Source organism: Bubalus kerabau, chromosome 8, assembly GCF_029407905.1.
Source record: "Bubalus kerabau isolate K-KA32 ecotype Philippines breed swamp buffalo chromosome 8, PCC_UOA_SB_1v2, whole genome shotgun sequence".
NCBI classification, from domain to species: Eukaryota; Metazoa; Chordata; class Mammalia; order Artiodactyla; family Bovidae; genus Bubalus; species Bubalus kerabau.
In genome coordinates, this window is record NC_073631.1 from 105,503,123 (window position 1) to 105,627,743 (window position 124,621).

Consider the following 124,621-nt stretch of genomic DNA (forward strand, 5'->3'; position numbering starts at 1 on the left):
CAATGGACATGAGTTTTAACAAGCTCCAGGAGATGGTAGGACTGGGAAGCCTGGCATGCTGCAATCCATGGGGTTGCAGAGTCAGATACAACTGAGTCACTGAAGAACAACATTCACAGATGGTCAGGGTCAGATTATCTATGTGCTGAACAAATGCGCTTCAGTTTACAGTTAGGCAGAGGGACAGAGTCCTCTGAGGCAGGTCATTATGTCTGATTGTAAAAACAAAAGCAACGAAAAGCAGGTCAATGAAACAGTTCCAACATGGAGTCAGAATTGGCTTCTCCTTTGCAACAGTATGGGACTTGAAATATCCATTGTATTCCCAGTCTGTGTGCCCATTCCCGAACCTTCTTTCCGGTGAAATGGGTACCTTGATCACTCTCTATGATTAGAGGATGGCTTTAAGCTCCTTGAATCTACAGAGTTGATCTGTGGCCTTACATGGTCAGGCAAAAAGCAAACTTGTGGCTGGGTCTGCAGCTGTTAGTGCAAAGCTGGCATTGTCTGATGCTGGCAGAGGCCCTATCAAGTCCACTTGCCACTGAGTCAAGGGGACCCTTCTCCTTACCACTTGTCCATTGGTGGCTGCCAGTCTATGGGGATAGAGGTCTCCTCCTGGTCACATGTGGGGCAATCATGGCAGGCATCTGCTATCTCTTTCCATGAAATGAGAAGATCCCATCTTTTAGGGACTGCCCACATGGTTTTTGTCCCTGCATGGTGCAGGCACTGGTGTACCCAAGCTGCTACCTCATTGGGCAGAGCCTGTTCCACCCACCAGACATGCACAAACCTGTCTGCTTATCATTCCTCTGGTTCACCATAGGCAAATGCCCAGTCACATGTATTATTGTTATGTCCTTCTCATGCCCTAAGTCCCTCTGATCTTGTCACATGGCTTACTCCCACAGGGGTCGCTGGCCTACCAGCCAGTGCTGTGCCTTCCATGTGGTGATCCATAACATTAGACCTTTATAAGCCATGCAACTATCTGTACAGATAGTGAGGGGGCACTGCTTCATTCTTGGCCACTATCCAGACAGCATGTAATTCAGCCCATTGCTTACTTTGACCAACTCTGGAATCAAACCATATGGTATCCCTGGCCAGCTGGATATCAGTGGCAGCCCAGGAGGAGGCCTGGTCTCTACTGAACCGATCAGTGTACCTGGCTTGAACATGTATTGGTGGTTTACATTCTTTAAATGGTAAGGGTCCTGGTTCCATCATTGTCGGGGTGTCTCTCAACGTTTCTACTGTAAATGTAACAGGCTCTAGAATATGCTGCAGCTTCTGTGACAAAGGACTGGCAGACAGGGAGCTCCTTTGTTCCAGATATGCTCCCTATTTAGCCAAGGTTGGGGTCTTGCCACTCTCTGGTCTTGGGAGATGACACCCAAGATCACAGCTAGCCCTCTATTGGGTAGGTTGTTTTAATATGTACCAGAGCCTTCTCTGTGATCACTTCTGTGGATAATAAAGTGGCATACATAGCTGCTAGCTGCTTCTCCATCAAGGAGTACCTCATTTCTGCCCCTTTCCATAATTGAGACCAAAACCCCATAGGGGCATGTAGCTACTCTTGCTGTTCCCACAGACCCATCCAAACCTTTCAAGGGTGATGTGTGTATCTAACTCAGAGGGCTTAATGGGATCTATAACCTGAAATGCCTCAGCCTGCTGCAGTGTCCACTTAGTAGCTCAGAATGCTTGTTCTATGGTATCCAACCATTCCGGGCCACCCACTTTCTTGTAAGTGAGTATATAAGGGGCACACCATGCCCTCCAGTATCCTAAAAGGCCCTCATAGGTCTGCAATTGAGCCACAGTAGTAGGTTGCAGGAACATTTGTATTTTAATCAATTACTGCTTCCAATATCTGGAGAAGGCAATGGCAACCCACTCCAGTACTCTTGCCTGGAAAATCCCATGGACAGAGGAGCCTGGTAGGCTGCAGTCCATAGGGTCACAAAGAGTCAGACACGACTGAGCGCCTTCACTTTCACTTTTCACTTTCATGCATTGGAGAAGGAAATGGCAACCCACTCCAGTATTCTTGCCTGGAGAATCCCAGGGAGAGGGGAGCCTTGTGGGCTGCCGTCTATGGGTCGCACAGAGTCGGATACAACTGAAGTGACTTAGCAGCAGCAGCAGCTTCTGATATCACTTTTGTCTTCCCAAGAACTTGACATACAATCCAGGCACTTGGATTTTTGTGGCATTCTCAGCCAACCCACATGATTCCAAATGCGCTCTGGTGCACACTGTTCTAAATCTTCAAGAGACTCGGGGGTTAATAACATATCATCAATATAATGAAACAGGTTCACTGATGTTGGGTGCTTACTTTTCACTAAGACTTCCACAACCAGCCAGTGACATATAGTTAGGCTATGCAGGTATCCTTGGGGAAGGACCTGAAACATCCTCTGTCTTCCCTCCCAAGTAAATGCAAGTTGACCTTGACTCTCATCAGCTATAGCTATAGAGAAAAAAGCATTAGCTAAGTCCACCACATAGTGATAAGTGCCCAACACTGTGATCAATTGGTCCATCAAGTCACAGATCAGTGGTATGGAGGCATGCAAGGGCGACATGATTTTATTGAGTTCTCTGTAGTCCACCATCAACCGCCATGAGCCATCAGGCTTCTGAAAAGACCACAGTGGGGAGTTAAAGGGACTATGAGTGGGCTGTACAATGCCCACTTTCACCAGCTCAGTGACAGTAATGCCTATTTCTTCAGGCCACCTGGTAGACAATACTGTCTCACAGCTGTTCCCCTCCGAGGTGCTGGCAATAACTGTAAGGAATGCTTCACGTATCCCCTCACAATGATCTTCACCATACACACTCAGGGACAAAATTCCCACACAGAGGTTTGCAACATTAGGCCTTGTGGAACATGTATCCCCAAAACATATTCCGTGATCGGGGATACACACAGTATACATCCACACAAGGAGCCGTCCAATTTCCAGAGGTAAGGACACAACCTTTACCTTAACTGTTTGGCTGCCATAGCCATCGGTTTGTGCACCAGGACCAGGGAACTGCTCCAGCTTGCCATAAAGAAGGCTGCCTTCAGCATTGTTGTCAACCAGAGCCATTACTCTCTGTACTAATGAATTGACCAGTGAATTGCAAGCTCTTCATGGGGCCTCTGGTCTCCACTTGGGCTCTTCAAGAGGGCACCTTGGCCTGAGCCCTATTCAAAGTAGAAAAGGGTATCTGAAGGAACATCCTTGGGCGCCATGTAATCTTTAACTGAACTGTATCTCTTGCTGTGGGTGTTTCCCACACTTAGTAAGCTGCTGCTCCAGTCTCAGTTGCCTCCATAACTCTAGGAGTGTAGCATTGGGCTATTTACCAATTTTATTTCTGTTAATTCCCACTACCAGAAAATCAGCCTACATCTGTAACCATGTGGCCTGGATGGGGACTTTACCAGCTTGGCCCTCCTTCAGGGTCTTCACATTCCTGAGGCCTTTTGCCTGGTGTTGCCCACTTCTCAAGTCCTCCCTCATAGATGGGGTGTCCCACGTAGGTCCCAAGAATAGCATTCAGGGATTCAAAAGAGGTAGATAGGGCATTGTTCACTATGTCCCCATTGGGGCACATTTTTCAAAATGCCATCTTGCGTGTTTCCTGTAAAACGCTCATCAGCTAGACCTCGAGTATTTAGGTTAAACATAGACTGTTTCATGCCCAGCTGTCTCACAACTTGGGTTAACTCAGCAAAAGCATGCCACTTACAGGGTCTAGGAGTTCTGCCGCTTTTGTCTACACAGTGCAGATGGCAGCATTAATCCATTCCACCAGGGTGTTTGGCTAGGTGTCCCCTGCATGAGTCGCCTAGCATTCTATAATCTTTGTCTTAATGAGGGGTGAGTGGTTATAGATGCCAATCATTCTATGTCATCCCCCAGAACAAATAATACCATCCACCCCTGTGTCCCAGAATCACAAAAGCCACATTGCCAAGGGTTCCCCTTGCTTTCTGAAACTGCTTACCCAAGTTAACCAACTCCATCTGGGTATATGGTGGACAAGTCGTGAACTCAGTCACATTGGGGACCCCTTGAGGATGTCTGCCCCCTGTCCCCACCCCACTGGGGGCCACAGGTTGTTCATATTTCACCTTCTGCTGTACAATGGGCCTAGCTAACAAGCAGGGACCCAAGGTCTCATAACGTTCATCATCACTGTCCCTTAACTCTTCATTGTCCTAGGCACTGGGTTCATCAAGGCCACACATCTCTTGCTCCAGTGTACATATACTCTGCTCTAGTTCTTCCTCCTGTCTCGTCTCTGTAATTCGGACACTTGGACAGCTTGCCTGTGGGCACTACCCACATTAGACTTCAGAGCAGTCAGGAAAATCCACCCCATAGTGCCAGCAGCAGTACATGCCACTTTGGCAAATGGGAACTCACCGTCTGTAACACCTCTTCAAGGCTATCCAGTGAACTGTCTGCCACCTCCTGGTCTTCCACCAGGGCCCACACCGAGAGGACCACGGCGACCAAGTACCACATGCTATGCCATGGCCACTGGCTTCCTCCATCTATTGGAGCCTCAGGCTTCCCTTCCTGCTAGGTATCCTTCCCACTATGCCAATTGTCTTGCTGATCACTGAATCCAGGGTAGGCAAGGTGCAAGCAACAAAGCTGGAAGAAAATGCAAGGAGCCATAGGAACTGCAGACATGCTTTATTTGCAGTGGCTGACGCAGCAGCAAGGGATGTTTCAGGTGGGCTTAATACTGGTATACAGAAATAAAGGTGGCAATTTGACAAGCTATTGCATCACAATGCACGTGTGCATTGCTATATAGATGATCTCAGCTGTTACATAACCATGCAAAGTTGTTTTTCACACGAAGTAGGGCAAGAGAGCCTGACCATTGCCATCTTGGCTACTTACTATTTCTCTAACACAGGATCGTTTCCATTTTAACAAAGCCTATTCTGACCCCATCCTACTCTCTGCAAAGGTGCAGCATCACTTCATGTATTCTTTAAAATGGCACTTCCACAGTCATATGTGTACAGAGGCTTGTTTCCCCTACCCTATTTCTATACTTTTGTAAAGCTTGGCCATTTTTAAAGTGAAAATATTGTAACTTCTGATCAAAGTTTGTGTGTGTGAGGGGGGCGGTGAGGGTTTGGAGAAATGAAAAAGAATATTTTAGAATTATTTGGATATCAGTATTGACATTTATTTCCATTTCTTGTAATGATGCCATATTTATGCAATAAAACACTCAGTCTTCGTTAATCCCTTGAAGAATAAATCAGTTTTATTCACCTAAAAAGCAAATCACTGACTTCATTTAAAAATTAATTTCACCTTTTTCATGGGGAAAACCTTTAAAATTTTCGGACTTTCAAAAGAACTTCCCCTCATCACAGAGATTAGTAAATCCAGGTGGCAAAATCCATGCTACTTCCACAATATCTTTTCTATACATTTTCCCTTTTTGAAAAATTCTTCCCTTTGCTCCCTCACTTGACTTCGTTATGCTTCGACCCTCCCCACCATATTTACTCCTCCTACAGGACCTCCGTCCGCAGTAGTAAATAGAGTTTTTCGAAGTAGTTAATTAACAGCTTCGGGTAGACACTGTGAAGCCCCGCCCCATAGGAGGAGCTAACACAGTTGGACCGAATTATGTGGTCGATCGTTACCAAATAAACGCTTAATCTTTTTAGGGGAGCTAAACACACACAAAGGACCAATCAGAGGCCGTGGTTCCCGGAGCTCGGGGGGCGGGGCTGGGCAAGCGCCCTCCCACCTCCCAGCCTCCCGCCGCGGCTGTCTGAGCCTCGCGGGCTTCGGGCAGGCCCCGCCCTCCGATCAGACGCGGCTGGATAGAACGGCTCTCTCCCTGCCATCGCTTCGGTTGCTGGGAGAGGGAGGGCGGCGGCGGGGGCGTGGCCTGAGGTGGGGCTCGCGGGCCCCAGAGAAAGGCAGAGAGGCGAGGGCGGGCTGGGCGGATTCGACGAGCGCCGCGGCGGTTGGCGAAGCGAACCGGGCGCAGCCTCCCCGATGCGAAGAGCAGTCCCCGCTGACAGATCCTCTTCTTCCGGCCGCGCCACCCGGGAGGCGGATCCCCGGGGCCTGAGGAGGCTTCCTCAGCCCGAGCCTCCGTCCCTCCCTCTCCTGCGGGTCACCGGAGCGGCCTAGGAGAAGGAGGAGGAGGAGGTCTATCGGGGGCGGCGGCGGGCAGAGAACGCGCTCCCCCTTTCCCAGCGGCGGCGGCGGGGGCAGGACAATGGAGGTGGCTGTGGAGAAGGCGGCGGCGGCGGCCGCGGCCGCTTCGGCGGCGGCCGCCGGGGGGCCCTCGGCGGCGCCGAGCGGGGAGAACGAGGCCGAGAGTCGCCAGGGCCCTGACTCGGAGCGCGGAGGGGAGGCGTCCCGGCTCAACCTGTTGGACACTTGCGCCGTGTGCCACCAGAACATCCAGAGCCGGGCCCCCAAGCTGCTGCCTTGCCTGCACTCCTTCTGCCAGCGCTGCCTGCCCGCGCCCCAGCGCTACCTCATGCTGCCCGCGCCCATGCTGGGCTCTGCCGAAACCCCGCCGCCCGTCCCCGCCCCCGGCTCGCCGGTCAGCGGCTCCTCGCCGTTCGCTACCCAAGGTGAGAGGCGGGAGGGTGGGGTTGGGTGAGGAGGCCGGCGCCCCGGGGCGGCGCGGCGACCCGCTGTCACGTCGTCGCCGCCCGGGGTGCTCGGCGGGGGAGGGGCGAGGAGGGTCTGTGCTGGCGGCGGTGACATGCAGGGCTCGCGCGCTCTGCGGCGTCCGCGCGCCCCGCGAGCAACTTCCCCCAGCACTGTGGACTTGGCCGAGCTGCTGCTCCCGCCCCCCAGCCTCCTCCTCCGGGCTGCGTGGCCCGTGCAACCCGTACTTTTGAAAACCTCTGCGGGAGTGCGCTGTTGTCTATCTCCGGCCCTTTGCCGGCTGCATCTAGTTAACCGCTACCCTCTGCCTCCCCGCAGCTTTGTCCAGCTGATACTAATCATTTCGTCTGTACCCACGTTATTTGAGCTGGCGAGGGGAAGGGAGGGATGAAGATGAGGTGGTGGGGACTTTTATTTGGTTACATATCGGATTCTGGTTTTTTGTTTTGTCTTGCATGTTTTGGGTTATTTACCTTAATGAGCCATCAGTTCTCTCCGTTGGGGACAAAGGAACTAAGAGACGGTGTTTTGTGGTGCTTCTCTTTGGGAGATTTTGTTTTGAGTCGGTAAATGGTAAAGACAAATGAAAAAAGTGATTCGGAGTGCAGCATTTTCTTGGATTTTGTGGACAGCAGCTGGAAATGTTGAAGTTACTGTTCTTTGTGATGTTTGTTACCGTATAATGAGACTTTTGACAGGTAGGTCCCATTGCTAATGTTAACAGGTTTTGAAACACAAAGTTGAAGTAAGCACACTAAATTGTTTGTGGTAGAATAATTGAGGTTTTAAACGTTTACATGGCGAATATTTGAGCAACTCTGTTTAAAAAAGACCAAGTAACCAGAAATAATTCGGTTTTACATATACTGCCTTTTTAAAAGGGACTAGTTGATGTAGTTAGAGAAAAATTGCTAATTAAATAATTGAGCGAGGTCAAAGAACACATGAAATTGATGCTTTTAAATAGGTTGCAGTGTTAAACTCTTGATTTATTTATGTGTTAGGAACAGTGTCTAGTTAAGAAGAGTTTTCCATGGGTCTGTCTGTCTGTGCAGAGCTTGCCAGGGGAGGTACTGACTGCCTGCTCTTTGTTTCTGTTTTTAAAGGATGTTTGTATAAGGAAAAACCTTGGATGGTAGAGACAGTGTCGACCATCAGAGCAAAGAGGAACCATGCATATGGTACAATAGTAACCGATCAGTGTCTCCCGGGGTAGAAGGCAGGCCTGCTTATTGCCCATCATAAAAGGTTAGGGTTCCCTAAACTTGGGCTTCCTCTCCTGCAACACAGCCCATTGCTTGCGTTGCTTAAGCAAGTGTCAACTGACCCTCTTCACCTTGCCAGGTGAAAACCGGGGCTCTGGGAACCAGTGCTAAAGTGTTGATGGCTTTGGCTTATGTTATTACTGGAAGTAATAATAAATTGCCCTTTGTCTCTGATTCACCAGTCTCATGCCTTCTCCCAGCTTCCATGGTAAGCTAATACTTTGTTAGTTTGCAAGTAGGGTAAAAATCTCAGATCCTTCACCCTAATTTGCTCTTGACATGGCCCACCTGTTGGAAAGTTAATTTTACTTCTTAATTTTTAGACACATTTAAGGGTTTCTTTTATTTATATTTTAAATGTTTAAAATGGACAGTAGCCAATTAGGATCTGAATTCTGCATAATTCTAGAATTAAAGATGTATTGTGTTGCAGGGCATGACATTTAGATCTGAATGAATGAGAACATGAGTAATAAAAGCTCTGATCCTCAATTCTGAGGCAAGTTTGCAATTTTAAAGTTCTCAAACTGTTGCAGTCTCCAGATATTTTTTATCTTTGTGTTTGTATTGTAAGCCAGAGTTCAGGAAAGCTTTTAAATTGAAAGGTAATGTTTTCATTTTTTTTATACTGAGGAAGAGGTTTTTTTTTACCAACGATACTTCTGCATATATCTCTAAAGAAAAAAAGTTAGGATTATCTTCAATAAATTAAAAAGACTATGTTGAGTCTTAATAACTTGCATATTTTCTCCCTTCCTCTCTCCTTGCAGACTTATTCTAATATTAGCTGTAACAAAAGTTAATAGTTTATTTCAGAACCACAGTTAACCCTTAAGCAGCACAGTTTGAACTGCAAGCGTGCACTAATACACAGATTTTTTTCAATAGAAATATTAGAGTAGTACATGATTTGTCATGGGTTGAATCCAAGGATGCAGAACTGGGAGGGGGAAGGTCAACAGTAAGTTATATTCGAATTTTCAACTGCACAAGTGTCAGCACCCCTAACCCCCCCAGCTTGTTCAAGGATCAACTGTAAATAAGGTTCATTATCTCTGTTCTTCTTCTCCTAATGAACTTGTGGGGACAGGCGTCAAAGGTCAAACTACAGTCCTGTCAGGAGCTAACCAAGTAACAGATGGGGAACTAGAAGGCTTGGGTAAAATAATAGGAAATGGTGGGAGAGAAAGGAAGGGAGCAAACTCTACTTAGCTCCAGCAGGTTGTCTTGCGATAGAGCAGGGCCAGGGTTGGAAGATCTTTAATTTTTAATGAGAAGTCTGAGGTCTGGAGCATTGTAACATTTCTCTAGTATTAGATATTGGCAAGTAATTAACACATACCCAGTGTGGACCCTTTCTGTAGGCCAAACAAAACTAGTTTTGTTGAGGCCACATGTGTTGCAGTTACACTCAGATTTAGATCTAGTCAAAGCTATGGTTTTTCCAGTAGTCATGTATGGATGTGAGAGTTGGACTATAAAGAAAGCATAAAGATTTAGATAGGGGTTTTCAAATTTTCACTTTACTAGAATCACCTGATATGCTTGTTGCAAATAGTTTTCTAGACCTCTTACCCCAGAGAGCTCAGTATGTCATAGCTTTACTTCAGAGTTCTAGATAATCATAAACCCTAGTGGTTGGGTTTTATTTTGTTTTTGTGTGTGGTGTGTGTGTGTGGTTTTTTTTTTTAGTTCAAGCTGTATTATTCTAAAGTACTGTTGCTCAGAGGATTCGTTAGAAAATGAAGACCAAATTCAAAAGTGTAGTGTTCTCAACATCATCAAACCTACTTTCCCTTTCTGTTAAGTGCTTTTTGGTGCTCCTTTTGTTATCCTAAATGAACTTTATAGAAAGTGTTTTCTAACATTTTTTTTTTTTTTTTAACCAAAATCGACATAATGGTTTGATTGTTGTAAAGAAGAAACAAAGCTAATTTGTAACAACAAAGATACAGTTTTTGTAAATGCTTAGACACATTTCATGTTTGGTCAGCAAGCCCATATTGAGAACATTGTTTAAATTTTGTATGGCTACCAGTTAGAAAATGAGTGACCACAAGACTTTTATTTTCTTAGTATGCAGTCATGTCCAGGAAAGGGGGAAGAGCTTGGAAAATATTTTCTTTAGATACATTATGGTACATGAAGTCAGGAGACAAACTGATCTTAAATGTTATAATGTTGTGAAATGTTACAATGTTATGCAATATTTTATAGTGTGGATGTTACTGTTCAGCCAAAGAGTAGCAAGCTCTAAGAGCTATTTTTAAAGAAGACTGAGCACACTTTTGAAAGGGGTCACTTTAGTTGTCAAAGGGAGAGTAAAATATGAGTCTATCAGTTCTCTTTATTAACTGGCAGTCTGTAACACTTAACCATCAATTCTGGGAGCTGATTTCTTTTGTGAAGTTTGCTCCGAAATATTTTATGATAATGTTCTTTAACAATATTGAAAGTGGCATTTAAAATTTTTCATTTCCAATTGTTGCTTACACATTGAAATAGAATTGACTTTTGTATGTTGATAATATCCCATTCTCTTGCTAAATTCAATTAAATCTAGTAGTTTTTTGTAGATTCCTTAGGAATTTCAACATAGACTATCATGTTGGTTGCAGGCAGTTTTACTTATTTATTTTCATTTTTTTATAATTCATGACATTTTCTTCTCTTACACTAGCTAGGACTTCCAGTACCATATTGAAGAGAAGTTTAGTTCATTTCAGTATTAAATGAGAGATGACATTCTTTTTCTTATTACTGATCTTAGGGATAAAACATTAAATTGGGCACTGTAACAGCGGGGGATGGAGAGGGTTGGATGAATTGAAACATACGCAGTAGCATTGAAACATACAATCTACCATGCATAAAACAGCTGGTGGAAAGTTGCTGTATAACACAGGGAGCTCAACCCCATGCTCTTTGACAATCTAGAGAAGTGGAATGGAGGTTCAAGAGGGAGTGGGCACATATATACTTATGGCTGATTCACATTATTGTATGGCAGAATCTACCACAACATTGTAAAGCAATTATCCTCCAATTTAAAAAAAAAATTAAGTTGCTTACCATTAATATGTTAGCTTCTTTGTTTTTTATAATTGCCCATTATAAAAAACATTAATAGGTTTCCTTCTATTTCAAATGTCTTCAGGGTTTTTACCATGAATGAATGATTAATTTGGTCAAATGCATTTTCTATATTTATTAAAATGGTTATGTGGTGGATTTTGTTGTTTTTTTTTCCTGTTCTGTGGTGACTTACATTGATTTTCATATGTTAAACCAGTCTTGAATTCTTGGTCACAGTGTGTTGTTCTTTCTGTGCATTTCTAGATTTGACTTGCTAATACTTTAAAGATTTTTTTTTTTCTTATATTCATGAGGAACATTGGTGATATGATTATCTTCTGTTCTTACCTAATTTTGGCATCAAGGTAATACCTCAAAATATGGTATAAGGTGTTGCCTTCATCTCTGTTTTCTGAAAGAGTTTTTGTATTACTGTTAATGCCTTCTTGAATATTTGACAGAATTCACTAGTGAATCCACATGGGCTTGGAGTTTTCTTTATGGGGATGATTTTGATTAGGAATTCAGTGTCTTTAATAGAAATAGGGCTATCAGATTTTTTCTATTTCTTCTTGAATCCATTTCAGTAAATTGTGTGAATAAAAGTATATGATTTTGCTAATTGGTACATTTATTGGCATGAGTTTATTCGTAACATTCTTTTATCCTTTCAGTGTGTTCAGGAGCTGAATGATGTTTCAGCTTTTGACCAATGGGTTGCCTAGAAGTGTGTTAAATTTGTAGATGTATGGGGGACTTTCTAGATAGCTTATTTCATTAGAGTGAAAAAAAAAAATGGTCTGTAGGATTTAAATCTTTTGAAGTTTACAGTCAGCAAAAACAAGACCAGGAGCTGAGTGTGGTTCGGATCATGAACTCCTTATTACCAAATTCAGACTTAAATTGAAGAAAGTGGGGAAAACCACTAGACCATTCAGGTATGACCTAAGTCAAATGCCTTATGATTATACAGTGGAAGTGAGAAATAGATTTAAGGGACTAGATCTGATAGAGTGCTTGATGAACTATGGACGGAGGTTCATGACATTGTATAGGAGACAGGGATCAAGACCATCCCCAAGGAAAAGAAAAGCAAAAAATCAAAATGGCTGTCTGGGGAGGCCTTACAAATAGCTGTGAAAAGAAGAGAAGCAAAAAGCAAAGGAGAAAAGGAAAGATATAAAAGCATCTGAATGCAGAGTTCCAAAGAATAGCAAGGAGAGAGAAGAAAGCCTTCCTCAGTGATCAATGCAAACAAATAGAGGAAAACAACAGAATGGGAAAGACTAGAGATCTCTTCAAGAAAATTAGAGATACCAAGGGACCATTTCATGCAAAGATGGGCTCAGTAAAGGACAGAAATGGTATGGACCTAACAGAAGCAGAAGATATTAAAAAGAGGTGGCAAGAATACACAGAAGAACTGTACAAAAAAGATCTTCATGACCCAGATAATCACGATGGTGTGATCACTCAGCTAGAGCCAGACATCCTGAAATGCGAACTCAAGTGGGCCTTAGAAAGCATCACTACAGACAAAGCTAGTGGAGGTGATGGAATTCCAGTGGAGCTATTTCAAATCCTGAAAGATGATGCTGTGAAAGTGCTGCACTCAATATGCCAGCAAATTTGGAAAACTCAGCAGTGGCCACAGGACTGGAAAAGGTCAGTTTTCATTCCAATCCCAAAGAAAGGCAATGCCAAAGATGTCAAACTATACTGCACAATTGCACTCATCTCACATGCTAGTAAAGAAATGCTCAAAATTCTGCAAGCCAGGCTTCAGCAGTACATGAACCATGAACTTCCAGATGTTCAAGCTGGTTTTAGAAAAGGCAGAGGAACCAGAGATCAAATTGCCAACATCTGCTGGATCATGGAAAAAGCAAGAGTGTTCCAGAAACACATCTATTTCTGCTTTATTGACTATGCCAAAGCCTTTGACTGTGTGGATCACAATAAACTGGAAAATTCTGAAAGAGATGGGAATACCAGACCACCTGACCTGCCTTTTGAGAAACCTATATGCAGATCAGGAAGCAACAGTTAGAACTAGACATAGAACAACAGACTGGTTCCAAATAGGAAAAGGAGGCCGTCAAGGCTGTTTTTGTATTTGTATATTGTCACCCTGCTTATTTAACTTATATGCAGAGTACATCATGAGAAACGCTGGGCTGGAAGAAGCACAAGCTGGAATCAAGATTGCCTGGAGAAATATCAATAACCTCAGATATGCAGATGACACCACTCTTATGGCAGAAAGTGAAAAGGAACTATAAAGCCTGTTGATGAAACTGAAAAAGGAGAGTTAATAAGTTGGCTTAAAGGTCAACATTCAGAACACTAAAATCATGGCATCTGGTCCCATCACTTCATGGGAAATAGACGGGGAAACAGTGGAAACAGTCAGACTTTATTTTGGGGGGCTCCAAAATCACTGCAGATGGTGATTGCAGCCATGAAATTAAAAGACATTTAGTCCTTGGAAGCAAAGTTATGACCAACCTTGATAGCATATTGAAAAGCAGAGATATTACTTTGCCAACAAAGGTCCGTCTAGTCAAGGCTATGGTTTTTCCAGTGGTCCTGTATGTATGTGAGCGTTGGACTGTGAAAAAAGCTGAGCACCGAAGAATTGATGCTTTTGAACTGTGGTGTTGGAGAAGACTCTTGAGAGTCCCTTGGACTGCAAGGAGATCCAACCAGTCCATTCTAAAGGAGATCAGTCCTCCAATACTTTGGCCAGAAACTCCAGTACTTTGGCCACCTCATGCAAAGTTGACTCATTGGAAAAGACCCTGATGCTGGGAGGGATTGGGGGCAGGAGGAGAAGGGGACGACAGAGGATGAGATGACTGGATGGCATCACCAACTCGATGGACATGAGTTTGAGTGGACTCTGGGAGTTGATGATGGACAGGGAGGCCTGGCGTGCTGTGATTTATGGGGTTGCAAAGAGATGGATATGACTGAGCAACTGAACTGAACTGAGACATTTTATGTCCTAGCGTATCATCTATTTTGATGAATGTGCAGTTAAAGAATTAAATTCTCCGTTTGCTGAGAGTAGTGTTCTGTAAATGTTAATTAGGTCAAATTGGTTGATAGTGTAAAAATATGTTATATTTTTTTGGTTTTTTGTCAGGTTTTTGTTTTTGTTTTTCTGCTTGTTCTATCAGTTATGGAAAAAAGTGTTAAAATCTTCAATCATGATTGCTGATTTATCGCTTAATTCCTTTTTTCTAGTTGGTTTCTGTTACAGGTATTTAGAAGCTTTGTCTTACTGATGGATTGCCTGCCCTAACAATACGAAATGCTCTTCTTTATTTTTCATACTATTTCATGATGCCTGTTGTTGTTCAGTTGCTCAGTCATGTCTTATTCTTTGCGACTGCACGGACTGCACACACCAGGCTTCCTTGTCCATCCCCATCTCCCGGAACTTGCTCAAAGTCATGTCCATCAAGTTGGCGATGCCATCCAACCATCTCATCCTCTGTCGTCCCCTTCTCCTCCTGCCCTCAATCTTTCCCAGCATCAGGGCCTTTTCTAATGAGTCAGCTCTTCATTTCAGGTGGCCAAAGTACTGGAGCTTCAGCTTCAGCATCAGTCGTCCTTCCAATGAAAATTCAGGGTTGATTTCCTTTAGGATTGACTAGTTTGACCTCTTTGCAGTCCATGGAACTCTCAAGAGTCTTCTCCAACAGTACAGTTGAAAAGCATCAGTTCTTCAGCGCTCAGCTTTCTTTACCGACAATTCTCACATCCATACATGAATACTGGAAAAACCATAGTTTTGACTAAACGGACCTTTGTCGGCAAAGGGATGTCTCTGCTTTTTAATATGCTGTCTAGGTTTGTCATAGCTTTTCTTCCAAGGAGCAAGCATTCTTTTAATTTCATTACTGCAGTCACCATCTGCAGTGATTTTGGAGTCCAAGAAAATAAAGTCTATTACTGTTTCCACTGTTTCCCCATCTATTTGCCATGAAGTGATGGGACCAGATGCCATGATCTTAGTTTTCTGAATGTTGAGCTTTAAGCCAACATTTTCACTCTCCTCTTTCACTTTCCTCAAGAGGCTCTTTAGTTCTTCTTCACCTTATGCCATAAGGGTGGTGTCATCTCCATATCTGAGGTTATTGATATTTCTCCCAGCAATCTTGATTCCATCTTGTGCTTCATCCAGTCCAGCATTTCACATTATGTACTCTGCATAGAAGTTAAATAAGCAAGGTGACAATATACAGCCTTGATGTACTCCTGTTATCTTATTATAGCTATCAGTTTTCTTATCTTTGTGTTTAAATTGTGTATTTTTTTCATCCTTTTACTTTTAACATTTATATTCTCTTATAGGTAGTATATGATTGTGTCTTGCTTTTAATCCAAGTTGTAAAATTTTACTTTTAATTGTTTAATGTATTTACATTTTAAGTTGTTATTATTATGATCCAGTTTAAGAATGCCATCTTTCTTTTCATTTTCTCTCTTCCCTGTGGGCCTCTAGTATATATTCTCCTCTCTCAATCCCTTAGGAGCTGCTCTCTGGTAAACTTCTGTAAGTCTCACCCTGCACATGCATGGTAGCCTTCAGCCAAAGATTCAGAGAAACCCTTCATAGACTGCTGGTACCCTTCCTCTGTGCAGTTCCCTTCTCTCGAGTGCTTACCTATTTCACCACCCAAATTTTCCTCAGGATTCTAATCTGTGTCCTCCTTAGGCTCTAGTTCCCTGCACCACAGCCAGAATATAGTTCCCAGGTGGTAGAGAATCAAGATATTATAGGGGCTCACTTCCTGAGTTTTCCCTTTTTCAGGGATCACTGGCATCCATTTCTGTTGTTCAGTGCCAGAAAACAGTGAACTTCATATGTATTCTTCCCAGTTACATATAGTTGTTCATGTCAGACAAGCTTGTCCTGCTATTAGTTACTCTGTCCCGATTGAAAGTGGATGTCGGAAGACCATTTTTAATCACATTGCTTTTTCCCCCTCTACTCAAATGTGGTAATCAGCAAACTTTGGTCCTTAGATTGCCAGACTTTTCCCTTTAATTCGGAGACCGCACCAGTTTAAACTGTCACATAGATGCACACATCTCTTGTATCTTCCTATAACCTTGATCCCTTTCTCAAATTTTACTTGTGTATTTTCAAGTATATACTAGACCAGTAGTCTCTAAAATGGAATGTGTGCCATATTACGAAATAAAATACCTACTGAGGAGAGAGAAAACATTAGAACTTATTTGCATAAATTTAATTTGAAAGTACTTGGTTGTATAGATTGTTGTGGTCTCATGAATAAGCATGCCATGGTTGGCTTATTGGCACTTGGCTGCGTTGCACATACCATATCCTGAAAAGAAGTCAGGGTTGCTGCAAGCCCAAAAGGTACCTTTGTGTGAGTTAGCAATAAGGCTTTTCTAGGCATATGTTGCACCTGGGGGATATATGGCTTAGCAAGTGGTATGTCTATAATCGTCATTTGCCCTTTTAAATTAGGCAGTCCCTGGTGCTGTATCTGAATCTTCCCTTGTCTACCCACCAAATTTAGTTCTGCTTAGAGCCCTGGAAGATTGAGACTTAGATTGAGACCTGGGAATCTTTCATAAAAGCAAAAGACAAAAACAAAACTATACACAGCTGTCTTAGAGGTGATGAGATTTCTCTACTGCAGACCCTATTGTGTTTTTTTTTCTCCTGCAAATTGTAACACAATTTACATGTGCTCGGATAAGTTTATGGACTTAAACTGTCCAAGATTGAAGGTAATGGTAGGCCATTACCAGGATCCTGGTGTACAACCCTCTAATCTCCATTCCTAGGGAAGTTCCATATGGATATGGAACTACTCAAAGTCCCGTGGTCTCCAGAGTCTTAAAAGTCCCTAAATTTTAAGATGTAGGGCACATGCGCCATAGCTATAAAAAGTGATTCTATGGTCAATTCATCTTTGAAAAATGAGGCAAGAATATACAGTGGAGAAGAAGTCTCCTCAATAGGTAATGCTGGAAAAACTGGACAACTACATGTAAATGAATCAGATTAGAACATTCTCTGACTCCGTATATAAAAATAAACACAAAATGGATTGAAGACCTACATACAAGGCTGGATACTATAAAACTCCTAAAGGAAAACATTAGGAAGAACACTATTTGACATAAGTCATAGCAGTATTTTTTGCATCTGTCTTCTAGAGTGATGGGAATAAAACAAAAATAAGCAAATGGGACCTAATTAAACTTAAAATATTTTGCACAGTAAAGGAAACCATAAACAAGCAAACTAGTAACCTAAAGAATGGGGTAAAATATTTGCAAACAATGTGATTGACAAGGGATTAATTTCTAGAATACATAAGCAGCTCATATAGCTCAATAAAAAAAAAAAAATTTTTAAAAACCTCAAAAATGGGCAGAAGACCTAAAGACATTTCTCCAAAGAAGACAAGTACATGGAAAGATGCTCAACATGGCTAAATATCAGAGAAATGCAAATAACAATCACAGTGAGGTATCACTTAATGCTGAATGGCCATCATTAAAGAGTCCACAAATAATAAATGCTGGAGAGGATATAGTGAAAAGGGAACCCTCTTACTCTGGTGGGGAGAATGTAAATTGGTGTAGCCACTATGGAGAAGAATATGGGCGTTCCTTAAACTAAAAATAGAAATACCATATAATCCTACAATTCCACTCCTGGACCTATATTTGGAAAAGGTGAAAACTCTGTAATTTGAAAAGATACATGCACTCCAGTGTTCATGGCAGCACTGTTTACGTTAGCCAAGACATGGGAGCAACCTAAGTGTCCATTGACAGAGGACTGGATAAAGAAGATGTGAATGGAATGGAATATTAGTTCAGTTCAGTCACTCAGTCATGTCTGACTCTTTGTGACCCCATGGACTGCAGCACGCCAGGCTTCCCTGTCCATCACCAACTCCTGGAGCTTACTCAAACTCATGTCCATCAAGTCGGTGATGCCATCCAACCATCTCATCCTCTGTCGTCCCTTTCTCCTCCCACTTGATCTTTCCCAGCTTATTACTCAGCCACAAAAAAACAATGAAATAATGTCATTTGTAGCAACATGGATGGACCTTGAGGTTATACAAAGTCAGTCAGTCGGAGAAAGACAAATGCCATATATAATTTTTATGTGTAATCTTAAAAAAAAAAGATAGATGAACTTATTTATAAAACAGAAATAGATTCACAGATATAGAACAAACTTACCATTACCAAAGAGGGAGAATGAGGGGGGATAAATTAGGAGTTTGGGATTTAACAGATACACACTACTATTTCTAAAATAGATAAACAACAAGGTTTTACAGTATAGAACAAGGAACTATTCTTAATTTCCTATAATGATGATAATGGAAAGGACTCTGAAAAAGAATATATATATATCTTTATATATACACTCCAGTATTCTTGTCTGGGAAATCCCATGAACAGAGGAGTCTAGCAGGCTCCAGTCCATGGGGTCGCAAAGAGTCAGACATGACTGAACAACTAACACTTTCATATATATATATGTATATAAAAAACACTGAATCACTTTGGTGTATTCCTGAAACTAACACAACGTTTTAAATCAACTATACTTCATTCAATTACAAGATGATAAATTCTTTAAAAAAAAAAGTGATCCCCAATTCCAATTAAAATTGTAGAGTTAGTTCCAGTTCAATCTATAATCAAGATTGGGTACTGTTGACTTGCTTCTTCTCCAGTGACAGAAAGCTGAGCTCTGAGAAATCAGGACTGCTCATATTTGATGATGTCTTCAATGTTTTGTAGCAGAATAGATACTTGTTATTCTTGACACCTGAATATGCAATCAGTGGTGAGTTAGCTGGCGAGGAGATCCATGTTGTGTAGAAAGCTATAACCGTTACTGCCTGGTTGCTGCCTTATTTTGTGTTTAATTTTATCAGGTGTGTGGAGTTGATGGCATCGTGAGTTTTCCCACCATGCTTAAATTGTTTGAAATCTCATTTTTAGCTATCTTAAAGATAACATTAATTTTGCAAGTATAGCATTAGAATAGCCGAACTGATACATTTTAGGTTCTTCATCAGTCTTATTAGGAGGTTAACAGTAGTGACTATCTAGGTCTAACAAGGGGACCTGAAAGTTTGAAAATTAATAAAAAGATTCTTTGAAATTGACATTTATTATTTTAATGATGAACTACGCCTTAAGTGTATATTACATCTTGGACCATTAGTCCATAACGGTATGAAGCTTCCGTGATTAGCAATATATTTAAGAGTATTTCATTCTTTAAAAATATCTTATATTTTTGTGATTTATTATGTACAAGGTATAGTAGTTTTTGGAGAAGGCAGTGGCACCCCACTCCAGTACTCTTGCCTGGAAAATCCATGGACGGAGGAGCCTGGTAGGCTGCAGTCCATGGGGTCGCAAAGAGTCAGACGCGACTGAGCAACTTCACTTTCACTTTTCTCTTTCATGCATTGGAGAAGGAAATAGCAACCCACTCCAGTGTTCTTGCCTGGAGAATCCCAGGGACAGCGGAGCCTGTTGGGCTGCCGTCTATGGGGTCGCACAGAGTCGGACATGACTGAAGTGACTTAGCAGCAGCAGCAGCATAGTAGTTTTTAGCATATATACATAATAAATATGTAGGGTGCTTATTCAAATATTTGTGTTTAAAACAATGCATGAACATGACTATCAGCTGAATTATCTCAATGTTTTGCATGTTAATCTAGTCTTTAAAAACATTTTTCACATTCTCTTTAAAGTAGCAGAACAATCCTATTCCTCAAAGAATTTGTTTTGATTTCCTTTAATAAAAATAGTTCATAGGTATTCATATTATGGTACAACAAAATTTAAAAGAAGTTCTTAAATAGTATTCAGTCAGTCAGTTCAGTCGCTCAGTCGTGTCCGACTCTTTGCGACCCCATGAATCGCAGCATGCCAGGCCTCCCTGTCCATCACCAACTCCCGGAGTTCACCCAGACTCACATCCATCGAGTCAGTGATGCCATGCAGCCATCTCATCCTCTGTCGTCCCCTTCTCCTCCTGCCCCCAATCCCTCCCAGCATCAGAGTCTTTTCCAATGAGTCAACTCTTCGCATGAGGTGGCCAAAGTACTGGAGTTTCAGCTTTAGCATCATTCCTTCCAAAGAAATCCCAGGGCTGATCTCCTTCAGAATGGACTGGTTGGATCTCCTTGCAGTCCAAGAGTCTTCTCCAATACCACAGTTCAAAAGCATCAATTCGCCAGTGCTCAGCTTTCTTCACAGTCCAACTCTCACATCCATACATGACCACAGGAAAAACCATAGCCTTGACTAGACGGACCTTTGTTGGCAAACTAATGTCTCTGCTTTTGAATATGCTATCTAGGTTGGTCATAACTTTCCTTCCAAGGAGTAAGCGTCTTTTAATTTCATGGCTGCAGTCACCATCTGCAGTGATTTTGGAGCCCAAAAAAATAGTCTGACACTGTTTCCACTATTTCCCCATCTATTTGCCATGAAGTAATGGGACTGGATACCATGATGTTAGTTTTCTGAATGTTGAGCTTTAAGCCAGCTTTTTCACTCCACTTTCACTTTCATCAAGAGGCTTTTGAGTTCCTCTTCACTTTCTGCCATAAGGGTGGTGTCATCTGCATAGCTGAGGTTATTGATATTTCTCCCGGCAATCTTGATTCCAGCTTGTGTTTCTTCCAGTCCAGCATTTCTCATGATGTACTCTGCATAGAAGTTAAATAAGCAGGGTGACAATATACAGCCTTGACATACTCCTTTTTAATACTAATTCTTAATAGGAGTTCTTAATAGAAATTCTTAAATACGAGTCATAATTACCAGAATATTTATTTTGATATTGGATGGATAAGCTCCCTGTGATCTCTTAACTATATATCCTCATCACTAAGCTTAGCCAGGAAGAGAGCCTAAAGCTCTTGATATTTTTAGTGTCTGTCTCTATACTGATGTATGTTGATTTATATTTCTTCCTCTCATCAAACTTCTAGACTGCTCCTGTTGTTCAAGTTCTCCTCCCACTTCCCTGACCCTTCCTTGTTGATCTGCTTGCTGTCTTCTGTTTCTTCTTCTGCTCTTAGAAAATAGAGTGTGGAGTACACCTAGGATCAGCCTTTAGGAATTCTTATGTCTAACAACTACTGGGCTTCCCTTGTGGCTCCGCTGGTAAACAGTCTGCCTGCAATGCAGGAGACCTGGGTTCCATCCCTGGGTTGGGAAGATCCCCTGGAGAAGGGAAAGGCTATCCACTCCAATATCTGGCTCAGATCATAAACTCCTTATTCCCAAATTCAGATTTAAATTGAAGTAAGTAGGGACAACCACTGGAGCATTCAGGTATGACCTAAATCAAATCCTTTATGATTATACAGTTGAAGTGAGAAATAGATTTAAGGGACTAGATCTGATAGAGTGCCTGAAGAACTATGGACAGAGGTTCGTGACATTGTACAGGACACCAGGATCAAGACCATCCCCAAGAAAAAGAAATGCAAAATCAAAATGGCTGTCTGAGGAGGCCTTACAAATAGCTGTGAAATGAAGGGAAAAGGAAAGATACACCCATTTGAATGCAGAGTTCCAAATAATAACAAGGAGAGAGAAGAAAGCCTTCCTCAGTGATCACTGCAAAGAAATAGAGGAAAACAATAGAATGGGAAAGACTAGAGATCTCTTCAAGAAAATTAGAGATACCAAGGGCATATTTCATGCAAAGATGGGCCCAATAAAGGACAAAGATGGTATGGACCTAACAGAAGCAGAAGATATTAAGAAGAGGTGGGAAGAATACACAGGAGAACTGTACAAAAAAGATCTTCACGACCCAGATAATCACGATGGTGTGATCACTCAGCTAGAGCCAGACATCCTGAAATGCGAACTCAAGTGGGCCTTAGAAAGCATCACTATGGACAAAGCTAGTGGAGGTGATGGAATTCCAATTGAGCTATTTCAAGTCCTGAAAGATGATGCTGTGAAAGTGCTGCACTCAATATGCCAGCAAATTTGGAAATCTCAGCAGTGGCCACAGGACTGGAAAAGGTCAGGTTTCATTCCAATCTCAAAGAAAGGCAATGCCAAAGAATGCTCAAACTACCTCACAATTGTACTCATCTCACACACTAGTAAAGTAATGCTCAAAACTTTCCAAGCCAGGCTTCAGCAATACGTGAACCGTGAACTTCCAGATGTTCAAGCTGGTTTTAGAAAAGGCAGAGGAACCAGAGATCAAATTGACAACATTTGCTGGATCATCAAAAAAGCAAGAGAGTTCCAGAAAAACATCTGTTTCTGCTTTATTGACTATGCCAAAGCCTTTGACTGTGTGGATCACAATAAACTGTGGACAATTCTGAAAGAGATGGGAATACCAGACCACCTGACCTGCCTCTTGAGAAATCTGTATGCAGGTCAGGAAGCAACAGTTAGAACTGGACATGGAACAACAGACTGGTTCCACATAGGAAAAGGAGGCCGTCAAGGATGTATATTGTCACCCTGCTTATTTAACTTATATGTGGAGTACATCATGAGAAATGCTGGGCTAGAAGAAGCACAAGCTGGAATCAAGATGGCTGGGAGAAATATCAATAACCTCATATATGCAGATGACACCACCCTTAAGGCAGAAAGTGAAGAACTAAAGAGCCTCTTGATAAAAGTGAAACAGGAGAGTGAAAAAGTTGGCTTAAAGCTCAACATTCAGAAAAGATCATGGCATCCAGTCCTATCACTTCATGGCAAATAGATGGGGAAACAGTGGCTGACTTTATTTTGGGGGGCTCCAAAATCACTGCTGATGGTGACTGAAGCCATGAAATTAAAAGATGCTTGCTCCTTGGAAGAAAAGTTATGACCAATCTAGACAGCATATTAAAAAGCAGAGACATTCTTTGCCAAAAAAGATCCATCTAGTCACAGCAATGGTTTTTCCAGTAATCATTTATGGATGTGAGAGTTGGACAGTAAAGAAAGCTGAGCACCAAAGAGTTGATGCTTTTGAATTGTGGTGTTGGAGCAAACTCTTGAGAGTCCCTTGGACTGCAAGCAGATCCAACCATTTCATCCTAAAGGAGATCAGTCCAGAGTGTTCACTGGAAGGACTGATGTTGAAGCTGAAACTCCAATACTTTGGCCACCAGGTGGCCAATACTTCGGCCACCTGACTCATTTGAAAAGACTCTGATGCTGGGAAAGACTGAGGGCAGGAAGAGAAGGGGATGACAGAGGATGAGATGGTTGGATGGCATCACTGACTCTATGGACATGAGTTTGGGTAAACTCCAGTAGTTGGTGATGGACAGGGAGGCCTGGCGTGCTGCGGTCCATGGAGTCATAAAGAGTTGATAATGACCGAGCGACTGAACTGAACAACTGCTAGATAAGGATGAACCTGCAAAGGAGACAGACAAGAAGTAGGAGAAAACCAGAAAAATGTAGCATCATCAAAGTGAAAGAAAGAAAGCATTAACAAAGGCAGCAGTGGTTCATATCGGCAAGCTGCTGCAAGGGCTAGTAAGAGAGGCCAAGAGGATTTTAGGGTTAGAAATGTGGAGGTCTTGCAAAAGTATGTTTTGGTAGAGAGGTAAAGGGAAAACCATGTTAGAGTGAGTAGGAGGTAAAGAGACATAGATGGAAAATTTACCAACTTTGTAAAAAGAAAAAAGTTTACTTCTGGGTGAGGGAGGAAAGGGATAAGGCAATTCCTGGGAAGAAAAAAGGAATTGAGGAATATTTGTTATTTTTGTAAGTCGGAAAGACTTAAACATGTTTGTTTATTGTTTATACAATATTTAAAGGTTACTCTCCATTTTACAATTATTACAAAATACTGGCTGTAGTTCCTGTGTTGTGCAATACTATCTTATACCCAGCAGTTTGTACCTCCTCCCCCTTATCCTTATATTGACACCTACACACACACACACACACACGTAACCCTAGTTTGTTCTTTGTATCTGTGAACCTGCTTCTTTTTTGTTTTCTGCACTAGTTTATTGTATTTTTTTTAGATTCCACATAGGTAAGTGATATCATGCAGTATTTGTCTTTCTCTGACTTACTTCACTTAGCCTAACGCCTTCCAAGTCCATCCATGGTGGTGCACATGACGGAATTTTGTTTTTTTATGGCTGAGTAGTTTTCCTGTGTATGTGTGTGTACACACATACATCGTCTTTATCCAGTTATCTGTTGATGGACACTTAGGTTGCTTCTGTATCTTGGCAATTATAAATAATGCTGCTGTGAACATTGGAGTGCATATATCTTTTTTGAATTAGCATTTTTGTTCTTTTCAGATACATACTAGGAGTGGGATTGCTGGGTCATATTGTAGATCTATTTTGGGATCCACTCAAGTGAGCTACTGAACATACAAAAGAAGAGAGAGATCTGTGACTGTGTGAGGCCTCTGAGAAGGCAGAGTAGGATTGATCCAAGGCATAGGTGGAGACATTGGTGACTAGATAGGAGAAGATACATTTTCTTTATTGTGAACAGGAGAGAAAGCAAGAAAAGGCATAAATATAGAAGGTTTCTCTGTGTGTCCTCAAAGTGGATGGTGTTTCCTAGTAAAATGTATTATGATTACAGATCATGTTTGCTGCTAAAGATCAAAATTATAGTGATACTGAAACTGGTTCTCATGTGATGTAGCCATGGAGTATAGTCCGTACCTGAGTTCACAGCTCTTGTAAGGAAAAAAAATTCCTTTACTGAGTTGAGGAGATAATAGAGACCACTTGAGACTTGCAGCAAGGAAGTTTTTTGAAAAGGAGCAGAGACTTCTGACATAGATATCAGAAGGGGGTAGAGAGAGTACCCACTTTGTTAATTTGAGCAGAACATTATATACTCTTCAGTTGGCTGCTAAAAATAAAAAGAATACCTCAAGGTTGTAAAAGTTCCACCAGACCCTTTCCCAAGGCATATATCCTGAGATAACTTCAGTACAAAAGATTAGCCTGTTTACAACTCATACATAGGAAACTTCTCATATAAATATAGGAAAACAACATAATATGAATTATGGAATCTACTGTGGTTTTACACCTTTCAAAGATGTTATATAAGAAAAAAAGACAACAACTCTCTGAATAACAGATCTAAAGAAATGGAGATAGCATTGTACCTTAGTCTTAAAGTAGAGACATAATGAAACCTATTTCTACAAATAAAACAGAATGTTATGTAAAAAAACCAGAATTACAAAATTTAGAAATGAGATGACTGTGATACAGAAGTCATGAAAAGAAAAACAGAGTTAAGGAATAAAATTAGAAGTATTTCAGAAATTAAAACAGAAAGTTCTTGAATAGACACTCTTGTCCTCGTGCTCAGTCCCACAGTTGAGTCTGACTCTTTGTGAACACATGGACTGTAGCGCACCAGGCTCCTCTGTCCGTGGAATTCTCCAGGCAAGAATACTGGAGTGGGTTGCCATTTCCTCCCCAGGGGATCCTCCCTACCCAGGGATCAAACCCATGTCTCCTGCATCTCCTTCATGGGCAGGCGAATTCTTTACCACTGAGCCACCTGGGAAGCCAAGACACTCTAGAGACTACCATAAAAGAAGTAAAGGGTAGAAAAAGATGAAAACAAATCAAACAAGTAGAGAATGAAATCAAAGAAATTCATAGAGAAAAAGACAAGAAGATCTTCTATTCTCATACCCATAAATATATGAACATTTAGAATTGTTGTTCAGTTGCTGAGTCATATCCAGCTCTTTGCAACCCCATGGACCACAGGTTTCCCTGTACCTGAAGAGTACTAAAATAAAGGAACAGGGAAAAAAAAAAAAAATTACATTCCAAGAAAATGTTGTTGAAAGTATGATAAATATCTACATTGAAAGGGCTTACCATGTACCTACAGCCACCACTGAAACATGTTCCAGGGTTTTAAAGAAAACATTTTGGATATCTATACAAAAAGACTACATCACTTATAATGCAAAGAGTGTCGGATTATCATTGGACTCCAACATCAACATTAGAGTCCAGAAGACTGTAAAGATTTTGAGATTTTCACAGGAAGAAAAGGTGAGAAAAACGATATCCAAGATGACTCAGAGTTAAAGAAATCTGCCTGCCAATGTAGAGACTATATCCAACCAACTGATTTTCAAGCATAAAGGCTACGTGTAAGAACTTAGCAAGTATTGTCCTTACATCCCTTTACTAAAGATACCAGATTTTGCTGTGGTTTTTTGTTGTTTTTTTTTTTTTTTTGCTGTGTTTTCTTTATTTCTCATGTTAGTATCAGTTCAGTCCAGTTGGTCAGTCATGTCCAACTCTTTGCAACCCCATGGACTGCAGCACGCCAGGCTTCCCTGTCCATCACCAACTCCTGGAGCTTGCTCAAACTCATGCCCATTGAGTCAGTGATGCCATCCAACCATCTCATCCTCTGTCGTCCCCTTCTCCTGCCTTCAATCTTTCCCGGCACCAGGGTCTTTTCAAAGGAGTCAGTTCTTCTGACTCCGAAGCATTGGAGTTTCAGCTTCACCATCAGTCCTTCCAATGAACACCTAGAATTGATCTCCTTTAGGATGGACTGATTGGATCTCCTTGAAGTCCAAGGGACTCTCAAGAGTCTTCTCCAACACCACAGTTCAAAAGCATCAATTCTTTGGTGCTCAGCTTTCTCTATAGTCCAATTCTCGCATCCATACATGACTACTGGAAAAACCATAGCTTTGACTAGACAGAACTTTGTCAGCAAAGTAATGTCTCTGCTTTTAAATATGCTGTCTAGGTTGGTCATAGCTTTTCTTCCAAGGAGCAAGTGTCTTTTAATTTCATGGTTGCAGTCACCATCTGCAGTGATTTTGGAGCCCCCCAAAATAAAGTCTCTCACCATGTCTGGTTCTAACTGTTGCTTTTTGACCTGCATCCAGATTTTTCAGGAGACAGGTCAGGTGGTCTGGTATTCCCATCTCTTTAAGAATTTTCCACAGTTTGTTGTGATCCACACAGTCTAAGGCTTTGGTGTAGTAAATAAACCAGAAGTAGATGTTTTTTTGGAATTCTCTTGCTTTTTCTGTGATCCAACAGATGTTGGCAATTTGATCTCTGGTTCCTCTGCCTTTTCTAAAACCAGCTTGAACATCTGGAAGTTCATGGTTCATGTATTGTTGAAGCCTGGCTTGGAGAATTTTGAGCATTACTTTACTAGCGTGTGAGATGAGTGCAATGGTACAGTAGTTTGAACATTCTTTGGCATTGCCTTCTTTGGGATTGGAATGAAACCTGACCTTTTCCAGTCCTGTGGCCACTGCTGAGTTTTCCAAATTTGCTGGCATATTGAGCGTGGCACTCTCACAGCATCGTCTTTTAGGATTTGAAATAGCTCAAATGGAATTCCATCACCTCCACTAGCTTTGTTCGTAGTGATGCTTCCTAAGGCCCACTTGACTTCACATTCCAGGATGTCTGGCTCTAGGTGAGTGATCACACCATCGTGGTTGTCTGGGTCACAAAGATCTTTTTTGTACAGCTCTTCTGTGTATTCTTGCCACCTCTTCTTAATATCTTCTGCTTCTGTTAGGTCCATACCATTTCTGTCCTTTATTGGGCCCATCTTTGCATGAAATGTTCCCTTGGTATCTAATTTTCTTAAAGAGATCTCTAGTCTTTCCCTTTTCTATTGCAGTGATCACTGAGGAAGCCTTTCCTTGCTATTCTTTGGAACTCTGCATTCAAATGGTTTTATCTTTCCTTTTTTCCTTTGCCTTTAGTTTCTCTTCTGATTATTATTAGTTTTGGTCAAACAAGTTTACTCACTTGTTTAAGGTGAATGCTTTTCTTCACCTAAAAGATTTTGGGTTTTCTCCCTTTTGTAGTTAATACTTCTATGAGTTTGGGGATCTGTGAACACTCAGTTCCCCAAATCCTTAGATGGACATGCACTGCTAACTCATGCTTTTATCAGTTGTTAATGTGATGTTGCAAAATGGTAGTTTTTTTTATATCATTCCATGCTTATTTGTTGATAATTTACTACTTCAGTGACATTTTACTGCTTCAGTGACATTTTCCTTTCTCATTTATTTATCATTATTAGGGGCTTCTCTAATTTTTTATTTAATATATTAAAATCCATTTCTTTTTTTTTTTTTAATTTTAATAATCATATTGTTCCCATTTGGGTAGTACAGACCCCTTCAAGTTGACTTCTTCTTGTTTGACACAGCCTTGTTGATTTTTGAGCTTTACTTTCTGACAAAGAGTTTCTAGATTTGTCTCATACTTTTTCTATATCAGCCTTAGTTATTTCCCCAAGGATCCTTGATTCCTTATTTTGATGAAGTCCAATTTATCTTATTTTCTTTTGTGCTATATCTAAGAAATCTTTACTTACCACCAATGTTTTCTCCTTGAAGTTTCTTTTATGTTTTACATTCAGGTCAATGATCTATTTTCACTTAATATTGATATGTGGTATAAAGCATAGATCCAAGTTCATCTTACATATGGATATTTTAAATTTTCCACCACTGCTGTTGAAAAGGCTGTTCTTTTGTGCTGCTCTGCCTTTGTCAAGTGTCAGTGATCCATGCATGTCTGGGTGTATTTCTGGCCTCTCTGTTCTATTCCATTGATCTATTTGTCTGTTTTTATGCCAGTACTATGCTGTTAAGTCTGTATATTACTTTCAAAAGATCTTATGCCAAAAAACAACAGGGAAGATATTCTGCAGGAAATTCTTATGTCGAACTGTAGAACTGAATTTAATATTAATAACAGGGAGAAGGGTTGACAAAAGTAGTATGTACTTGTTTGTTACATGCTCTAACAAGGCAGACATAATACAATTATTCAAGAACTTAATATAGTTCATGTAAATCTGTCCTGAGGAAGTTATTAGAGAATAAATTTCAAGCAACCAAGAAATGATTTTATAGGCTCATTGATTGCCTTATAGAAATTCACCAGGGCATCAAAGAATATTACTTTAAATAGATACTGGGGGATTCAGTGCAGAGATTATATGAGAGGGAAAAAGAGCTAATTTCTATATTATACTAGGGAATCAATAGACAGTATTTATGAAAGGACTAAGGTTATATAAAGGTATTTATATAAAAAGGACCATTAGGACAAAAACCCAAACTGTTCCTTAGATACCAAAAGAAATATACTAGGTCACTTCAGTCGTGTCCGAATCTGTGCGACCCCAACTCCTCTGTCCATGGGGTTCTCCAGGCAAGAATACTGGAGTGGGTTGCCATTTCCTTCTCCAGGGTATCTTGCTCATGAACGTCTGGGTTTGGTTCGGTTCAGTTCGGTCGCTCAGTCATGTCCGACTCTTAGCAACCCCATGAATTGCAGCATGCCAGGCCTCCCTGTCCATCACCAACTCCCGGAGTTCACCCAGACTCACATCCATCGAGTCAGTGATGCCATGCAGCCATCTCATCCTCTGTCGTCCCCTTCTCCTCCTGCCCCCAATCCCTCCCAGCATCAGAGTCTTTTCCAATGAGGCAACTCTTCACATGAGGTGGCCAAAGTACTAGAGTTTCAGCTTTAGCATCAGTCCTTCCAAAGAAATCCCAGGGCTGATCTCCTTCAGAATGGACTGTTCAGATCTCCTTGCAGTCCAAGGGACTCTCAAGAATCTTCTCCAACACCACAGTTCAAAAGCATCAATTCTTCGGCACTCAGCCTTCTTCACAGTCCAAGTCTTACATTCATACATGACCACAGGAAAAACCATAGCCTTGACTAGATGGACCTTTGTTGGCAAAGTAATGTCTCTGCTTTTGAATATGCTATTTAGGTTGGACATAACTTTCCTTCCAAGGAGTAAGCGTTTTTTAATTTCATGGCTGCAGTCACCATCTGCAGTGATTTTGGAGCCCCAAAAAATAAAGTCTGACACTGTTTCCACTGTTTCCCCATCTATTTCCCACGAAGTGATGGGACCGGATGCCATGATCTTCGTTTTCTGAATGTTGAGCTTTAAGCCAACTTTTTCTCTCTCTTTCACTTTCATCAATAGGCTTTTTAGTTCCTCTTCACTTTGTCATAAGGGTGGTATCATCTGCATATCTGAGGTTATTGATGTTTCTCCTGGCAATCTTGATTCCAGCTTGTGTTTCTTCCAGCCCAGCGTTTCTTATAATGTACTCTGCATATAAGTTAAATAACGTCTGGGTTATAGCTATATTATTAGTAGAAAATTCTTAGCATAAAATGTTTACATCAGTGAAAATGACAAACAGTGAATACTCAAAAGGTAGAAAGACACCAAAAGAAAAGAATGCAGAAGGAAAGATTTAATAAAGAGTGGGTTTTAAGTAACAGAAAAGTAGAACTAATACGTGTAAGCATGACTATATGCACATAATAGTGAAGTCGCTCAGTCGTGTCCGTCTCTTTGCGACCCCATGGGCTGTAGCGCCTACCAGGCTCCTCTGTCCATGAGATTTTCCAGGCAATAGTCCTGGAGTGGATTGCCATTTCCTTCTCCAGGGGATCTTCCCAACCCAGGGATCGAACCCGGGTCTCTGGCATTGTAGACAGACGCTTTATTGTCTGAGCCACCAGGGAAGTCGCTCATAATAGTAGCAATACAAATTAAAACTATGGTGAAACACCATGTTTTCACTGAATAAAATGGGCAAAAGAAAAAAAAAAAAAACACTATACTTTTTGGATGAAACTGGAGAAAGTAAGACACTCAGCAGTATTGCTGATGGGAATGTGAAAATGGTTGAACTCCTATAGTGTGGACTTGACAACATCTAGCAAAATGGGAAATGCATTTTCTTATTGACCTAGCAATATTCACTTTTAGGAATATATCCCAAAGGTAGAATTGCAAAAGTATGAAATTAGGTATGTGCAGAGTTGTTGCAGTAGTGTTTGCAATAGTGAAAAATTGGAGTGACTAGCAGCAGCAGCAGTAGATAACTAGTGGAATACCCTATCATTGTGCAGATATAGAAAAGGAGTGAGAAAGTTTCCTGTGGAGTGAATTCCAGGGTGTATTCTTGAGTGGAAAGTGGCAAGATGCTAAAGAATGTGTCATGCTGACATCCAAGAAGTAGAGTGAGATGTGTTAGTGTGTGTTTCTTACCTCTGTCCACTGTGGTGGCCTAAAAGCAGTATCTCAGTAACAATAAGAAATAAGCAAGAGAGGGACTTCTCTGGTAGTCCAGTGGCTAAGACTCCACACTCCTGATGCAGGGGCTCAGGTTCTACCCCTGGTCAGGGAATTAGATCCCACATGCTGCAAGTTGTGTGCTGTAACTGAGGCACACTTTTTTTTTTTTTTTTAATAAATAATGTTTTTTAAAAGAAATAAGTGGGGGAGTGGGAAAGATAAATAAGTGAGAAGAAAAAAGAGAAAATATATGCTTATATTTTTAAAAGAAATAATAAAAAACAAAAAATGGCTCCTGATGGAGGCAAGAGGATATAGGGAAGGGATAGAGATGAAACCAGACCCATGTCAATGTAACTTATATTGCAGTATTGATTTTTGAAACAATATAAATGTGTTATATAATAAAAACTGAAGTATTAGCTACCCCCCAAAAAAAATCCCACCCCTGAACAAATGAATATAATCAATCAGGTGTCTTAATCTGGTTGATAATGGTAAACAATTTTTTCAGCTGATTTTAAATCACATTAACTGTATTATTATATCCTAAACAGAAAAATAAAATTTATATTTCATTCTGTGGCTTATTTTTAGTTATTTTTCTGGCATAAATACTTTGAAACTCCCTGTTTCATTGGCATAAAGCAAATAGATAATTATATTAATGGAATCAGGCCAAGGAATTTCCAGGATGATAGTGAAGGAAAGTCCAGGATGGTAGCTTGCAGCAGACTTGAGGGAAGATTGTGTCTGTTTACATATGTATGTGTGTTCAGTTGCTCAGTCGTGTCCAACCCTTTGTAAACCCTATGGACCGTAGCCACCAGGCTCCTCTGTCCATGGGATTCTCCAGGCAAGAACACTGAAATGGGTTGCCGTTTCCTCCTCCAGGGGATCTTCCCAACCCAGGGATTGAGTTCCCTACATTGCAGATGGATTTTTTTCCACTGAGCCACCCGGGACCAGCTGGAGAAAGACTTCAGAGAAGGATACATCTGAGTTAAAAAAAAAAAGTGAAATTCATAGACTACTTGATATACTTGAACATATTGAAAGGGATTTGTTGGAAAGTTTGAGGCTGATTTAGTGATGAATACCTAAAAACTAAGCAAATTATAAAATGTAGAAACTGTTGATTACATCCAGCAAAACTGAGAAATATAAATGTAATATGTTCTGTGACTCAGTTGTGAATATTAATAACTGCTCATATTTTGATTTAATGGAAAACTAATAGAAATGCTAGGGTGATAAGGAGAGAAAGAATTTTGGGGGCTTATCCATCATCTTCCATTGTGCAGTTGGGCAGGGGCCTCCTGTTTTTTTATAGTAACCCTATATAACTTAAAAATACTTGGTGTCATGTATTAGCAGAATTAAAGGAAAAAACTGGAAAGCATGATGATTAATAAGTCATGGCAAATTAAATTATTTTAAAAGTAGAAAAAGTCTCTTAAAAATCATACCTGTGGCACTATTTAGTTAGTAAAAGTCAACTTGTTTAAATATTTAAGTTGATTGTAAAACAATCCATTATTTTTGTGTTCTCTTTTCCTGTATATTCAATATGCATTTAAAAAGTACTAAGCTAAAAGTTAAAGCTTCTTCCTTGACTTTATGTCAACTTTCTTTTCATATCTATCAGAAATCTGTTCCCTTTTTTTTTTGATCCTCTTAGATCAGGCCTTCTCTGTTTCTTAGGATTATTTCAGCTACTTCCTAACCGTTCTTACTTCTCAGTTTTGTTGAATAGGTTCCCCCTCTCCCCCAAAATTAGGACATTTAAACTTTTTAAACTTGTGAAGAAAACATGCAATTAACAGTTTAAGTAAACAGTCATTAACTACCACCTAGATCAAGAAATGAACATTGCCAGTACCCCAGAAGTTGCCTGTGTCTCCCTTTCCCATTATCCCTTCCCATCCCATAGATAGTCACTTTCCTCATTTCAGTTCAGTCACTCAGTCGTGTCCGACTCTTTGCGACCCCATGAACTGCAGCATGCCAGGCCTTCCTGTCCATCACCAACTCCTGGAGTTCACTCAGACTCACGTCCACCGAGTCAGTGATGCCATCCAGGCATCTCATCCTCTGTCGTCCCCTTCTCCTCCTGCCCCCAATCCCTTCCAGCATCAGAGACTTTTCCAATGAGTCAACTCTTCACATCAGGTGGCCAAAGTATTGGAGTTTCAGCTTTAGCATCAGTCCTTCCAATGAACACCCAGGACTGATCTCCTTCAGAATGGACTGGCTGGATCTCCTTGCAGTCCAAGGGACTCTCAAGAGTCTTCTCCAGCACCACAGTTCAAAAGCATCAATTCTTCGGCTCTCAGCTTTCTTCACAGTCCAACTCTCACATCCATACATGACCACTGGAAAAACCATAGCCTTGGCTAGACGGACCTTTGTTGGCAAACTAATGTCTCTGCTTTTGAATATGCTATCTAGGTAGGTCATAACTTTCCTTCCAAGGAGTGTCTTTTAATTTCATGGCTGCAATCACCATCTGCAGTGATTTTGGAGCCCAAAAAAATAAAGTCTGACACTGTTTCCACTGTTAACCCATCTATTCCCCATGAAGTGATGGGACCAGATGCCGTGATCTTTGTTTTCTGAATGTTGAGCTTTAAGCCAACTTTTTCACTCTCCTCTTTCACTTTCATCAAGAGGCTTTTTAGTTCCTCTTCACTTTCTGCCATAAGGATGGTGTCATCTGCATATCTGAGGTTATTGATATTTCTCCCAGCAATCTTGATTCCAGCTTGTGCTTCTTCCAGCCCCACGTTTCTCATGATGTACTCTGCATATAAGTTAAATAAGCAGGGTGACAATATACATCCTTGACTTACTCCTTTTCCTATTTGGAACCAGTCTATTGTTCCATGTCCAGTTCTGTTGCTTCCTGACCTGCATACAGGTTTCTCAAGAGGCAGGTCAAGTGGTCTGGTATTCCCGTCTCTTGTAGAGAATTAATGCAATAGTTAATGAATTTCCACCACATGCCATGCAAGGCCACATAAGGACAGAGTCAGCTACCAGGTATTGTAGGAGGCAGGCTTTGTATGTACTGTTTTGAAAGTAGGATGTCCCCTGGTTCCCACAGGAGGATGTGATTGACATGTTTGAATAATTCTATAAGCTGACAAGGAACTGAAACCCACTGTTCAAGGATAAGCAGAAACTGGTCCCTTTGATTAGGAAGGAATGGTTTGTTAGGGGATCTTATCAGTGGGAGTAGAATGTGGAGGGAAACTTGCAGTTAAGCTGTCTGTGAAGCGGCTCAGTGCTCCTCCATCCATGGGATTTTCCAGGCAAGAATACTGTGGGTTGCCATTTTCTTCTCCATGATTTCTTCCTGACCCAGGGATTGAACTCACGTCTCCTGCATTGCATGCAGGCTCTTTGCTATCTGAGCCATTCCTGAGGAAGTTAAGCTATCTGAGGCACTTCCAATTTTACCAGAATTGAGGCAGCATAATATATTAAGCCTTGCATTTAGGCCTTAAAACACCTCACTACTATTATGTACAAAAGATTTTGGGTTTTGTTTTCTTCTTTAATTGTGAGTAGATTTTTTAAATCAAACACTTTTTTTGCATCTAGTGAGAATAATTTTTTTCTTTAATCTGTTATGTGATGAATTCAAAGATTTAGTTTTGTAATGGTAGAATAGCTTGCAATCCCAGGCCAAAGTCTACTTGATGATGTTAAATTATCCTCCTGACACATTGCGGAATTTGACTTGCTACTGTTATGATTTTTGCTTCTATGTTTAGGAGATAGGTGGCCTGTGATTTTTCTTTTTTATATTACTTGTATGAAATTTCCTTTAGAGTTATGCATACTTCAGGATTCTCTAAGGGTCAGTCCCTCCACTGAAACAATTTTTTTTAAAAAGCTAAAAATAAAATTATTAGAATCAGCAATTTCAGACTCTGGACCTTGATCAAACACTCAAAAGAACCAGGGGAGTGCTTGATAAAGGGAGAGGCTGCTGCAGAATGGTAAGAAGGCTCCAAAACTTGGAAGTTGTGTGTCTTGATCAGTCTCATGGATCCTTTAGGACTAGAGGGCTGGACTCTGGTATTGCTGAGATTTAGAGGTGGTACCCCTCTCCTTTTGGATTCAGGCATTTAAGGAAATTTTTGTCAGTTTACTGGCTGGCCACTAGATAGTATGGAACAGACCACACTTCATAAGGAATTCATACATACTTTGCAAAATGGTTTGGAAAAGTGACGAATGGACTGCTCCAGCAATCAGTGAGTAAAATTTAGTAATCCCTGCCAAGTAGAAAAATTAGAGAGCTCTGGAGTTACCATTGTTATGTTTATTAACAAGATCTTTTTAAGTTTATCTTGCTTGGAGTTTGTTGAGGTTCTTAAAGATATAGATTCATGTCTTTCATCAAATTTAGGAAGTTTTCAGTCATTATTTCTGCACATTTTTCCCCTGTCCTTTTCTCTCTCTCTTCTCCTCTGGGAGTGCCATGATGTTTACATTGGTATGTTTGATGGTATCTAACAGGTCCCTCAAATTTTGTTCAGTTTATTCTTTTTTCCTTTCTTTTTTTTTAAAAAATTATTATTGGAGTATAGTTGATTTACATTGTTGTGTTAGTTGCTGCTGTACAGAGGAGTGAATCAGTTATACATACACATGTATCCACTCTTTTTAAAGATTGTTTTTCCATATGGGTCATTAGAGTATTGAGTAGAGTTTCCTGTGCTCTAAGTAGGTTCTTATTAAATATCTATTTTATATGCTGCTGCTGCTGCTAAGTCGCTTCAGTCGTGTCCGACTCTGTGTGACCCCAGAGACGGCAGCCCACCAGGCTCCCCCGTCCCTGGGATTCTCCAGGCAAGAACACTGGAGTGGGTTGCCATTTCCTTCTCCAATGCATGAAAGTGAAAAGTGAAAGTGAAGTCACTCAGTCGTGTCTGACTCTTAGCGACCCCATAGACTGCAGCCTACCAGGCTCCTCCGCCCATGGGATTTTCCAGGCAAGAGTACTGGAGTGGGGTGCCATTGCCTTCTCCGCTATTTTATATATAGTACTGTATATTTGTCAATACCAATCTCCCAATTTATCCCTCCCTCCCTTTCCCCCCTGGGTAACCATAAGTTGGTTTTCTATATCCGTGACTCTATTTCTGTTTTGTAAATAAGTTAATTTGTACCATACATTTTAGATTCCACATATAAGCAGCATCATATGATATGTCTTTCTACATCTGACTTCACTCAATATGACAGTCTCTAAGTCCATCCACATGACTGCAAATGTCATTATTTCATTCTTTCTTATGGCTGAATAATATTCCATTGTGTATATGTACCACATCTTTATCCATCCATCCATCTGTTGATAGGTTGCTTCCACATCTTGGCTATTGTAAATAGTGCTGCAATGAGTATTTCTTCATTCTTTTTTCATTGTTACTCCTCAGACTGGAAGATAATAACCATATCTTCAGCTTTGCTGATGTTTGTTTCTTCTACCTATTCAACTCTACCATTTCTGTCAAATTCTTTTTTCCTATGAATGAACCCATATTTCCTGATTTCTTTGTAATATTTTGTTGAGAACTGGACATTTTGAGTATTGTGGTAACTCTGGAAATCAGGTTCTTCTCCTCAGGGATTGATTTTGTTGCTTGTTGAGGTCTTCAGTTATCTATCTGTATAGCAACTTTTCCAAACTATGCAAAGCCTTACTTGTATGTAAGCCTTACTTGTATGTGTTATTGACCTGTTATCTCAGTCTGTGACCTCTCAGAGGTTTCTTAAATGTGTAGATTTAAAAGTGTGTATTCCTTTTTAAATGTTCTGATGTGTGCTGCCAGAGAAGCTGCTGCAGGGGAGCTGAATAAAGTCAAGCATCTCAGCTGACCATCAGGGAACCCCCATAACTAAATCACATAGCCCCCAAATCTTAGAGTACAAGATCCTTACTGACCACCCGCACCAGCCAGCCACCCCAGGGATGTGGGCTGCTGTCCCTACTCTGCAGCAGAATTTAAGATATGTGAGCATGGTAGCTAGTTCATGCAAGCAGCTCTTCTACCTAAGCAGCCCCTTCCTTCATTAAGCCTTCCTTGATTACTGTAAATGTCTGAACCAGTTTCATAGTTCTGGGATAGTTAATTTTGATCATTTTTTCCAGCTTAATACTTGTTTTGGTAGAGAAACCAATCCCGAGGGCTGCCCTTTTTTTTTTTTTTTAAATGACATTCTTTGCTGCTTTTTTTGCTACTTTATTTTTTTCCTTTTGTAAATCTGTATTGAGAAAAACAGGGCTTATATATGTGACAATATCTGTTGCTGTTGTTGCTCTGAGGGTGCTGTATTGTGCTGGATTTTATAATGGGTTTAGTATTATAAAATCCAAAGGGCAGGAGAGAGGAATTTTACAATGTAGATAAAGTAGGTCCTTTGAAGATGCAGACCACAACTGATGGTGTGTTTATTTCATCTCTTAGGACTCTCCTGGGGGAGTTCAGTTTTTATCATGTTCTATGTTGTATGCCTTTTTCTTTTGTGTGTGCATGCTCAGTTGTGTTCAACTCTTGTGACCCCGTGAACCACAGCCCACCAGGCTCCTCTGTTCCTGGGATTTTGCCAGCAAGAATACTGGAATGGGTTGCCAGTTCCTTCTCCAGGGGGTCTTGTGGACCCAGGGATTGAACCCATGTCTCCTGCAGCTCCTGCATTGGCAGGTAAATTCTTTACCACCTGGTAGTGACCTGAGTCACTCTGTTTCTGTTGTAACTAGATCCAGTTTTTTTTTTTAATTAAGAAAAAGCATGCATAAAGCCTTAAAAATTGGCAACATATTTTTCCTGCTTTTAATACTAATTTTTTTTTAATTTATTTTAGCTACTCTGAAGTAAATCACAGATTTGGCATTTCATCCTTAAAATAGTTTAACTTGCATCCCCCAAAAATAAGTAACCTTGATAATCCCAATATAATTTCCATGGACAACTAAAATAACTATTATTCCCTTGTGTTCTTTCTAGTACAAGTCTGTCTTCACATTTACCCCCCAGAAATGTGTTTTAAGCTATTTGTGCTTTTTTTAAAAAATTAATTAATTTTTTGGCTGTGCTGAGTCTTCGTTGCCGTGTGGACTTTCCTCTAGTTGCGACAAGTGGGGCTACTCTGTAGTTGTGGTGCATGCGCTTCTCACTGTTGTGGCTTCTCTTGTTGTTGAGCACAGGCTCAGTTCTGTAATAAACCCTACTTAAATGATGTATTGTTATTTATATGTATTTCTGCATTTGATTTTCTGATATTTCATTAATGAGATTTTGGTCTGTGTACTTTTCTTTCCTTGATTTTAGTAGCAAGGTAATATTGGGCTTATAAGATGAGATGGGCAGGGCCCCTCTATTTTTTAAAGAATTGTTTAGAGTTAGAATTACCTTTAGATGTTTGGAATCCAGTGGTCTCTTCTAGGTCTAAATTTGGTTTATGGGAAAAATTTAAATTATGAATTCAATTTTTTAAATTAATATAGAACTATTCAGGTTTTCTGATTCTTTTTGAGAAGATTCTGATAATTATGTTTTTTAAAGAATCAACCTATTTAATCAGGTTGATAATGTCATGGCCCCGGTGACTCAGAGGTTAAAGCGTCTGCCTCCAATGCAGGAGACCCGGGTTGGATCCCTGGGTTGGGAAGATCCCCTGGAGAAGGAAATGGTAACCCACTCCAGTATTCTTGCCTGGAGAATCCCGTGGATGGAGAAGCCTGGTAGGCTCCAGTCCACGGGGTCGCAAAGAGTTGGACACGACTGAGCGACTTCACACACACACACAATGTCATGGTCCAAGCATGGGTTGGAAAAGAACTTCCAGACATGAGACAGAATGAGAGGGAAATAGAGCTTATTAGAGTGGGAGATGCTGTTAGAACAGTGGGCTAGCTCAAGAGAGAAAGGACGTTGAACAGGGCTCCTTAGTCCACTTTTATTTTTTTTTTTAACATTCTAATTTGAATTTATTACAGCTTAATTTCAATAAGATACAAAACGTCTGCTCCTTTATATCGCCATCCCCACCCCTTTTGTGTTTTGCTTAGTCCACTTTTATACCCAGCATACAAGGAGTGGGATAGGTTCTTGTAGGTCATTTGCTGATTGGATGAGAGATGCATAGGAGTAAGGCAGTTACCTTCTCCCTGTGGGGTAGGAGGGGGAGACAGGTTGGTTATACTCCTCAGGAGGACCTGAAATCCATTAATAGTTACAATATGGAGGGAAGAACAATAAGGGCCTGGTTTTTCCTTCCTGCATTCCAAGACCCTCCTTCGTTTTATCTGCTCTTTCATCCTTGGGTCACCACAGATAATATTCCCATACTTTTTAAAGCTCCGTGGACTCTGTAGAAATGGCCTGTTTTACTTTGCATTTTGGTCATTTTTCTTGGTTAGTTATTAATTTTATCCCACCCCAAAATCTGTCTTTGGTTTCATTGATTTTTTTTTTTTTTTTTTTTTTTTGCTCTTTATTCCCGTTTTCCTGTTCATTGTATTCAGCTCCTTATTATTTCCTTCCTTCTGCTTTTTTGGGGGGATTAATTTGCTCTTCTTTTTCTAGCTTCTGGAAGAGAATTCTTAGATCATTGGTTTTTAGACCTTTTCCAATTAACACATGGGTTGGTGCAAAGTTGTTCAGTTTACAAATATTTGGGAGTTTTGCAGTTTTCTGTTAGTGATTTCTAAGTTTATTCCATAGTATTCATGTGATAGCTTACACTGAATGATGTTGGATTTGTGATCTCTGAAGATGATGATTCAGGATCAGAGACCAGGCTTTATCACTCAGAGCTTTTATGTGGCAGAAATTTTATTACCGTGAAATAGGCCAGAGAAAGCTTCTGACATAGACAGCAGAAGGGGAAGGGAGAGTGCCCTGTCACTTATCTTAGCAAGGGAGCTATATACTTTTTTAATTGGTTATTAGCAATAAATCAAAAGACTGACTCAAGGTTGTAAAGGTCTTACCAGACCCACTCCCACAATTTACATTTTAAGATAACGGGATTAGAACGAACAATAGAAAGATCTTACCAGACCCACTGTCATAACATACACTTTAAGATGATGGTGGTCCAGTGGTTAAAACTCCACAATCCCAATGCATGGGGCCCAGGTTCATTCCCTGGTCAGGGAACTAGATCCTACATGCCACATCTAAGACCCCATAGCAGTCTCCCCCCTACACACACACACACACAAAAATGTGTATGTGTGTGTATATATGTGTGTTTTATCTATATATATATATATAGATATAGATATATGCACACACACACACACATATATATATATATTTTAAGATGACAGGATTAGTCAAGGTTCTTAAGAAAGATACACTGTTGTCATATAATCATTGGTACAGAGTTTAAGGAAAAACATACCCTTAAGCATGATGAGCTGTTTTGTTATGCAATCAATAGCTCTGGCTTAAACAAAAAAAGTCTTATGTAACTAAGATGCAAGAATGTAGAAAAAAAAAGTTTGTCCTTTTCTCCTCCTAGAGAGCCCCAGACACCTTTCTCCTCCTTGAGGACACCAGACTTCTTATCAGCCTACCTAAGAATTAGCTCTCTCACATGGAACATATTTTGTGTGTGTTTATTTTTTATACTTGTTTTGTTGTCCAGCATATATTATATCTTGGTGAATATTCCATTCACACTTTAAGAATATGTATTCTACTAACATTGGTTATGCTTTAAAAATCAATTGGATCAAGTTATTTGATTCTTTTGTTCAAATCTGTCTTTATTGATTTTCTGTCTGCTGCTCTATTGATTATTAAGAGGAGAGTTGAAATCTCCAACCATCGTGTGGACTTGTTTTCTTTCACTTTACAGTATCAGTTTTTACACTATGTGTTCTGACACTGTTAATTAGGTACTTGAGCATTCAGGATTATGTGTCTTCATGAGGAACCAAGCTCTTTATCATTATACACTGTCCTAACTTGATATCTGATAATAGTTCTAGTTCTGTAGTCTACTCTGTCATAAAATTATACAGTCCTCCAGGTTTCATTTGCTTTTTATTTGAATATGTTTCTATTTCCATACTTTGATTTTTTTAAACCTGTATGTATATTTAGATTGGGTTTCTTGTAGGTAGCATTTTAATTGGGTCTTTTGTTATATATACATTCATACGCTTAAGTAGCAAGCCATCAATAGTATTGACAGGACCTTGGACAGAGCACCATTTTCCATTACATAGATCTCTCCTTTTCTCCCATGCATGCCTGACTGTTGTGATCCATCTCATGGTCCTAACCTTCAGCTTACTTATGTCTGTGATCCAGTGTGCAGTAAGAGGCTTTGAATCCACATTCATCTCTTTCATGGAGTTTATGTCTTCAAACTGTAAACATTTATTCTGTAGAAAAGAATAAAACCAGATACTAAAGCTTAAATCCAGCTGCTTTATAAATGTTCTTTATGATCTGTCATTAATCTCTTATATCAGCCATGTTCTTTTGTGACCTTTGTTGTTGTTGTTTGATAACCTCAGTCATGTCTGACTCTGTGACCCCATGGACTGCAGCATACCAGGCTTCCCTGTCCTTCACCATCTCCTGGAGCTTGCTGAAACTCATGTCCATTGAGTTGGTGATGCCATACAACCATCTCATCCTCTCTCGTCCCGTTCTCCTGCCTTCAATCTTTCCCAGCAACAGGGTCTTTTGTAATGAGTTGGCTCTTCGCATCAGGCGGCCAAAGTATTGGAGCTTCAGCATCAGTCCTTCCAATGAATATTTAGGATTTATTTCCTTTAGGTATGATTTCCTTTAGGATTGACTGGTTTGATCTCCTTGCAGTCTAAACATCTTTCATGATTTTTTTTAGCAAACACAAAAATTTACGTAATAACTTCAACAGTCCTTTTCCTTTAAAACACAGATAAATAAAAAGAAGTGTTAGTTGTTTCAACTTGATAAATAAATAGGTGATTTCCTTATTTAGCTTGTACCTAGCACATATTCTGGTAGCAGCAAAGAGATGCAATTTGTACTGGTCTGTTTGCTTTCTATTTCTCTTGAATTAAAGTTGGCTCCCTGCTTGCCTTTCAGATTTCAAATTTTCCCTTTTCAAAAATGGGAGTTGTATTATGTTTCTGCAGTATTCCCACCCTTTCTGGAATAGTGTGTCATAACCTAAGTGTTCAGGTATTTACCCTATAATACAAAATGCCTGTTTTGTTTTGTTTTCTTCTTATACTGACAAGGTACATATTGAGCTTGGGAATGAAGTATGGGTAAAGACACAAATTTGAGATTCACCAGCATTTGGCCTCATTGTTTCTTGTAGGTTGAGGTACCTCTGTGACTGAGGGAATGAGGTAGGTGATGTTGTGCTGGGCCTTTCAGAAGGATTCAACTATTAATCTGATTTTACTTGGGAGCACAGACTGTGATGCACAGGTTTACCAGGTACCAGCCCAACATCATTAGGCCCTTTTTGTACATTTATTAATATAATGTTCATAACAGTTCTGCCTCAGATTTGTTCTATTGAGCGTGGAATATTTAGCACAATAACAAGCACAAATTGTCAGTATGGTAACCATTGTCATGATTATCATACTGCTGTTACTTTATAGAAGAGGAAATAGAGGCTCATAAAGATTGCTTCAGGGATATGAAACAGTCAATAAAGAGGAATAATATGTAGGGCATATAGCTTTGTAGTCTGTGCTATATCCCCTGGGCTTCCCAGGCGGTGCTAGTGGTAAAGAACCTGCCTGCCTGTGCAGGAGACATAAGAGACACGGATGGGTTCGATCCCTGGGTTGGGAAGATCCCCTGGAGGAGGACATGGCAACCCACTCCAATATTCTTATCTGGAGCCTAGAAAATCCCATGGACAAAGGAGCATGGTTGGCCACAGTCCAGTGAGTCACAAAGAGTTGTACATGACTGAAGTGACTTAGCATGCACGCATATCCTTTTCATTTAAATATTTTCTGTGTAGAATGTATGCAAGATATATCCTTAGGCAGATTTCAAATTCCGCAGTTGGCACTTACTTAGTAGTCGAATGACCACAGGCAAGTCATGATGCTCAGTTTCCTGATCTGTACAGTGGGGATGATACTTAATGCACTAGAGCTGGGTAGCTGTGAGGGTTACTAGTCCTCAGGCTCTCTTATCCCTAGAAATGGGCATGAAGTTTCATTAGCTTGCACACGTTTATTTCCATGTGCTCTTAGGCCTTCAAAGTGGTTTGGTTCATGAAAGATAGATGGGATAAAATTAGTATTGCAGGGGAGCTGCTTATTCTTTCCTCCTTCCTTGGCATAGCCATTATCCACAATTTTGTGTTAATCTTTCTCTTGTTTTTCTTTATAGTTTATCAGCTATACTTGCTTTCCTAAATAGTATTTTTGAACTTTGATATAGAGTATAATTGGAGAAGGAAATGGCAACCCACTCCAGTATTCTTGCCTAGAGAATCTCTTGGACAGAGGAGCCTGGTGGGCTGCTGTCCATAGGGTTTGCAGAGAGTTGGACACGACTGAAGTGACTTAGCATGCATGCATGCATTAGAGAAGGAAATGACAACCCACTCCAGTATTCTTGCCTAGAGAATCCCAGGGGCAGAGGAGCCTGTTCAGCTGCCTTCTATGGGGTCACACAGAGTTGGGCACGACTGAAGCGACTTAGCAGCAGCATAGAGTATAATATATATTCTTCTGGGACTTTCTTCACTCAACATACTTTTGGGAACTCAGCCATCTGTAGTTTACATACATTGACTTCCTTGTTATATCAGTTCAGTTCAGTTCACTCAGTCATGTCCGTCTCTTTGTGACCTCATAGACTGCAGCACACCAGGCTTCCCTGTCCATCACCAACTCCCAGAGATTACTCAAACTCATGTCCATTGAGTCAGTGATGCCATCCAACCACCTCATCCTCTGTTGTCCCCTTCTCCTGCCTTCAATCTTTCCCAGCATCAAGGCATTTTCCAATGAGTCAATTCTTCACATCAAGTGGCCAGAGTATTGGAGTTTCAGCTTCAGCATCAGTCCTTCCAATGAATATTCAGGACTGGATCTCCTTGCAGTCCAAGGGACTCTCAAGAGTCTTCTCCAACACCACAGTTCAAAAGCACCAATTCTAAAGTGATCAGCTTGCTTTTATAGTCCAGCTCTCAAATCCATACATGACTACTGGAAAAACCATAGCCTTGACTAGATAGACCTTTGTTGGCAAAGTAATATCTCTGCTTTTTAGTACGCTGTCTAGATTGGCCATAGCTTTTCTTCCAAGGAGCAAGCATGTTTTAATTTCATGGCTGCAGTCACCATCTGCAGTGATTTTGGAGTCCAAGAAAATAAAGTCTGTCACTGTTTCCATTGTTTCCCCATGTATTTGCCATGAAGTGACAGGACCAAATGCCATGATCTTAGTTTTCTGAAGGTTGAGTTTTAAGCCAATTTTTTCACTCTCCTCTTTCTCTTTCATCAAGAGGCTTTTTAGTTCCGCTTCACCGTCTGCCATAAGGGTGGTGTCATCTGCATATCTGAGGTTATTGATATTTCTCCCAGCAATCTTGATTCCAGCTTGTATAATGTTCTATTATTTGTATATACTATAGTATTTTTGTTCTACTCTTGATGGACATTTAGATTGTTTCTTGAACTTTTATGTTGTGGACTTTTATGAAAAATAGTGCTGTGAACATTTTTGAGCATGTTTCCCAGTGCTGAAGAGTTTCTCCATGGTGAAAGTGTGAATCACAAGGCGTGTGCATCACTATGGGAGTTCATTCACTCATCCGCTAAATATTATCGAGTACTGCTATGTGTCAAGTACATGTTTAGGTGCTTGGAGTATCAGTGAACTAAGCAAATGATTTACATTTTACTTGCAATACTGCTAAGTCACTTCAGTCGTGTCCAACTCTGTGTGACCCCATAGACGGCAGCCCACCAGGCTCCGCCATCCTTGAGATTCTCCAGGCAAGAGCACTGGAGTGGGTTGCCATTTCCTTCTCCAATGCATGAAAGTGAAAAGTGAAAGTGAAGTCGCCCAGTCGTGTCCAACTCTTAGCGACCCCATGGTCTGAAGCCTACCAGGCTCCTCTGTCCATGGGATTTTCCAGGCAAGAGTACTGGAGTGGGGCCAATAGCCAGATGATAAATAATAAATATAAATGAAACAGAAGGATAACTGCCCGAGAGAGAATAATCAGAGCAGGATTAGGGGAATTTCTTGTGCAGGAAGGTTCCGGGAGTGGTGGGGGGTGGGGCGTGCAGGCATCATCAAAGGTAATATTTGAAAACAGACTTACAGGAATCTATGCACCATGTACAACCTTATAAATACCAGAAAGAAACAACTATGGCCATTGAGCACACAGTGATGAATGATTAAAGAAAGTATCTCCATACTTCTCACAGAATTATTTTTCTTTAGTTAATCAGATTTTAATCACTCTAATTTCTGGAAGGATATATTCCAGATCCTGATCTCTGTCAGTCTGTATAAAGGAACTTTATTTTATTTTTAATTGGAGGATGATTGCTTTACAGTGTTGTTAGTTTTTGGTATACAACAACTTGAATCAGCTGTTAGTATACATACATCCCCTCCTTCTTGAGCCTCTCGCTCACCCAACCCGTCTAGGTCATCACAAAGCACCAAGCTGAGCTCCCTGTGTTATGCAGCAGCTTCCCACTGGCTCTCGTCAGTGTATAATGTCAGTGCTGCTCTCTCAATTTGTCCTGCCCTCTCCTTCCTCCACTGTGTCCACAAGTCCATTCTCTGCATCTGTGTCTGTACAGAGGAACTTTAAGTGTGCTCAGACTTGAATAGAAATTACATTTACCCACTAACTTTTTATGGGTAACAAAGTATTGTTGAGGTAGCAAGAAGGCAATGGCACCCCACTCCAGTACTCTTGCCTGGAAAATCCATGGACAGAGGAGCCTGGTGGGCTGCAGTCCATGGGGTCGCTAAGAGTTGGGCACGACTGAACGACTTCACTTTCACTTTTCACGTTCATGCATTGGAGAAGGAAATGGCAACCCATTCCAGTGTTCTTGCCTGGAGAATCCCAGGGACGGGGGAGCCTGGTGGGCTGCCGTCTATGGGGTCGCACAGAGTCGGACACAACTGAAGCAACAGCAGCAGTAACAGGTTAAATTCACCACCATACACAAATGGGGTTCTTAATTCATGGATTAATATCCTATCTGTCACAGTGATGCAGTCTGTGACCCCATAGTTTTCTATGACATTTTTGTAAAGTGTGGCAGTACAGAGCCTGCATTCTGTGGTCACTTGGCCATGGGTTCAGATCACAACCCCACTACTGTGTGACCAAGGTCAACTTAATCCGAGGCTCTGATCTTCATTCCTCCTCTGTATGAGGATAAAACACTACATACAAGAACAGCACTAAATAAAGGTTAGTTATTTTGCTTTGTTTTTTTAACTTTTTATTTTGAAATAATAATATATTGATGGAAGTTAGAGAGAGGTCCTTTGCACCCAGTTTTTCCCCAGTGATTACTTCTTATATAACTACAGTGCAATATCAGTCCAGGAAATGAACATGGTTACAATAGTGAGTATAGTTCTAATGCAACTTTATCACATGTGTTCAGTTCAGGTCAGTCGCTCAGTCATGTTCGACTCTGCGACCCCGTGGACTGCAGCACGCCAGACCTCCCTGTCCATCACCAACTCCTGGAGTTTACTCAAACTCATGTCCATTAAGTTGGTGATGCCATCCAATGATCTCATCCTCTGTTGTCCCCTTCTCCTCCTGCCCTCAGTCTTGCACGGCATCAGGGTCTCTTCAAATGAATCAGCTCTTTGCATCAGGTGGCCAAAGTATTGGAGTTTTAGCTTCAGCATCAGTCCTTGCAATGAATATTCAGGACTGATCTCCTTTAGGATGGACTGGTTGGATCTCCTTGCAGTCCAAGGGACTCTCAAGAGTCTTCTCCAACACCACAGTTCAAAAGCATCAGTTCTTCAACGCTCAGCTTTCTTTACAGTCCAACTCTCGTGACTACTGGAAAAACCATAGCATTGACTAGATGGACTTTTGTTGACAAAGTAATGATTACGAAGTAATCACATGTTTAGATTCATATAACCTCACAGTCAAGATGCACAACAGTTCCAAACAATCCCATCACCAAAGCTCTCCCTCTTGTTACCTCTTTATAGTCAAACATACCCTCTTTCCCCAGGCCACATTGTCCCTAATTTCAGGCAAAGTACTAATCTGTTTCATATCTCTATATTCTTGCCATTTGGGAAATGTTATGTAAGATCATTCATAAGACCTTTCAAAATTGACTCTTTAAAAAACTCACACTAGTGCCTTTAGGATCCATCCAGTTTGCTGTGTCTATCAATAATTAGTTCCCTTTGATTGCAACTGTTATCCCATGGTATGGATGTACCACAGTTTATTTAACCATTAGCTTATTAAAGGAGATTTGGGTCCTTTCAAGTAACAATTAAGATTGTGAAGTCCACGAGGTCGAAAAAGAGTCAGACACAACTTAGTGACTACATAGCAGCAGTGGCAGTTCAGATTTTTGTGTGAACCTAAATTTATTTCTGCTCAGGAGTGAGATTGCTGATTCATATGATAAATGTTATGTTTAGTGTTTTTTTAAGAAACTGCCAGACTGTTTTCCAGAATGGCTGTGTTATTTCACACTCTCAGTGGGAATGTGTAAGAGATCTAATATCTCAACATTTTTTAATAGCTCTGTGCTGATAACCCATCATGATCTTAATTTGTATTTATTACCTGATGGCTATTGATGTGGAACATTTTATCATGTGCGTATTTGCCATGTGCATATCCTTATTGGTACTGCATATCCTCTATGTATTTTGTCCAATTTTTAATTGGGTTGTTTGTTTTTGTTTTGAGAGTTCTTTATACATTGTAGATGTGAATCCTTTGTCAGATCAGTGGTTTGCAGATATTTTATCCCAGCGTGTAGCTTGTTTTTTCATCTTCTTTATAGGTCTTTTGTAGAACAAAAGTCTTAAATTTTGATGAAATCAAATTCATCCATATTTTTCTTTTATGGATTGGGTTTTTGATATATCTAAGACCTTCAACAAGCCCTATGTTCTCAAGATTTCTCCTGTTTTCTTCCAAAGATTTTAGTTTTATGTTTTATATTTAAAACTGATCCACTTTGAGTTAATTTTTATATAAAATGTGAAGGTTAAGTTAAAGTCCAGTTTTTCCTATGTGTACCCAGTTGTTTCAACCTTTTGTTGAAAAGTCTTTCCTTTTTCCACTGAATTGTTCTCACATTTTTGTCACAATGAGTTGCACTTGTGTGGGTGTACTTCTTGTTGCTGTATTCTATTCCATTCATCTATGCATGTACCCTGCCAATACCATCCTGTCTAAGTTACTGCATGTAAGTCTTAAAATTGGATAGTAATTCTTTTCACTATATTTTTCTTTTTCCAGAATTATTTTACCTATTCTAGTTCCTTTCCTTTTCCACTTAAATCTGGGAATAATCTTATCTATATTTACAACAAGATCTTGCTATGATTTTGATAGGAATACACTTAGCCCAACAGACCAGTGTGGCGAGAAGTGACATCTTTACTGTGATGCATTTCAATCCAAGAAAATAAAGTCGGACAGATTTTATTCTTTGGGGCTCCAAAATCACTGCAGATGGTGACTGTAGCCATGAAATTAAAAGATGTTTGCTCCTTGGAAAAAGATTTATGACAAACCTAGACAGCATATTAAAAAGCAGAGACATTACCTTGCCAACAAAGGTCCGTCTAGTAAAAGCTATGGTTTTTCCAGTAGTCGTGTATGGATGTGAGAGTTGGACTATAAAGAAAGCTGAGTGCCAAAGGATTGATGCTTCTGAACTGTGGTATTGGAGATGACTTTTGAGAGTCCCTTGGACTGCAAGAATATCCAACCAGTCCATCCTAAATGAACTCAGTCCTGAATATTCATTGGAAGGGCTGATGCTGAAGCTCCAGTACTTTGGCCACCTGATGTGAAGATCCGACACCTTAGAAAAGACCCTGATGCTGGGAAAGATTGAAGGCAAGAAGAGAAGGGGACAAGAGAGAACTAGATGGTTGGATGGCATCACCAACTCAATGGACGTGAGTTTGAGCAAGCTCCAAGAGTTGGTGAGGGACAGGGAAGCCTGGTGTCCATGGGGTCGCAAAGAGTTAGACACGACTGAGCAACTGAACAAGAACAACAACAATCTTTCAATCCATGAACAGTATCTCTTATCAACATTTTGTAGTTAATCAGCATAAAGATGCAAAAATCAGTTGGCCCTACCTGTGTAGATCTCTTTCAAGTCTCTGTGCTTTTTCATTTATCTGTGTGTCTATCCTATGTTTGATAACGGACATTCCTGATTACTCTTGCTATGTAAGTCTTGAAATTGGATAGTGATTCTTTATTATTCTCCTTTCCATTATCCATTCAGCTATTATAGTGCATTTGCCTTTTAATATAAATATTAAAACAATCTTGTCTATATCTGCAAAAGGAAATGTTGTTAGGATTTTATTAGGAATTCTGTTTAACTGGTAGATCACATTACTTTTTACTACATTGATTATCTCTATCCATGAACATTGTCTCTCCATATATTTAGATCTCTTTTGATTTCCAAAATTTTGTAGTTTTCAGCATACTAGTACTATACATGTTTGTTAGTATTTAATTTTGTTTAGAGCTGATTTCCATATAATTAAATGGCTGTTCAAATTATTTTATAGTAGTTTGTCCCTTTTGAGAAATTGGTCCATTTCACTTATATTGTCATTTTGTGTGAGTAGTGTTCTTAGTATTTCCCTGTCATCCTTTTGCTGTCTTATGGTCTGTAGTGATATCCCCATTTTTATTCCTTATGTTTGGTAAGTTGTGTCTTCTCCTTTGTCTTTATCAGTCTTGCTGGAGGTTTGTTAATTTTATTGACCTTTTTAAATAACAAACTTTTTGTTGAATTGACTTTCAGTTTTTCAATTTCATTGATTTCTGCTCTTACATTTATTATTTCTTGCTTCCTGTGAGGTGGAGGTTGAAGTCTTAAGTTTCTTGCGCTGCATCCCTTGCTGTCCTGGTGAGAGATCTTCCTCCTCACTGGTTGATGGTGTGGAAGTTGATGTTCCACTGGGCACTGCTAATACCTCCCCGGATGGTAGGGGTATGGGTGCCTATTTAGTGTTTCTCATGTGTTCTTCATTGACACATCAAAGGAGAAGGGATATAGGGGTGAGGGAGGTTACTGATAAATAGCAATGGAAGTCTGGACTTAACACCAGGCCTTCAGCCTGGAGGCAGGGGACTACCTGATTACTGTTCTGGACATAAACGCTTAGGCTCCTCACGTCATCTCCATGGACACTGCTGGGGGCCTCGTTACCACCCAGTGAGGACCAAAGCCCTAGCTCCCCACCAGGCTTCTCTGACACAGGCAGCAGGGAATGGTGGGGGCAGCTGGTTTCTGCTTTGCCAGGGTAGAAGCTTCAGCTTCCCACTGGACCTTTGCTGGTGGGAGAGGAAATACTTTTTTTCTGTGGTGGTTAGGCCTCAGTTTTCTGTCTTGCCAGACTGCCCTGTTCCTGGTCCTTTGAGTACAGGGAGCACCCTTTTGTGGATTTTTTTTTTTTTTAACTACCTTTTGGTGTTTCTGAGACTACAGCTTCATGAGCTCACACTTTAGCATATATGAGGCTAAAAGAAAACCCAGCGAACTCACCATTGTCATTCCTCAGGTCCTGAGGTCTCTAGACAGTCTGCCTCCTCTCTGCCTTTCTCAGTTTTGTATAGAATGTGTAGAGTCTTTAGCTGTGCTTATCTGGAATAAGGAAAAGCATGTTTATTCAATCTTTCTATTCTGTGAAGTGCATTGCCACATTTTTACAGATTTGAATTACTGATTTCTTGTCAGTTCTATGTTCTATCTATACCTTCTCCCAATTGAGGGCTTATTTTCTCATTTTCTTTGTGGTAATCTCTTGCCTAACTGTAGTTCTTAACTTTACAGAAGTTGAATTCATTCATTTCTCCCTTGTGCTCTTGCTTTTTGTTTTCTTGATTAAGAAACTTATTCCAGCTCTAAGGTTACACAGATACTTTCCTCTATTTCCTCATGAAAGTTTTAAATTTCTTCATCTGTCCTATCCAAAATTTTGAATTAAGTCAAGTAGGGATCTAATTCTGGAGAAGGCAATGGCACCCCACTCCAGTACTTTTGCCTAGAAAATCCCGTGGATGGAGGAGCCTGGTAGGCTGCAGTCCATGGGGTCGCTAGAGTCGGACATGACTGAGTGACTTCACTTTCACTTTTTACTTTCATGCATTGGAGAAGGAAATGGCAACCCACTCCAGTGTTCTTGCCTGGAGAATCCCAGGGACGGGAAGCCTGGTGGGCTGCTGTCAATGGGGTTGCACAGAGTTGGACTCGACTAAAGCAACGTAGCAGCAGTAGCAGCAGGGATCTGATTTCATCCCTCTCCCACTGTAGAGAGCTGTAGCAGCATGAAGTTTTCCTCCCCTTTCCCACCAATTTCTAGTGCCACATCTGTCATGTGTATAACTGTATTGAATCTATAGATACGTTTGGAGAGACTTGGCACCTTTACCATCAAGAACATGGTATTTTCATTACTTAGGTATTTTTTGTTAATGATTCTAAATATAGCTTAACATTTTTCTACACAGTGGCCTTACACATTTTCAAAACTTTACTCCTAAGTACTTAATATATTTTTGTTATTATTGTGAAATAGTGTTAGTTTTTTTATTAAGATTTTTAAAATTTAGATTTTAATTCATTCATTTATTGTTTCACAACTCCCACAAAGGGACACAGGACAAGCACTGTGAAAGATCTCCCCTCTCCCAAAGGAACACTGTTTGCACTTAAAGGAAGCAAATTTAATGTTTTCTGAATTCCCATGGATATTTTAAACAAAATAAGTATGTCTGTGTTCCACTTTTAGCAATCCCGATCTTGTAAGTCCAGAGAGAACCAGAACTCTAATTCCTTTAGGAGCGTCCATATGACTCTGCATATCTCTCTGAGAGAAGTTGCTAAACAATAAAAAGAATAGCCCGAGGGGATGTTTATTTAGAAGAGCATCTCATTTAAAGTTATGAGCATTTTTTCATCATTTAATATACTGTGCGGGACATACACATAAACACACACACTATATGTATACACACATGGTGCACATGCATGTAAAATTCATATATGTACATAAAAGTGAATTGCTTTATGTTAAGTAACAACAGGTATAAATTTGAAGATAGTGGACCTGTAAAAGAACCCATTCGCAGTTTGGATGAGATGTGTTGGGTTAGGACTCCATATTTTGTTTTAAAACTTAGAATGTGAACTTATGGATATAAACAGGATTGGTGGTTGCATGAGGTAGCTGTTGGGGGTGGGCAAAATGGGTGAAAAGGGTCAAAAGTTACAAATTTCCAGTTATAAAATAAGTAAGTCATAGGGATGTAATGTACAGTATGGACTATAGTTCATAAAACTATCACATATATGAAAGGAGCTAGGGGAGTGGATCTTAAGTTCTCACCACCAAAATAACACCAAACTTGTAATTGTGAAAAATGACAGATTTCAACTGGATTTTTTGTATTGATCATTTTGCAATATATACAGACATCGATTTCTTTCGTTGTGCAGCCTAAACTTACTGTGTTATGTCAATTATGTGTCAATGAAAAAAAAAAGTTAAAAATACAATTTTGTCTTTCCCAGTTGGAGTCATTCGGTGTCCCGTTTGCAGCCAAGAGTGTGCAGAGAGACACATCATAGATAACTTTTTTGTGAAGGACACTACTGAGGTTCCCAGCAGTACAGTAGAAAAGTCTAATCAGGTAAGTGTATTAAGTCTTGAGTCGCTTGCTTCCTCTTAATGTGGCAGCCTAGAATACTGGAGAACTTATCATGCATTTTGTTGGTTTGTCTCAAGCATATCTTTAATTAATTTCAAATTATCCCTTCTCCCTGCTTGGCTTTCTTTTCCTCCCTTTTAATATATTTTCTGGGTAAACTGGGTTGTTAGTCCAGTAAAATTAGCCTTATTCTGAATTTTGTGCACCTCTTAAGTCATTTGACATGCTTCCCTCTCTGCTTTATTTTGTGTAAACTGGTGATAAAAATGTAGAGGCTGGTTTATATTTGAGTCCCACTGGGTAAGAGGATGTAAGAATATGTCCATCCATATGTCTGTGTGTCTTTCAAGCAGAAAGATTGTGATGCTTGGTTGTCTTTTTTCTGATGTTAACGGCCATCAATGATCACTGCCAGGATTCTGTATTTCACTCAGACTTTGAAAAAGGATGACATTTTCATTCTGTCATTCTCCTTTATTTCTCAACTGGAATAGGAAGAGAAAAGCATCCTTCATTGATTCTTAGGTTTACAGGAAAAGTAGATAAATGCTCAATTCTTTCCCTTGAGTTGCTAAATTTTAGAGTAGTGATTTATTTTCTTAGCATTCTTCAGAGGTGACTAACGAGTGGTGTGTGTGCTTATTGTTATGAACTAACTCATGGAGTATTAACATGAAATGTGTTGTAGTTATTCTTATTGGTGCTCAAATTTGTGCCATCTTGGCAGTGAGGATTCCTAAGTCCTTCCAACACAATCCCGGTAGTCACTGCTATCTTCCTTGCTTTCTATTTTGACAAGATCTTGTTCATTTTCTGCTCTATACCTGCAACCCGCAGGAGATGGTTCTTCTAAGAGCCTTGGTTCCTTTTAGTCTGAAATGGTATTTAGAGAACACAATATGGATGCTCCTGAGCACTTTGTTGGCCAATTTTTCTATGATTTTCAAGAGAATGATTCAGCAAATGCTTTTTTATTTTTAAAAGAGGAAGGAAAAATGAAAAATATATCAAGGATATATTGACATTTTTAAGTCAAATCTAGAATTGTAGATGAAAAGTTGAGCAAATAGGAAGCCAACTAAGATGATCTTTTCCTCTGGCATTGCAGTCTTCCTCCAGTACCACCTATTGCTAGAATCTAATGTGGAACCAGCTCGTTAAGCATAAATGAGGCTTGCAGAGTAAGAGTGAAGACAAACAGAGTTGGTACTGAAAGTAGAAATTATAGAATTGTCTCTGTCAAAACAGAAAACAAGGTAACAATTACTAAATGTATGTACTGGAGATATTCAACCAAATCATCATGTTTTAAGGTTACTTAAGTAATTCTTCTCTATATGGTTAAGTCACCCACTTGATAGGCAGGTTCATTTGTTTCATTTTGCTTTTGTTTATGGTTTTGTTTAGGGCTTTAGTTTTTTTTTAGGGCTATGAGCCATGCCATGTAGGGCCACCCAAGATGGACAGGTCATGGTGGAGAGTTCTGACAAAACGTGGTCCACTGGAAAAGGAAATGGCAAACCACTTCAGTATTCTTGCCTTGAGAACCCCATGAACAGGATGAAAAGGCAAAAAGATAGGACAGTGAAAGATGAACTCCTCAGGTTGGTAGGTTCCCAATATGCTACTAGACAACAGTAGAGAAATAACTCCAGGAAGAATGAAGAGACGGAGCCAAAGCAAAAACAACCCCCAGTTGTGGATGTGACTGGTGATGGAAGTAAAGTCCGATGCTGTAAAGAGCAATATCGCATAGGAACCTGGAATGTTAGGTCCATGAAACAAGGTAAATTGGAAGTGGTCAAACAGGAGATGGCAAGAGTGAACGTTGACATTTTATGAATCAGTGAACTAAAATGGACTGCTGCTGCTGCTAAGTCGCTTCAGTTGTGTCAGACTCTGTGCGACCCCAGAGACAGCAGCCCACCAGGCTCCCCTGTCCCATTAGGTCTACTACTGTGGGAAAGAATCCCTTAGAAGAAATGGAGTAGCCCTCATAGTCAACAAAAAAGTCCGAAATGCAGTATTTGGATGCAGTCTCAAAACAACAGATGATCTCTGTTCGTTGTCAATGGCAAACCATTCAATATCACAGTAACCCAAGTCTATGCCCCAACCACTAATGCTGAAGCAGCTTAAGATCACCAGTTCTATGAAAACCTACACTACCTTCTAGAACTAACACCCAAAAAAGATGTCCTTTTCATTATAGGGGATTGGAATACAAAAGTAGGAAGTCAAAAGATACCTGAAGTAACAGGCAAATTTGGCCTTGGAGTACAGAATGAAGCAGGGCAAAGGCTAGCAATTTTGCCAAGAGAATGCACTGGTCATAGCAAACACCCTCTTCTGACAACACAAGAGACAACTCTACACATGGACATCACCAGATGGTCAATACTGAAATCAGATTGATTATATTCAGCCAAAGATGGAGAAGCTCTATACAGTCAGGAAAAATGAGACCAGGAGCGGACTGTGGCTGAGATGATTGGATGGCATCACCAACTTGATGGACATGAGTTTGAATAAGCTCCAGGAGTTGGTGATGGACAGGGAAGCCTGGCATGCTGCAGTCCTTGGGGTCGCAAAGAGTCAGACACAACTAAGCAATTGAATTGAACTGAACTTCTTTTTTTTTTTTTTTTTTTTTTTTTAATTTGAAATTTGTGAAACTACATATAAAATATTCATATACTGGTTCCAAAGAAAAATCTATGAAACAGGATGTTTTCAGGGAACTCAAACTTCTATCTCCGTCTTCACCTACCCTATATTTTCTCTTATCTTACAGCTAACCGTTTGATTTCTTTTATGGTTTATCCTTGCACTTTTAATATTGTTTTATAATATAAGTAATTTTATGTTATTTTAAAGATTTAAACAAATAAGTCATTCCAGCTCATCTGCGTCTTTCTTAGATAAGCAGTAGTATGGTATGCTTTAACATGTTGCTTTTTTGGTTTTACTTTTTATAGTGGACATCTTTCCCTAAAAGTATGTATAGAAATCCCTTACTCCTTTTTGTTGCAGAATGTAGAGATTAAGTTTTGGGTGACATCCTTATAGAGGTGATAGTTGAAGCTGAGGGACTGGATGAGACCATTCTTTAAACCTAACAAAAATTTACAGAATCCAGAGGAGAAAGAGTAGTGGTGGGATCCAGAGAGGCAATCCAGGAGATGAGGATGTGGAAGTGTCAAGGAATCAAAATTAATTCTAGGACATAAGAGTGGCATCAAATGATGTTAGAAAGGTGAAAAGCAAGAACTGAGAAAGAGCAAGTTTGGGATTATGGAAGTATTATCCAGACATTTGGGATTTGACTAATGTAAACCACTGACTGAGGGGAAAACATTTTTTCCCAATCATAAATGGTGTTATGAGGACTGTTTATGTGTTGTGTAACTTTAATATCTGTTCTTAGAAAATAGGACTAACATCTACACAGTTATACAGGCTGGGGGGAAAGGTACTATCTCTTGCTGTCTCTTCATCTCGAATATCCAGTGCATCCTCCAAACCAGTCAGTTTTACTTCCAAATCTCCTTCATTCATCTCCACTTTTAGCACTGCAAAGGGCTCCTACTTCCCTCTGTGTAGAAATACCTGCCCTTTTCCTGATCTGGCATGCTGTTCTCTCTGTCTACAAGACCATCACCAGTAATTGATGACTCAGCTTTCTTATCTTGGTGCAAATACAGTCTCTTTAGAGAAAGCCTTGCCTGGGTGATCTCTCTTCACTTTTCCCAACACTTCAACCCTACTCAAAGATGACTTTCCCCCATCATATGTTTTTATAGTTTCTCATACCTTTCCTTTATGGCACTTTTCAATTTGTAGTTTTGTATTAGTGTGATTATTCCAATAATGTTTGACTTCCTCCATGTTATTCTTCATAACCACTTAGTAAAGTTCATGTTATTGCCATTATTTTAAGATGAGCCTTCTAAGTAAGCTGCCTAAGACTACTGAACTAATAAGTATGGGTTCATTTATGTGTGGTTAGTTGTGAGACCACCTTTTCTTTATTCTTAAAAATTGATGGGACATGTTTCTTTTTATTAGGTATGTACAAGCTGTGAGGACAATGCAGAAGCTAATGGGTTTTGCGTAGAGTGTGTTGAATGGCTCTGCAAGACATGCATCAGAGCTCATCAAAGGGTGAAATTCACAAAAGACCACACTGTGAGACAGAAAGAGGAAGTATCTCCAGGTAATAAATTAGTTTTTAAAACTCATTTTTTCTCTGTCCTTCCCAGGTCATTCTTTCCTTCTCATATTAACTTGTTTTGATACAGTTGTAAACATTAAATATACTCTTGTCTTTTAATATGAGAAAGTCTATTGTAGTTGAATTTGAATACTTGTAAATGTTGGTAAGTAACTGTTGAGTAGATTTAGTATTATTCTGCATTATTTTTACTCACAACCCTCCTCCTATAAATGCCTTGATTTGGTATGAATGTACAACTAAAAAAAGTCGCTTTTAAAATTTCTCTATTTCTTTCTTTTTAAGATGACAAGGGGTGAGTTAAAAGAAGTTTTACAACTCTTTTTCTCACTGATATTCTCGTAGTAAACCTGTTTCATGATATTTATTATATAGATAACTAAAGCTTTGCTCTTTATGTAATGATGGTTTCTGCATTTTTGTTGTGTTGCTTATAATGTAAACTTGACTAATACATTTTTATTATAGTAAAATATGTATGTAACTTAAAAATTGACATTCTAACCATTTTTAAGTGTACAAATTGGTGGCATTAATTGTATCCAAAGTGTTATGCAACCATCACCACTATTTAGAAAACTTTCCTAGCACCCCCAAGATAACTTGTACCCAATAAATAATAATTGCCCATTCCCCTCTCCTCTCCAGCCCCTTTTAACCTCTAATCTATGATTTATCTCTATGAATTTGCTTACTCTAGATATCTCATACAAGTGAAATCGTATGGTGTTTGTCCTTCAACGTCTGGCTTATTTCACTTACCTCAGTGTTTTCAGGTTTTATCCATGTTGTAATATTTATCAGCTCTTTGTTCATCTTTATGGCTCATTAATATATTTTTGTTTAAAAATTAATTCACTGCTTTTTTGTTCACTGAGTCAACAAAGGGTTTGAATGTCTATTCTATATTCCAGGAACTTTGCTAGATTAAAGAGATGAACGAGTAAGACAGGCACTTCCTACCCTCCAGGAGGTATCAGTATGATGAAGACTATGAACAGATTAGCAATCATAGTTTAACCTCATAAGTTCTGTAGGAGTACATGAAAGGAGTACCAAACACAGACTTGGGGGTTTACATTGAAAGCCACATTTGGGACTTCAAGGGTAAATAGAAGTTCATCACATAAATGAGAAGGGTGGAGAAAACCGAAGCACATGCACAAATTTCCAGAGGGAGAACATTGATTGTACCTGAGAGTAAGATGCAAGAAGAGTAGTAAAAGATGGGGCAAAGAGTGCTGAGACACAGGAAAAGGGATATAATGTCCAAGAACACCAATGAAGAAAAAAGAGAAAAGGCCAGGTATAGTCTCAGATAAATTTAGTAGATTAGTACTAGAAAGACTTGTTTTCCTGTGAAGTCCAATGTCTATTGAAAAAGAGATTAGAAGAATTAAGGACTTAAAAGGTAAGGGACATGGAGGATACTTGAAATAACGTCTGTTGAAAGAGAGCTCTAGCTTTGGAAATAAAATTACTTGGTAGCATCAAGGTTGCATTTGATATAGCACTTAAAACTTCTTCTGTCAGTCCTCCAGAGTCTGATGTTTATAAAGAAGAATTGAACTATTTATGGTTGGGGTTCAGTTGGATTTCCACGGGGTAAATGATACAGATAATGGCATGTGTTGACATGAAGAATTTGGGGTTTTAACTGTAGAAAGAAAGTGAAGTTGTTAGGATAGAAGAAGCGGTTAGGGACTAGAGATATCAGTGAGGTATAATGAGAGTAGTTGAAGAATTGGAAAGTTAGAAAGTAGAAGTTATTAAGAGTGGGATATTTGAATTTATGATTACGGAAATGAAATAGTTAACAGACGATAGAAAATCTAGGGTGAGACCATGATGTATATGAAATGGAATAAGCAGCTAAAATGAAGTATAGGCCTCTAGAGATGAAAAAGTCTGAGAGTCTTGTCTTTATGTGGTGCTTTCTGCGGACTTCTCAATCATCCAGGCTGATCATGATGAGACTTAGTGCTAGGAGGATGACTGTGGGTCAGAATTGAAATTCCTCATACATAAAAGAAGTCTATAAATGGGTGACATGTTAATTATCTAAATCAGGTATTATAATAATATAATTATTCCTGAAGAGCAGGCACAAACCAGGATGTCCCAAGCCAAGCAAGGATGTCTGACTACCCATCATCTACTGTGATGCCCAGATGACTTGAACCTTAAGGAGATGGGAGCAGGGAAGCTATGACCGTATTGAGCCATCTTCGCTTTGCTAGGATTCATTCCATTTGGTCTTGTTGTGTTGTGCTTTTAAAATTCTTTTATTTCTTTTTCTGCTCTGATTGCTGTGGCCAAAACTATGTTAAATAGTAATGGTGAAAGTGGGCACCCTTGTCTTATTCCTGACTTTAGGGGAAATGCTTTCAATTTTTCACCATTGAGGATAATGTTTGCTGTGGGTTTGTCATATATAGCTTTTATTATGTTGAGGTATACTCCTTCTATTCCTGCTTTCTGGACAGTTTTTATCATGATGTTGAATTTTGTCAAAGGCTTTCTCTGCATCTATTGAGATAATCATATGGTTTTTATTTTTCAATTTGTTAATGTGGTATATTACATTGATTGATTTGCGGATATGGAAGAATCCTTGCATCCCTGGGATAAAGCACACTTGGTCATGGTGTATGATCTTTTTAATGTGTTGTTGGATTCTGATTGCTAGAATTTTGTTAAGGATTGTTGCATCTATGTTCATCAGTGATATTGGCCTGTAGTTTTCTTTTTTTGTGGCATCTTTGTCAGGTTTTGGTATTAGGGTGATGGTGGCCTCATAGAATGAGTTTGGAAGTTTACCTTCCTCTGCAGTTTTCTGGAAGAGTTTGAGTAGGATAGGTGTTAACTCTTCTCTAAATTTTTGGTACAATTCAGCTATGAAGCTGTCTGGACCTGGGCTTTTGTTTGCTGGAAGATTTCTGATTAGAGTTTCAATTTCCGTGCTTGTGATGGGTCTGTTAAGATTTTCTATTTCTTCCTGGTTCAGTTTTGGAAAGTTGTACTTTTCTAAGAATTTGTCCATTTCTTCCATGTTGTCCATTTTATTGGCATATAATTGTTGATAGTACTGTCTTATGATCCTTTGTATTTCTGTGTTGTCTGTTGTGATCTCTCCATTTTCATTTCTAATTTCATTGATTTTTCTCCCTTTGTTTCTTGATGATCTGGCTAATGGTTTGTCAATTTTATTTATCCTTTCAAAGAACCAGCTTTTGGCTTTGTTGATTTTTGCTAAGGTCTCTTTTGTTTCTTTTGCATTTATTTCTGCCCTAATTTTTAATATTTCTTTCCTTCTACTATATAAAATCAACACACAGAAATCCCTTGCATTCCTATACACTAATAATGAGAAAATAGAAAGAGAAATTAAAGAAACAATTCCATTCACCATTGCAATGAAAAGAAGAAAATACTTAGGAATATATCTACCTAAAGAAACTAAAGACCTATATATAGAAAACTATAAAACACTGGTGAAAGAAATCAAAGAGGACACGAATAGATGGAGAAATATACCATGTTCATGGATTGGAAGAATCAATATAGTGAAAATGAGTATACTACCCAAAGCAATTTATAGATTCAATGCAATCCCTATCAAGCTACCAGTGGTATTCTTCACAGAGCTAGAATAAATAATTTCACAATTTGTATGGAAATACAAAAAACCTCGATTAGCCAAAGCAATCTTGAGAAAGAAGAATGGAACTGGAGGAATCAACCTGCCTGACTTCAAGCTCTACTACAAAGCCACAGTCATCAAGACAGTATGGTACTGGCACAAAGACAGAAATATAGATCAATGTAACAAAATAGAAAGCCCAGAGATAAATCCACACACCTATGGACACCTTATCTTTGACAAAGGAGGCAAGAATATACAATGGATTAAAGACCATCTCTTTAACAAGTGGTGCTGGGAAAACTGGTCAACCACTTGTAAAAGAATGAAACTAGAACACTTTCTAACACCATACACAAAAATAAACTCAAAATGGATTAAAGATCTAAATGTAAGACCAGAAACTATAAAACTCCTAGGAGAACATAGGCAAAACACTCTCCAACATACATCACAGCAGGATCCTCTATGACCCACCTCCCAGAATATTGGAAGTAAAAGCAAAAATAAACAATGGGACCTAATTAAACTTAAAAGCTACTGCATAACAAAGGAAACTATAAGCAAGGTGAAAAGACAGCCTTCAAAATGGGAGAAAATAATAGCAAATGAAGCAACTGACAAACAACTAATCTCAAAAATATACAAGCAACTCCTACAGCTCAATTCCAGAAAAATAAATGACCCAATCAAAAAATGGGCCAAAGAACTAAATAGACATTTCTCCAAAGAAGACATACAGATGGCTAACAAACACATGAAAAAATGCTCAACATCACTCATTATCAGAAAATGCAAATCAAAACCACTATGAGGTACCATTTCATGCCAGTCAGAATGGCTGTGATCCAAAAGTCTACAAGCAATAAATGCTGGAGAGGGTGTGGAGAAAAAGGAACCCTCTTACACTGTTGGTGAGAATGCAAACTAGTACAGACACTATGGAGAACAGTGTGGAGATTCCTTAAAAAACTGGAAATAGAACTGCCATATGACCCAGCAATCCCACTGTTGGGCATACACGATGAGGAAATCAGAATTGAAAGAGACACATGTACCCCAGTGTTCATCACAGAACTGTTTATAATAGCCAGGACACAGAAGCAACCTAGATGTCCATCAGCAGACAAATGGATAAGAAAGCTGTGGTACATATACACAGTGGAGTATTACTCAGCCATTAAAAAGAATACATTTGAATCAGTTCTAATGAGGTGGATGAAACTGGAGCCTATTATACAGAGTGAAGTAAGCCAGAAAGAAAAATACCAATACAGTATACTAACGAGATGGTAACAATAACCCTGTTACGAGACAGCAAAAGAGACAATGATGTATAGAACAGTCTTTTGGACTCTGTGGGAGAGGGAGAGGGTGGGATGATTTGGGAGAATGGCATTGAAACATGTATAATATCATATATGAAATGAGTCGCCAGTCCAGGTTCGATGCATGATACTGGATGCTTGGGGCTGGTGCACTGGGATGACCCAGAGGGATGGTACAGGGAGGGAGGAGGGTTCAGGATGGGGAACACTGTATACCTGTGGTGGATTCATGTTGATATATGGCAAAACCAATACAATATTGTAAAGTTAAAAAATTAAATAAAAAATAAATAAATTTTAAAAATAAAATAAAATTCTTTTAATACATTGCTAACTTTCTCGGTCTGGTTATTTTCCTTTTTTTTTTCCCCTAGAATTTTGTTTTCCCTTCTTTTTGATAAACTAGACAGTAGTTTACCTTTTTGTGTTTATCTGTAAATTTATCTAATTGCCCTATACATATTTTTAGTTTATTAATTTTATTTTTAATTCCACTCAGCTTACCTTAGTATTGTTTAATCAGTCATTCTATTTATTTGTATTCTGTGTTTCCATTTAATGTTGTAACATAAGCATTACCTGGTCTTATCTCCAAAGTAGATAACTAATTAAGAAGTTATGTGGATGACTGCAATGTAATAATATGCATTTTATGATTATCTCTGTGTCAATGGGTATCCTCTGTTAGGACTTTTGCAAAAGTGGGGAAATAAAATTTTTCCATCACCTCTTTTATACATTTTTATTACATTTTTCTGCATCGCACATTAAAAAAAAAAAAAAACTACATTTGGAATAAGGAGAATTCCAGTTGGTTTCACTCACTTATCTGGGCTATTTTCTTAAGATTTTTTTCTTTTATTTCATCAGTTCAGTTCAATTTAGTCGCTCAGTCATGTCCGACTCTTTGCAACCCCACGGACTGCAGCATACCAGGCCTCCCTGTCCATCACCAACTCCCAGAGTTTACTCAAACTCATGTCCATTGAGTCAGTGATGCCATCCATCCATCTCATCCTCTGTCGTCCCCTTCTCCTCCTGCCTTCAATCTTTCCCAGCATCAGGGTCTTTTCAAATGAGTCAGTTCTTCACATCAGATGACCAAAATATTGGAGTTTCAGCTTCAGCATCAGTCCTTCCAATGAATATTCAGTATTGATTTACTTTAGGATGGACTGGTTGGATCTCCTTGCAGTCCAAGGGACTCTCAAGAGTCTTCTCCAACACCACAGTTCAAAAGCATCAATTCTTCAGTGCTCAGCTTTCTTTATAGTCCAACTCTCACATCCATACTTGACTACTGGAAAAACCATAGCTTTGAATAGACCTTTGTTGGCAAAGTAATGTGTCTGCTTTTTAATATACTGTCTAGGTTGGTCATAACTTTTCATAAAGCATCTTTTAAGCTACACACTTTCTTTTTCTCATGAATCAGTTTTAATGTTAACATTCTAAAGTGAAAACTTCATTTATCTTTTCCTCCAGAAATGAAAAAAGTACTTGATACTTTACAATCTGTAAAACCTAGTGGTAACAGTGATGTGGATGAAGCTGTACCTCCTTTACATCTCAGTGGATTTGAATTTAAATGAACACTCAAATAATTATTTACTGTTTAATTATGTTAATTTTCTTCTTTTTGCTCCCTCCCCCATGTCTCTACAGAGGCAGTTGGTGTGACCAGTCAACGACCAGTATTTTGTCCTTTTCATAAGAAGGAGCAGCTGAAGCTTTACTGTGAAACATGTGACAAACTGACATGTCGGGATTGCCAGTTACTAGAACATAAAGAACATAGGTACTTGCATCTTTGATTATATACATAGATTTATAATATAGCTTTAGGAGGACTAGACGACTGCTGGCATCACAGCAAAATGGCAGTGTGTAAATGTTTTGTTCAGCTAGCAGTATGTTGACCTATTAAAGGATTTTTCAACTTTGATGTTACTGACTTTGGAGCCAACTGATTCTTTGTTGTAGGGCCTATCTGGTGCATTGTATGGTGTTTAATTGTACGGTGTTTTACCTCTATTTACTAGATTCCAGTAGCATTCTCCCAATTTGACAATTAAAAATGTCTCCAGACACTGCCAAATGCCCTGGGGAGGAAAATCACCCCAGTTGAAAACAACTGGCCTGCACACTTTAAAAATATAGAGAATTAGTTGCCAGCATTGTAGATGAGATTTTACATATAAAAAATCAGCAGGTCTTTCATTTTGGTTTTCTGTTTTGTTTTTAAAGAAAATTGAATCTGTTGTAGCCCTCAGTTCAGTTCAGTTCAGTCACTCAGTCATATCCGACTCTTTGCAACCCCATGAATCGCAGCACGCCAGGCCTCCCTGTCCATCACCAACTCCCGGAGTTCACTCAAACTCACGTCCATCGAGTCGGTGATGCCATCCAGCCATCTCATCCTCTGTCGTCCCCTTCTCCTCCTGCCCCCAATCCCTCCCAGCATCAGAGTCTTTTCCAATGAGTTAGCTCTTCGCATGAGGTGGCCAAAGTACTGGAGTTTCAGCTTTAGCATCATTCCTTCCAAAGAAATCCCAGGGCTGATCTCCTTTAGAATGGACTGGTTGGATCTCCTTGCAGTCCAAGGGACTCTCAAGAGTCTTCTCCAACACCACAGTTCAGAAGCATCAATTCTTCAGCGCTCAGCTTTCTGCACAGTCCAACTCTCACATCCATACATGACCACTGGAAAAACCATAGCCTTGACTAGACGGACCTTTGTTGGCAAAGTAATGTCTCTGCTTTTCAATATGCTGTCTAGATTGGTCATAACTTTCCTTCCAAGGAGTAAGCGTCTTTTAATTTCATGGCTGCAGTCACCATCTGTAGTGATTTTGGAGCCCCAAAAAATAAAGTCTGACACTGTTTTCACATCTATTTCCCATGAAGTGATGGGACCGGATGCCATGATCTTCATTTTCTGAATGTTGAGCTTTAAGCCAACTTTTTCACTCTCCACTTTCACTTTCATCAAGAGGCTTTTTAGTTCCTCTTCACTTTCTGTCATAAGGGTGGTGTCATCTGCATATCTGAGGTTATTGATATTTCTCCCTGCAATCTTGATTCCAGCTTGTGTTTCTTCCAGTCCAGCGTTTCTCATGATGTACTCTGCATATAAGTTAAATAAGCAGGGTGACAATATACATCCTTGACGTACTCCTTTTCCTATTTGGAACCAGTCTGTTGTTCCATGTCCAGTTCTAACTGTTGCTTCCTGACCTGCATACAGGTTTCTCAAGAGGCAGGTCAGGTGAACAGTTGTAGCCCTAGGCGCCATATATTTTCATGTCAGCGTTTGACTGGAATTGACTTTAGTCCTCTTTAAAATGGTCATGCTTGTCTAATTCATCATAGTTCCTACTACAGGTAACTTTTACATCTGTCCTCCATTGGCATTTGAGTTAGCAACAACTGAATTAAACAGTAAGATTATGATACACTGATATGAATACAATTGGTGTAAAAAAATCTAGTCTTCCAGTAGTGCCAGACCAGGTAATTTGGACCAACCATACCAGTGAGCTAATACCAGTGTAGCTCAGGGGCTTCCCTGGTAGCTCAGCAGGTAAAGAATCCACCTGCAGTTTGGGAGACCTGGGTTCGATCCCTGGGTTGGGAAGATCCCCTGGAGAAGGGAAAGGCTACCCACTGCAGTATCTGGCCTGGAGAATTCCATGGACTGTAACGTCCATGGGGTCACAAAGAGTTGGACATGACTAAGTGACTTTCACTTTCACTATACCAGTGAAAATAACTAGAAAACATGGACAAAATATAGAAACCATGGACATTTTAGAGTTGATAATAAAGAATTAATAACGCACTCCAGTACTCTTGCCTGGAAGTCCCATGGACAGGAGAAGCCTGGCAGGCTATTGTTCGTGGGCTCACAAAGAGTCAGTCCCAACTTAGCGACTAAACAACAACAGTAATTACTAGACCAGGATTGGGTTGCAGTGGGGACAGAGAATGGTACAGGCTTTTTTCCCCTTTGAAGCATTTACCTAGAGGTTAAAAGGTGCTTTTAACAAGTTCTCAAAGCTAAAAGACAGGAATTGGAGTTCTGGGGTCACAAGGGTTAAAGGCTTCTCCTTGCCTTGCATTGGGATCCTGAAAGTCAACACTATTATGATAAAGATCAACTAGTTGGTAAATAGTTCCTCACCAGAACTAAAATGCAAAATCAAATCTTCCCAGTACCTAAAGTTGGATTAAATTGAAATAATACGGCTTGTGCCTCAAGATACCTGGTAGAATAAAATGTGAATCCTCCCTGGAAGAAGACATCACCCTAAACCTCAAATCTATTTAATAATGAGTTTTGCAGAATGGGTTCAGCACACAATTAGAAATAACCAAATATGTTAGGCAATATGATACAAGGCAATGTGAACAATGTCTAGAACTTAACATTAAAATAACTGATTAACTCAGTAAAGGGTTTAAGAGTTGATTTGACATACCAGTAAATGAGAATTCATGAACTGGAAGAAAGTTAGGAAAACATCAAAATTAGCATGATAAACAGAAAGATGTAAAATGGATCAAAAAGATGTAACACAGTGTGTAATTAGGCTCCAAGAAGGAGAGAGAGAATGGGAAGGAAGCAGCATTTGAGAGCAGAGTATAATGGCTTAGCACTTTGCAATGCGCGGATATCTAGCTCATATTCAAGAAGCCTCATAACTCCTCAGCAGGATAATTAAAAAATAAAGTAATATTTTTGAAGTGTAACAAGAAAATAACTATAAAACTAAAATTCTATACCCAGTAAACATATTCTTCAGAAATGAGAGTTAATGAGAAAGACATATTCAGACAAAATAAACTGAGAGAATATATCCCTGATAAATACTCACAAAAGCACTTTAGGCAGAAGAAAAACAGTAGGTGATGAGTGATGGAAAGAGTAGTAGTTAAAATAAGTATGAGTAAATCAGAATAATTGTTGACTTAACAGTAATGTCTTGGTGTGTGACAGCTGTGTGTTATATATCATACAGCAGACGTATTAGGGGAGGATATGGAGTTCATGTCCTTAGTATTGTTTAGGAAGACAGTAGTAAATATAAATTAATCTTAGATGATAAATCAAAATATGCATTTTCTAATGCAGAAAGTAGTCACTAAAAGAGTAGTAAAAATCAATATGATTATCAGGATAACAGAGGAAGTGGAGAAATTAATAATTAGTCTAAACTCAGACCAAGAAGGAAAAAGGAACAAAGAGCAAGTGGGATTTAATAATACTTTGATAGGTTGGTAGATCTCTAAATATATTTGTAGTTATAATAAACATGAATGGATAAAAGGTTCCAAATTAAAACATTCCAGGCTTAATAAGGAAACAGAGAATCTAGAGTTCTCCAGGCCAGAATACTGGAGTGGGTGGCCTTTCCCTTCTCCAAGAGATCTTCCTGACGCAGGAATCGAACTGGGGTCTCCTGAATTGCAGGCGGATTCTTTACCAGCTGAGTTACCAGGGAAGCCCAAGTAGTTAGAAATCAATTTAAATAAAGCATCAAGGAAGTTCCAATAGATACTAGAAAATATTTTTATCTGAATGATAATGAAAATATTATCCTTGAGGTATACTGCTAAAGCCATAATTAGAGGAAATTATCATTAAATGCATATATTCTATGTTAGGGATAAAAATAAATGTATTAAACATTTATCTCAAGTTAGAAAAAACAGTAAATTAAACCCAAAGTAAGTAGCAAAAAGGATATGATAGATACAATGCAGAAATTAATGAAATAGTCATAGTGAAAAGTTGGATCAAAATAGTCCTTTAATTTAGTAATATCTATAAAGACTCCCTCCTTCTTAAGGGATAATGAAGGGAAAAGCTACCTTCTATGGATATATTTGTTTGTTTGTTTTAATAATTGTTTACATCCTTTATCCAAGTGGGCTTCCCTGGTGGTTCAGATGGCAAAGAATCTGCCTGCAATGTGGGAGACCCAGGTTCGATCCCTGGGTCAGGAAGATCCTCTGGAGAAGGAAATGGAAACCCACTCCATTATTCTTACCTGGAGAATCCCATGGACAGAGGAGCCTGGCAGGCTGCAGTCCATGGGGTTTCAAAGAGTCAGACACAACTGAGCAGCTAAGCATACCCATTATCTTAGTCTTCTATTATTTGTTTGGGGCTTTTCCTCATTTTAGACAGACATATTTGAAATAATTTGCTTATTATTTTTTCAGATACCAATTTATAGAAGAAGCTTTTCAGAATCAGAAAGTGATCATAGATACACTAATCACCAAACTGATGGAAAAAACAAAATATATAAAATTCACAGGAAATCAGATCCAAAACAGGTAAATTTATATGTGTGGTATTATTTAAATCATCTTTATATACAATGTATTAAGTATATTAATTTTAAGAACAGACAGATTGCTCAACTCATGGTGAAGTACATCCAAGTGAGTTGTCAGATGGGGCTAATAACAGTTGATAAGACTTGTCCAGAAACTTTGAATTTCTGGAAAGTTTGAGAGTATTCTTCTCAGCCATGAAATTTCAAAACTGTTATTATTATTAACAGCTCATTTATCAGGTAAGTATTAATAATTTTTAATTATTTGCTGTTTTCCAATTTCCCAAGAAATGCAAGGATATAAAAACTGTAAAATATTTTAACAATTAGATAAATACTTGCTATTTTAAGGAAGAACATATCATAGAACATCAGGAGACAGGGCTTGTTAAACTGTTTCACATACCTTTTACTCTTTAACAAGTAGAATAGTTAAAACAGTTTCTACATATTACCTGTTATACTTTTGTCCTCCAAGGGATCAAATCATCAGCTGTCCATGTCTTACAGTTCAGTGACTAGGGGAGCAAACCACTGACCTCTGTGGGGAAGAGGGAATTTGTGTGGTCCCCCTTTTTATCCCATTTGGGACCCACACTGACATTTTACAATACCTGTGAATCTCCATGTCTCCTTTCCTTTGTTGTTGTGCACACAGAAGTAACATGTCACTGCTTAAATAGATCAAGAAAGAGAGAGCCTGAATAAGAGAGGCCTTGCAGGAGTTTTCAGTGCTGTTCACAGGGAAAAGCTATATCAGCCTATTGTAGTTCATCTTCCTTAAGATCAGTTGTCACAATCTGTTACTCTGATCATTTTGCAACATGGCTAGGATGGGGCATTTGGTACTTTTTTCCAAGAAATTCCTTGGTTTACCTGGTTTTCTTAAAGGAGATTTTAAGTATGATTTAACCTTTTCTTGATAACCTGGTAGTGTTATTATTATATCTATGTATTATTATACATTGTGGTAATGAAAGTTATCAGCTCTCATTTCATTTTACCTTTCTCTTTGATATAAAAACTGTAGTTGACCAAATACTGTTTTCTTTGCCATATTCCAATCAAGTACTATATTTGGCAAAATTGACATAACTGGTGGGTTTAAAATTTTTGTATTTGAATAATGGAAAATAAGTAATGAATATTTATGGAATGATAAGAATAGTTTTTGCCATCTAATGACAAAGAGTAGCAATTGTAAAATAACTAATTTTATATAAACTATCCACCCTTGATGAAATTCACCCTTTTGACTTTCTTCTTTCACTGTGTATATGGTATGAGTTCTGAGCCAAAGTTTACTTTAAAAAAAAAAAAAGATATACATTTATTCCAACACTTGTTCCAGTTGTTGAAAAGACTATCCTGTTGCTGTTAAACTGCGTTGGCACCTTTGTAGAAAATCATTTGGAAAAAAAAAAAAAGAAAAAAAAAATCATTTGGCCGTATATGTATGAGATTATTTTGGACTTTCCATTTCATTCCATTTTCTTTCTTGCTAATACCACACTTGCTTCATGACTAAAGCTTTTTATAGTAAATATAGTAAATCTTTATACTATAAAGATTTTTATAGTAAATCTTAAAATCAGATAGTGTGAATTTTCCAGATTTGTTTTACTTTTTTAAAAAGTTGTTTATGCTATTTTTAAAAAATAATACATTATGATATGGAAGGATTTTATTTTTTGAATGGTAAGAATTTAAAATCTTTGAATTAGCTGCTAATTATTAATATCTTTATAGCCTACCTGATTATAAAAAGGTTAAATTTACTGGACTGACTTCACTATTAATTCATTTTTATTCATGTGCAAACATGGCATTACTTGTCCCTTTTTTCATTTTGTTCTACCATCATGAGATTTTTGTTTATTTTTTGAGGTTGTTTACTTCCTTGATCCGACAGCCAATGTTGATGTTCAATAATTATCTTGAAGAATTTCCAACATGGCAGGGAATAAATAGCTAACATGGCAGGGAATAAATAGCCCAGGGAACTTATACTCAGTATTTTGTAATAATGTATAAGGGAAACTAATCTGGATGATAATAATAATATATATGTGTATGCGTAACTGAATCCCTTTACCATGCACCTGAAACTGATACAATGTTGTAAATCAACTATAATTTAAAAAAAAAAAAGAATTTCCAACAGAGAATAAAATCCCTGCCCCTTTGATCTTAAATTTTGGAAGATAACTATGGGAGAAGTAGACAGAAGAAACGAAGCCTTTTATTTACCTCATAATGTTTGATGGTGGATGCCTCATTTTTATCTGCTTCTATAAGGTATTCTGGTTTGATGCTGTGTATTTTTTTTCTCATCCATCTTGATCTCCAAGAAAACATTTTCTCTGATCAAAGGAAAAAATATATATTGTGGTTTGTAAAGACATAAAATAGATATTTGGCTGCTTATTTCAAGACAAATGGGTTATTAAAAGTAGTTAACTATTATTATGGTCTTTTGGTTTTTATTCAGATATAATGAATGGGCAGCAGTTCAGATGATTAAGATAATTGTGACACATTTAAGGTTTTCTGCTTCTTAGTTGCAGTGAATACAGTAAAACTCAGAGTCATGATTTTCCTTATCTTGTTTATAAATCTTTTTTTTTTTTTTTTTTGGTCCATCCTTATAGGCTGAGAATTTTTCTAGGTGTCATCATAATTTTTCTGAATATTATTTCCTTAAAATGTGTTCATTCTTTTATAGTTGAATACATTTTTAAGATTGAACTAAAGTGACTGTCTTTTGGAAGAATTATATTTTTGCTGTCTCATCTTTAAGAAAGTCAATTTAAACTGAAGGACCCTTAGGAATAGGCAAGCTTTTAAGAGCTGAAAACTTCCTGGTCTAATTTAGACATTAAAAAAATCAATACCTTAGATTTTAGATTTTCCCCTTTTGTTTAATTTTCAGGATAATTGAAGTAAATCAGAATCAGAAGCAGGTGGAACAGGATATTAAAGTTGCCATATTTACATTGATGGTAGAAATAAATAAAAAAGGTAAAGCTTTACTGCATCAGCTTGAGGTAAGTTACTGTTAATGGGACAGAATGTGGTGATTATGTTAAGTGTTTTCTTATGTATTTGTGAATTTGGAATCACAGCATTTTTCATATAATTGTTTTCATTTATGATTCAGTAATATTTTAGGCTCTACCTTGTAGCTGACAATTTATGACTTTAAAATACACTAGGAATGTCTTAATCCTTCTTGTTTACTTCAGAGCACAAAGCATAATGCTTTGCTTGAAGGAGGAGCTTAGTAAATGTTAAAACAAGATGAACTGTTTTAGAGATTCATTGAACTGACAGCTTTGGGTCCCCAAAGCAGTGCAGCAAACTTTTTCAGTAAGTTACCCTAAGCTATATTTAAATCTCAAATATATACATTTAACCTTAGGAGAAATTAGATAAAAGGATGTGTCTCCTCCCCTCAACGGTCTTAATTGTGAAAGCAATACTCAGGGAGCGATGCTCAAGGCACTTAGGATAGTTTTTTCTCACTGCAGGTAAGAAAAATATTACTGTCTTAATCAGCTTTTTTACACACATAAAAGGTCAAGATCCAGAGTTAATGTTTGACTCAAATAATATGAAGCTACAACTTCTACATGGTATCTTAATGCAATAATAATTGCATGATATTTTGGTATTCTTTTAATATATTGGTACAAAAGGAATTTAAGAGTAGAGAAGCAAATTGAGAATAAAAGAATCCTAATGTTTGAAGATTTAAGGGGAAGAAAGCTCATAGAAATAAGTTAGTTCAACCTCTTTATCTATAGTTGACAAAATTATAAGGTCTTTGTCAGCAAGATCTCTTCCTCTTGGAAAAGCATGATCATTCCCATGGTTTTTCAAACATACAGGAAGCAGAGACCAAAATGATTCTCTCTCCTTTTAGAAACAAATACATAGTGAAAAAGTTTTCTAGCTGGGAGGAATCAAACCCCATTTGTAATAACTGTCTTTTCAAGGTTCTAGGGTGCACTGGGGAGTTGTTGGTTTGTTTAGCTAGAAGCATTTAAACTATTTTAAAAGATGTCAGAGCTCTACTTAAAATCAGATGTCACATCGATTTGCTTTCTCAGAGTGAATAGTGCACATATTGCCATAGCTGTTTCCAAATTTCACTGTAAATCAGGGTTGCTTGTTTTCTAAAAATCCAGGAAAGAACACAAGATGACCACATCTTCAAATCTCTAAAAGTGAACCTGGTCATCAGTATTATTTTAAATCAACTTTATATGTTGACTTATAATGTTTACAATGACTTTTAAGTATTCTTGTCAGTCTTCATACCCTTTCTCCTGCTTCATAGGATCCTCCTTTAAGGCAAATAAATGTAATCAGTGTTTTCTAATAACTTGAAAAATTCAGCCAAATAGTTATTACTATAGAAGACAAAGACATTCGGGCTTCTGATTCTCAACTTGCAACATCTCTAAAAGTCAACAGAATTTCTATTCTTTCTAGAATGTCTCCAAAGAAACACTGGGTTTTGTGTGGTCAGAAAGAGCCTAGCAAATCCTCTCTGAACTTACAATTAGACACAACAAAGCCATCAATAGTCATTGCAGTGACTTAATTCGGTTTGGAGTCACTCAGTCGTGTCCAACTCTTTGCAACCCTATGGACTGTGTAGCCCACCAGGCTCCTCCATCCATGGAATTTCCCAGGCAAGAATACTGGAGTGGGTTTCCATTTCCTTCTCCAGGGGATCTTCCTGACCCAAGGATCAAACCCAGGTTCTCCACATTGCAGGCAAATGCTTTACCATCTGAGCCACCAGGGAAGCCTCTAATTCAGTTTAGCATGTATGTATTTTTCAAATTTGAAACCAACTAGGGCCAAGATGTAGGTTCACTTTTTCTATTGAGAATATAATTCCATATTGGAGTATAGCAATTTTACTTAACATTTCTTAGAGCCAGTGGAAGTCTCCTCCTTTCTGTACCAGGTAAAGGAGACCTTGGGGATAGAGACCTTTAAAATAGCCCACATTTAGTGGGGTTTTCTTCTACTCTGGACTGACCTATGTTCTTGCTTATGTATACTTCCCTTGGAGAAATTCTGTAGTCTGCTTTTCTGTGACTTTTCTGAGAGTGCATTCATTCCATTAGTCACTGTATCAGTTGGTTCATGGCAGTTTTCAATAGACAAAAATTATATGCTTCCCCCTTTTTTTCCTTACTACATACAAAGCATAAATGTTGTCTACCATGTGGCATGACTTGGCACAAACTAGCTGCAATCAGGATAAGAGTGCCTGAAAGGAGAGATCATGTCTTTGAGTAAATCATGTGATCTGGTAGCTTTACTCAATTGCTGGGTGGTATACCTATTTTATTTTTTAGTATTGAATTTAATAGTCACTTGCTTTGTTAAAGGGCTTCCCAGGTGGCGCTAGTGGTAAAAAACCCGCCTGCCAATGCAGGAGACATAAGAGACGTGGGTTTGATCCCTGAGTCAAGACCATCACCTGGAGGAGGGCATAGTAGCCCAACTCCAGTATTCCTGCCTGGAGAATCCCATGGCAGAGGAGCCTGGTGGGCTGTAGTCCATAGGGTCACAAAGATAGCTAATCCATGGTTTTGTACCTTTTTGGATACTGGAAGATGGATGAACAGAAACCTAAATCCCAGAATATGTAAAACCCAACCCAAGACCTTGGGCAGCAGAGATGAGGTAGCATCATGGGGCTGACTCTGACACTGGAGACATGATTTTTACTTCAATGAAAGTGATCTTTTGTAGCTAGGGATAAGTGATAAGTTACTGTCACCTGGTTCTTAGAGGTGGTGGTTATTTTAATTTGGTAATCTGAAAATGACCATTAAAATGTGTTCAGTTCAGTTGCTCAGTCGTGTCCGACTCTTTGTGACCCCATGAATCGCAGCACACCAGGCCTCCTTGTCCATCACCAGCTCCCTGAGTTCACTCAAACTCACGTTCATCGAGTTGGTGATGCCATCCAGCCATCTCATCCTCTGTCACCCCCTTCTCCTCCTGCCCCCAATCCCTCCCAACATCAGAGTCTTTTCCAATGAATCAACTCTTCGCATGAGATGGCCAAAGTACTGGAGTTTCAGCTTTAGCATCATTCCTTCCAAAGAAATCCCAGGGCTGATCTCCTTCAGAATGGACTGTTCAGATCTCCTTGCAGTCCAAGGGACTCTCAAGAATCTTCTCCAACACCACAGTTCAAAAGCATCAATTCTTCGGCACTCAGCCTTCTTCACAGTCCAAGTCTCACATCCGTACATGACCACTGGAAAAACCATAGCCTTGACTAGATGAACCTTTGTTGGCAATGTCTCTGCTTTTGAGTATGCTATCTAGGTTGGTCATAACTTTCCTTCCAAGGAATAATTTTAATTTCATGGCTGCAGTCACCATCTACAGTGATTTTGGAGCCCAAAAAAAATAAAGTCTGACACTCTTTCCCCATCTATTTCCCATGAAGTGATGAGACCGGATGCTATGATCTTCATTTTCTGAATGTTGAGCTTTAAGCCAACTTTTTCGCTCTCCACTTTCACTTTCATCAAGAGGCTTTTTAGTTCCTCTTCACTTTCTGCCATAAGGGTGGTGTCATCTGCATACCTGAGGTTATTGTTATTTCTCCCTGCAATCTTGATTCCAGCTTGTGTTTCTTCCAGCCCAGCGTTTCTCATGATGTACTCTGCATATAAGCTAAATAAGCAGGGTGATAATATACATCCTTGACGTACTCCTTTTCCTATTTGGAACCAGTCTGTTGTTCCATGTCCAGTTCTAACGGATGCCTCCTGACCTGCATACAGATTTCTCAAGAGGCAGGTCAGGTGGTCTGGTATTCCCATCTCTTTCAGAATTTCCCACAGTTTATTGTGATCCACACAGTCAAAGGCTTTGGCATAGTCAGTAAAGCAGAAATAGATGCTTTTCTGGAACTCTCTTGCTTTTTCCATGATCCAGCGGATGTTGGCAATTTGATCTCTGGATCCTCTGCCTTTTCCAAAACCAGGTTGAACATCAGGAAGTAAAATGTGTTACATGCAGACCTAATTTTGAAACTTTTTTTCAGAGTCTTGCAAAAGATCATCGAATGAAACTTATGCAACAGCAGCAGGAAGTGGCTGGACTTTCTAAACAGTTGGAACATGTCATGCATTTTTCTAAATGGGCAGTTTCCAGTGGCAGCAGCACAGCATTACTTTATAGCAAGCGACTGGTAAGATCAACTGTGTGGTTTAATATAGAGAGATACAGTGGAGTTACTAGAATGCTCAAAATGTAGAAATGTTCATTAATCTGTACTTAAATGCTTTTTACCTTTTTCTAATTTTTATCAATCAAAATATTTTGCTTTTAAAAAATCTTTAAACTCCCATGATTTAGGTGCATCTTCAATTCATTCTGCCACTGTCACTTCTATTTTGTTCTTTTCCAAATTTTCCCTTAGTGACAACTGAACTTAATACTAACAATAATGATAATGGTAAACATTTCCTGATTACCTGTAATGTGCCAGGCACTTAATTCTAAGCATTTCATGAAATATTTTATTTAAACATTTACATCATTTTTATGAGATGGGTGTACCTATCCACCCCCATTGTATGAGTGATGAAACCAAAGCACGAATTAACATGCATAAGACCACTCAAAATTCTAACTTGGACATCCAAACCCAGAGGCTTTGTTCCTCTTGTCAACACTGCATTGTTTACCCTGTCAGTGATGTGTGGTGCTGGATATTTCAACCCCATTGCTACAGAAAAGTGGCTGTCATTTGTCCAACTATTTTCAGAATAGTCTAGAACCTTGCTACTGAAAATGTGTTTACTGCATACTAATTACCTGAAGATTCTGGTCCAGTAGATGTGATCTGTAGTTCTAACAAGCTCCCAGGTGATGCTAATGCTGCTGGTCTGTAGACCACATCTTTAGTAGCAAGGACGTAGAAGACATTTAGCCATGGGAGTCACACTATATAAGCATTCTTAAAAACTCCTGCTCTACTTGTTTTAAAGATTCCACAGAGATTTATATTTTGAAATAAAATTATGACATCCAAATCTGTTTTCTGTTCACCTACTCTGTTTTGTGGAAGAAATATGCTATGACTATACTGAAATAAGGAAATGCATTTCAGGATAAACTTGTGTAAACTAGTTTCAAATATTGAGTGACTTACTAGAAAACTGATTTTAACTATTTCTAAAACTGTTTCTAATCATGAATTATATTCTACTCTTAAGATTTTTTTCTTTTATAATTATCAGTGATATGTTCTCTCAATCTTGAGCTGTTTTTTCTTTTTCTTTTTTTACCACTTCATCAGTCTAATGAAAAACAGCTTTTATACAGTTCATACTTTTTTTGTTACTTATATTTTCCTATAAGTCAAACAAAACACAGATAAAGGAGAAAGTGAGAATTGTCCTCTTCTCTACTAGACCCATAATGAATATTTTTATTTGTACATAAGAAAACATATTTGCACAGATAGTCAGTCTCCTTATCAGTTTAATAATGTTTCTCTAATTTTATTCTACGATTTTGTTTGTGATTATAATAAAACAGTAATGTTAGAGGATAGGATTACTTAATCTGCACAATGAGCTCTTGAAATAGAGAGGGAAACTGTTCTCTGTATTATACACAAGAGAAAATAGACACAAGGAAACATAAGGAACCAGTATTACCAGCTTCCTGACTCACTGAATTGTGGTGGGCCTTGCTGCATCACTGGCAGCAGATACAGCTAGTAAAATACTTTACCTGTGGTGAATGTAGAGCTAAAGCTTGTGATTACTTGTAAACATTTAGAAGGATTTTTATCCTAAGAAAATTTGAAAGTCACTATATTATGAAACTCTGTCCTTTAGAGCTTCCATGCTTCATAAATATAGACATGTTTTCTCAGGTTATTCCCCCCCTCCCCAGGTTATTTTTTAAATAATGTCTTTTATATTCTTAAATATTAAAAAGAAATGTCTTACTGGCCTGAAATTTCAAGCTTAGCTTGAGATTCTTAGTTCTTTTTTTTTGCAATAGGAGTTATACTCAGTAAAAGGCCAAACCCATTGGAATAGGAGAATCCTTTCAGAAGTCCAGTTTTAAATATATTTGAAAACATTTTCACAGTATTTCCCTAGGGTTCTTCTCTCATCTGTTAAACATTCAGTTTATCCTTACGTTATTTAGAAGAAAGGTAAGAAATACTGACAGAAGAGACCAAGAGAGTGTACTAGCAATAGGTATTTTTGTAATACTAGTGACTAAGAAACTGTTAGAGTATATAAGTAGTAAAGTAGTTAGAGTATATACGTAGTAAAAGGAGATTCCACAAGCTTTTTTACTCCCTTTCCCTTGTCCGCCCATATAATTAACCTTCAAAGACCTTCTTTATGTTTCTTGAATATCTCATTGCAGTTCCTTACTTTTAGTCCTCAGTGCTCAGAATAGATCATGTTCTTTTGCCTGGATTACTGTTACCCTTCCTTAGGATGCTGTTTCTTTTTAGAGACTACCGGGTTTAGTTTAGATTTGTCTTCCATTCCTTTTGGCAGCCTTCCATGATCAACACTGGGTTGGATTAACCTTCCCTGTGTTTACAAAGCCCTTATGCATATATCCATCATACTGTTACTTATTTTTATCTACTGTTGTTAAATTTGCATATTTTTCTTTGAATTCAATTTTTTCCCCTTTTTTTTAGATTGCACTGGGTTTCCAGTGCTGTGGGCTTGCTCTAGTTGCAGTGAGCAGGGGCTTTTTGTTGCAGTGTGTGGGCTTCTCATTGCTGTGGCTTCTCCAGGCATGCAGGCTTCAGTAGTGTGGCACACAGGCTTAGTTGCTCCATGGCATTCGGGATCTTTCTGGACCAGGGATCAAACCCATGTCCGTTGCATTGGCAGGCAGATTTTTATCCACTGGACCACCAGAGAAGTCTGACTTTTTACTTCTTTAAGGGTAGAAATTTTATGTTACCCAGTGCTTGATATATAGGAGTTCAGTGAAAGATTGATAGTAAATAAATAAGGTATTAGATAATATCAACTGTCAGAAGCTATAAATAAATATATGTAAAACTTTCTGTTATATTTTACAGGATTGGAAACTCAAATACTAAATTTCTTTGTTTATTTTAACTTCAGTAGAAAGGAGGCAGTATACAGTATTGCCATCTCAAAAGCTATTCTGACATCTTTCATATTTTTTTTTAATTTTGTATTTTGCTTTTTGAACAGTAGCTAAGTTTTCCGTGTGAAACCTGAGTTTACTTAAGTTCAGATACATCTGAAGACATCAACAAATACATTTAATGACCCGTTATTTATCTTTTACACTAATCAAGGTTTATGACTCCTCAGAATTATCTCAAACATGCATCAAGGGGTTCAATAAGTATAATGGTTTATATTCGAGATGGGTAATATAATTTGACAAGAGGTTTTATATATTTACATTGAATGTCAGTAAAATACAGCAGAAATTGTTATTTAAGATAAAGAACAGAGTTTGGCCAAATTTAGTATTACTTTTAGACCATGCCACAACTTAATTAGCAAATAGGTACTAGTTATCTGAGTTAAAAATAAATTCCATGTCTTCTAGTTTCTCATCAGCAAAAGAAGGAATTTACAGCATAGTACCTCAAAGGAAAAATATAGTGTTTCCAAGTGATTTGCCTCATAGTTCCTCTAATTAAAGCTGATTACCATCTAAGGAAGTGCTTACGTTTCTGACTTAATTGGGGGGGGCAAGAAAGCTTTATTTTTCAAGTTCTAAACTAAAACTCATATATTTGAAGTGCTAAGTTACTGTAGTGTGCCAAAAAGGATTGTTAAAATAAGAATAATCAACTCTACTTCCTGGCATGGAGCCTTTAGCATGGTGACTATGAGGACACAGGGTAGTGAAGAGGGTTGGGGGACCACATAGAGGCAGCCCTAGCCAAAGGCATGAAGTGGTGAGTGGGGAACACAGAGGTAGTAAGCAGAGTGTCATCTGGATTTTGGTTACATTAAGCAACAGAGTATCAGTAAATGGACTGAGCAAGTAAGTAAATATATTGAGGGCAATGGCAGCCAAGTTTTGGTTTGTTTGTTTGCTTTTTCCTACTAGAGAAGATACTTAGAAATGTAGAAAAAAGAATAAAGCTATAAAGATCCCTAAGATAGAGGTATAATTATGAACTCAGAGTTTAATAAAGGTCCGTATAGTCAAAGCTATGGTTTTTCCAGTAGTCATGTATGGATGTGAGAGTTGGACCATAAAGAAGACTGAGTGCCAAAGGATTGAAGCTTTTGAACTGTGATGTTGGAAAAAGACTCTTCAGAGTTCCTTGGACTGCAAGAAGATGAAACCAGTCAATTCTAAAGGAAATCAACCTTGAATATTCATTGGAAAGACTGAGGCTGAAGCTGAAACTCCAGTACTTTGGCCACCTGATATGAAGAGCTGACTCATTAGAAAAGACTCTGATGCTGGGAAAGACTGAAGGCAGGAGGAGAAGGGGACGACAGAGGATGAGATGGTTGGATGGCATCAGTGACTGAATGGCTGTGAGTTTGAACAAGCTCTGGCAGATGGAGAAGGACAGGGAAGCCCAGCGTGCTGCAGTCAATGGGGTCACAAAGAGTCGGACTCGACTGAGTGACTGAACAACAGAGTTTTATGCATATACACAGATCTGGAAGTAATTATAGATGTATAAGTATGTATGTGTATGTATGTATGTTTGCTATACTCAGTAGCAGTGAACCCACTATCCTTCAGATGTGGGTTTCTAAATATCAAACAAAATGAGGGAAAGTGCAAGTTGTACCCAGAATATCTTGAACTGATGAAATGACGAAGACTTGTCAAAAAGACCAGGATCCAGCTTAAGTGGGTCACCTTGGGCACACCCACAAATTTGAGGCTGAAACTAAATAGTGAGTTACAACACATTGGATTAAGTAGGAATAAATGAGCCCATGATAAGAAAAATAGGCAAATGACAAGGAAAGAATTTATGGTGAGAATATAAATAAGTAGAGAAAGAATAGTGAAAATAAAGAAGCACATTTGGTCCCTGTCTTAGTGAAAGCATTGGCTGCTGAGTCGTGTCCAGCTCTTTGACCCCATGGACTGTAGCCCGCCAGGCTCCTCTGCCTATCCTTGGGATTTGCCAGGCAAGAATATTGGAGTGGGTTACCACTCCCTTCTCCAGGCTAGCTTCCCAACTTAGGGGTTGAACCTTGGTCTCCCTCATTGCAGGCAGATTCTTTACTAGCTGAGCCACCCACTCACTGTCTTAGAGGAAATTCAAAAGGAGTTATCGCTGGGTACTGACGTAGTGAATAAGAGCATTGGTGAGGAATAGGGTTTTCGTATAACCCTAAAATACCTCTCTGCAGATATTGATCAGTTATAAACAGAATGGTGAATTTACAGTAGAGAAACTGGGCAGCAGAATGACTAGGTGATGAAGATTAGTATCAGCAATGGTTGGACAGTTTATATCCTGCCTGAGCTTCTCAATATGATGCCCTGAGAAGTGCACATTATCACTTGTGTGGTTTTCCTGACAAGAATACCTTACCTATACTGGAGGAAATACACTCGAACCCCAGGTTGAAAGTCATCCTACTGAGTGTAAAGCCTGAAATCATCAAAGACATACATGTCAGGGAAAGACTGAAGAGACATGGCAACTGAACACAACCTATATTCCTAGTGAGCATCCTGGAAAGAGTCACTGTGGAAACAGTTGGCATTAGAATGAAGTCTCTGGGTTGAGTGGTCGTGTTGCAACAGAGTTGCTTTCAGAATTTGTACTTTGTTGCTTATGCTAGAGGATCTTTGATTTAGAATATAGACACTGGAGTGTTTAGAGGAGACAGAACCTCATGTCCTCAGCTTGCTATCAGAAGGTTTGTAAAAAGACTGGTAATAGCAGTGTCTGTGCACAGGAATCCCTGAGTGGGCCCTGAAATAAATGTGCTTATTAACAGTTGGGAAATCTGAGTGAAGAGTTATTTTTACTTTTCTCCAATTTTAAAATTACTTCAAAATAAATTATTCAATTTTAGAAAATGATAAAACATAAGGACTTTATAAAGGAAAAATTGGGGGCATCATTCTTTTGATTAGCATCTTATTGAGAATTTTCTATAGTGAGAATTGCTAAGATGCAAAGAATTAAGGAAGCAAGAAAAACTTAGGGAAAAGAGCGTTGTGTTAAGTGCTGTTTGCCAGACACTGTGCCATGTACTCTACATTGTCCCAGAATAAATGTTTTTTTACTCAGAATTTAGTATAGCTATTCAACATTTATTGAATGCCTGTTTTATTTTTAAGGCAGTATTCTAAATACTAAGGGAACAGAAAACAAAGCAAAATATCTGCCCTTAAAAAGCTGCATTTTAGTAAAGAGAGATAGACAGTACCAAAACAAGTAAAATATATAGACCATTGCATGATGTTGAGTGCTGTAGGGAAAACAGTAAATTAAGGGAAGAATCTGGGAGCATTGGGGTAGGATTGTGGTTTCAGGTAGGGAATTCTACCTAAAGAGGGTGATATTTGAGCAAACACCTGAAGAAGGTGACAAAGCAAGCCAGGCACGTACTTGCAGAGAATATTCAGGTAGAGAACAGGTACAGACGGCAAGTGAGAGACTGAGATGGGAGTTACTTGTGACATGGACAAGGAGGCCTAAGAGGAGCACAGTGAATGAACACGCAGTAGGATGAGTAAGTACTGAGATACAAATTTGAGTTGTATAAATGATGAGAGTGGATGAGGTCTCTAAAAGTATGTGGGTGTAGGAGAAGAGAGAGCAGTTGCAAGACCCCCTGGTGTGGGAGAGGAGGAGGAACCAACACTGGAGACTGAGACGTGACACTGGAACTCACACCTATACTCAAGTGACCTTAAAAAGTAGCAGCTGGTGAAATAAGGGGAAAACCATGAGACTGTAGTTTGCTAGAAGCCAAATGAAGAAAATGATTTGCTTCCATGAGGGCCAAGTGATCACCTGTGTGAAAAGCTACTGAAAGCCTGAGGGGAGAAAATTGCTGAGTAGTGTCTTTGAATCGGCAAGGGTGTTGGGCCCTATTGCGCAAGTGTAATGGCTTCCCTGGTGGCTCAGATGGTAATGAATCTGCTTGCCTGCAATGTAGGAAACCCAGGTTTGGTCCCTGGGCTGGAAATCCCCTGGAGAAGGAAATGGCGACCCATTTCAGTTTTCTTGCCTGGGAAATTCCATGGACAGAGGAGCCTGGTGGGCTATAGTCCACGGGGTTGCAGAGAGTTGGACATGAATGAGCAGCTAACACTTGCACTTGCATGAGTGCGCGATTCGCTTTAGCTGGAAGCCTGGCCCGTTAATCCACTGTGATAGGAGGGACCACCAGTACTGGTAGGTGGTGGAAGTTTGTGGAAGGTCTCTGATCGTTCCTGTTTTTTTTAAGATGCTGGAGGTTTGGTAAGAGATAGTCATTTGAAATAGTCATTTAGGAGAGTACGGACGTGAAGGATCAGAGGAATGTCATATGACAGCCTGTCAACCTTAGTAAATAGGCTGTGTTTTTGAAGTCCGATCAGTCCCTTTACCAGTCCAATTACAGTCATTAGAAAAGATTTAACCAGTGTTGTTTGTTGGTTGTTGTTTCAGAGAAAGGTTGAGGAGAAAGGAGTGTGTGTAATTTAACATGTGAGAGAAAGGTGTTGAGGATATAGGCAAGGAAATGATTATGAGGATTACTCCTGGGATTTAAGCTGGATAAGGAGAAATTGATGGATAGTGTTGGACATGACTGAGCGACTAACACTTCACTTCAGAGGGATATTGTAAGATTGGAAAGTAACATAAAGTCAAAGGACAGGAAAAATTTTAAAGAGTAAAAGTTCATAGGACCTTTAGGGTTTGTAGGATTATTGGGATCTGGGCACTAGAGGGAACAATCTGGAAAGAAAGGTCATCTAATTGTATATTAAAATCATCCAGAATTTGTTGTTCACTTGCTAGGTCATGTCTGACTATTTGTGACCCCATAGACTGCAGCACACCAGGTTTCTGTGACCTTCGCTCTCTCTCACAGTTTGCTCTAACTCTTGTCCATTGATCGTGATACCATGCAAGTATCTCATCCTCTGTTGCCCCCTTCTCTTCCTGCCCTCAGTCTTTCCCAGCATCAGGGTCTGTTCCAATGAGTTGGCTCTTCACTTCAGGTGGCCAAAGTATTGGAGCTTCAGCATCAGTCCTTCCAATGAATATTCAGGGTTGATTTCCTTTAGTATTGACTGGTTTTAATCTTCTTGCAGTCTAAGTGACTCTCAAGAGTCTTCTCCAGCACCGTTGTTCAAAAGTATCAGTTCTTCAGTGCTCAGTCTTCTTTATGGTCCAATTCTCACATCCATACTTGACTACTAGAAAAACCATAACTTTGACTATGTGGACCTTTGTTGGCAAAGTGACAGTCTCTGTTTTTTAATATGTGATCTAGGTTTGTCATAGCTTTTCTTCCAAGGAGCAATCATCTTTTAATTTTGTGGCTGCAGTCACTGTCTGCAGTGATTTTGGAGACAAGAAAATAAGGCCTTCCACCATTTCCAGTTTTTCATCTTCTATTTACCATGAAGTAATGGGACCAAATGCCATGATCATAGTTTTTTGAATGTTGAGTTTTAAGCCAGCTTTTTCACTCTTTCACCTTCATCAAGAGGCTTTTTAGTTCCTCTTCACATTCTGCCATTAGAGTGGTATTATCTGCATATCTGAGGTTGTTGATATTTTCCTAGCAGTCTTGATTCAAACTTGTGATTCCTCCAGTCCGGCATTTCACATGATGTATTCTGCATAGAAGTTAAATAAGCAGGGTGACAATATACAGCCTTGATGAACTCCTTTCCCAATTATGAACCAGTCAGTTGTTCCATGACTGGTTGGAACTAGTGCTGCTTATCCTGCATACAGGTTTCTCAGGAGAAACGTAAGGTGGTCTGGTATTCCCATCTCCTTAAGAATTTTCCACAGTTCAAAGACTTTAGCAGAGTCAGTGAAGCAGCAGTAGATGTTATTTTTGGAATTCCCTTGCTTTTTTTATGATCCAGCAGATGTTGGCAATTTGACCTCTGTTTCCTCTGCCTTTTCTAAATCCAGCTTGTACATCTGGAAGTTCTCGGTTCATGTACTGTTGAAGTCTAGCTTGAAGGATTTTGAGCATTGCCTTGCTAGCATGTGAAATGAGCACAGTTGTCTGGTAGTTTGAACATTCTTTGGCATTGCCTTTCTTTGTGATTGGAACAAAAACTGAGCTTTTCCAGTCCTGTGGCCCATCTAGGATTATGGCAGGAATAATATTGGAGATGGTGATCATGAGCCAAGAGCTGAACTCTTCAAAGACTGAGAGAGAGTGACTGAGCATTCACTAAGGGCTGCAGTGTGGAGGAGGGTGGGAGGTAGTGTGATGACTGAGATTCACAGCACAGGAGCAAGGAGAGCCATCCTACTAGCAGGCCTGGTTAAGGCTGTACTTCATGTCCTGAGCAGATTCATTTGTATTTTCTGTAATCCATTAGCCCCCTAATCTCTACTCTGAATCCTTCTTTGAGAGAGTAAGTAAAATAAAAGCAGAATGTGATTTTACTTTACAAATATATGGTTGGTACATCTGTGAAACTTCCGTAATTCAGTGAACTAACTTGAACCTGTCACTTTAGGATAGGTTTGTTTTGTGTTCAACAGTAAAACTAATTGTACTTCTAACGCATTTTTGAAGGAAAACTGTGTTGCTTGTCCACTTTTTATAACTTACATATGAACACTTGTTTTGTGTTGGCATATATGTGATACAGAGAGCATTTTTTATGTATTTGTTGGGAACTTGATAAATTATTTGCCTAATAAAGACTTGGATGCTTAGTTGTCTCTCTGCTTTCTTCTAGATTACGTACCGGTTACGGCACCTCCTTCGAGCAAGGTGTGATGCTTCCCCAGTGACCAACAATACCATCCAGTTTCACTGTGATCCTAGTTTCTGGGCTCAAAATATAATCAATTTAGGTAGGCTGTTATGTAGATTTTCTCAAAGTGCCATTTGTTTCTGGAACTCTTAATGATTATGAGATTGTTGAAAATGTATTCCCTTCCACCCCCTAAATATGTTTATTATCTTGTTTTAAAGACATGGATTTTTCCTGGTATTTCATTAGTGTGTGTATATGTGTGATGCATGCATGAATATAAACACACATATAAATATGTGGGTGATATGAAACATCCTTTTATTGACTCAGTGTCTGGACTTCTGGATTTAGGAGTTGTTTTTCTTCCTCAAGCAAGTAGAATCTTGCTTGTGCTGTTAGTGACATATTTATCAGAATAGCTGTTAAAACTCTTGACATGTGTCTGCCATTAATATAGTACTTTTTAGAATGTTTTCTGTTAAAACAGTATTTCTCATACAATTCTTGGCTTACTCACTCTTGAGACCCAGTTGTCAGGTACTAATGGTTCATTTATTTGCTTTTTCTTGCTAGGGAGGAATTCTCTCTCTCTGTTTTGTTTTGTTTTTTTTTCCTTTAATGTAATAATTAAATAATTTTTAACCTCCTAATTGAACTGTATCATGCATATAGATAGCTGCCCAAATTTGAAGTACTAGAGTTATCAAAAAGGGGGACTTTCGGTATCATTTGGTAACATCACATATCCTTGCAGGCAGTCCTTGTTACATTATGTACTATTAAAAAAAATCTTCAATTTTTGCCTCCTTTCTTAATTTCTCACAGGGAAATTATAGAAACAAAAATAAGAATTTCATATACATTCTTCATTAACCACCTTTTGGCAGTTTTTGGGCTCATTGACTTTGTTTCAAAATCATCAAATAGGGTTGCTCTCTCATTCTCTAAGCTAGATTCTAGGTAAGAAAGAACTGGCTGGAAAGAGAGCCAGAGCTCTCAGAACACTCCAAGAAAGAAAGAAATAGGCTTACATAAATCTCATCCATACGTGAGAACAGAAAGAATGGTAATAAGGTGGCCCTTTGAAGAAATGATAAGGTGACTCCTCAGCACAGTTTTGAAGTACATATTTATTGATTGATAAACATAGCCAGCAGCTAGAATCATACATATTCTCATCTATATAACTAAAAAGAAGCATCTTAATACAAAATATGTATATAACTATCTCTTACCCTATTCTACCCTCTACCACATACGTAGCTATACAGAGAATCTATCACAGTTTTATATCCATAGAAACAGTCATGTCGACTTATATGTACTTATAAGCATATCACTTAAAACATAGTCCACATGATGTAGACATAGGTAAAATTAAGAAAATATGTAGCTGTACACACATAAGTGAATATAGTTTAGGTAAATCTGAATCAGCAAAAACAAAAACACCTCTTACTTGTGAGGAATTTGTAAGACAGTATCCTTTACTGTAGGACTTTTCAGAGCTGTCATATATAGCTCTATAAATTGTCATTTAAAGTGAGATTGACATTTTAAATCTTCTAATAAGGATACAACTTTCCCAAACTTGTTTATTTACGGCTTCTGAGAAACATCTTATAGAAGAGTACAAGGGAAAAGTAATGTCTTGGACGCGTATTCAGTTTAGTGTCTTTGTGACTTTGGATAAGTTGTTTGGTCTCTCTGAACCTTAGATCCCTTATCTGTACAAAGGATTTTAACAATACACATAGACCTCCTGTCATGGTACCTAATATGGAGTAAGTATTTAATGAATGATAACCATATCTTTAAGGATGCCTATGCTTAGTAAATCAGGAACTTTTAACTGAGTCTCTGCTATTGAAGAAATCAAGCTTTGCCCTACTCTTGTCCCAGACCTGTGAGAGGTACCCTTAATCTCTTTTTTAACAGTGTAGTTATAAAGCATGGTGTTCGCCATCAGAGAACTAACATAGTTTGCACCGTGAAGGTGTAAAGAACTAGCTGTTGTTGTCATTCAATTGCTATGTCACAGAGAGATAACTGAATCAGAAATACTCTGTGGTATTGTTCTCACATCCAGGGTCAGGTTTGCGTGTTTTGTTTTGATTATACAACAGCAGTTCTCGCAGTGTAGTCTGAAGTTCCTTCAGGTGATAATAGGTCTCCCTTTTCCAAGTACATACCCATATGTGGCTGGGTTTTCTGCGTGTATTTCTATTTAAACAATATATTAGATAATGCAGAAACAGTTATGAGGGTTCAGCTATTAAGCCAGACATTTAAAGAGATGTTTGAAAATATAAAATAGTGCCATTCTTCACTAAACTTTTTTGAAAATAAAAATAAGCTTTGTTTTTTTTTTTCCATAAAAATATGTTACTCTGGGTTGTCACTTTTAAATGAATTAGTATGGAAAAATGTTTTTTAATTCTCATTTCTAGTTTTGAATATGGTAGATTTTGTTTGATAGACCCTACATAAACAGAAACTCTTAGGAGTTTCTATCATTAAGCGTGTAAAGGGTTCCTAAGACTAAAAGAAGTTCCTTGGAAATCCTGAAAATGAGCAAAGATAGCCTTTTACAAAATATGGTATGTTACTATCAGAAAATCTTTAGAACTTAACTTTTTCTCTTTGATTAGGTTCTTTAGTAATTGAAGATAAAGAGAGTCAACCACAAATGCCTAAGCAGAATCCTGTCGTGGAACAGAATTCACAGCCACCAGGTGGTTTATCTTCAAACCAGTTATCCAAGTTTCCAACCCAGATCAGCCTAGCTCAGTTACGACTCCAGCATATGCAGCAACAGGTAATGGCTCAGAGGCAACAGGTGCAACGGAGGCCAGCACCTGTGGGTTTACCAAACCCTAGAATGCAGGGGCCCATCCAGCAACCTTCCATCTCTCACCAGGTAAATTTGGAAGCAGGCCTGTCCTAACTTAGATAACTATAGTACAATTATATTCAGCAGCTCCTAAAATAACCTTCCTCCATGATTTAAATATAAGAATTTATAAAACTTTGTCGCATCAAGGGTCCCTAATTTAACTCTAGTTCTTAGCCCTTCTGAAAAAGAAATTAATGGTTTATTCAGCTGGGACATCTATTCTCATCTGCTCTTTGTCATCTTTATAACAGAGGATAAATGATTGCATTCCTGAATAACCCATGCGTATGATTGATGGGAAAGTTGTGTACCTGTAACTCATAATCATTACATTAGTGCTTCAGGATGACTGATGCTTCAGGTATCTGTCCTCTGTGAAGATGCAGCGTTTAGAAAACCCACTGCATCTGGAAACTAGGACAGAATGAAATAGAAAAGGGTAAGGGTGTGGTTTGTTAGAAGTCTGCCTTTTTCAAACTTTATTTCTGAGCAAATGTTCCAGGCACCATTCTTTTTTTTTTTTTTCCAGTTTTGTCATCTTTTTATTTGTATTATTTCTTAATTCATAACAAAGATTTCAGTCACTTGTGGAGAAATGGGAAAAGCATGTGTTTATTTTCTACTTGTCCCTCTAAAGGGTTTGAAGAACATATGCATGTAAATTCTACTTGTGAAGTAGAGTGAGTGGAAGAGTCTTCACATGTGTTCATATAGTCATAAACTCAACAGTACTAACAATACAGTAACAAGTTCACAGCATGAATCATGATCCTGTGGATTAATTACTGTACATTAGTTAAGAACAGTTGCAATATTAGTATACATTTCTGCTGTTGTTATAGAAGAAGCTTCTATCCACTCCATTTAAGAGCAAGTCTTTTTTTTTTTCCGCCATGCACCATTCTTACTTTAATGCACAAAAATTGTCTCGTTATTTTCAGTTCCTTTTATTTATTAATTTATACTCCCTGTGTCTTAGAATTTGAACTGATTTACAGTAAGTGACTCAAATGAAATGGCACAGGGATTAATAAGTATCAGTAATGTTCAAAGCATGCAGAACTAGACTAAGAATTCTCATTATGCTTAAGAACAGGACTTAGCTCAGTTTTTGATCAACCAAACAAAAAAAGAATCAGGAATAATATCTATTACTTGATTAAAAGGAAACATATCATTAGAGGAGAAATTTTTTACCAGTGTTTTTTAGCACTAAGAGGAATGTATACATAATGCAGTTCTTTTATGAAAAAGCAATTAAATGGCATAATAGCATGTTTTGGTAGCAGTTATTCAAGACAGATGATCTTCACAGGAGACTTGCTTCAACCCTGAATAAGACTTATGGGCCTATGAATCCTGATTTTGTTAAATTGCTTCTGTGTAGGCCTGAGGTGATTTTATTTGTGATTTATGGCTGTCTGGTAATTTGATTAACAAGATATGTCAAATCCAAGAGAATATTAATTAGTATGACCAGTTGATTATTGCTCTCGAACTTTGTTTTAACCCAGGTTTTTAAAGGAAGTAAATAGCAAGCAATTTAAGAGGTCTTTGTTTGGTGAGTGTTCTGTGGGAAAAAATATATACACTTTTGATCCCAGGAGTGCCACTGGCAGAGTTGAAATTTTGTTAAGAAAATGGAGAAATTCTTTTGTCACTCCCCTCCCAGACTACAGAGTAACATATTGCAGATAGACTGCAGAGCACCCAAATTGTTTTAGACATATATTTGATGAGGAAAAGAGAGAAAATATTTACTTACTGAGTGACTAGTGCTAAGCATTTACATGATTAATATTTATCTTAAGTATCTGAAAGATGGTAAAGTGATTTTTATTACTTTATTAACCTGAAACAGGATAAATCCATCATTTGCATTAATTCCCTTTTCATTAAAAGTGAAGAACTGAGGCAGTTACTAGATTGTGTGACTCAGTCACATTCTCAGAAACAGCTATTTATAGAAGCAGTAACCAAACAGAAGTGACCTCGATAGAGCCTTTAGCCTGCTTATCTCAGAAATTTATGTTTGATCTTATTATTTCTTTCTGTGGTATACTGCTGTATGATTGTATATAATGTACAATCTTTATTATACAGCCTAATTTTCCCACATATCAACACATTTGACCCTTGAACAATTAATTCAGGGGTTTGAAGCACTGACCCTCCATATAGTTGAAAATCCACATATGACTTATAGTCAGCCACCCCCCGCCACCCGCCATGGTTCCTCCACATCCACTGCTCTGCGTCTGAGGATTCAACTAAACACAGATTGTGCAGTACTGAAGTATTCACTATTGAAAAAAATCCTTGTCTAAGTGGACCTGCACAGTCTAAACCTGTGTTGTTAGGATATCAGCTGTAATTTTCTCATCTTTATGTCATTACGTTGTACACTGCTCTTTTTCTGTCTCCTCTCAGTGACCCCTGAGCCCTCTTCTAGTACTCTCATCTCTCATTTTTATCTTCTCTCTACCAAATATCTGCTCCTACATTTTTCACTTATCAGTTTTTTCCCTCTTCTTTAAACTTTTACACTGCCCTGCTTACCTGCTTCCTTAGTTCTCTAGCAGTTTATTTGCATGTACATCTGGTAAAATATCTATTTGTAGACAGGTGTATATGTGTGCCTCTTTGTCATACTCTACCTCTAGCCTGAAGACACAGGTCAATTTAAAGGCCTGCTCTAAAAATCGCTTACACAGGAGTTCCCTGTTTCTTCTTTCTCTGAAAGTAGCCATGTAATCTGAATGATTAAAGAGCTGGGTGATACAGAGATAGACTACATAGTTATATGACTGTGTGGTACAAACTAATAAACACTCTGCATCTCTTTATTGAGTGGTGTACAGTATACTCTGTCGTACTGCAGTGGACAGCTCGAAGTTTGTTAAATCTGAGTCTGTTATTGTATACCTTATGGTTCTCACTCCTGGGCCAGATTTACTGTTCTGCAGAGATACTCTCATTTATATGTATATACTAATTTTCCTAAACAGTGAGTGGATGTTACAAGGACATCTGCTATCCTTCACGGTTATACTGACCTAGAGTACAATTACCACCTATAATAATGAAAGTATTTTCTGTGAGGGTGAGGATAATGATGAATATGTGTCACTTTACTTAAGCTCTCAATTATTTCTCTATTCTCTCCCTTTTTTCCTTCTTGCAAGTTAATTCCATTTAATTAAAATAGCACTGGTTTTGCTCTTTCTTTTATGTTTATAACCAGTTTCTAGTCCTGTTCTTTCAAGTTACTTTTCCTGTCATGGGGTTCTTAGAAATTAACTCAGTCAACGATAACAGTTTAGGGAGGAGATAAAAATCAATCACCTTAGATCTTTCTACACTGGGCTTCCTTGATGGGAGAGTGGACATCCAGTTCCACACTGATTTCTCACAGGAGTATAGTACTCTGGCATCAAATGTCACTTTTTCTTTTTTTTTTTCCCCCCGGAATGTCATTTCTTGACTGAATCAATATATAAATCCCAGTCAGGTCAGGAGTAGGCAAAAGTTTTAACTGCTTTTGTTCTCCCTTAAAGATCATTTTGAGTGCTTTTCCACTTTTTAAAAAATAGTCTTTTGGATGAATTTAGAAGTTTTCCACTATACTTCCCCAATTATTTTTTGTTTGTGTTTCTGTGATATAAAACCCTTCCAGTGAAAAACTTTAATAGAAGAATCAAAAAGAATTGCTATGGCTTCAGGCTTCTGTAAAATTTTGGCATTTTCTCTTTTTCTCATATTTTTCTATTCTTCATCCACAGAATTTCCTTTGATCTTGGAATAGTGTCTAAGTCTACTTTTCATTAGGTCTGTAATTGCTGGTCACTCTTGTAAGTTACTAAGTGTAAACCCAGTGCCAGCTAATTTGCAGGAAAGGAGTAACAGAAGACCTTTACCCAGGAAAGGAGATAAATTCCAAAAATGAGAAAAAGAAAAGAACAAAAAGAGGGCAGGGCTACACTTTATAGCTGTCCGCCTTAAGATGTTGCTACTTCAGCTTTATAAATTCATTTATTTGTCCCCCCTTTGAATATGGGGGTTAATAGTTCCCTTTCTGAGAAGTTCTGGTCATATACAGTTAAGATAGCCTGAAAATAAGTATTTACTTTGCAATAATTTGCCAACCTTTTGTGGAACCTTGGTAACCAAGGTTACCTTTTTTGTGGAACACTGGTGTCAATTTCTAAGGATAGCATTTGTGAGCAAACTAAGCTTGTCCTTACCCTGACCTGTAATCAACCAATGCTGTCCTTGAAGGGTTTCCTTTCAAAATCTGTTTTCTTTTAGAGAAACTCATCCACTAAACTGTAATTAGTACCTCAACCCCCAGTTAAACACCAGAACATGTTTGACTAATGAAATGGCAGACTAGTGTTGGATTAAAACCATAGTGCTGCCTTTAATGAGTTGCGTGACCTTTTTTCTGGTTATCCCAGCTTTTTAATGCTTACTGTCCTGATTTGTAAAATGGTGGGGGTGGGGGAGTAATAAAGAGCCTCTTGATGAAAGTGAAAGAGGAGAGTGAAAAAGTTGGCTTAAAATTCAGCATTCAGAAAACTGAGATCATGGCATCTGGTCCCATCACTTCATGGCAAATAGATGGGGAAACAGTGACAGACTTTATTTTTTGGGGCTCCAAAATCACTGCAGATGGTGACTGCAGCCATGAAATTAAAAGACGCATACTCCTTGGAAGGAAAGTTATGACCAACCTAGACAACATATTAAAAAGCAGAGACATTACTTTGCCAGCAAAGGTCCATCTATTCAAAGCTTTGGTTTTTCCAGTAGTCATGTATGGATGTGAGAGTTGAACTATAAAGAAAGCTGAGCACCGAAGAATTGATGTTTTTGAACTGTGGTGTTGGAGAAGACTCTTGAGAGCCCCTTGGACTGCAAGGAGATCCAACCAGTCCATCCTAAAGGAAATCAGTCCTGAATATTCATTGGAAGGACTGATGCTGATGCTGAAACTCCAGTACTTTGGCCACCTGATGCAAAGAACTGACTCATTTGAAAAGACCCTGATGCTGGGAAAGATTGAAGGCAGGAGAAGGGGATGACAGAGGATGAGATGGTTGGATAGCATCATTGACTCAATGGACATGGGTTTGGGTGGATTCCGGGAGTTGGTGATGGACAGGGAGGACTGGTGTGCTGCAGTTCATGGGGTCACAAAGAGTAGGACATGACTGAGCAACTGAACTGACTGAGGGGAGTAATAATAAGATAACATATGAAGTGCCATTCGCAATGCCTGGCATGTAGTTTGATCTCAATAAGATCTAAAATTCACTCATTTTTAAATGTTGTTAATATCATGTGTTTTCATTATTAATATCTGCGTAGAGTACAGACCTTAGAGTTCTGCACAGACCTTAGAGCCAGAGAACTTGGCTCTAAGATTCCTTCCTATCTTTGCTAATCTTGGACAAGTTTCCTTTTCTGTAAAACAGAAATAATCCCTGCCTCAGAGGAGGATCTTTGTGAAGATTAAATGAGTTAACACATGTAAAGCATTTTAACTAGTACTGGACATGTGATAACTACTCAGTAACTATCAGTAATTATTATTCTATCATTTTAGATTTTAAGAGGGCAATTCTTTGCAGAAGATAGTCATCCGGGACTTAGGGAATCCCTATTTCCCAATGTGGTCTAGATTTAACTCTGATTGGAAAATCCTCTCCCAATGGTCTTTTCCTAGTAAAACTTCTTTACTTTAAATGCTTATTCACATTCTGGGCAGCTGTCCCCTCCCCCCATACCCTTATTGTAATATTAATAAATGATTCATCTGTGGCAGAATTGTTTTCTTTCTATAAAAGTTATAAAATAGAGTTCTCTGTAATTCGTCTTTCAGGAGCTGACTGCCACTGAATTGATACAATGTCTTTTTTCCAGCAACCTCCTCCACGTTTGATAAATTTTCAGAATCATAGCCCCAAGCCCAATGGGCCAGTTCTCCCTCCTCATCATCAACAGCTAAGATACCCATCAAACCAGAATACGCCACGACAAGCAATGAAGCCCAACCCCTTGCAGATGGCTTTTTTGGCTCAACAAGCCATAAAACAGGTATGTGTGTTTACTTCTCCACAGGTGCTTGTATTTCTCTCTGCTTCCAAATCATATTGAATTTATGGATAGAGCAATAGTGATGAAGAACAAGAGTAAGCTGTTTTCTTTTTTTTAATAAATGTGAATTACAAAGTTTTTTACATAGAGACCTAAAGAGACAAAGCTAGGAGAAAAGATCTCGATGCTTTGTAATTAACAAGAAAAAACCAAGCTACTTATACAGAAGTAAAGGCCCAGAATAATCAGTGAGTCATGGGTATGAATTTTTCAGTATTAATGTGTGTAGCTTTTAGGTGAGTATGGAAGTATTCTAACAAATACAGATGGCATACCTCAAAAGAGACCAATCATTGAATCTTCATAGTGTTTCAAGGAGACTTCTTGGAAACAAACTTAGTATCACACAGTTTTAATATGAAGTATTAAATAGTGTGTGTGTATATATATATATATATCTGTATATAAGATTATATTGTATTCAGTATTAAACAGGATACAGTACATATACACCTGATAAAGCTTAATATTTAAAGTTATACATTAAAGTTTAGGAAGTTTAATATTTATATTCTTAATATTTTCAGGTAATATGTTTTTTTAGGAATTACTGTTTTAAAAAGCTAAAGTTCTCCCAGCACTTTGTCTTCTCCAAGTACTTGTATCAGGTCTTTCCAGCTTACAACTAGCAGTTTGATTTTAGTTTAATTTTTTTTGCCAAGACCAAAATAAAGAATATGATGTTATTCCCCATAATTCTGTAACATTCATTTTAATCAAATGATTTTAAAGTAATATTCTAAAAGTACACATGCTGTGTCTGTGTGTTTTTATAATTACTTTGATATAAATTTTCTAAAATGACATTTTAATTATTTTCAATACAATTTATACCTATCTCTCCTTCATCATTAGAGATGAGGTGAAGAGAGACCAAGCTACAGTTAGATCTTACATTCTGATTATTTTCCTAATACTTTTGTGGCCTTGTACAAGTTTACTCTCTTAAATCTCATTTGCCCCCTACTATAAAATGAGTTTGTACCTTGCAGAGTTGTGCTGAGACTTAGATGGTAGTGTGTATAACAGCACCTAGCACATTCTGGGTACTCATATTTATCTACCTCATAGCTATGTAACATGGGTTTGATCCCTGACTTGGACGATCTCACATGCACTGGAGCAACTAGGCCTGCACACCACAACTGTTAAGCCTGTGCCCTAGAGCCCAGGAGCCACAACTACTGAGCCTCTGTATATATAGAATTTCACTTGTTTATTTTTGGCTGTGCTGTCTTCACTGCTGCTCGGGCTTTTCTCTCAGTGTGGACAGAGGGCTACTATCTAACTGCAGGGCATGGGCTTCTCGTTTCAGTGGCTTCTCTTGTTGTGGAGCACAGGCTCCAGGGCAGATGGGCTCAGTAGTTGTGGCTCCTGGGCTCTGGAGCGCAGGCTTAATAGTTGTGGTACACAGGCTTAGTTGCTCCACGGCATGTGAGGTCTTCCCAAATCAGGGATCAAACCCATGTCTCCTGCACTGGCAGGCAGATTCTTTACCACTGAGACACTAAGGAAGCCCTCTGTTTATTATTTTTAATGGATAGACACACACTCTAAGAATGTTTTTAAAAATCTTTTCTAGTCAAAAGTCTAAACATGAATAAATGAACAAACTAGGAGGGAAATATAGTGGAGAGTTTGTTTTAATAGAATCGCTTAAATTATACTGGTACAATGGAAATGCTTTCTGGCTATTAAGAAAAGGCAGTAATCTATATATGATCTTCTAAGTATATATGGGAAGAAACATCGAATTTGTGTGTGTGTGTGTGTGTGTGTGTGTGTTTTAATTTCATATACATAGAAGAAACCTGGAAAGATACACATGAACTGTAACTGTGCTTGTTCTGGGGTGGAAAGAAAGAAGAGAGAGACGGATGGATGGATAGGTGTGAGGGTTGGTTAAGTTGGCATTCATATTCACAGAGTTTTTTACTTAGTTTTTTCAGTGGAGAATATAAATTAGATTTTTCAAAGTTAAAATATTTCTGTCACTGTCACTCTTTATTGTATCATCCCTATATAAATGATACGGTGTTTGGGAGTTTTTTCCTTTGCGTAGTCTTAAGATACCTCTTAGTTGCTTTTTTTCTCCCCAACTATTTTATCATAAAATTTTCAAACTTAGTTGAGAGAGTTGTATAGGGGACAGATTGCTCTATTTGCTGTCTCCTTTGTTATCTGTATCCATTTATCCATTCATCCATCAGTCAAACCTTCTTACTTTGATAGGTTTTAAAGTAAATTTTAGACAGCAGGTGTACAGTTCATCTCTGTATACTATAGCATTCCTAGTTTTAATGGGTTTATCTCAGCCTGACTTCCCTGGTGGCTCAGGTAAAGCGTCTGCCTCCCATGCTGGAGACCTGGGTTCAATCCCTGGGTCAGGAAGGGCCTCTAGAGAAGGAAATGGCAACCCACTCCAGTACCCTTGTCTGGAAAATCCCATGGACGGAGGAGTGTGGTAGACTCCAGTCCACGGGGTCGCGAAGAGTCGGACACAACTGAGCGACTTCACTTTCACTTTGTTTATCTCAGCTTGTAACAATTTTCTCAGATGTTTCTTGATGCTTAGTTGCCTGTTTGTATATAAGGAATGGGTGTTTTTAAAAAAACTGAAAGCTGGGATGTGGGGCTAATGTTTAATGCCGAATTTTGCTCTTGTATGAGGGCTCCTTGGCATGTTTATTAGAGTTACTGATGTCACTGTCTTTAGGTAATGGCTCAGTTCCCAAAAGATGTCTTTGTTTCATGCCTGAAATGCAGGGTCTGATGCCCGTTGAAGCTCAGCATTCAGTGTGTGTATGGTTTCTTAATTTTCATTTTTAGTGTAATACTTCTGCCTTCAGCTGAGCCTGGTGCCCATGAGTCCAAAGACACTGTTTTACCTATTCTGGAAACTTAATTTCCAGTCTTCTTCTGTGGAGGTGAAAGAAGTCCTTATTATTTGGGGGTAGCTAGAGTAGGAAAGGAACATAAGATTTGATCCTTTAACAGACTCTCAACGATCATCCTGTTTTTAGTTCTTTGTCTTTAGGGTCAATGTGTTGTTTTTTAAAAAAAAAAAAAAGTTCCCTGAACTGTAGTTTTAGTCTCAGGTCTATCAGATGGGGACAGAAGGAAAGGTGTGTTTTCAGTCCTCCGTCTTTGTTTGTAGTTGCTATGTACATGTTTAGATTTCTTTTCTGATATGTATAGGCTTTCCAAGATCGGGTGCTGTGGTTTTCTGGTGTATACTGTTGTCTTCTGATTTCTTCAGAAATCAGAAATCTACTGATTTCTGGGAGAAATCAGTGCTTTTTATTATTTATGTTTGGAGAGAATTACTGAAAATTATATATACCAGTGTCCTCTCCCCGTTCCATGAAAATTACAGTTGAATTCAAATAGTAGAATGTGTCTTTTACTTTGTCTTGTACCTGGAACAGGGATTAGATGGACATTTTATGTAACAGGCTTGCTGATAGGCAACCTTTCTTCTTCCTTCTTGCTACCACAGTGGCAGATCAGCAGTGGGCATGCGGCCCCCTCGACTGCCAACAGCACGTCCTCCACTCCCTCCAGCCCCACCATTACTAGCGCAGCAGGGTATGACGCAAAGGCTTTCGGCTCACCTGTGATTGATTTGAGCTCACCGGTGGGAGGTCCCTACAATCTTCCTTCTCTTCCAGATGTAAGTAAACACAAAACTTCCACTAAAGAATCTGTTTCATAAATTTTAAGTGAACTTGAATCTGGTGAAAGGCCATGGTTATGTTGGATTATAGGCTGTGTGTTTGTGTTTGGAAGTTGTTTTTATCCTTTAGAAATATTGTGACAGCAGGAATCATAAAAAGATTAGTATTAACACTTAAACATACTACAGAATGTCTTTCAGGGCGCTGGAGTTAATGTGTTAGTAAATGAATGATTATGGTGATTAATTATGGAATGTAAGCTAGGGAAGGAGGGAAGTGAAAATATGGGAGAATTGCTGGAATGTGATTCATTAGAATAGGGTTAGAGAGCAAGGCTAACATTTAAGATGTCACAAGAGCTGGAGACAGGTTTAATGAGAAATGATAACATTTTACTGACAAGTGCAGTATTACCTCTGATTTCTTTTTTATTTAAATTAAATACATTTGCCTCTAAACTGGTTGTCAGTATGACTTTTTAATCAATCTGTTTTGGGACTTCCCTGCCAGTCCAGTGGTTAAGACTCTGCAATTCCAATGCAGGGGATGTGGGTTTGATCCATGGTCTGGGAACTAAGATACCACATGCCCTGTGGCATGGCTCAAAAAAAAATATTTTTTTTTAAGACAGAAAATATATCATTGAAGAAACAAATCAATTACACAAGAGTTGATATTTGTTTTACCTTTTTTCATCCTACAAGCTTAGGTAATCACTTATGCAAACATTAAGAACTTTTAAGAAATCTTGTAGGATTGTGAAGGAAATCTAAAATGTTATATTATTTACTTTTTCAAATTACTGAGATGAATTCATATTTCCTAAAAGTTGAATCATTAACCTTACTGGAGTTACTTCATTTTTTAAATAATTGTATATAATTTAGACCGGTAAAGCATATGTATTTTATTTTCATGCATAGATGATAGGAAAACTTTTGTTCATTCCTATAATTTTATTTTAGCTTTTAGGATTCCTCCACAGTGTAAATAACTTTTATATTACATTAAGATCTAACAAATCTAGTCAATCCAGTACTTATTGCACTCTGGCCATAAGTATTGTATTGGCCAAGGTAGTGCCCAAAGAATATTAAAGGAAAATAACCCCATTTACTTCCCTCCTCCCCCAACTGAAAGAGGACCCACAGAAAGTAAAATTTCCTCTACAGCCCTCAAATACAGATGACCCTTTGTGTACCAGCCTTTCTCAACTGAGATTCCTCATCTGAACCACAAAAGAAAGAAACTGCTTTGAGGGACTGTTTGCTCAGTCCTTCCAAGGTTTGTTCATAACTAAGACCATTCTGGGAGAAGGCAATGGCACCCCACTCCAGTACTCTTGCCTGGAAAATCCCATGGGTGGAGGAGCCTGGTAGGCTGCAGTCCATGGGGTCGCACAGAGTCGGACACGACTGAGCGACTAAGCTGCAGCAGCAGTAGCAGTACCATTCTAGATGCAGAGGCAAGAAGTAAATTCATTATATACAGTCTATGCCCTTGGAATGTAGGACTTAATTTTCTTGAAGAATCTTGATTGAGAAAGGCTGGAACTATTAAGCTGGATTTTAATCACAAAGACATTTTTAGGAAACAAATGGTATATTTAAGCATTAAAAATATTTGCATCCAAAGAGAGTTAGGAGAGGGTTGGATTGGGAGTTTGAGATTAGCTCATGCAAACTGGTGTATATAGAATACACAAGCAACACGGATTAGCAACAAAGAACTGTAGCACAGGGAACTATATTCAGTGTCCTGTGATAAACCATAATGGAAAAGAATATGAATAATTATATATGTATAACTGAATCACTTTTTTGTACAGCAGAAATTAGCAAAACATTGTAATTCAATTATACTTCAATAAAAAATAAAATTTAGAAAATTTGAATCTAAAGTATTAAAGTCTTAGTAGAAATTTATCAGTAGTTTGGCTTAGCAGTTAATTACTTATAAACGTGTAAAGCGAGAATCTACAGGGGATCAGATTTTTCCTACCAAACATTAATAATGTAGTTAAATGAAGTTAATGTTCTCGAAATGTGTGATGTGTGGACGTGTTTCATCTATCTAGTGCATAACAGAGCATGAGTTCTCGAAGTGTGGGCCTGGAACATGAGGGTCTGTACAACCTTTTCAGAGGCTCTACAAGGTCTTCCCTGTGTAAGGACCAGATTTTCTTCATATTCTTTAGCCACAATCACACATCTGAGCAGATCGAGAAAATATATCAGATTCCAGGTGGCTGTTATAAAGCCAGACACTAAAGAAATTTTTTAAATGTGAAATTATGCTATTCGTCTCAACAGGTTTTTTTTTTAATTGGTACTTCTATTATCTTTAAAATTTTAAAAATAATTTTGTTTTCACTTTTAAGGAGGTAGCACACAGTATTCCTTTCTCCTGGCTCATGAGTTGTGAAATAGTGTGACCTCAGTATATTTACTACGATGAAGTATTAAGAAGTATGAGAGCTTTTTTCCAAGAATGTTTATGGGGAAAATATACATCAGAACTTCTCAAAAGGATATTTGCATCTACTAAAGTTTTCTTGTAAATTTAAAATAGCTTTTAACTTGTCGAGTCAGAATGCCATGAAGTAATTTCTTTTCTTACCAGATTGACTGTTCAAGTACTATTATGCTGGACAACATTGTGAGGAAAGATATTAGTACCGATCATGGCCAGCCACGACCACCCTCAAACAGAACTGTCCAGTCACCGAATTCATCGGTGCCATCTCCAGGCCTTGCAGGTAAAGTGGACTTGTAAAAATTTTACTAGTTTGTTTTTTTTCAGTTTTTACTTATTAATAATAAAAGGATCGCCCTCCACCTTCCCTTTTTCTCTTGGGTGATTAAAATGGATCTGTGTTTTAAGTAATCTTTGAAATTAGTGTACTTTCAAAGTGGAAAGCAAAGGTTACGCCTCTCTACATTTTCAGTTTCAACAGAACTTAGAGGCACCATAGCACACACTCCTAGGAGGAAATTGCTATTTTACTTTCTCTTTTAGACAAGTTGCCTATAGTATTTGTCCCTTTTTGTGTAGAATTTGCCTAGACTTAAAATGTCTCAGTAACACTCTTTTTGTTGATTGCTCCTACCCTGGTTTGGTGTTTGTGTTTTAAGAATTTTGGACAGAACTACTTATTTCCTCCAAAAGAGAAGCCCTCTGACTAATGCTGCTACTCCCAGCTGCTAAGTCGCTTCAGTCATGTCCGACTCTGTGCGACCCCAAAGACGGCAGCCCACCAGCAGCCTGGTGGCTCCCCCATCCCTGGGATTCTCCAGGCAAGAACACTGGAGTGGGTTGCCATTTCCTTCTCCAATGCATGAAAGTGAAAAGTGAAAAGCTACTCCCAGAGACCTTGGAAAATTAGATGCCTTAGACCAAATAAGGAAAGAGGAGACTCTCTTATGCCATTAACTAGTCCGACATAATAAAGCAGTTTTAGAATTTTAAGAGAGATACTTATTTAAAATGTAAACAAACTGAAAGGAAATTGTTGACAAAAGATGGCAGAAAAACTGTTTAATTATGTAGCTGCTGCTAAGTCATGTCAGTCGTGTCAGACTCTCTGCGACCCCATAGACGGCAGCCCACCAGGCTCCGGTCCTTGGGATTCTCCAAGCAACAATACTGGAGTGGGTTGCTATTTTCTTCTCCAGTGCATGAAAGTGAAAAGTGAAAGTGAAGTCGCTCAGTCGAGTCCGACTCTTCAGAACCCCATGGACTGCAGCCTACCAGGCTCCTCCATCCTTGGGATTTCCCAGGCAAGAGTACTGGAGTGGGTTGCCATTGCCTTCTCCTAATTATGTAGCAAGTTCATACAAATGAATAAGGAAAGCACACAGTATTACCAAAGGACCCTGTGGTGTGTGTGCTCAGTCGTGTCTGACTCTTTGTGACCCCAGGGACTGTAACCCACCAGGTTCCTCTGTCCATGGGATTTTCCCAGCAAGAATACTGAAGTGGATTGCCATTTCCTTCTCCATGAGTAGATAACTCCCTAAAGAGGAAATAACTCCCTAAAGTGAGGGGGCAGGAGGAAGAAAGATGCGTGGTTCCATCTCACTAGTAGTCATTATGAAATCAAAAGATATGATTTCTAACTATTGAGTAAGCAAAATTTCAACAGTGAAAATACTCATTGATAAGGATGTAATGGGAGGAATGCTCTGATACATTGCTGGTGGGAATATAACTTGACACATTTCTGGAAGCCATTTTAGCACCATTACTAAAGCTAACTTTATTCAGTACTGACTCTGTGTCCAGCACAGGGCAAAGTACCATTTACACATTGCTCCAGTGTCTTCCATTAATTAGTCTCTGTGTCGATTTCTTTCTTGGACTGTTTTTATATCAGCCCTACCAACATTTTATTGTGCTCTGCAGCTTTTGCTGGCATTAGTGTCCTCACTAAGCTCCTACCCTGGTTACTCTCATGTAGAACACTGAACAGTGTTTGGAGACATTTCTGATTCTTACACCCCTAGATGCTGTGTATGTAGAGATGCTACTGGCATCTAATAACTGGTCGAGGCCAAGGGGGCTGCTTGGCATCCTTACAATGCACATACAGCCCCCACATCAAAGAATTACCTGGCCCAAAATGTCAATAGTGCTGAGGTTGAACAGCCCTGCTACTTCAGGGCACTCCAGCTCTGCTGGGAGTTCAGCAACTACTTTTTGTTTTATATAATTTCATTATGTGTTTCCAGTTTCAGTGTACTACTAAGTGAGAACATTCATTAGGAATTAAATACAGATATTCATTTTATGAATGTGTACGATTTCTTCCTCCTCAGGACCTGTTACTATGACAAGTGTACACCCGCCAATACGTTCACCTAGTGCCTCCAGTGTTGGCAGCCGAGGAAGGTAAACGGACTCAACTTACTGTCCCGTGTATAATAATTATGTATTACATGTTAATGAAATCAGTTAATGGGTTAATCAATTTTGTATCTTTATCTTTAAAGATACAAAAAGATTTGTGCATGTGTTGAAAATTAGAAAATCCATTTGAGTTTAGCATAATAGCAAAGAAAAAGCAGAAATGATGTATGTATAACACACTGCACTGTGTAGGGACATGCACAAATAAAAACTTAGGGAAAAAAATAACTTTATACTAAAATTTGTGTTCTGACTTTTCTAAATACCTTGCATTGAATTTGCTTTAAAACTAATTTACAGTTGTTGAAATTGTATTTTAACTTCCGTTACACACCACTCATACTGCTTGTAAATTTCTCATCAATAGTGAGCCCAATTCTTACTTTCCTAATCCTATGGAGGAAACATACTCTGAAGGGGAGACAATCAAAAGACTGACTCAAGGTTGTAAAAGTCTTACCAGACCCACTCCCACAATTTACATTTTAAGATAATGGGATTAGAACTAACAATAGAAAGATCTTACCAGACCCATTCCCACAACATACACTTCAAGATGACAGGATTAGTCAGAAGGTTCTTAAGAAGGAGAAACATGTCCTCCAGTAGGATACACTGTTATATAATTATTGGTACAGTAAAAGTGAAGTCGCTCAGTCGTGTCTGACTCTTTGTGACCCCGTGGACTGTAGCCCACCAGGCTCCTCTGTCCATGGGATTCTCCAGGCAAGAATACTGGAGTGGGTTGCCATTTCCTTCTCCAGGGGATCTTCCCAACCCAGGGATCGAACCCAGGTCTCCCACATAGCAGGCAGAGGCTTTAAACATGCCCTTGAGCAAGATGAGTTGTTTTGTTGTGTAATCATTAGCTCTGGGCTTAAAAAAAAAAAATAGTTCTAGGTGAGTGATCACACCATCTTGGTTATCTATTAAGATCTTTTTTGTATAGTATTCTGTTCTAATTCTGTCATCTTTAAATGTAAATTGTGGGAGTGGTTCTGGTAAGACCTTTACAACCTTGACTGTAATAACCAATTGAAAAAGTATACAGCTCCCTTGCTAAGACTAGTGAGGAGGCACTGTCCTTCACCCTTCTGATGTCTGTATCAGAAGCTTTCTCTGTCCCTTTTTATACTGTAATAAAGCTCTGCCACACACAAAAAAGTTTTCTGTGACTAAGATGCAAGAATGTAGAAAAAAAAAATTTGTCTTTTTCTTTTCCTCAGGAGCCCCAGACCCCTTTCGCCTCCTCAGGACCCCAGACTTCTTATCAACCTACCTAAGACTTAACTCTCTCATACAAATGAATTATGTCCCTAGTTAATTCTCTTCACTCTTTGTGACAGTAAGTCATTAATATGAGCCTAGAGTTCTCTTTGTCACTGACTAGAGAAGGAAATGGGAAAGACTAAAAAAAAAAACGCTAATTCTAAGATAGTTCTAAGATCTGGCTGCCTAATTTTACAACCTTAGAATATTGAAGTCAGTTTTAATTCAGGATTTATTTAAATGTATTTAGGTATCTTTCCAGGTATATAATGTAACTATTTAGGTAGATTAACACATAGAACATTTTTTATACATAAATTAAACTATTTTGCATACAACAGATGCATTTCAGTTATGTATCATTTTTGCTGATGTAACATAGCAAATCTTCACTGCCATGAAGATACAGCATTATTCCCATAAAGCTATTGTTATACCTCTTTTTAAGATACTTAAGATAGCTTTCTTAGATTTTGTTTTCTTTCCTTTTTTCTTATATTTCTAGCTCTGGCTCTTCCAGCAAACCAGCAGGAGCTGATTCTACACACAAAGTCCCAGTGGTCATGTTGGAGCCAATTCGAATAAAACAAGAAAACAGTGGACCACCTGAAAATTACGATTTTCCTGTTGTAATAGTGAAACAAGAATCAGATGAAGAATCCAGGGCTCAAAATGTAATTATGATTGCAGTACTACTCCTACTTGAGGGATAAGATGAAAGGAACTTTTAAATAAATTGTAGGAAATAAAAGCTATTGTATTTAAAGGCAGGAAAATAGTCAACTTAGAGGTTGAAAACTTTGAGGAAATCTCTCAGTATATCAAAACAAGAGGCTTATTAAATGAGGAGGTTGGGTATTTTAAAGAGAGAATGGAGTAAACTACATGGAAGGTAATTGTCAAAGACATACTACATGGAAACTTCTGTAACTGAAGGGCAATACTAGTGAGTAGTGAAAGTCGCTCAGTCGTGTCCAACTCTTTGTGAAAGCTGCTCAGTCGTGTCCGACTCTTTGCTACCTGAGATTCTCCAGGCCAGAATACTGGAGTGGGTAGCCGTTCCCTTCTCCAGGGGATCTTCCCAACCCAGGGATTGAACCAGGGTCTCCTGCCTTGCAGGCGGATTCTTTACCAACTGAGCTATCAGGGAAGCCCAACTGAAGGGCATGAGCATCTGAGTTGTAAGGGCCTATCAAGTACCAGAACAAGTAAATGAAAAAAAATGCAAGTCATATATACCATCATCAATTTTAGAATGCCAGTATTTTAAACCGATTCTAAAAGCCTCCAGAGGAGAAAAACACCTTACATACTGGATCAGGCATTTTAATGTCACCAAGTCCTCCACAGACTCTCAAAGGTGGAAACCAATAGAGAAATATCAAAATTGTGAAGAAAGATATTTTGTAGGGAGAATTCTGTACCCATTCAAATGATTATGTATAAAGATGAAATAAACATTTTTAGACATGCATGCGGAGTCTCAAAAATTTAATTCCATATACTCATTCTGAGGAAGATATTTGAAAATATGCTTCATCGAAAATGAAGTAAACTCAGGAAGACATAGAATTCCAGAAATAGAATCTAACACAGAAGAGAGGCAAAGAAAAGGATAGTTAGTCCCCAGTTCAACTGCTCCTCTTGTATACCCTATAGGGGGACAGAAGACTCCATTAGGGATGTGTGAAGAGGGAGAAAAAAACTTTGACAGTATCGAGAAGCATTTTATAACCCTGTTGGAGATTGTGAGAATAACTTAGGGATAGATATCTAGAAAAAGAAGCAAATGGATTAAATTTTAGAGTAAGGTAATTGACAGTGACAGATTTTATTTTCTTAGGCTCCAAAATGACTGCAGATGGTGACTGCAACCACAAAATTAAAAGACAGTTGCTCCTTGAAACTAAAGCTATAACAAACCTAGACAGTGTATTAAAAAGCAGAGACATCACTTTGTTGACAAAAGGTCTGTGTAGTCAAAGCTATGGTTTTTCCAGTAGTCATGTATGGATGTGAGAGTTGGACCACAAAGAAGGCTGAGTGCCAAAGAATTGATGCTTTTGTACTGTGGTGTTGGAGAAGATTCTTGAGAGTCCCTTGGACACAAGGAGATCAAACCAGTTGATCCTAAAGGAAATCAACCCTGAATATTCATTGGAAGGACTGATGCTAAAGCTGAAGCTCCAGTACTTTGGCCACTTGATGCAAAGAGTTGACTCATTGGAAAAGACCCTGATGCTGGGAAAGATTGAGGGCAGGAAGAGAAGCGGATGACAGAGGATGGCATCACCAACTCAATGGAAATGAGTTTGAGCAAGCTCTGGGAGATAGTGAAGGACAGGGAAGCCTGGTGTGCTGCCATTCATGGGGTCACAAAGAGTTGGACATGACTTAACTGACCAACAACAATTATTGACTCATAGTAAAAAACAAAAAGTTAGACAAAAGAGGAAGTGATCATAGTACATACTGTGGTTTTGCAATGAACAGTATATAGTCATAATGATATAAATAAACACCGAAATAAAAAATTTAAGAACTAAATATAATCAAAATATGACCTGAACATGCATTTGACCAAAAATTGATTTTTCAGGATACTTAGTACAGCAGTGATACTGACCAGTTAGAATAAATGCTGCTTATAACAGTTGTACTTGCCCCTGCCAACTAAAAAGAAATCAGTGCTTAATAAAACTATGTTAAGAAGATGGCATAAATGGTGTGTTAAGTATAAGGAGGATATGGAGAGTCAGGAAGGAAAAATCTAATCTTGCGTAGTATGAAAAATATATACATGTGTGATAAAATAGAAAATGTTTAAAATTTAAATCTGGAAAATTACAGTATAAGCGTACTCTTTAGAAATATAGAACTAACTAGAATAGAAAAAAGCTAAATAATTTGAAAATAATTACCTCCAAAGAATATTAGAATAACCATGCCCTTAACTGAATCTGCATTTTATTACTTAAGAATTTATTTTAACATTTAAAGGAAATAATAGATTTAGTTCATAATTTTAAATTTTCACCATTCTAGGCTCCAACATAAAATTTAGGTTCACCTTAATGTTATTAATGGCACGTGGAGAGGTGAAATTAAAGCATTATAAGATAAGAATTAAAGCAGTATACCTTTCTATGAATGATAAAAAAAAAATCTACAGTAGGAATGTTTTGTGTTTGGGTATAATTTGAATTAATGTCTCCAGTAAAATGTATTTACAGTTCACATGGTTGACTTCTACATTAACCACCTATTCTGCCACTTCTGAAGCCGTCAAAAAGATTTTTCCTTTTCCTTTTATCCACACCCCCTTACTGCTGCTGATCTTCCATTTGGAAGATGTTTTTCAGTAGAGGTCCATGTCTTCTTTACTATTAGGGCCAGTTAGCAGTAAACAGTCTGCTCTCCTGCAGTTTCATGGACTCATTTGAAATAACCAGGTGCTCACTCCATGGGGTCGCTGAGGGTCGGACACGACTGAGCGACTTCACTTTCACTTTTCACTTTCATGCATTGGAGAAGGAAATGGCAACCCACTCCAGTGTTCTTGCCTGGGGAATCCCAGGGACAGGGGAGCCTGGTAGGCTGCCGTCTATGGGGTTGCACAGAGTCGGACATGACTGAAGTGACTTAGCAGCATGAGTAAGCAAATTGCAATCCAAAATTGCAGTAGTGCTGATAAAGAATGGCAGTTTAAGAAATCCATATACATAGTTACCTCTTTCCATTGCAGACCAACTATCCAAGAAGCATACTCACCTCCCTGCTCCTAAATAGCAGTCAGAGCTCTGCGTCTGAGGAGTCTGTGTTGAGATCAGATGCCCCTGACAGCACAGGAGATCAACCTGGACTTCACCAGGAAAACTCCTCAAATGGAAAGTCTGAGTGGCTAGATGCGTCCCAGAAGTCACCCCTTCATGCTGGGGAGACGAGGAAAGAGGATGACCCCAATGAGGACTGGTGTGCAGTTTGTCAGAATGGAGGGGAACTCCTGTGCTGTGAGAAGTGTCCCAAAGTATTCCATCTCTCTTGTCACGTGCCCACTCTGGCAAATTTTCCAAGGTAAGATGGCACTTGCTTCCCTTGCTTACAATTTTTCACTATAAATAATAACAGCAATGACATTTGATCCTGTAACACAAAACCTTTTTTTTTTTTTTAAACACAAAACCTTTATAAAAATTTAAATAGAAATCCACTTGGCATAAATTTATATGCCAAAATGTTCAGCATAGGGTTTTCCATACCCTGTCTCCCATTTCCTTTGCTTCTCTCATCTCTCAAAAACCTAGTCTGTTATGTCAAGGAAAAAAACATCTGGCACTTTAAATTATTACAAGGGAATTACCATGAAGAACAATGGTTCTTATGCACAACTGTCATAATTTAGTGCATCTTATTTGCCAGGCATTTGAGTTTTATTATTTATAAATATCTTCAGTAAATTCTTAGACCTTATGAGATGATAATAATAGAGAACAACTATTGTATAATTTCAAACTTAATCATTTGGGGGGAAATGCCATTTGTGCCTCACATCAGCCATAGATTAATGTGTGTGTTTGTTTTCTTTTGTGTGTATATTTCATGCCCCCTTCACTGGACTAACACACCCCTTAGGCCCATGAACTGTATTCCTGTTGGTAAGCTCTCAGCATGGTGCCATGTACATAGGAGATAGGTGGTAAATCCTCAGTGATTAACAGTTACACCAAATAAATAATTCTGCATTACAGATGGCACGGAGCAGGGTGGGAAAGGGAGGTAGTGAGGAGAGGAGTGATGCAGCAGGAACTCAGTCAGATACTTCCTCCCCCAACAGTGGAGAGTGGATCTGCACTTTCTGCCGAGACTTATCTAAACCCGAAGTTGAATATGATTGTGATGCTCCCATTCATAACTCAGAAAAAAGGAAAACTGAAGGCTTTGTCAAACTAACACCAATAGATAAAAGGGTAAGTTTCCAGCCTAGACTGTTAAACTTAGTTGTTTTGGTTAGACGTCCCATCATTGTAATGCAGCTGTGCCATCATCAAAGAAGTGTATCGTCAACTTAGTACTTTTCTTCCACAGAATACAAGAATCTTAAATAATGGCAGATTATAACTTTTTTAATGAAGTAAAATAGCGATGCTATATATACATTTCCTAGAAGCTTAAAATACAGTAATTGAACACGGTAGACTATATATCCTTTATGTGGTCTGGACTTTTAAATTTAGCCTACCTTTAATAAATTTCAGTTTTATTTTCTACTACAGATATGTTTTCTTCCTTGGAATTTGTTCAGAATTGGCAGCAAAAAGATGGGTTTTTGTATTTACTCTTCCTGGAAATAACTCATTCTTTCACCCAGTGGTACTGGATTTATACCTTAAAGCTAGCTAATGTATTTAACCTTATTTATAAGAAGCTCCTTTGCTAATTTATTAAGTAGAACAATCAGTATGAAAGTTGTTGTGCAAGAGAGGGCTGAAACATGCACTACCACTGAGACACGGTGGTTACTGGGGTAGACTTGTAAGCAGAGAAATAACAGAGTGCATGACAGAAACATCTGCATTCAGAGAGGGGCCTTAGGACCCAACACCCCATGGATAGAGATCCACCTGGATCGCTTAACACCTGGATGTTTTTTTATTGATTATGAGTCATTTTATTGACTGTGAGTAATTCAGTATAAAAATTGCAAAGATAAGTGGAAATAAAAACTTCAGATAGTTTTCTAGTGATACTGTTTTTATTTCTGTAAAGACTGCTCTCATATGTTACATGCATCCCAAAATGTCAAACAGTACACTGTAGCAAATGATTGGAAAGGACATCAAAGCTCTAAGTATCACTGTTTTTTGTATTCATCTGGTTTTAATTTCCATTCTGGTACTTTCAGATCTATTGCTACTAAAAATTAGTTGTGACTTCATTATTTCTTATTTATTTATTTATTTATGCTTAGAAGTGTGAACGCCTACTTTTATTTCTTTACTGCCATGAAATGAGCCTGGCTTTTCAAGACCCAGTTCCTCTGACCGTAAGTATTAATGGTGCACTAAAGTATTAAAATGCATTTTTGTACAGTGGGATGGTTTTTCTGAAACTTGATTTATGAGAATCTAGTTTCTGTACCATTTTTCAACAGTAAATTTCTTACATTAATCAAAATCTTAAAACTTACTGCATTGTTGTTGTTTAGTCACTCCCCATGGTCTTCTGCCCATGGGATTCCTCCAACAAGAATACTGGAGTGGCTTGCCATTTCCTTCTCTAGGAGATCATCCCAACCGAGGGATCAAGCACGCATCTCCTGTATTGGCAGGCAGATGCTTTACCACTGAACCACCTTGGAAGCCCTGTTAATACATACTGAATGCTTTAATCTTGACTACATTGTAATGTTAACTGCTCAAAAACTTCTGTTCTTTTTTCATGTATTCTTTCTTCTCATGTATTTTACTTACTATTCTCTGGGATGATTTAAATCAATTGTTTCTCTCAGGAGTTTTAGGTGTATATATATCCTAAAGCTATTGGGAAAGAAACTTTCCATTTCAGGTAAAGACACCCCATGCCCGCCCCCAATCTCTGTACACATTTTGATTTATAGGTGCAGACTTCAAGTAATAAGTTCAGTTCAGTCGCTAGGTCATGTCTGACTCTTTGCAGCTCCACAGACCACAGCACGCCAAGCCTCCCTGTCCATAACCAACTGCCAGAGTCTACCCAAACCCATGTCCATTGAGTCGGTGATGCCATCCAACCATCTCATGCTCTGTCGTCCCTTCTCCTCCTGCCCTCAATCTTTCACAGCATCAGGGTCTTTTCAAATGAGTCAGCTCTTCGCATCAGGTGGCCAAAGTGTTGGAGTTTCAGCTTTAGCATCAGTCCTTCCAATGAACACCCAGGACTGATCTCCTTTAGGATGGACTGGTTGGATCTCCTTGCAGTCCAAGGGACTCTCAAGAGTCTTCTCCAACACCACAGTTCAAAAGCATCAATTCTTCAGCGCTCAGCTTTTCTTATAGTCCAACTCTCACATCCATACATGACTACTGGAAAAACCATAGCCTTGACTAGACGGACCATTGTTGGCAAAGTAATGTCTCTGCTTTACTATGCTGTCTAGTTTGGTCATAACTTTCCTTCCAAGAAATAAGCGTCTTTTAATTTCATGGCTGCAGTCACCATCTGCAGTGATTTTGGAGCCCCCAAAAATAAAGGCAGCCACTGTTTCCACTGTTTCTCCATCTGTTTGCCATGAAGTGATGGGACTGGATACCATGATCTTCATTTTCTGAATGTTGAGCTTTAAGCCAACTTTTTCACTCTCCTCTTTCACTTTCATCAAGAGGCTCTTTAGTTCCTCTTCACTTTCTGCCATAAGGGTGGTGTCATCTGCATATCTGAGGTGATTGATATTTCTCCCCACAGTCTTGATTCCAGCTTGTGCTTCCTTCAGCCCAGCATTTCCCATGATGTACTCTGCATATAAGTTAAATAAGCAGGGTGACAATATATAGCTTTGACTTACTTCTTTTCGTATTTGGAACCAGTCTGTTCTTCCATGTCCAGTTCTAACTGTTGCTTCCTGACCTGCATACAGGTCTCTCAAGAGGCAGGTCAGGTGGTCTGGTATTCCCATCTCTTGAAGAATTTTCCAGTTTATTGTGATCCATATAGTCAAAGGCTTTGGCATAGTCAATAAAGCAGAAATAAATGTGTTTCTGGAACTCTCTTGCTTTTTCGATGATCCAGCAGATGTCGGCAATTTCATCTCTGGTTCCTCTGCCTTTTCTAAATCCAGCTTGAACATCTGGAAGTTCACGGTTCACGTATTGCTAAAGCCTGGCTTGGAGAATTTTGAGCGTTACTTTACTAGCATGTGAGATAAGTACAATTGTGTGATAGTTTGAGCATTCTTTGGCATTGCCTTTCTTAGGGATTAGAATGAAAACTGACCTCTTCTAGTCCTGTGGCCACTGCTGAGTTTTCCAAATTTGCTGACATATTGAGTGCAGCACTTTCACAGCATCATCTTCCAGGATTTGAAATAGCTCAACTGGAATTCCATCACCTGCACTAGCTTTGTTCATAGTGATGCTTCCTAAGGCCCATTTGACTTCACATTCCAGGATGTCTGGCTCTAGGTGAGTGATCACACCATCGTGATTATCTGGGTCATGAAGATCTTTTTTGTACATTCTTCTGTGTATTCTTGCCACCTCTTTTTAATATCTTCTGCTTCTGTTAGGTCCATACCATTTCTGTCCTTTATCGAGCCCATCTTTGCATGAAATGTTCCCTTGGTCTCTCATTTTCTTGAAGAGATCTCTAGTCTTTCCCATTCTATTGTTTTCCTCTATTTCTTTGCATTGATCACTGAGGAAGGCTTTCTTATCTCTCCTTGCTACTCTTTGGAACTCTGCATTCAAATGGGTATATCTGAAGAAGTAGATATTAACAATAGAGGAAGAGGTGTGTGTGTGCTTACCATTGACTTCAAAAGCTTCATATTTCAAGTTTGATGTGACTTTAGTGCATTATGGGCTTCCCTAGTGGCTCAGCTGGTAAAGAATCCACCTGCATTGTGAGTGATCTGGGTTCAATCCCTGAGTTGGGAAGATCCCCTGGAGAAGAGAAAGGCTACCCACTCCAGTATTCTGGCCTGGAGAATCCCATGGACTGTATAGTCCACGGGGTTGCAAAGACTCAGACAGGACTGTGCAACCTTCAGTTTCACTTTCACTTAGTGCATTATTGTAAGGTGCTGGACCTGCTACTCAAAATGTGTTCTATTCTCTGATGTCTGAATTTCCTTTAAAAAGCTAATAGATTTGTTAAAATTTTTTTTAAATGAATGCAACATTAGAAAAGAAAACTAGCCAAGTAACACTGAGCTGAGAAGCAATGAACTTCTTTCCTTGTAAACAAGTTTTGAGAAGTTAAGATCGGAAAAAGAAATGCAGTTGACTCTCAGAACAACACAGAGGTTGAGGGCACCAACTTTCTGCATAGTGGAGTCTTCATGTGACTTTACAGTCAGCCTTCTGTATCTGCAGCATCAGTCAATCACAGATTTTGTCGTATTGCTGTATGAATTTCATGGAAAAAAATCTGTGTATAAGCGTACCTGCACAGTTCGGGGGTCCACTATAGTCTTTGGGGTGGAAGGCCCTTTGTGCCCAAAAGAAGCAGGGCAAAAATATGCCAATAAAAAGTTAATTCACCTAAAAATGTGACCTAGAATTTGGTGCTTTTTCTAATGTTGGCCTACTGTTACATTTGGCATGAATAACAGCAACAGCAAAATAGGCCCCCTTAATATATATTTTGCATGTTATTTTGCATGCCTATTTTGCATGTTGTTCATTTACGACAGAGGATGAGATGGCTGGATGGCATCACTAACTCAATGGACATGAGTCTGAGTGAACTCCAGGAGTTGGTGATGGACAGGGAGGCCTGGCGTGCTGCGATTCATGGGGTCGCAAAGAGTCGGACACGACTGAGCGACTGAACTGAACTGAACTGAATATATATTATCTTATTTCGTCTTTACAAAATCCTATGAGAATGGTAGAATTATTTCTGTTTGAAACTTGAAGAAACAGGTTCGGTGAAATGACTGAACCCAGTAACTTACCCAGGAGAGTGTTATTGAGTAGCAGAACTGCGGTTCAAACCCAGATTCAGAGCCCACTTGCTATAACACATGCATCAAAAAAACATGTCAAATATTACTAGAAGTAATACTTTTTCTAATGATTGCCTTTTTGTTTAATAATGAAAAAAGAATAGTAAGAGGGGAAATGTAGTAGGTTTTTTTCATTAAAAATAACTGATGAAAATTTTTGATAAAAGTGACACAAAACATTTACTGATGTCTGGAAACATGTAGGTGCTTGCAAATTTTGCTGAATATATTTCCTTATCAGTGACAAAATAGAACTGAGAAAAGCAGTAAGGATGATCTGAATTATATACTACTTCTTATAGAATTTATATGGGACCAGGTAGAATTTATTTATTATAGTATCACATTTCTTTTGAAAGGTGCCTGATTATTACAAAATAATTAAAAATCCAATGGACTTGTCAACCATCAAGAAAAGACTACAAGAAGATTATTGCATGTATACAAAGCCTGAAGATTTTGTAGCTGATTTTAGATTGATCTTTCAAAACTGTGCTGAATTCAATGAGGTGAGAAGGGGGAGGAAATAGCAATGTGAAAGTAATGTTAAACCAAACACCTTACCAACAAAGGAGGAGATGAAGATATCTATCTGTGGTAGCATAAATTTTCAAAAGTTCGAGTCTATATCAAGGAATGAAGAGAGGTCATTAGGAAAACGTTATAGTATAGTATACCACATGTATAGTCAAAGGTTTATTATATGGTGAGTGGAAATGCAAATTACTGTTGACAACTTAAAAACAGTTTAGAAAATATTTTTATCTAACCCAGAAGCATTCTTTGTCATTCTCACCTTTATTTCTTGAAATATAGCATTTCCAGACTTTAGTCTTTGTGATATTGAAATATTAAGAATGTGGTTTAAATAATTCTTAATTAAGAGTTTTCTCAAAAACTTTATCATCTACACATCTATCAAACTTAAAGCTTTTTGATGATAGTTTGTCCTTTGGATCAGTTACTCATTCAGAGGTAGATATTATGTTTGTTCTAAAAAACACCTGTTACTGTATTCTGATTACAGCATTTCTTTCATGTCTTTCTGGTAATCTAGATGAGTCAATACCTTTATTTACTTCTTATCTGCTCTTCTCTAGACTTTTTCTTGCCCTGGGCTATTATTTACTTTACATCAAAGCTTTAAGTAAACATGTCTTTTGAAACAATCCACTGATATTCATAATCTTGAGGTAAAAGGGAGCAAAATATAAGAAATCTACTTTTATTGACTAAACATTTCTTTAATTCATATTTTTTTTCAACAGCCTGATTCAGAAGTAGCCAATGCTGGTATAAAACTTGAAAGCTATTTTGAAGAACTTCTGAAGAATCTTTATCCAGAAAAAAGGTTTCCTAAACTAGAATTCAGGAATGACTCAGAAGATAATAAATGTAGTGATGACTCAGATGATGACTTTGTACAGCCCCGGAAGAAACGCCTCAAGAGCATAGAGGAGCGCCAGTTGCTTAAATAAGCACACTTGCCTGTGCTGGTTTTTAGATTTTTGTTTGTTTTCAAAATACATTTTGCCATTAATTTAACATCATTACCAAGAAGAGTTTGTGACCATCTTAAGTTTTCAATGTTTACTAGACTCCAATTTCCTTAATAACCCATTTCTTTTAACCTTATTAAGAAAGAAAGGAAAAGAGGGAGGAGGGAAGGAGAAAGGAAGAAAGAAGCATCAACAACAAAATAAAAAGACATTCTTCCCACTTCCTGGATTTCAAACTGCAGTCCTTAGTGACAGCCACTATAGAAAGGACTTTGTATGAACTCTAAGTTGAAAATTTAATGTGGTCTGGATGTGTGCATTAATCCATTTTTAGAATATACCACTACTCAATTATGGACCAACATGAGTTAGGTGTACTGCATGTAAGTACAGTACTCCATGAATGTCAGTGGTAATGAGTTCTATCCTAGAATGCCCACTGGTGCACCAAGAAAGTAGACTAGATGCTGTTTAAGAAGGAGCCTAATAGCATATCATGTAAGATGGCAACTGTATTAAAGAAAAAGGAAAACAAATGTTTGATTTTTTTTTTTTCTTATCTATAGAGGTGTTTGATATAGCAGGTTTTCAAGACCATTTTTCATACGTTTCTAAAACCTCTCCTCCTTCCACCAGGGAAGGAAGTAAGTGTACTTGTTTGGTTTTGCTGTGTGTCTGTGTGTGGACTGGTGTTTGCATTTTAACTGTGCAGATGACCCTTTTATAACAAGACTCATTGTCTGCAGTATGGCTTTTAGTGGAGCCATCCAGAATATGAAATACAGCAGTGTGCGCCATATTTGATGTAAAGATTCTTCAACTTATACCCTTTGGGGCATTAAATACAAATTCCCCTGAAAGGGACCAGTTTTTGTGGTTTTCTTCTGTCTTTATAAATTGGAATGAAAGTCTTTTGTGGAATTTAGAAGCAGGCAGTTAGAGGGAATTATAGTGAAATTTAAATTTTTTCTAAAGCATCTATTTTTCAGAATCAGAACCTCAGATTGATTTTTTCTGACTTGATCTGGGCTTCATTTTCATTCTCTTGATGGAGAGATATAGAAAACCTACCTTCTGAGGGCAAGCATATTCTTCCTGGGTCAGCCTTGGCTAGTTTAATTGACTTTCATGTATTCCTTTTACTTGTTGTTCAGTATCAAGGAAGGTAACTATATTAAGATAGAAGAAAATTGTTGTTCCATTTCCTAATCTAACGTTTGACAGAATACATGAAATTTTTTAGTTTGCCAAAGTAAACCTTTATTTATTAAACATCAGTTAGCTGAGGATATTTTCCTCTTAGGCCAGAAGAATAAAAATACATCTGACTTGACAGAATTTTATCCTTTGGATGGTGTCAGGTCCCATGAATTAAACCTAGAGGACTTACTTTTATCCACACGGCATTATTTCTTCAAATGGATAATTTGAAAATGCCTTGTGGCTAAGTCATTGGGTTTTCAGGTACTGCTGAAGATAAAATGAGAAAATACTGATTATTTATTGGCAAGAGCATCTCACTTTGTGTAGACTTCAGTTTGGTCCATAAGTCAATTATGTATTAAAGGTTAAGAAACCGTAATTCACTTTTCCAAATACGTGTTTCAGGGAAGTTGTTGTTGTTGTATGGTTTTGAGTATGTATTTGGCATTTATTCTCCAAAGACGAACAGATTTTGGTAATAGTGCATTTACCACTTGATTGTCTTCTTTTGCTCCAGCGTCTTTAACACAGCAGCCATGGAGCTTTTGCTAATCAGTTTATTGTTTTTATGTTAGAATACTTCCTTAGGACGTTTTCTTCTTCCACATTTGTCTCCTTAGTTAAAAGGGAGGCACTGCAGATAAATTTTAAGGATGATCACAAAGGGAAGTAGCACTTAAGAGTGAAAAATTATAATTTCCTAAATGCATCTGAGCCAGAATGTCTACTAATGTTCCCAGAATTTTCACTGTTATATTCAGTGCCATATGAATCTTTTAAAACGATATTTTTCTTTCACCTTTATATATACACACACACATATATAGTTGAATGAGAGGCACTTGACAACCACATATATTAGAAGAGTTTCTCTCTCCAAATAGCATTTTCTTAATAGTCTTTAAAGTCCTCTGACCTATGTGTCCAGGAGGATCCCAGCAAAGTAGTCCTTAAATTATAAAAGAAATAAGCTATCAGAAGAGCCTGACTATACCTCGTGCCCACTTGGAGAGCATTCCTTTCAAAAGGTCAGTGCAACTCAAGCAACCTTGACCTAAACTTTGAAAACTCCAGTTTTTACCTCTGGTCAAAAACTCCTGGAGATTGCCCTCTAGATTTAGAACCAAGAGCCTCATGTCATATCTGCAGGACTCCCAATGCTGAAGGGGGATCATATGATGAACAGGCCATGTGGCACCTAGAACTGACTCAGTCCAGCTCATCAATAGTTTTCCCAGGTGCCAAGCATCTGCTCTTTCCCATCAATAAGAAAACCCAATACACAGTCAGTGACTTACAAGGATAATGCATACCATGATAGTGAAAGTGAAGTCGTGTCTGACTCTTGGTGACCCTGTGGACTGTAGCCCACCAGGCTCCTCCGTCCATGGGATTCTCCAGGCAAGAATACTGGAATGGGCTGCCATTTCCTTCTCCAATATTAAATTCCAAATACTATCTGGCAATACAGTTATCCTGCCCTTTGAATTAACAGGCCCTGCTTTTCTTTTCTGAATTGAAGGGTAGGAAATTAGAAGGTCCTAGAAGGAAAATGTCCTCTTTTGGTAGCTTTACTTTCTTTTCCAAGCTAAAGAATTGGCTCCACATTTTATTACTACACAGTAGTGTAGACATAACACAATGTAGGACTGCTTCCAAAAAGATTGCACAGTCAAAGGGTGAGTATATGAATTTGCATTTCAGTTTTCTCTTGCTGTTAACACTGCTTAAACTTTTAAATTTAGGTTACATGGAGAGACTAGTTAGACAATGAAAGGAGCTAACTCCTTTTGATCTACAGATGAACGTGAATCCCAGCAGTAGGTTGCTTCACGGGAGCAAAAGGTTTTTAAATTTAAATAGAAGATGTACTTATTTTCTTTTCATCTGTATCTGTTATGAATGAGAGAAATTGAGTGATCTGATTGGCCATTAAAATTATGGACATAACCATGAGTTCAACCATCTAATTGCTTGTTGAAATAGAAAGTGAAAGTCGCTCAATTGTGTCCAACTCTTTGCAACCCCATGGATTATACAGTCCATGGAATTCTCCAGGCCAGAATACTGGAGTGGGTAGCCTTTCCCTTCTCCAGGGAATCTTTAGAAGCCCTCCTTTAAAATAACCATGCACATATTTTTTAAAATTTTTTATAATATCATGAAAGTTAAGAATTCATGTCTCTCTATGTGTATATTATCCCTTCATCTTGGATGTGAATTAACTAAAATTCACATCCTGATGGCTCATACTCTTGAAAGAGAATAATGCTAGCCAATCAGATCACAGTTTCTCTCCCCATGAAGGTTTTGCTTATTGTGAAGGATATCTGAGGCAGTAGTCTTTGTTGTTGTTTTTAATTTGGGAGAGTCAACTGGTGCTTTGATTTTAATAAAAATCAGCTTTGATGAATTTTTACTGTGAATATTTTACCACAACAAGGAATTTTTAATGGAAAAATTACTGTTTGTCATTCAGTAGAACATTAACTAGTGTGGGTCTCCTTTGTGTCCCTTGTATATTCCTCTATAAAATCGGTCCATTTAAGGATGAGCTGTGCATGCTAAGTCACTTCAGTCATATCCAACTCTTTGCAACCCTGTGGACCATAGCTGCTAGTCCATAAACAATAGGAAGACTTTTAAACAAACAAAAACAAAACTCTAACACAGGGATTTCACCAACCTTAAAAGATAAGCAAAAAATTAATTTGGCAAATAGGAAGGAAGAAGAGGGTGTCAGTGAGCCATTAAGGGCCATGCTTTGGCAATGATGCTGGTTCTCTAGTCGTTGAAAGCATTTACTGCTGAGGGTGTATGTTAAGAAAGCTCAAGATATAATAAGTCCCAAATAAAGGCATTGACAGTCATATTACAGGAGGATTTTTTGGCCACTGCAAACTGTGCTTTGAAGAGATTTTAAAAAATCAAATTCTCTTCTATACATAAAACTATAGATCCAGACATTCAACCTTTTATTGCATAAAGCAAAATATGCTTGTACAGAGACTAGAGTTATGTTACTGTTGTTAATACCTCAACTAATATTGTCTTTCAATGGACTGTGAAACCAATCCAAAAAAGTTTTTACAAATAAATGACTTGACGTTTGTTGACTTCCATTTCTACTAGTGCCTGAAACGATTAAGGTAAGCAATATTTATCAGTTTATAAAAGATTTCTGAAATTCAGTATTTGAATTAAAATTATGTTGATAGGGTTTGCTGTAGACTAACATCTTCTAGGAAGCTTGAGTACTAGACAGTTCTAGACAACATTGTGTAGTATCTTAAGCTTGGATACTGCCACATTGAAAGTTCCTGAAACCCTTGGGAAGGTGCTTAAGCATCAGTTTTGTCGGTGGTTTTCAGTCACTGGTATTCTTTAAGTATTATTTACTGCTAAGGTCAGAGTTAGGGTTTTGAGTTACGGTTTGTCATGGGTTGTTGTTTTTCTTTTTTTTGGCTGCCTCAGGTCTTAGTCATGATGCACAGGCTCTCAAATTGTGGCGTGCGGGCTTAATTGCCCTAGTTGTGGAATCTTCCCCAACCAGGGATCAAACCCACGTTCCCTGCATTGGCAGGTGGAGTCTTTGGCTAACCCTACATGTGTAGCCAAGACATATTTGCATCAAAAATATTTTGGCCTAAAATTTTCTAGTAACTAGACTAAGGTCTACAAACTATTTAAAAGTATTAAAGATGACAATTTAGGTAATCCAGACAAACTTTTATTCAACACTTCATGAAGAAGGCAGTGGTTCAGAGAACAACAAAATGGGATGGAAGGCAGGAAGTTTTATAGGGTAAAGAATAAAGAACCAGAAAGTTAGTACAGAGACCAGAAATTGCTTGGCATTTGGTGATTGGCTGACTGAATATATGGCATGTCTGGTCAAGTAGAGCATTTATTGGGAAATATAAGTTATTAAGTTTTGGTTTGTGTACATAGCACCCCCACCAGAAGTGGCTTCGTGTTGGGCCTAGAATGGGCCTGGTACCACCTTTGGATCATTCTCTTGACCAGTTGAGAGTTTCAATTAAAAATATCAGTCCTAGTATGATTTTCAGTTACTATTTCCACTTTGGGTCTTAGTGTAATGTTCAGAAGAGATATCAGACTTGTATTCTTGGAACTGGTTATGTTCTGTTCTCTTTGGTTGTTTTGGTCAGAGAGTCGTTAGCTGGTCAGTGGCTACCCCACATGCATTTAAAACTTTTGTGAGTACACAGCCTAGTAGGGAGGCAAAAATTATTAGCATCAAAATAATACCCATGGTTTGGAAAGTACTCCTGAACCAGGGTTTCCATGTCCAAAACTAACTAGAATCAAATAAGTCAAGAAATATGGGTGTGGGGGATACTTCTTAAAGCCAGTTGGTCTATTTCTTTGTTTCATATAATTGGTCTATACTTCTCCAGAAGTATTTATCCAGTGAGCTTGTTCCAAAGACACTGAGGCATTGGAAAACAGGGGGGAAGTTTATGATGGGCAAAAATAACTAACTACAGGATCACCAGCATCACCACAGATCTAATGGTTGGAAGTTGGATTATGTTCAATTTGAAATGGCCTGAGGTATATGAGTAATAGCACTCTTGGGAGAAAGCAGTCTGCCTTGATGTGGGCTACTTCTCCTCCTCCTCAGTTTTTGAGGTCTTCCATGTTTACACAGTTGTAAAATAAGGACAAAAGGTTTGACACTTTAACAACAGTGTCGGTGGTCAAGAGTACTTGACAGGGTATCTTGCATGAATCTCATTTTTGTAAAAGGATCAGAGTAAAATAACAAATGTCTATAAATGATAAGACTTTAAAATACTAAAGAGAGCTGACGAGTTCAGTTATGGAACTGACAAGAGAATGTGGTTATTTCTATGAGCTACAAATAGATATCTAACATTTTAAGATAATAACGAATTATGACTGATACCATTGTACTAGAATGTCAGATTATCAGAAATTTAATATAATTTCTTGATAACTTATATTAATAAGATATGCCTGCACAAATAACCTAACAGAATTAAATATCACTTCTTATCTGATAATGCTTTTGCAATAATTTCTGGAAGTATATTCTTCCTCGCAGGAAATTTTTCAGCATAACACAAAACATGTTCCAAACATCTTTTGGTTTTTCTGTAAAAGTAAGTCTATGCTCAGTAATTAATATTTCAGAATTTTCTCTTACTTGGAAATGATTCAATAATATCCATCATTTAATCTTAGTATGACTTTAAGGTTTCAAGTACCAAAAATATTTTGGAAACAATTTTTAAGTAGATATACCATAAAACATGATTATTTTTGAAAAGCTCCTTTATAAACTTATTCATGTTTGTTAACAATTATGTTTGGATTACTCATGAAAATTTCATGAGACTTTAAACTGCTATTATCTTCATCTAATTTCTTGCTGACAAATTCTGTAAAAGAAATAACATGAACTTATTTGACTTTTAGTAAGCCTGGTAGTTAGTCACTAAGTCATGCCTGACTCTTGCATGCCCACTAACTGTAGCCTGCCAGGCTCCTCTGTCCATGGGAATCTCCAGGCAAGAATACTGGAGTGGGTTGCCATTTCCTTCTCCAGGGGATCTTCCCAACCCAGGAAATCGAACCCAGGTCTTCTGCATTGCAGGCAGATTCTTTACCAAATGAGCTATGAGGGAAGCCATTTAAAGACATGTCTATTTTAATTAAACTGACAAAACTTAAACTACTTTTTTTTAACCAAAGATTATCCTAGATCGCATGAACTTGAAAAATATTTGGCTTAGTTTCTATATTTCTGAGAGTTTACTTGATTTATATAAACTTCTATTTGTCTTTAAGTCAGTTTAATGGAGCTCTTCACAAATTTTGGCCACACCATCCAGAAGAACAAAATCACACATCTGTGACATACACGTAGACATAAGATCTGTATACTTATCTTACAGCTTGTTTTACAATTTTAGACATGAGATGGGTGTGATCATTCAAAGCTCACTAGTTTATAAAAACAGTTGGATCCAAATTGTGTTTGTGGCAGATGGAATGAATTAAGGTTACTTGCTCAGATAGTTTAAACTTTTTTACTAGTATTTGTGAAGAAGACTTAAGATTTTCTTCATTTGCCTAGTTTCCAAATACTGCCCACCCCCCCTTTTTTTTTTTGTAAAAAATTTCCTCCCTGAAGTTTGCATTCCAAAGAGACAAACCTCAGTTCCTAGCAAAGACATTCAAAAATCTCACAGGCATCGACAAAGAATGCAGCTTCCTCCAAGAAAGATGTTACCTGGAGCCTGCATTTTTATAATACCTACAAGCCTTGGGGCTTCCCTAGAGGCTCAGCTGGTAAAGAATCGTCTGCAATGCCGGAGACCTGGGTTCAATCCTGGGTGGGAAAGATCCCCTGGAGAAGAGAAAGGCTACCCACTCCAGTATTCTGGCCTGGAGAATTCCATGGACTAAGGATCAGACATGACTGAGCGACTTTCACTTTCACTTTTCACTTTCACAAACCTTGTGAGATAGGGGAGAGGTTCTGATTAGTAAAAAGGATAGGTGAACTTTTTCTGGTCTTAGAGACTCAATTTGTGAAACAGGAAATAGGATTGGATTACAGGATTACAACCTGAAAGATACCAAGGGTACCATGCACCCAACACCAAATTTCAGACTGGACAGTGACTGTTCATGGCTGTACTGAACAAACACCAAGAGCTACTACCCTCCCTAGATACAGAGTCACTCCCAGAGAGCCAAAAGAAAGAAGTACTTGGACAGTTTCTGGAGAAGCTGGCAACAGCTGGTAAGCTGCAAATGGGATGCAACCCACATTTCTGTCCAACCATATTTTGTGGCCTGATAGTTGAACTGCCTCCATACACAAGAACAAACAACCCCCATGTGTCAGCAGGCAGAAAGGCCAGCCAGTTCTCAGGACACAAGAAGGCAATAGCTATTCCTGGGAGAGAAAGGATCAATAACCAATGAGTTCCCCAAACCAGATTCCCAAGAGTCTTCATTTGGAAAGGGAAGGACGTGAAATTTCTCTCTGGACCAGAAACTCCAGGGACAAGCAAGAGCTGACTTTGGTAAGAATTCTCACTTTTGGCTAGCTTCTGCGGGTTTTCCTAGGATCCCGATCTACAGATTCCAGTGAGCAGAAGTTACAGTAAAGAGTGTAAGTTCTGGCCTACTAGGACTTTACAAGGTTTTCCATTTGTTTTAGTTTCCCCTTGGCTGTTTAGAGGAATAACTGTTTATCAGAAAATCCCTCAGAGTCCCATTCACCCTGGAAGGCCCCGCCTTTGAGAGTAGATAAGGGGGTATTCAAGTTCAGGAGGAGGGGGTTTTATTATCTTAGTTATCTGGCCTTGGAGCTGTTGCAGTTTTAAAACCAACTTGATGAATGTTTTTGGTCTTGTCTCTTCAAAGTGGAAAGGCAGTTCAGTTAGGATTAGGAGACAGTATTCAGGTAAAGAAAAATAGTTGTTGGAGCCACATTTGTCTTGTTTTCTCAGATTTTTCAATAGCCTTTAGCATTGAATCTTTCAATGAAGCTGTTTTGGAATTTTGCAGCATTTTGGAGTCTTCTGCATAGCAATTAAAATATATCCCATGCTGGTTGATTTGGGAACATTTTCACAG

General features: G+C 38.6%; 1 protein-coding gene across 4 annotated transcripts; it reads left to right on the forward strand.

Moving 5' to 3' along the window:
- Window positions 1–5,981: 5,981 nt before the first annotated feature.
- TRIM24 (tripartite motif containing 24) lies at window positions 5,982–116,313 on the forward strand. Of its 4 annotated transcripts, none has more exons than XM_055591040.1 (19): window positions 5,982–6,643; window positions 53,007–53,125; window positions 57,212–57,359; window positions 64,014–64,146; window positions 68,577–68,693; window positions 71,628–71,742; window positions 75,786–75,932; window positions 85,646–85,763; window positions 88,318–88,586; window positions 94,488–94,661; window positions 98,221–98,394; window positions 101,021–101,156; window positions 103,216–103,288; window positions 105,081–105,249; window positions 108,321–108,649; window positions 109,410–109,542; window positions 110,544–110,618; window positions 114,638–114,787; window positions 115,547–116,313. In XM_055591040.1, exons 1-19 carry the CDS (start codon window positions 6,280–6,282, stop codon window positions 115,754–115,756), a joined length of 3,153 nt encoding a protein of 1,050 aa, XP_055447015.1. In that variant the 5' UTR covers window positions 5,982–6,279; the 3' UTR covers window positions 115,757–116,313. The 4 variants fall into 4 exon arrangements, with proteins under 4 accessions (XP_055447015.1, XP_055447017.1, XP_055447016.1 ...); XM_055591041.1 differs by having other exon boundaries at window positions 5,983–6,643; window positions 88,318–88,484; XM_055591043.1 differs by lacking the exon at window positions 5,982–6,643 and adding an exon at window positions 7,071–7,381.
- The last annotated feature ends 8,308 nt before the right edge of the window (window positions 116,314–124,621 follow it).

What these genes read in the sequence shown, in the direction of transcription:
- TRIM24 (XM_055591040.1), top strand. Translation starts at nt 6,280, where the DNA reads ATGGAGGTGGCTGTGGAGAAGGCGGCGGCGGCGGCCGCGGCCGCTTCG. An exon ending in CAGTAGAAAAGTCTAATCAG is followed by an intron (nt 53,126 to 57,211) that starts GTAAGTGTATTA and finishes TCTTTTTATTAG; the next exon opens with GTATGTACAAGCTGTGAGGA. An exon ending in CTAGAACATAAAGAACATAG is followed by an intron (nt 64,147 to 68,576) that starts GTACTTGCATCT and finishes TTATTTTTTCAG; the next exon opens with ATACCAATTTATAGAAGAAG.